This window comes from Poecile atricapillus, chromosome 1 (genome assembly GCF_030490865.1).
Source record: "Poecile atricapillus isolate bPoeAtr1 chromosome 1, bPoeAtr1.hap1, whole genome shotgun sequence".
Lineage (NCBI taxonomy): Eukaryota > Metazoa > Chordata > Aves > Passeriformes > Paridae > Poecile > Poecile atricapillus.
Genome location: NC_081249.1, coordinates 4,762,295 through 4,905,734, shown reverse-complemented (window position 1 = coordinate 4,905,734; position 143,440 = coordinate 4,762,295). Strand labels below are relative to the sequence as shown.

The window sequence follows — 143,440 nt, the reverse complement described above, 5'->3', positions numbered from 1 at the left end:
TGTTCTTTATGGCCTTAAACAGAAATATCATGGAAGAGAAATGCCACTTTTGAAATTGGTGACTTATGTAGTAAAGCAGGAGAAGGAGAAAAACACTGTTTAAATAAAAGTTTATTACTTCACCTTTTCTTACAAATACTTGTAATTTTCCAGAAGGTATTCAATATTTTTTTATGTGAGAAAATTACCTAGGAAAAACCATTTTTGCTAGTATTTCCTCTGTAAGGACAGGGAAAGGAAAAGGGGGAAAAGTGAACTCAAATTGATCTCTCTGCACTGTAAAATTGCAGTATTCCTACATGTGCCTAACTTTCTCTAACACATACCTAAACACACAAAAAGGTAGTTGGATAAAACTATTATTTTTTCATTCCTTGCAGTTATTATTTCATCAAATCCCGTTTCTAGGCAGAAACACTCAGTTACCCCTAATTGTTTTAGCTTTCATCATAGAGAGGATTGAACACCAGCTGATTTAAAGAGAATATTGTGAGTGGATGTTTTGAGATCCATTGCAAGCAGTACAGCAGTGTTTTGTTAGTGAAACTTCCATACAGAATTTGGACTTCATTGCTCTGGTCTTTTCCTTGCCACCCCCAAATAGTCTGGCTTTTTCTCAATTCTTCTTTTACACTTGCACTATGATTGTTCTTAGTGTGCAAATATTTGTGTTAGGTCTCTGAAACTCATCCTTCTGTGGATGTCACAGTAAAAATCACTGGGGAAAGGAGGGCAGGAAAGGCAGGGAAGGGAATTTTCTGCTTCTGGATGAGGGAAGCCATTAGGAGGCTCTCTGCTCTAGGCTTTTGACTAATTCATAGTCAACACCGTGGTTTTAGATCAATTGCAGCCAAACTTTTTAAGTTCCTTTGTTTCCTTCCGCAGCCTGCAAGAAAACTTTCCAAACAGGCATTAAAAACCTGTCTTGTTTATATTTTAATGGATGAGGAAATTTTCCAGTATCTCAGCTTTTTCCCAACCCCACTGGGACCAGAATTTGGCAGCATTTTAATATGGGGGAAAGGAATAATTTTGCATCAGGTGTCAGCAGTGCTGTGCTCTCATGAACATTAAACATGCACACCACTGGCCTAAAGGGGTTCTTAGGAAACAGTGAGAGAAGTCAAAACTAAATCTTCATTTCTACATATTTTTTGTTCATTGTTTTAAGTAATTATTTAGAGCCAGCGCTTCATTGAAAGAACAAAATGTGGGCAATGCCAAATTGGAAAGGGGAAAAAGCAGCACAGGAGTCTGAAAGCAATCTGTCAGGCTCTTGGACACAATGAGGGTAATTTCTTTATCCAAGTGATAGTACAGAAAAGAGAGGAAGCATCACTTCACCTGTTGCTTACCAGAAGAGATAAAATAAATGTTAGGAGCTTGGTTTTTATTTATTTATATGTTTGTTTATTTACATTTATGTTTTTAAATGGTAGAGATATCAATATTGGCAGCAGCGTGGGCTGCAGGGATCATGCCCTGGTAGGTTTCACAAGCCCACAAGGAATACAGGCCAGACAAAGAGTCAGAACACTGAATTTTAGAAGACCAAACCATCAGTTGTTTAAGGAACCAGTGGATGGAATCCCCTGGACAAGTTCCTTCAGGGAAAGGAGCTGTGCAGAGCTGGCCACCTTTAAAAACCTATTTATTCAAGCAAAGAGCACTCAATTCTTCTTTTGGAGCAGCTGTCAGAACTGTGCAAATTAAACACCTGGGGAGGCTGGTGTGACAGTAGCTTCAGATTGAATCACCACATTGCTGCAATAAATTGGACTGGGAATGTTGAATGCTCTTTTGGTTGTCTTTGCTGAAAAGGATGAAACTAAAGTGTGTTTATCCTTTGTAAAGATGAAGAAAGAGACCTTTAGGGGGTACAGGTATATAGTTGGTGGTAACTGCAGTCCACTGGGGTTTGGATAAGGTCCTGTGCCGTGTTTTCAGTGATTTCTGAACCTTATATACTGATACTGGAACAGTTCAGAAGCTGCCACATCCACCAAGTGCACATCTTTAACACCTGTGACTAAATCACACAGGAAAACATAACACAAGTACACAAGTCAACAATAAGTTACAGGGCTGCTTTTATTAAGATAACAAAACTCCTATAAACAGACTCAGTCACAAATAACAGTTTCTGCTGAGCATGCAAGGTATCAAATACAAGCTACTGGTTCACATTTCATCCTGAGGAGTAGTGCTCAGCTTTTGAAAACAGCATAGCTCCACCAAAATCAACAGGCAGATCTCTAATCCTGTTGTTGCCCGATCCGAAGAAAACAATAAATAAATAAAGCGGTGCTTTATTGAGGGCCCGGGAGCCTGTGGACAAGCGTCCAAAGACAGAGCCCCATTTCACAGAAAAATCACAGGGTTTTTATATGTTTTCTACATGATTTCTTCATCATCACAAACTTTCACTACTTGGTACGATTATCTCTTTAACCTTTAAATTCTGCCAACAGGTACATTCCTTAGATTATCTCCTAGTTACACTGCTTACATTGCAATATCTGCTATACAGTTCATCTGCAGGTTACATGCGGCCTACCAAGCCTTAGCATGACTACTACTAATGTCAACTAATGCTAACTGTTAACGTTTGCTACTATCTTAATACAGTTTATTGAATCAAATGGCAACACTGTCACCTCCAAGAAGTTCAGGATTGTAAGTACTAAAAACTAGAAAAATATGTATAGTAAAATAGCTGATCCTGTCACTGAGTGCCGAAGGCAAAGACATTTCACATTTGAAACTGAGCAAACTGAGCAAAATTAAGAGACTCCTACATAACAAGAACTAATTGTTGTGCTGTTGTCCAAAGAAGTTATGGACTCCCCATCCCTGGAAGTGTCCAAGGCCAGGCTGGATGGGAATCTGAGCAAGCTGGGATAGTGGAAGGTGTCTCTGCCTATGGCAGGGACTTGGTGCTAGATGGTCTTTAAGGTCCCTTCCAACCCTTCCATTCTGTGAGTCCACATTCATCAGACTAAGACTGCAAAGATATTTTATAGTTTCATCATTACAACTAAATGGATTTTTATTTTTTTAGATCAGGATCTGGTAACTCTTATTTCCATAAGGAAAAGACAAGTCAAAGTGTCTTACTCCTTATAGAGTCACTTGAATCTAAAGCAGAATGCAAATGATTATTCTGAAATTTATTGATATAGTTAAAAGACATATATAAAAGCTCTAAAATCAATCAGTACAACCTTTTCCAAAATGTGGAAGTCTGTTACCCAGTAATCTTATTACCTAATAGAAATTGGACTAGAAGGATAGAAAAGCCACTTTCCTCTGCTATTCTGTAGCTAAAACTCAGCACCTAAGTGCTTTGGCTACTAGAAACATTCATGACTTAAGCTAAGGACCAACTTCCACTAAGAGTTATTTACAATGGTGTCCATTAGTTTATAAATTACTAAATTAGCTGTGACCCAGGCACAGCAGATTATCACTGTGTAGGAGGAGTGACTGCAGCAAGCAGAACCACGGGCTGGTGGGACAAGTTATTGACACCTCTTCACCTCCCATCCTCCAGCACACCCACTGAGGTGGGGATTTGGGGCAGCAGAGAAGAGCAGCCCAGGAAAGAGCCCTGCAGGAGATGATGACTGCATGGAAGAGGTTTCTGCTCCAGTTTATCCAGCTGAGATCATTGTTGTACCCAATGGACCGTGTAAACTGAGCTGCTGCTGCTGCACTGATGGTCTTGCAGCCAGGTAAAATTCAGGTCAAATTTATTTGCAATTGGAGAGCTCTCACTTAGGTGGGCAGCACTATGGGGCTTGACTGCACAATCATTAGGGTCTAATTAAGTAGAATACACAGGTATCAGTTGATTTATCTGGAAAAACATGGGCTGCCAGCAACAAAAATAATTTATCTTTTTTTTCTTTCTTGCTTTTCCACTGAATCCTTGTTGATTACAGAATGAATCAAATTTTAAAACTCCTGCTGAAGAACACCCTGAGTAGGTTAAGCCCCAGATCCACAGGGGCTTTTCCTTACTTGGTGGCAAATGCAGTGCTTGTTCCTCAGCTTCTGTATGCTTAAGGCGTTGCACAATTAGGTCTTCAATGCTGTTGCAGCTCAAAGTTTCAACCTCACCCTGAGTAAACAGCAAATTACAAACTGAAAAAGAGATGTCTCTGAGGGTTTGCTGATTCACTTCCTTGAATATCAATGGAAACATGCAGCTTGTCAATAATAATGGCACAAGTGATGCTGAGATGAGCACATAGTGATATATCACAGTGAGAAAATCAGATCTTGGAACTTGAAGAGAGAGACAGATGTCTTTGTTTTCTTCCCTTCTATTTTATCAATGGAAAAACTGCCAAAATTCACTTCAACCTGGAGATGTTGTCACAAAGAGTTCTTAAGACACCAGGGAAGAACCAGATTGCTAAGAAAAAAAGAGATGGAGGGGAGAAAGGGGTATAGAATCCTTTCATATATTACATTAATTTGAAAGAGTCAGTGTTGTGTAGAGCAAGGAAAGCCAAATGTTGAATGAAGACAAACTTCAGTTCTTTATGTGATATGATCCCACTAGGAAAAAAGATATAAACTAAATTAATCAGGACTGAGACAAGTAATCAACTCCCTTCCAAAGACAGTAAATACATAGGAAAGAAGAGCTGAGTAGTTCCAGCTCCAAAAGGGAGCCATTAAAAGTGTTATGAACCTGACAATATTCTTTATGCTACACCCTCTTTGCACAGCTGCAGAATTCCCATTAGTACGAGGTATTACTCAGGTGAGCAGAATGATGATGAGGATGAGGATGAGGATGAGGATGATGATGAGGATGAGGATGAGGATGAGGAGGATGATGAGGATGAGGATGAGGATGAGGATGAGGATGAGGATGAGGATGAGGATGAGGATGAGGATGAGGAGGATGATGAGGATGAGGATGAGGATGAGGATGAGGATGAGGATGAGGATGAGGATGAGGATGAGGATGAGGAGGATGAGGAGGAGGATGAGGATGAGGATGAGGAGGATGAGGAGGATGAGGAGGATGAGGAGGATGAGGAGGAGGAGGAGGAGGAGGATGAGGAGGGTGAGGGTGAGGGTGAGGAGGAGGAAGAACATGAAGAACATGAAGAAGAACATGAAGAAGAAAATGAAGAAAATGAAGAAAATTAAGAAAATTAAGAAGAAAATGAAGAAAATAAAGAAGAAGAAAATGAAGAAGAAGAAGAAGAAGAAGAAGAAGAAGAAGAAGAAGAAGAAGAAGAAGAAGAAGATGAAGAAGATGAAGAAGAAGATGAAGAAAATGAAGAAAATGAAGAAAATTAAGAAAATTAAGAAAATTAAGAAGAAGAAAATGAATGAATTAGTGAAGCCATTCTTGCTCTGTGGAGAGACTCAGAGATTTCATGTGTAGGTTTTAATTCAATGAATCTTGACATGCCCTTTGTGCTGGGTTATGGCTCTGTGGTGGGATTCATATCCCTGATGGAAATACAGCTGCTGGAGTTGTACCAAGGAGTCCCAGGTACCTTCCCTTGGGACTCCTGACACATCCAGTTCTTAGGAAGCCACCAGAGCATCACCCTCACCTCAGCCATCTCCCAGGAGCTGCCCAGAGATGGGTAAGTGGGATGAAAGACAGGGAAATACAGCTAAATGTGACCACTCAAGACTTGGGAGCAGGAAGCTGGGATAGAGCTTTCCCTGTCCTTTGCCTGTGGTGCATATTACACATCACTGTGAATTGAAATGAATCACCTGCAAATGCCATGGGGATGTGTCCAGTGCATTTACTGAGGCCGTGGCATTGTCCTGTGGGAGGCCTGCTCCAGGGAAGGATTACTGACTAACTCTGGCAATAATGGCAAATAAACCCGTTTCCAGGAACAGAATTCAATCCACAGCAAACATCCTTGAGTTGGGAAGTGCTGTTAGGTGGTGTTTCTCAGCCTGACAGCTTTCTCACTTCGCTCTCCTCCTCTTAAAGAGACAAAGCATGCAAATGATGCTGAGCTGCTAGATTCTGTAATTCTACAGAAAAACGTGCTGAATCCTGTGGTATCCTGAGAAAGTGTTAAATTCCCAAGTTTCAGACCATGTGGCAATGGTTAAGTCTCCTCAGAGCTGTGCTTTCAGACTCTCTGCAGGCACATGTAAGCACTGCTTATGCATCTCAATATTTCAAACTCTATATGTTTAACATCCCACTACTTTCTCAAAAAAAAAAAAACAACTCAAAAAAATAATAATTAAACCTAAGCTTCTGCAGAAAGGGATAACTTCTGAGATAAATTTATAAAGAGAGTGGTAAAGTTTCTCTCCTTTGTTACACTAGTGACTGGTTTAAACCCAAAATTTATATGTTTTTTTGGTGGAAATGGTTATTGGTGTTTTATAAGGTGATGTGCCATTTACTCTGACTGAGATCAAAGCCATGAAGGAAGATGAAGGACACAGTACTGTCTTCTTCATCTTGCAGGTTTCATCATTTGAAAACAGGGAAGAACAGTAGGAATTTCTTTCTTACTTGTATGGCCTTTACCCACAGCAAAAAGGAAAAAGGACGGCAGCTTCAAATATTCTCATATAAAAGATGGTCATCTACAAGTATTTCACCATTTCAGGAAGAGATAAACAGCTAAAAAGTGCAACTGATCATAATTCATGACTTACATGTGGCAACCTGGGAATCACTAATCATAGAACACTTGGTAGCTGAAGTTGTCAGACTTGATCCTGAGGTTGTATCTCCCCGTCTTTCGCTGGTACTGGAAAATGAGAAGGGTCACAACTCCCAGCACAAAACCAAACACAGCAAGGACTATGAGGATGATGTATCCAATTCCCATTCCAGCCTCCTTCCCTCTCTTCGAATCAGATGCTAAAAAAAATATACATAAATAAAATAAATCAAGAGGTAAAAGTAAAAAACATTGATATTCCTAAATCTTTTACTGGGGAGAGAAACAAGCCCTGCATGCTAATTAACCAACATGCCAGTGCAGAACTGTGCTAAAGCAGTGCATCAGCCTTCTGGGGAGGGTGATTCTCATGGAAAGGGTGTGAGGACAGACCATGCTCTCTCTTTACATACCACTGTAGAGTCCCTGCAGACATGAGTGTGATTTTCAGCTAAAGCAAGAATTAAAGAATTAGTGCTGGTGACTTTTTAAAATGCTGCCTTGCTTTCAGAAGTGCTTTAGAGGTGAAGCATTCCCCTAGGTTAATCCTGCCTCCATTCATTTATGATTATAAAAATTACTTGGTTTGCTTTTATCATATATGTAATATTCTTCAAACACAGAGTATTTGGGGAAGGTTCTCTGTGTGTGCTGGGTCTCTAAGCTCCCAGCTGGGAGGTCAGTGGAGTGACACTGGCTTGGTCACCACGGGCTCAATGCTGCACCTGAGCAGTCATTTGGAGCCAACTGAGCAGCCCAAGGCTGTGTGCAGTGTCTGCACAAGTCTGGCAGGCAGGGCACAGGACCTGCAGGACACCTGTGCTCTGCTGGAAGAGCACCCAGACCCAGAGGGGAAGGAAAGAACGAACACCAAATGCCCCAGTGTGGGCAAGAGTCAAGTCCCACATTGCCAACTGCCTCCCAAGGCACCACAGATCACAGAAAGAGTTATCCAAATCTGCAAGCAGAATTTATTCTCTCCCTTTATTATTATGCCTCTTTTCCTATTTGTCCAATTGTTTGTAATTCCTTCCTCGATGCTCCTACAGAAACATGCATTTCTTTGCTTACATTTTCAGGAGAACACTTGTTTTTCCAGGCACTTGCCTGTAGTACTTGTGGTACCTGAGGTACACAGAAGATAAATACCACTGCACACATGCCTGCAATTAGAGACAAGATATTTTGGCCAAAGGGCACTGCTGGCAGCCCCAGAGGTCAGTAAGAGCAGTGCTCAAGCTACAGGACACCCAGGGCATCATTCCAAGACAGGCCAAAGCAGTGCTGTGCAATATATTCAGTCTCACTTTTGAATTTCAGCATAAAACAAAGGAATAAAGGAGAACATGCATGGTGGAAATGGCAGCCTGTAGGCAGACACAGAGCAGGCCCTCCTGAGCATGTGGGACTTTGCCATATGACAGCTGACCAAGCCTTGGCAGAGCAGGTAAAGTGTTTCATGTTTCACTGCAGCACTTACACCTGTTGTTACCTGACATCATAATTCATGTTACCCCTTCAACACAGAGATGCAGATCACTTAACATGCGCTGTGATTATCCAAACTAGAAATAAGAGACAGCATCCAAAAGTGCCACCTTTGCCAGGAAATCAATTTGGCACAATCCAAAGAAAGCGCCCCTCACCAGAGGCCCTTTTAGAAAATGGCCATTTTCCAAATTAGAAGTTAATCAGGATTTCCAGCAAAAATGGGAGTGAAAGCTACTTGTAAGAGCTAAACAAAGAAAGCTGCATTAATTACTTTATTTGTCTATTTATTTATTTTTAAGAATTAATTCAGAAATGAGTACTGAGGGCCTATTTGAACAGACCATGTAATGGAAGAAAAATACATTCTTCTAAGTCAGAGTCAGTTCCTAGGTCCAAAAGAACATTATGAACTGTCTATTCACAGTAACCACGAGTTAAGATTCTGATATTGGTGAGCCAAAACAGTCTCAATGAGTGTTTTACTTTAAGAAGTTATAAATGTAAAGCTGGAGGGGGCCCAATGACTGAAAACATGAGAGACCACGGGTGCCCTTGAAAGCATCACTCAGGGTAAATGCAGAAAAAGCAGGTGCATAATAAATCAGACCTTGCTTGCCCCTAGTGCAGGTGTTTGCCCTCAATTAACCTGTGCTGCACCAAATTAACCAAGGTGCTGTGCATCAGCTGCTCTCTGCCACTTCCCCTCACCATGGTAATGAAGTCAATACCAGGGAGCCAAAGGAAACACAACAATAAAATCTCTTACATCCTCTGATTTGGGACTTCAGAGCCCAAAATAATTGCAGACTAACAGCAGTGTAAACACTTCATAACCAGATGCAATCGGAAAGGTCGGCTCTGCTTTCACACGTTACAATTGAAATAATTGTTCGATTTTGTGGTTGTTGCACTTGTTACCCTGTGCAAACAGCCACACAAAAGCACTTTATCTTCCTTTCTACATTCCCTTGACAACCTGACAGTCCCAGCTCTGAGCAGGGCACGTGCTTCTCCACGCTGCCACGTGGCTCCAGCAGGAATACCTGCTCCCAGGGAATATAGAGGGGCACAAAACCCTTTGGGTCACAGGTCTTCAGGTTCCTTTGGCAGCAGAGAATAATCTATCTTGGCATGAGAGTGTGCTCTCAACTCACCTGATTTACACAGGGGTCCCCAGGATGTTCTGTGCAGGGCGAGGGTTTCTCCAGCCTTCAGGAGTCCAGCCCTTGCATGGCATCTCTGCAACGATCAATTCAAACTCCAACAAGTCATGTGGCTTTACTAATTAAAAATACAAAGCCTTCTGAAAGCCCAGTGCTACTCTCACCATCGGGCTTTTGTTTCTTAGTGTTATGCTCTGTTAAACTGAAATCAGCACCAAAAGGAAGTCCAAAAGAAATGGCATCAGGGAAAAATCAGTATAAAATCTGTAATTAGTCACATTGGAACACACTGATGTGAACACACAGGCAAACTTTTCATTAGCTTTCTGTTTATTTTAGAGAAACCTTATGGGAAAATAAATTTATCACTAATGCCAGGGTTTTACAAGCACTTTTGTTTGGATGTTTCTGCTGACCACGGCAGGCACTGCAACCAGCACCAGCAAAAGCAGCAGCAGCAGCTTTCAGACCCTGTCGAGGTGTGTGCCATTCTGAAGTGGTTCAAACATGAACCACTGATCTGGGAGCTACAAAGCTGAAATCCCTGCCTGGGGGATGCTGGGGATCAGCTTTAGCTCTGTGTTATCAGCACTTGCACAGGCATTTTCTGTGCACTTTTTTGTTTTGTTTTCTTTTGTTTTGTTTTGTTTTGTTTTGTTTGCTGCCTTTTTGTTTTAAGCTGCAGCCTAAAGGTCCCTGATGGGAACCAAAACCTACTGGCATTATTCAAAGGGTACTGTGGCTCTCCTGGAAGAGCACAAAAAACCCCAGAGAAATGGCAGCACCATACCATGACCAGCAAAACCAGCAGGGTGTCTTACCAGCTTGTTTTCACCAGAATGTCTCAGCAGTGTTACCAGTTTGGCTGCACTGGATAACATTTACAATCCACTGCCAGCAGTAGTGTCTTCAGCTGCCTCAGCCCCCAGAAAAATACCCATGTGGTTATTTATGACTTTGGTCTGCTTTCAAACAACTTTCCCTGGTCAGTAGATCCATTAGAGAACACATTTATGTAGTTTCTCCCTTATGGAAATGAGTTTTTGGTTCCACATGGCCATGAAGCAGCCACCTTCCACCAAACATCTGCATGGTGGTGGCACATCCCTCCTCTTCCCATTCAAAGTAATTTTTCTTACTCATTTCTTACTACTTTTCTCCTCAGCCAGTCCATTTTTTTTTTTTTATTTCAACTCTAAACTTTAGAGCACCTTACTCTCTTCCACAAAGAAAACAGGGAATAAATAGACTGAGTAAGAAGAAGTAATACAAGATGTAAGCATCGAGTGTGTGGGTGAAGAGCTGAGCTAAACCTGCCCTGAAGCAAGTCACTATTCCCCAGAGTAACAGATCAGAGGGTCAGATCCCAGACCCAGGGCATTTTCCCAGCCATCTTACATTATTTACAAATATCCTCTGTTCTTGCTCATCTTCTTTGATCTTTGCACCTTCTGCAGCTCCTCCTCCCTTCTTTGTAAAAGCCATTGCTCACCCTGTGCAGGACTTGTCTTCCCCACATCACAATTTATCCTCAACTGAAGATACTGAATTCACTGACTTCTCACAGGGTAAATTTTGCATAGGAGGAAGAACAATGCATCCTATATATATTTGTATTTGTACTCAGCTGCAAAAGCTGGAGCCATCTTACCATTGTCAGTCATGTTTCCTGTCCCTACTTTTTTTTGCTTTTATTTTTTTTTTTTTCAATCTGGAGGAAGCCTTATACTTTGAGAAAGGAAACAAGCATCTTCTGGTAGCCTTTTTAAATCCTTTAGGAAGAGATCATTTGCTTTAAAATGGGTTTAACCTGTGTTATTTAGAGCTAGAGGAAAGTGTTAAACAATGGGGGAACACCAAACCACTAATGAAAACATCCTTGATAGAAAAAGAGCCAGGAAGGTTGGCAGAGGAAGAGGAGAATTCCCAAGTGTCTGCTAGTAAGAGAAAAAACCCACATCAGTTAAATGTTTTTTCTTATTTCTATGGCAGCAACACATTTTTAGATAAAGCTGTGTATCACTTACTTGCAAGTAAAAAGAAACAATGTAATGCTTTGTAGCACAGACAATTAAAAACTGCAGTTCTTATCAGAATATGGATTGGTTTATTGCTTCAAAAAGCCATAATAAACTCTATTAAAGTCACAGCCCTAGAAACTTAATGACACTTAGCTTCCTTTCCTGGCATCTAAACTCTCAGCTGAAGAAGCAAATCTGTAGGGAATTAAAAAAAAAAAAAAAAAAAAAAAAAAAGGACAGAAAAATGGAAAAATGCATAAATTTACTCAGATGTTTTTCTGACTCCTCTGGGAGTTCCTACTTTGTAACACATCCATCTGAGCTGATACTTTTCTAGCCAGCCCAATTTCATTGCTTTTTAATCATCCTTAAAATGAGTGGAAGGTCTAGTTCTCAGGTTCCCCAACTCTGTGCAAGCTCCATGTGTTTTTCTAGGAGGATGAGCAACAGGAAGAAAAGCTGACCCTTCCATATGGTTGTAGTGTTTCCCTACTCCTCTCTGCTCTCACCAGAGAACAAAAGAAACCTCAAGAGTTATTTTAAACCTTGTTTGCAAACACTACTCCTTCCATTCCATCACAGGAGTCCATATGGCAATGAGAAAAGTATATTTGGGGGGGAAAAATAGTAGAGCAAAACACTTACAGTCCTGCAGGTGCTTCCTGGTGACTCCATACAAATACGAATTCTGCAGTGTAAGTAAACCACAGAGTTGTTGACAAAGGAAAAAATTTTCATCTTAAACTGAGCTTTGCTCGAATTCCCATTTTCCAGCAGAGTGGTGTAAGTGTTTGGGATGGGACAGCTGAAAAGGGAGACAAGAACCACACAGAGCAGCTAAGCCTAGAGAAGGCAGGTTTTGGTTCTAGCATAGAACTTGGGTTTTAAGGCTTTCCTTCCTCTAGGAAATTACAGCCAGACCCTTCATGAAGCAGCTCTGGGAGTGCAGTGGAGATAAGAGGCTGTTTGCTGCTTTATTTTCACAGTGACCATGTGGAACAAGAGATGGGGGAAGTGGTTGGAGAGTTGGAGAAGAAGGGAAAGAATAACAGAAAGAAGGATTTAAACTTGGCTTCACCAAACACAAATTGAAAAAAAACATCAAATTTAAAGGACTAGATTTTGTTACTGAGGAAAATGATTATCCTGTATTTTAAGGTGGCAGGTGAGCCTAAGAAATATGACATTGGGGTGAGATCAGGGATCCAGACAAGAACAAACCTCTTTCACCAGAGACTGCTTTAATATCATGTGTGAGGAATTAAATAACCTATTTCTTCGCTGACAAGAGGGACATAAGCTCTTGATAAAGCTGAAACCACAGAGAAACCTCTGAAGCACAGAGAAGGAGATAAAGCACCCACTTCTCAAATGCCCTTTCACTGACTACCAAAACCTTAAGTGATTTCTTCAGGTTAAAAACACAATTCCCTCACAAAACTGTAAGGAAGACAACCAAACTCAAAAAACTTCCACATGGCCCTTTGAAATCTCTTTTCATATCTACCTTTCTTGTTCAAAGAAGGTGTAATCAGGCCAAATAGAAAGGAGGTGTGCTTTGGTGAGAACAGATGTAAAAGGCATTGAAAATATAACACATTATTAGTCAGTACCACTGTAAGACCTAAGGTATGGCTCATGGTATTTACAAATGGCATTGCTGTACCTGTTGCTGATAAAAACAAATGACAGGGGATCCACTGAATTATTGGTTGGAGTGGCCCAGCAGTCAGTGAGAACCACCTTGAGCTTGCTGTCTGCCCTCTGCATCCCCACTTCAATCAGCACATCCTCACTGGCAGAGACACTGAAATTTCTGGGGATTGGGGAGTTTCCAATAAACAACTGCATTTCTGTTCTGAAGTGTCCAGATCCGTGCAAATCCTCAAAGATGGTGTAAAGTCTGAAATAAAATCAATTATCCTTTTTAAAGACCACAAAATTGACTGTAAGATTCTGCAAGTCTTAAATCAGTGCCTGTTTTCCTACATATTTAAACAGTGAAGGGTTATCTGCAGTCCAGGATGGCAGGACACTGTTCAAAAGGAAAGGTGAAAATGCATTGAGTTTTCAGCTGGGGAGGCAGAGAGCATGGAAACACAAGTGGGAAAATCCAAAGGGTGGTCTCAGCAATTCAAAAAGGGCAGAGAGAAACTGCTCTGAGTGGAGCAGAAGGAGAGCAAGACTCTGAAACTCAAAATAAGGACAGTAAAAGCTTAGTGCAGAAGAGAAGAACCAAAAAAAAAAAACTGAGACAGGGAAAATCTGAACAAAAAGTGAAAGGCATGAGAAAATTATAGAGCTCAAAGAAAAGTGCCCTGACAAAGACTTTGCTGGGGAATAGGAAGGAAAATACAATCTCTGGACAGGGCTAGAAAACAGAAACTGGATTTGGTGCCAATAGTTTAAGCATGATGATAGGCAAGAGAGGAGGTGCTCTTGTATGAGGGGAGGACACTCCCCATGAGAGAAAGGCTTCTACTGTCACATCTTCTGTCAGCACAGCCTTGATTCTCTGTGGAGTGTGGCTCTGATTCCATCTTACTTGAAGGTGGGGCCTTACACAACAAAAAAAGTATTTGCATTATGTATCTTCTGGTTTTTCAAGTTGACCAAAGAAGGATTTGTGGGAGACTAAAAACTGCCATTCTCAGAAGGCACACAGCAACCTGCAGGCCCATGTCAAGTGGGAAGATACACTATAGATATGCTCCAAAACCAGGAAAATGCTGTTATTTCTACAAGAGATTGCCCAGAAAGGCAATGAGGAATTCTGACTCCTGAAGCAGCAGTTCCCAAAGGTTTATTTTCAGCTGTGGTTTAGCCAGGTAAAGGCCAAGCTTGTTGGATCTACTGGTACATTAGTCAGTGTAGGGGAGAAGCACAGCAGGGATCTCCTTGATGCCTTGGAGTGGCTGCCTAGAGCAGAGGCTAGACAGAGTTAGGGAATAAAGGGAGTATTTATTAAAGGCCTTTAACAGATACACCTTGGGCAGTGCAGGAGCCTGGCAGAGGCTGCACCCAAGATGGATGATGATCATGAGTTTTTCAGACAGAAAAATACTTTGGTCTACTTGTATATCAGAGGTTAATTGTCCAATTACAGCTCCAGCTAATGAAGTCACATTCCCCTGGTTTGCTTCTCCCCCCAGTTCACTTTTGTTTATACTTTTCAGGCCTGAGATTGTGATGATGACCTTGGTTCTCAATCCTTGGAAGGATCACACCGTGAAGAGAGCTTACTAACACTCTCAGTGGAGTTCAGAGTCATACACTAATGCAGTACAGGATCTGAAAAACATAAAAGCTAAAACTTAAGGCATGGTTCTGAGCACAGGATTCCCAGGATGGCAGACTGCTCCCAGTGCTGTCACTGGATACAGATACAGCCCCTGGGGCTTTTCCCAATGCAGCAGCGCTCAGCCACACAGCAGAATTTCAAAACAGAGAGAGGTGCTCCTCACCCTTCTGCAGTGTACCCAGAGGAAGTCAAGACATCGTTTTGAAACACACAGTGGATGGGACTGGCAATGTTCAAGCGGTGGATGATTCCCTGAGCAGAAACATCATTCCGAAGGGTGGTTTTCACCACGGTAGTAGTCATGTTCTGCAGCACAGAAAGGAGAGAGCACATCAGCATTTCCAGGGTTGTACCACAGCTTTACCACTTCAGGTGTTTGGGTGTTCCCCATTCTCCTGACAGCAAAAATCAAACAGATTAAACCTCCAGTATCTTTGTTGCTGTACAAACAACAACAAAGAAAACACACCAGTCTTCCTCCTTTTCCTTTTTGTCATATCATAGAATCATAGAATCATAGAATCACAGAATCACAAAATCACAGAATCACAGAATCACAGAATCATAGAATCATAGAATCACAGAATCACAGAATCACAGAATCATAGAATCACAGAATCACAGAATCACAGAATCACAGAATCATAGAATCATAGAATCACAGAATCACAGAATCACAGAATCACAGAATCATAGAATCACAGAATCACAGAATCACAGAATCATAGAATCATAGAATCATAGAATCATAGAATCACAGAATCACAGAATCATAGAATCATAGAATCATAGAATCACAGAATCACAGAATCATAGAATCATAGAATCACAGAACAGCTTTGGCTGGAAGGGATCTTAAAAATCATCCAGTTCCAAACCCCCTGCCATAGGCAAGGACACCTTCCACTAGACCAGGCTGCTTAGAGACCCTTCCAGCCTGGCCTTGATCACTTGCAGGAATGGGGCAATGATCATTCCTTAGCCATGGTCATTGCTCCAGAAGGGAGTTTCTGTACTTTGGCATGGTCTGAACATAGCCATTGGTTTGGGATCCAAAGAGAGCTATCACTCTTTGTCCCCACTGCTGGTAGCTATTGAAGTTTTTGTCAGCATGAGATGATGAAATTGCTTTTAAGAGAAGACAGCTGCAAAGAGGACCCAGCAGAGGCATGGGAAGTGACTATCACTTGAGTTTTGCTGCCTGACCTCAAAGATTCCCCTTCTCTTTGGTGCTTCTCATCACACACTGACAGGTAACTTTCCATCACAGGAAGGGGATTTCTTTCTCCCAACAAAGTAATAGACTGTACAGCTAGCTAAGGATCTGGCACTGGCTCTCCCCTCCTGAAAGAGAAATAAAGTGCTCCAGAGCTTGTTTGCATTCCTTTGATCAGAGGACTTACAGTCTCAACTTGGGTGCCGCAGTCGCTCCAGCCCGCCTGCAGCACAACGTGGGTGCCATTGCTGGTGCTCACATTGCAGCCAGGCTCCCCCAGGAACAGGGAACTCTCTGGGATGGACTCCTGCTGCAAGAATCTCTTCTGGATGGCAAGGATGATCCTCTCAATTTCACAAAACACACTCACTGCTTCTTTAATGGAAACCTCTTGGGTGGGTTTGACAAGGGGGACTGGAGATGCTGGAGGAGAAACATCAGGAGTTGCCATGGGATCGGTGGTGAGAGGAGTCAGCACTGTGCTGGAGAACCTGGTGTCCACCAGAGCTTTGTGCTCAGCAGGAGAGAAGTCCAGTGAAGCAGGGGAGGAAACATGAGCTGAAGTTTGCGAAGATGTCACAGGTAAAATTGTGCTGTGCACAGGTTTCTTATCCATCACTGTTGGTTTCTTATCCATCACTGTTGGTTTCTTATCCATCACTGTTGGTTTCTTATCCATCACTGTTGCTTTCTGGCTGAAGGGAAGAGCTGAAGAATGCCAAAAATAAAGGTACTGTTGTAATTTACATGTTCAGATTGGTCTCATCAAGCAAAAGCAAACTCTTAGGAGGAAGCTCACAGTTACTGGCAAGAAACCAGCTTCTTTTGTTCTTTTAACCTGCTCTACTTACTGCCAGAGCTGGGGTTTTTTTTTAGAAAGGAGCCTATGAGACACATAAAGTGCCCATCAGTAAAGCTGAAGTGCTTTTATTTCCCAGCAGCTGCAATAATTAGTGTGTTACACATGTACATACAGCTTTTGGAAGATCAGTGCTTGCACAATGTCCCCCATTGGAAGTTGCTCAACAAGTGCTTGTATGTTTTTGTGTGGAGCTGCAGAAGACTGCCAAGTTCTGTCTGGGGGCATAATAAACAGGAGTTTGTTAAAAAAAACCAGGCCTCATTTGTGACCAGCTACTACCCAAAAAATTGGACTTTGAGTGCTTTGGAAAACTCATTTTGGGGGATGTGCAGGACAAACCTCATGTGGCAGCCCCATATTGCATGTGTGTCCTGAGAGAGAGGAACAAATGCGTCAGTGGCAATCTCTAATGGTTCCAGGAATTAAAAAGTGGGGGGAAAAAGGAAGAACAGGTTCAGATCAATGTGTGTGTCATATACCCAACATCCTGCACAGGTCTGGGGTTACACCCTGACTATTCACCCACCACTGACTGAGAGAGAATCAAGACAATAAATTATATTTGCAGGGAAGCACAAACAATGTGTCTCATCGCACGAAACTTCTCTTAAATAATTTTAGTGGCTTAAATATAAAAATACCCCCTATTTCCCAAGCAATATATAAAATCTGTACACATATATAAATCCTTAGGGACCTGCCCAGCTTCCAGAAATGCCCCAAGTGCAAAAGTCACTGATTTACGCAATAGAGGAAGGAACACAAAAGTTGGAGCTCTTCCAGAGCTGGATTTCCCAAAAGCTTATTATCACATTAGTATCTTAGTTAAGACTGAACAAAGGTTGGTATCAATTGACAAATCATTGTGACTTCAGTAAAAAATGTTCCTTATCATTGTGGTTACAAAAGCAAACATGAATTACTGAAGAAGCCTAAGAGAATTTAGGAAATGGAAGAGCCATCATACAGCAGCCAACAAACGACCTGAAGAAAGAGAGAAGCCAGATGAAAATGTAATTTGTAATGCCAGCATTTCCTCCCTGCTGCCATACAAAGGTCAAGCCACCCATCAAGTACTTTCTCTTACTTTCTCTATTACCTCTTCCATCCCCTCTGCTGTTGCCAATGAAAATCACTAAGAATCTTGACAATCTTGTCTAATTTTTGTGGCAAATATGAGAAAGAGAACTGTTAAAAGAACCTTACAGCATTAAATATTAATATAATACACTCCCACTCCTAAAGTGATAAGTGTCCAAGGGGATGCTTTAACCCCAGGGGCCTCCTCAGTTTTTCTCTCTCCCATTTCACAATTCTGAGGAGATGCTGAGTAAATGACCAGCATGAGTGAAGCAGAAGTGTGACTGGTCCAGGTTGCAGTCTATTTGCTGTCTTCATTTTCACCTGGCCAAAATTTTCATTTTTGAGAGAAGAAAACCTACTTTTACTTTTCTTTCTCTTTCCAAAGTCTAAGAACCTGACCAAACCAGACCATAGGTGGGACTCAGAAAGCAGCACCAGCCACCTGCTCTATGGGGACCTGTCCCTGAAACAAATCCTTTGTTCTAGCCCAGGTTTGAGGGGGGCAGGCACTACCACAAGATAGTTCTGATCCTACTAATTACCAGAATATGTAACTTTCCAGATTTACAGCATTGAGTCTAACAGGCAAAAAAAAAAAAAAAAAAAAAAAAAATTATAGAGCAGAGTATAAACATGTTTCTGAAGTAATTTTGCATGAGATTCTAATTGACAGCTCATAACAGCATTCTTTGGACAAATGGATACAGTATTTGGTATTTTTTTCAGAGGTGGCTTGTGAAACAGAATTCAGCTGCTCTTGGTCAGGAGATTAATGTTTTTTGTTACTTACTTTGCATATAAATAAAGGAAGTTGTAGAATCAGCCATCATGCCGGGCTTGGCAAAGTGTGGGTTTTCACCTGAGCTCCAGACCCACAGGTCTGATGAGGTGAGGAAAACAACTATTCCCTGTGAAGAAGAACTCACATCTTCATTTATTTCTTGGGATTTCTATTTAATGGAAAAATTAGCAGTGCAAAGCAGAGTGTAATGTGATTTTAAATGATTTTAAACAGTGGTAGTTATGGCTGTGCTCAGGGACACATTTCTACTAGTAGCTTATAAATCCCTCAGTCCATGACCTCTAAAATCTCCTTACCTTTTTCTCTGTAAAACTGATTCTAGATATTGTCAAAAAGACCAGTTGCTTTTGTCCTTTTGGATCAGTGGTACCTCACCTGCTATGTCATCTATGGGTGTTCTCAGAAAAACCTACTGGATGTATAAGCAGGAGCAATATAAGGAGAGAAAAAGGCTTTTCATCCAAGTGCTTTACAAATATTTTCACCTCAGAAGACACAGATTAATAATAACTTTTATCATCTGTCTGGTTCTGAAGAATTACTGGGGCACAAGCTGCTCCTCACCATGTATGGAGAGGTTGTTCCTGTCCATGGTGAAGTAGGAGCTGTGTTCCAAAGCCTCACAAAAAGTGGTGATGACATGGTGGACATCCACTTCTTCTGCAAGCAGCAGATTGAAACTTAGCACTGTGCTCCCATTAGTAACACCCGTTACCAGCACTTTAATCAGACCAGCATCCATCTGCTGGAGCACCTCAAGGGGCAGAGATTTACGCACCTGGAATAAAAACAAAATGTGTGTGAGGATAGGCAGATGGAGCAATTACATTTCAGGCTGTGTACACTGCTCAGAAATGAGTGTTGTGCTTCCTGCTCTGGAGGGCAGCAGCAGAAAATTGACCTTTTGCTTTGTAACATTTTCATTCCAGAGCAGCTGAAGGATGTGGTGCATATTTAACCATGAATATTAAACAAGCCAAGTGATTAAGATATCTCATCTGTCATTTGGCACAAGACCTTACCTCTGGCAACAAAAAGGGAGGGAGGAGGCTGCAGGGAAGCTCCCGTGTTCTGCATCTCAAAATGCCTCTGGGGAGAGAAGCAATCCAATAGAAGGAATTGCTGGTGGAAGTGAAGGTGCTCCTGACACTCCACACTGCCTCAGAGGGCTCTCTCAGCCCAAGAACATTACAACTTGGAGCAGGCAACCTTCAGGCTTTGCTTTACAGCTGATTTCTCACCAGAGCCAAGCAAATCCCACCTCTTTCTAAATTCCCAGCCCAAGGTAATAAGGGGCCAGGTGGGAGCTACACTGTGGCCACCTCCAATTGCTTCTTCCTCTCCCTGATTTCTGCAGGAAATATCTGGAGCAGCAGGGCTGGATTTCAGCCATGAGTTGAAGGCACAGTTTATTGCAGTGTGTAATGCTTGGGGATGCCAGCAGTGATTCCCACCAGGAAGAGCCCAGGGAAGAGGCAAGCGCTGGGAGCCACCGGGAGAGGCAGCCTTGTTTGCCTCACACCCACTCTCAGAGCTGGTGCATTTAGTGCTGCATTCTCACAGCTTCTGCACTGCCTTGTGTCCTGCCTGCTGCACATTGCCCAGCCCTTCCTTCCCCTCTGTTATCCTGCAGCCAGCCCCAGGATCTGCAGGTGCCCTGCAGCCCTCTCCTGAGTCTCCAGAGCTGATGTGCTTCTCCTGCTGGGTGCCAGGGTAACGTGGCACAGAGCAAACCCCCTGTGTGCTGCTGGAAACCTGGAAACAGCAAACCTTGGAGTGCCCCACGGAGCACTCAGGCAGAGCTGGGAGGATGGAGACAGCTGGCTCCCCTCTAAAAACCTGGGCAGAATATAAATTGTCCTTGTCAGATCCCAAATCTCCCATTTCACCAAGACAGGGCCTCTTTGACTCCTTCTGCTCTCTGTTTCTGCTGTTTCACAAGCAGGTACTGAAAAGCTGGAGGTCAGACCTAAGTTTTAAGCTTTCATAATTTTTTTCTGAACTTCTCAACATTAAACACAGACACCTGTGACATCCTCTTAGCCCACCCTGATCTCATCCTCTTTCCCTATCTGATAATTTTATTTTTTTAGTTCTTCTTTTTCACAGAATCCCAGAATCACTGAGGTCAGAAGAGATCTCCAAGATCATCAAGTCCAACCTGTGACCAATCCCCACCTTGTCCCCAGCCCAGAGCACAGAGTGACACATCCAGGCCTTCCTTGGGCACCTCCAGGGCTGGGGACTCCAAACTTCCCTGCACAGTCCCTGCCAAGGCCTGAGGACTCTTTCCATGGAGAAATTCCTCCTGGTGTCCAACCTGAGCCTCCCCTGGCATAGCTTGAGGAATTTCCTCTTGTCCTGTCCCTTGTTCCCTGTGAGCAGAGCCTGACCCCCACCTGGCTACAGTGTATGTTTGTTTGTTCCTGTTTTGTTTCTGTCCTTATTCCAATTTTCCTCCCAAAGCAGGACCCAGAGCTTGAATAGTGTCAGAGCACATTCACAGTATTTGTATTTAGCCACTAGGTGACACTACAAAACCTTTATCCGAGAGATTCCAGGGTTTCCCAACAGGTGCCACACCCTGGGTTATCAAAATAACGCTTGATGAAACAAGGCTAGAAAAAAAAAGGGGAGGGGGCGAGGGGAACGGAATTTTTTTGAAGGAAATATTCAATATATAATACTCTTGAATATAGGGAGCTCTTACAAGAGAAATTAATTTCAGGTCTGTCATTGTATCTGCAATTTCTGTAGCACACAAAGGAAACCTAAGCAGGGAATGCACTGACAGTCTGGAAACTGGGAATAAGTGAGGAAAAGGTACAGCAATTTGAACAGAATATTGTTTGAAGACTCACTGAGAGAGAAAAAAAAAAAAATCCTTCCCCACTGTCTGTGGTTTGGCTGCATCTTCAGGGAGAAGGTACCAGAGCACAGATGTGCCCAGCCACCAGCAATAGCAGCTTCCAGGATGTGAAGGTGGATAAACTCAACAAAAGGGTGAAATGACACTGGAATAGTGGAAATTCCTTAATCCCTCTTCCTACACTCATTCCACATCCATATAACTCCAACTACAATCATTTAGGTGCAATCAGCTACACAAAACAGGCTGTGTGCCTTCCAAATGAGGGGGTCACCTTCATTAGCATTTAATACTTTCACACCTTTTGTCACTCAGTTAAGTTTAAGACACCCAAATTCAAAACAAGCTTTCTGCTTGGGAATTTACTGCACCTCAGTGAATGTATTTTCACCTCAAACTTTTTGCTTTCCCAACTGATTTTCTTGAGGACAAGCCATGATATCTTTCTTGGGGTGTTGTAAAGCACAAGCTGAACAAACCCCAAGATTTAAATACTTTTTTAACTTTAGCTATGTTGTTTTTAAGTTGCATTACAAGAAAGGTGGTGGAAGTCGCCTGGACAATGACAGTGCAGGTTGTCACTTCAAGTTTTTCCCTCCTTTTCATTATTTAAAGGATGATATTTCCATTTGCTGTACTGCCAATTTAACCACATGGCACTTAAGTGCTGAGCCTAAAGAACATTATACACATTAGGTTTTATAAATCCTCTAAATTGTAGATTGTGACTCCAAAGAGGTTTAAAAAAAAATCTCTGGCAAACTGTATTTAACTGGAACCTGAGAGTGCTTTTAAAGCTCATAAAACTTCCCTCATTTACTTTAAAAGATCCATTCTGGTCCTCATAACCTGAAAAGAAAATATACAGATCTTTCTGGTCTCCTAAATTTTCTTTGGCATCTAGAAATACAATATTTGTAATATTATTTAGAGCAGCTATGCAATTATACCCATTTACAGTGGCTCAGAGGTGGAAGGAATCAGCACTAACTCATCTTTCCACCTGATCCACAAAACCAGAGTGATGGGAAAAGGAATTAGCTCCTTATAAACACAAGTGACCATTTTCTGCCCAGAAATTTGAGACCCAGATAAAACTGACACAAAACTTCATTTTGTTCCTTTATGCAACCATTTCACAATTTTTCTTAAATATATTTGTACCCATGATTTTCTGGACTAAGCTGACTGAATGAAGAAACCACTTCAATTTCAGTCCATTTCCATACTGTGCTGTTCTGAAATAGCCTCGGGCAGAGCGTGGTGCTGAATGAGAGGGAGGTCAGTGGGGAATTGCTCCCTTTTCACTTTGCTAATCACATCACTCTCGTTTTGTCACAGCTTTTCTGATGTGACAGCTTGGGGCCAAAACAGCTCCAGGAAAGCTGTGCTCTGCTAGCAAACCCAGGAAGGTGCAAACCCTTGTGAGCAGTGGGAAACTGATTTGATGTCCAAGAAGGATGAATGGATCACCCTCTCCCCTCCCTGCAGCTGTGTGTGAGCCCAGGCTGGCCTGGCCTGTGCCCAGGTGACAGCTGTGTTCCAGTGGCACCTCTGTCCCCTGGAAGTCTTGGGAGGCCTCTGCAGGATTTGAAAATCCATCAAATTGCCAGTGATGGATTTATCACCACATTTATCAAGGCCTCTGAAGACACAGTGGAGGGGAGATCAGGCAGGCAAGAAAACAGCCCAGTGTAACCAGTGGTGTTCCAGGCATGGGTGTGTTTGAGGGAGCATCAGAAGGAACAAATTTCTGACAGATTCACTGCAATATTAGATACTCTCAAAGGTAATGCCTGAGAATCCTGAAAGGGTTAAAGGCATAGCAGATATCATGTTGTGCTTTGATATCCTGCACTCTAATTAGAAGTGAGGGCAGAGGTGACTTTTCAAGAAACCACTCCCTTTCCAGATATGGGGCTACAAAATCCAGGGTGATTACAAGAACTGTCAGCCTTGAGCTACTGCTACAAAGGACAATAACAATCATACAGCTAATTAGGATAGGGCTGTTCAGGGCAGGGGTGTCAGAACACTGCATTAGTTCCATTAACTTTCCACCACACCCCTGGAGGAGATCAATAATTCAGTATAACCAGGTATGAGGAGAGGACATGGAGGTACCAGAGAACCCCAAAATCCTCATCTCCCTCTAAAACACAGCTGCACACTTACCCTGCAGCCTCAGGCAGTCAGGGGGAGCCAAACCTTACAGATGTGTCAAGGGACACACATGAGTTATACAGGCTTTGGGGGATAAAGACCATACACAGGGATTTATTGAGACAGGTAACAAGCCTTCTTCAACACTTACTTCATCAACAAAGAGCTGTGCAAAAGTTTGATATTCCTCACTGCTTGTATTGCTAAAGCCTGGAGAGTATTCCATGTTTGTTATCCAAACTGTGCCACTAAGTTTCTGGAAGGCTGCAAGGTAAGAAAAAAGACAATTTCTATTTGTTTTATGGACTGCACACCATGGACAGATGTGTCAGTGTCCAGCATTCCTGGCCACGTGCATCAACTCACAGCAGCAGAGGGCCAGCCCTCTGAAATGTAGCCCAACCCCCAAAAGTCTAAAAGTAAGCCATCCAGCATCTTAGTTTGCCCTGTCTGAGCCCCAGATGATTCTCAAGAAAGGCACTGACCTCCTGTATGTCCCATATCTGCCAGCTCTGCCTTGGATGCTCAGGGATGTGGGAATGTTGCTCTGTTCAGGCACTGGAATTGCTCTCCCAGGCTCAGCTGGTTGTCCCACCACTCCCTCCAGAGGAAAACCAAATCCTCCCTGCAGCCTCAGAGGAAGGCTGGGCAGCTGCCTGAGCTTAGACATCTACACTTTGGACAGCTGGGGTGGGATGAGGTGAACCCCAACAGGGTGCACACATCCCCCCCAGTTCACATCTGCTGAATGACATGAAGGCAGACTCAAACATTTTAGTTTATTTCCTGATTTCTCCGTTTTTCCCAGCATCTCTGGGTTTGGCATTGTTACTACAGGCACTGAAGTGATCAGACATCAGACAAAGGGCTTCTCAAGGCATTGTTTGTGCCCCTGGCATCCATTTAGCAATGACTGCAATCATCCGATGTTGTGACCATTGGCAGCAAATTGCTTTCACTCTGCCCCCAGCTCCCAACAAATCATCACTCCTGGCACAGCAGAATTTAATGTTTCAATGGTTTATATAAATACAGGATAGACTTCACCAAAAACTTCAAGAATTTTATCATCTGGGAAAGGATTCAATTTAAAATTCTAAATCAAGTTACCAGTCTTAATTTTCTGGTGTAGCAACCTGCTCTCCTCCCTGCACACACCAGACTGCACCTCCACAGGATATCAGGCACCAGGTTCCAGCTCTGAGACTCTCAGACTCATATATTCCATTTTAATCTGCCATTTTAGCTGCTTTCTTTGAAACAGAAGGAATTATAAAGCTCTGCATAAACTCTGTGGACCACTTACATCCAGGTTCTACTCACACTGGGAAAATAATCACTTGAACTAGGACAGGTACTGGAGGAAAAGAAATAGTAATCAGGTCAAGCTTTACAGGGGAGGGGAGAAATGCCTGCTTGAAGCAGGCCACTGGAGGAGGGTTCCTTTATCCCAGCATAATTCTGATCCCAAAGGAATCCTCACCACCGACAGTCAGATCAAAGGATTTGGGCTTGCATGGCTTTTTTGCCATGGCATGTGAGCACAGCTATTTAGGGGATAAAACACATTCAGTTGTCTCAGAGAGGGGAAAATGTTCTGAACAATTCTCAAATAATAATAATAAAATACCCCCTGGTATTTAAAAGACCATGAAGAGTTGGCTGAGGTTGAGTCTCCAGGTCAGAGATGAGGCCACAAGGAGGAGCTGCATATGAAATTTCACCAAACATGGGCTTTTGCCCTCTGAATTTCTTGCCCTGGGCTAATGAGATGCCAATCTGGTGGTTCTTGCTTTTATTCCTTAGGCATAAGCCCTTCACAAGCTTCTTTCCCTGCAAAAGCACTTGGCTGAATATTTGATTTATCAGGAATATAAACCAAGTTTTTATAAACTGAACTTTTTTTTGCTTAGAATTCTTCAGGGTTTTTGTTTTTTTTCCAGCTGGGAACAGCCTTTATGGGACTTTTTGTCAGTTAAAATTAGCTATTTTTATACTTTAAAAATAATCTTTGTTTTCATTTAAAAAAACAAACCCAATGTATTTTTCAAGAGGAGAGAAGACAGCAGCTGAACAGGGCATTGGCACAGCTGCCCAAGGCAGGGCAGGATGGCAGGAGGGGACACGTGGTGGGCAGCCCTGGGGGGACAAGAGAGGCTGGAGAAGCAGCAGAACTGGCCTTACATGGCTGAAAAAGGCATTTTCCAGGGAGAAAGGAGTGAGGGAGCACCAGAAGTGGGGTTGGATGAGTAGAGACCACCAGGAATGCGAGATCACAGGGGAGGGGGAGATAAAAGAGCAGAGGGAAGTGTGGCTTGGGATCAGAGAGATGTGGAGGGCATGAGAGACAGAATAAAGACAAGCAGAATCAAAACTGAAACAGCCAAATAGTGACACACTACAAAAAAAAATCCAAAAAATACATTTAGTATTGGGCAGAGAAAGCAGCATTCCTATCCCAAACAAAACTGTCATTTTAAGACCTGACTCTCTAAAACATGATTCAGCTCCAATCAACAGAAAAATCCCCTAATTAGCTGCAACACATCTGCCCAAACCCAAACAGATGAAACCTTTGCCAGCCTTGTTGCTCTCAATTACAGCTCTTGAGGCAGTGTCTCTCAGGTTTCCAGGCAGCTCCTGCCTCACAGGGGATTTGTGGAGGACTCTGACTAAACATCCTCTGCTGAGAGGAAGGGGAAGGCAGGTCCTTTTCCTCCCCAGCTCCCTAAATTAACTCCATAGCCAGCTGCTGCTGCCGTGTCCTGGTGCCAGAGGCTGCAGGAAAAACAGGGATGTGTGGCAAAAGGACAAGCAGCAAATATTGCCATGAGCCACACTCAGTGCACTCTTTTATGTGCTTCCTCCTCTTGGAGCTGAAGAAATGTAACATCAATAAAAGCAACTGCTGAATTGCCAGGAAGAGGAATCGCTTTCACAAGCTGATTTAGCAAAAGAGAAAGTGCCAATTCCTGCAGAAAATATTATTGATATAAAAAAAAAAAAATTGCAGGCACCAAGAAAATAATTTTGACGTTGAAAAACCAGCTCTAGATGCCTTTTTGTGAACTGTGAGCGAGGCTTTGCGTCTCCCCCCGGTGAATTCCCACATGTGCCGATCCCGTGGGATGTGTACTCACTGCGGAACGGGCTGGGGGCTGGAGAGGAGCCTGGCAGAGCTGCTGACCCCAAGGCTGCAGTGGGTCCCTCTGACCAAGAGCTGTTCTCCGTGCCCTGCTCTCCGTCTGCTCGGAGGGTGGCGATGGCAGCGCTGCCTGTGGCCAGCAGGGCGGTGCCAGGGCCACCTCGGGGCACGGCAGGAGCCGTGCGAGCGCTGCTGCCACCTGAGGCTCTTGGGTTTGGGAGCCCCCAAACTGCAGTGAGCTGCTCTGGCCCCGCCGTGCCCCTGGGGCTGTTGGGGACAGCAGCCATGGCCGCGGAGCTTTGCCGTGACGGACTTGTGGCTCCTGTGCCCACGGGCAGGGCCCTGCTGGCCATGGGGCTGCTGCCCCTGCTGAGACCCATCTGTGGGGCCAGGCCTTTTTGCCAAGGGGTTGGAGGAGCACTGGAGGGACCGTGGGACGCTTGTTTGTCACCCAGGGCCAGCGCGGCAGGGAGGAGCGTGGTGGCGCTTGACGCCGGGCCTGCAGCCGCCATTGTCTCGGTTGTGGCAGCGGGAGCAGGGCCTGCAGGGCTTCCTTCTTCAAGGGCAAAGTCCCTGCTGTTTCTTGTTTCAGAAGCCATGGTTTCAGTGAGAGGATCCACAATCTCACCTGCAACACAGTAAACACATCCTGAAATGGGACCTGAAACTGGATGAGGAGGCCCCAAGGCCTGGCCTGAAAAATGGCACCGAGGCCTGGCCTGAAAAATGGCACCGAGGCCACTCAACCGCCCATGGCAGCATTATAGAAACAGGTCCTGGATATTCACAAACACTTTGTAGAACACGTGATTTTTCTGGGGTTGAATCTGGTTTGTGCCAGAAGCAGATTTGATTCTTGGGTCTCCTGTTCTGGTTGGCAAGGCTATGGATCAACTCAATGGGAGGAAACTAGCCACAGACATAGCAAAAGAGGGAAAAGTACTCCTTGCAGTTATCAAGGAGGATCTCAGAGAGATTTCATCTGAAGCAATTTACTTATTTATTATATATATATATATATGTATATATATATATGTATATTTAGAGACAGGTCATATATACCCCTCCAGTCACAGACTGCAAAGGTACAATTATATGAACAGGTGCTATAAAAGTAGATGTAAAACCCCACAACTTATTCCAATGTTTCATGGCAAAAAAAACACTCTACTTGCCAGCCTTTTTCTCACCCTCACAGTTTCTTCCAGGTCGGGATGGATTGGTATCCATGGTTGTCTTGCACTTGCACGTGTAGGAGCCCATCAAATTGATACACTCTGCAAACACAGAGCAGTCATTCTCAGCTTGGGAAGCACATTCATCCCAGTCTGTGGGACCAAAACAAGAACAAGCGTCAGAGAGCCTCCCTGCTGGCTGCATTTAGCTAGAAATAATCATTAAGTAGTCATTTTTTAATTTACTTATGTGGTCTTCCTTTTTATCATTTACCATCAGCCAAGCTCTGAGTCATGCAGAACACTATCTCTTGTTATTCTCTCGTTCTTGTACTCTGAAAAGTATTCTCTCTGAGTAAAGGCTTTTTAAATAATTGTTTTTAGAGGTAAACACATTTAAAGTGAAAAAATGCTGTAGGTTTGTACTACAGTTATATCAAAATCACTCACTATACCAAGTTCTGTGTACAGCACTTCCAGATATATCAGGTAATTAATAGCTGTTACCACTAGCTACCAGCAGATACAACATTAAATAGAGACTTAAACCAAATAATCTTCTGCTTCAAATAAAAAGTAAATGCTAGTAGCTCCCACGGGAAGCACTATTCTGTTCTTAACAGAGGAAGTGCTAAAGGCAAAATCTCTTTTTATACAATTTTTCTTCTCAAAAGTAATACTGTAAAACTGTGACCCTCTTTCTGGTAGTGTCAGAAAAGACATCCTGATTCATCAATGCATGAAGGTGCTCTAAGGGTGTTCCTTATGTCTGATTTCAGCTGCTCTGAATGAGTTAGAGATGCCTTTTCATGAAGTTACAGACCTGTGTTACTGCTGAGTCTCTTCTCTTTTGAGAGATTTATATCTGGAGTCTTGTCCTGCTATTCACACCCTGTTCCAGCAAATCTACAAGGGCTGAGTTAGTATTTTGGACAGGAATAATTCCAGTGAATCCCAGGTGAGGCTTCCCTGTGTGACTGCCTCTGTGCTCACCTTCACTGCCTCAGGGGCCTGAGAGAGGGAGAGCAGCAAATGAGGCTAAAAACTGGGTCTTGGGACAAACAGTTCTGATCAGAGGGTAGAAAATTGTTTTGAATAACAAATTAACATAAGTGCTTGTTCTGCAAACCTGCAGATTAATGATGGTGATTATTTCTCTGAAGCAAAGGAATGCCCCATTCCGTGTGCATGCACATACATGAACTCATCTTTCTGCTTGCTTTTCCTTCCTTCTAGCTAAAATTTCAATTCTTTCTATTTTAATAATTCAATTATTTTTACTTTTCTTGTCATTTTGGATAACTGCTGTGTCCATGATAGTTTCCATTAGACAATTTCATGTTCCTGTGGCCAGCCTATTATGTTCCAGCCTAAGCCACTTAGAGGGAATGCAGAAGTGTGCAGGATTGACTGAACACCAGAGATGAAATCCTGTTAATTCCTAACTGTGCTATGAAATAATTGTGACCCTTGGTGGCTTCCAACACCATCCGAGAAATGCTAATTGCCAAATCACTTACATTCACTGCCTCCATTGTCTCTGAAGGTTTCCTTTCCCCTCACTTTGCACGGCTTTTTAAGCAAATTCCTTCACCTCTGATGGCCACATTCAATCATGCATCGGGTCAAAACACTGGCACTGACTGCTGCATCACTTGTGCACATCCACCCACACACACAGCACTTTTTTCCTCTCTAAACCATCACTTCTCAGCCAAGGTCTGCTCTGAGCTCTCTTTCTGTACTCCTGGCACCTCTCTGGCCCTTCACATTTGGCGCTTCCCTCCACACACCTTAACCAACAGTCCTAGTCCAAAAATTATTAAAAAGCCACCTTTGTGTTCACTCTGATTACCTATTATACACCTGTAAGGGGTACATGCAAAGGGTAAAAATCTGTGAAATTCCTTGCCATATAATGTTGCAGATGATAAAGATTTCTCTGATTTGATGGGGGAGATTCATGGGGGATAAACAAACCCTAAAAAATCCCTCTGGATTCAGGGAGTCCTGGAACTGAAACAAATTCTTGGCTAGGAGATAATTAGTGGGAGGTGATGCCTCTCCAGGAATTGGCTCCTGGCTGCTCCTGGGGCAGTGACATTGTGCTAGAAGGATCTTGTGCCTGATTCAGCACACATCCCTTTCCCTTTTACCATGCCCCACAAACAGATTTTATTGTCTCTATTCATCATGGCGATAAACTTAATAATTTATGGATCTTCAAAGAGATCTGGTCCAGTCCCTTCCATTGTGCTGTCCCTTCTGACTTCTCATCCCTGCTTTTCACAGTTGAATGGACTTTCACTAAACCAAGCACAAAGCCTGGTGGTGGCCAGGCTGCAGGGAGGATCCAGGGGACAGGATCTGGGTGGGTTTATTGCAAAGGTCGTGTCCTGGGGCTCTCCGGGGTCAGGAAGCAAAACACCCCATTATACAAATCCACCCTTCATGTGTTTCACTCCTTATTTTCCACTTAGACAACTCATGTTGAAGAAATTCTTCTTTTGGGTAGAGCTAAGAAATAAACCCCTTTTCTCAGCCCCTAAGGAGGAGTGGAGGTGTTGGCTGTGCCCCTGGATGAGTGTGGTGCTACTGGAAGCCACCTGGTTTTGTGCAGCTAAAGTGACTATCCAGAGCTATCACCTTCTTCTTCCTCAGCCTTTTGGTCCCAGGATCAATAACATTTACAAAGTATTTTGGCACATATTAGTGTCAGCTGCTACTGTCATATTTGTAGGCTTTGAGTGCAATTTGTCTCCTGTCTTTTTCCTGTCCTGTTCTCCTTAACCTCCATATGCTCCACAGCTGCAAAGGGAGTTTTTCCTGCTCAGAAAGGCTCAATACAACAAGAGAGAAGAATAACCCATTCTGTTGGCTTTGGCAACTTTTTGAACTCTGCTGTCTCTGCCAGCTGGGAAACCTGAGGACAGAACTCAGTCCTTTGAAGATAAAAGTGGTGATTACTGAAGATTAAACAAAGGCCTGGTTTAACATAAATTCCATGCACGTTTCTTCCATCCTATTCACAACAAGGACATTTGGGAATTCCTCTGGCTGGGCTTCTAGAGTGAAGATGTTAGATTTCTTAAACCTTGTCCCAAATATGTTCCCCCAGTCTTGGAGCACAAAACTGCCTAGAGGGCTTGTGTATCTAAAGGCTACAGATATTCCACAGTAATCCTGTCTGCCATTCAGCTGGAGAAAGACATGGCAAACTTCCAGCTGGGGACAGAGAGGAGAGAGAGGAAAATGAACAGGGAAACCAAGGGCTCCACTTGGGTTAAACACAGTGAGGAGAAGCAGTGCCTGCAGGTACCTGGGGACAGCCAGCACTCCTTTGTCTGACTCTTCTGGGCTTATGGATAAAACCCCTGAAAGAATTCTCACATGATGGTTTTCTCTTCAACAAAACACATCCTTTGTTTTTCTATTTTGTGAATAATATTGGTGATTCTGCATGTGATCAAAACACAAATGCTGCTCTCTTCTTTGAAAAAATAAAATTACCTTCTACTGCAGTGTTTTGCTGATCCACCACAAGCACGGAGCCATTGTGCAGGTAGGAAAGCACTGGGGCAAATGTGGAGGCATCCACTGGAAACTCGGGATCCTGCACAATGATTCTGAGCCTCACAATGATGCTTCCTGCTGCCAGGGATACAATCTGCACTTTCAGCTTCCCAGATTTGTACAAGGCAGAAATGTTGGGTGGGAATGAATTTTCAAGCTGAGCAACGGGAGAGAAGCACTGACAATTAGGGAGCCAACAGGTACCTCTTTAAATATTTATATAAGCACAAGACAGAAGATGCTGTGAAAAGTTCCAAAGTATTTCAGAGTTCTTATTTTTCAGTAATTATTTTGGCACAAAGTAATGTGAGTGTCCTTGCAACCTTGCTGAGAAGGACTTGGGGGTGCTGGTGGATGAGAGGCTGGACACGTCCTGGCTGTGTGCAGTGGGACCCAGAAACCCTCTGTGTGCTGGGCTTCACCAAAATCAGTGTGGGCAGCAGGAGAGGGGGGAATTCTGCCCCTCTGCCCCTTCAGGTGAGACCCCACCTGCAGAGCTGCCCCAGCCCTGGGCCCAGCACAGGGAGCAGCTGGAGCTGCTGGAGAGAGCCCAGAGGAGGCTCCAGGATCAGAGCAGCTCTGCTGTTAGGAAAGGCTGAGAGAATTGGGATTGTTCAGCCTGGAAAGCAGAAGGCTCTGGGGAGACTTAATTGTGACCTTCCAGTACCTGAAGGGAACTGGAAAGATGAGGCAAGACTATTTACAAGGGCCTGGAGTGACAGGACAAGGAGGAATGGCTTCAGACTGATAAAGTTAGATTCAATATTAGGGAAAACTTATTTATTGTGAGGGTGGTGAAGCCCTGGCACAGGTTGCCCAGAAAAGCTGTGGATGTCCCATCCCTGGAAGTATCCAAGGCCAGGTTGGACAGGGCTCTGAGCAATTTGGTCTGGTGGAAGGTGTTGCCCATGGCAGGGGTTTGGAACTGGATGATCTTCAAGGCCTCTTCCAACCCAAACAATTCTGGGATTATATAATTCCATGATACCTTTGTAAATTGAATCCATCTGACCATTGGTCTTACAAATCAAGTTCTAAATTTTGGCTCAAGGGAGCAGAATTCCCCCTGGCCCTGGCTGAACTGTCCAGGTAAGTGCATGCAGCAGAGCCTCAATGTTATCTGTGTATGTCACACATGCATTTTGTTTCATTTACATGTGTGGGCATGGCTTTAGTTCCCAAGTTCAGCCTGCAGCTGAGTCCAATAACAAAGAAACCTCAGGATGAGAGACAAGAAAAAATGGGGGTGGATAACTTCAAAAAACATGTTTGAGACAGCCCAGCTTCAAGGCAATATCACAATTACATCATGGTTAATTACCAAACCACTGAGCAGTCACTTCAGCTGAAATAATGGCATTACTCTGACCATTGAAGCTGGCACAGTGCTGTCAGTATTTGAGCTGTGCAGGAGCTGGCAGTTTTACCTTACATGTCTAGAAGGCAGCTCTTGCTTGAGCCTTTTGTTCCTGCATACACCTCAGAGTGTGCCTTTGAGCACGAACTGCAGAGCCATAAATCAGCACAGCTTTGTTCCCATTCAGACAGAGCTTGCTCAGAAAGATTCCTACAAACAAGCTGTTTAGCTGGTCTAAGCTCACATCAGGGTAGAGAGGCAAGAAAATGAGAAGAATCCCTCTCAGGGGGATGTTGTGCTCACAAACACTCAAGGAGGCAGAAGCAACACAGATGGGCAATGCTCCTTTTTCTTCCCACCCTGATGAAGCCAATCAGCTCTGCATTAATCACAGAGAAGACTCATTCACCAGAATCTTCCTGCACAACAAAAGTGAACAGTTTGTAACTGTGGGAAATAAAACCATGTGAGGAGGTTCAACCAGCAATTTCTGTTGGGCAAATGCCTCTTCTCTGCTGCCCTTGAACTTACAGCTCCATTATTGCTTTGGGTTTTTCTCTTGCATTTAAATTCACACATGATTATGAGTCAACCTTTGTTTTGGGGAAGCCTTGTTTTGGATGGAGATCCCAATTCCTCTGTAGAGGCCCTGTTCTGTGCAGCAAAACTGTGGGAGATTGCTCCATATGAAACCTCCCCCTTTTTTGGGAAGCTGAGAGCTGGCACCAGACTTGATGACTCAAGTTTTGTTTCTGGCTGCTTGCACCTGCCTGTGGACAGTGACCACATGTGTGCAGGCAAGGAATGAGGCTGGAGAAGAAAGTCTGATCCAGATACGTTTCCTGAAAGCAGAGCTTTGAGAGGAGAAAGACATTTATTAAGCAGGCTGTGCTGAAATGAATGCCAGGAATGCCATTTCAATAATCCGTTAAAAGGCTCAAGTTAATTTACTTTGAGTTTATTGCCAAATTAAAGATCCAAGGAGAGGAACCCCTGTTGCATGCCTGTATTTCTAATTCCTTCACTCTTCTGTAGGGGAAAATTCTCATTGGCTTCATTGCTAACAAGGCCAAGGGCTTGATCTGTCTAGTCAGTTGAATTTTGTTGTAATTATAAAGAAAGGTCACAGGAAATAGTATGCTAATTTTGAAGGAATACTTCACCCAGGCATAAAATTCTCTATTAGATCAAATAAATTTTACATTGAAAACAATTTATATATATTATCCAGAGATATAGTCAGTTTACCTCTGTAAGCAACAGTCTTGAAAATTCTTCATATGCTGAGCTGCTGGAATTATGGAAATCATCAGTGAAGTTGTAGTTGAGAATCCTCATAGTAACATCAAATATCTTGGCCTCTGTAGGACACAACATTAAAACACACTGACAAAGTAGGAAAGGATTCAGCTAAAATTGATGTACCTGGACCAAAATCTCAGCTGATGGAAGAAAGGAGGACAAGATTGAGAGAGTTTGGTATGAAGTCAAAAAAATAAAGCCAATAGGCTCCTGCAAGCTTTTGATACATTGAGAAGATGCACTTCTATCGGGTCTAAAGAGATATTTTGGTGCCTCATTGCAACTGCATGAGAACAGGGTGTACATATACTTTATGTGTGGGTTTACACATAACTGGACCTGGCCCTGCATAACTCCTGCCTTGAAGTTACACCCAGGGTAGAATTGCCCATGGGCTCATCTCTGGCCCACCAGTCACACTTTTCATTTATTTATTTTCCTGATCTTGGTAGTGGGGATAGTAAATATATTCTTAAACTGAAAATACAACAAAAAGCTGTGCATGCCCCTTGTGTGTGAGCCCTGACAGATACTGTACAGAGCACAGGAGCCAAAATCAAGAGCCAAGGAATCTCTAACTGCTTTGTCCTGTATAAACACTCCATGGCTGTTACTCCTTGGACTGATCCGTGGAAAACTTTTCTTTTTCTCAAGGGCTCCAGCTCCGTACTCTGAAGTTCAGCCCTCTCTTTTCATAACCACTAGACCTCCTACTTTCCCTCCACAAAGAGAGTAATTTCCTTCTGACCCAAACTGGAGCCATCCCTCATCTCATCAAAGGGAAGGCTCTTAGGGATAAACATGAACAGCAGCATTCCCTCCGTGGTCAGTAATAAATAGTTCACTGCCTGCTCTTTGAAAAAAGGAGGAGAGATTTGTTTCCTTGTTTGTATGGAGGCTTAGGAAATAATTTAAGACTAGAGAAGAAGCAAAATTATGTTTGATCAACACACTAGGGCCTCAGGAAGCTCCCACCACCAGTTAATTGAACAGAACTGGGCAGGTAGTCTGCAGCTTTCTTACTCAATCCACGTAATTCTCTTTAATCCTTTATTCAGCAGAATATGCCCTTCCTCTGGGCACTCTTGTTAGCTCAGCTGAGCCCTTGACAAACCAGTTGCCTGGATTTCCCACTGGCCACAGACATCAACCAGGAAAAAATGAGGCCTTCTGGGAGATGGGTGGCAGCAGAAAGGAGTGCCAGGCACCAAAGAAATATTTAAAAAAAAAAAAAATTATAGCTTAGCCTGATATCTGTAATAGTCTGATCAGCTCCAGCACTGCTTTATCAACTAAGGACAAAGTTCTGCTGTTTGATATTCTGGGTTGGATAAATGCTGGAGTAGGTGAGATAAAAAGTGCTGAAGAAGGTGGGAAATGTTGTTCAGTGTGGACCAAAGGATCATTGCTGAACTGCAAGTGAGTGGGGATGGAAGGAGGAGAAGGGAGAAGATAGAGATATACTATATTATATATATATGTATTTTAAACTGTTTCTTTACCTGTTTTAACATTTTGATGAGAGATAATGGTTTTCCCACAAGTTTCATAGCTGATCTCTACTGAATACATCACACCTGCTTCCAGGTGAGACACATCCATGTGCATTTCCTCTGTCTGCAGGGTTTGCACAGTTTCATTGCCCTTGGACACCCGGACTCGGAATGTGTGCTTCAGAGTGGGAATGACAAGCCAGGACATTTCAAAGCTGTTGCTGGTAACGCTGAGGATTTGATGGTTTGTAACTGCAGAGGGATCTGTTGCAGTCCCAGGAAGAATTGACATGGAAAAAGCAACATTTCACTTTTAAAGCTTTGTGCTGCTCTAAATCCACTACAGACAAGCACTTTGACAGTCAATAGGGTAGGGTTCTCTTTCTGTCAGGACAGAATCTGCCCCTCTCACACTAGCAGATCCCCTCATCTATGAACCATCCCACTGGGGTGGCTGGTTTAGTGTTTAACCTTTTTATTTCCTTTTACTGTATGCATTTCTGTTGAATCATAGAATCACAGAATAGTTTGGGCTGGAAAGAACCTTAAAGATCATCCAATTCCACCCCCTGCCATGGGCAGGGACACCTTCCACTGGAGCAGGCTGCTCAGAGCCACGTCCCACCTGGCCTTGGACACTTCCAGGGATGAGGCAGCCACAATTCCTCTGGAAAACCTGATCTCCTCCAAATCTCCACTCACATAAATAATCAGCCAGTGAGCTACAGGTGCAAGCAACAGGACTAAGTTTGGAACAGTCACTCTGGGTACTCTACATGTGTTGACACCTGCTTCACCTCCTGTCATTTTAATCACCAAAATGCACCTGTTCAGGCAAAGGTTGCCTGGATTTATCCTGGAAACCCCCTCCAGCCCCCAGCTAACAGGCTGGGGGAGAGTGGTGTGCAGCACTTCACCTGTTATTCCACTCTAGTCCAGTGCAATCTTTGTCATGTCAATGGGAAATGACAGGGCCCTTCAGAGATGATTCCTCTCCTGGGAGGAGGAGTTGCCCTGCAGCAGAGCCAGTCTGGCTGGCTGGAGTCAGAGCCCAGACAAGACACCTCTGCTGGGGAGAGCTGGGGCCAGGTGAGGTGAGCATCACACCCCCTGCTAACCCAGAGACCATGGCATCCTGCTGCCACAGCTTCAAGTTTTTCATGTTAATGGGTAGACTAAGGAAAAAAGATTGTTTTCATAAACTGCTTCAATAGAACACAATTGTTTCCAGCACTCTGGGCCAGGTGGCTGACAAACACCCCAAAAGCCTTTCTCCTCTGCAATAGAGGGGCCTTAGGTTAATTCCTCTGGCTTCAGCTTCCTTCAGAAGTTGTGGGTGAAAAACAAGAATATCCAGCCTGGCTCTCTGAACTCCTAAAGAACAATTTAAATCTATTTCCTCCCACAGAAGAACAGGGTGTTGTTAAAAGGATTGTAATAACTCCTGCCTGAAAGGGCTGCATCACCCATGTAAACACAAATCTACTGAGGTTTGTTCCCATCACAAAGCAAGAAAACATTTATTAAAATCCAAAGTTACTTACAGCACCCAGCATCTGTAGATTCGTTGGTTATGGACAAGAGATTTGCTTTCCTTGTAGAGGGATAACTAGTGCCAGTGTTAACAGCATTTACTGAAATTGGAGTAGATGCTGCAATGCCTAGGGGAAGATCATATTGTCAAAGAGTTAAGAGTATTGCTAAGAAAGCAAATCCAAAATAATACCATTCATGTTTTCCACATGAAAAGCAGCAATAGAAGTAATATAAATAGAAAAGAAAAGAATTATCATATCACAAAAGCATAAAGTAATACATTATCTTAATTTTTGAGATTAAGGGATTGTAGAATTATTTTCTCACTAAAGCATCAAATCTGCAAGCAGTTATTCATCTCATTATCTTAAAGCCTATTAGCAGGCCCACTGATGTCTGTGGGCTGTAAGTATCTTTTGCTGAACTGGTACCACAAGGAATTATTTCAGCCAGTGCCAAACTGCTTGCAGCAGAGGGCTCAGCAGCTCAGGGTGGGCTCATACAACCACTGAGTCTGGGCTGCAGTCAAAACAGGAAAGAAGAGAATGGCAGAAATAATGCCATTAATTGTTTCTCGAGAGGCTGGAAAGGTGCACTGACAAAAAGTGACTTGCTCTGAGAAGCTGTAGGGTCTGAAGTTTTATGTTTTGGCAGGTGAGTGAGGACAGCTGAGGGTGAAATAGAGGAAAGAGTAAGGGACTGTGAAATGAATACTCTGCATTTCCATCAGAAATAGGTAACATGTTTATGTGGAATATGTAATAGGTAACATGTTTATGTGGAATTTTGTCCCAACAGGAGGAGAAGGGGCACTCATGCTCCAGAAATTCCTCCAGGTGACTCCTGCAAAGGAGCACAATGTCCTGCAGGAACATCCTCAGCACTTGCCAAGCTGAGACCAACATTTCTTACCTTCCTTCCTTGGGCTCAGCCAGAGAGGGGTGACAGTGGCACGTTCATGCTGAGGGTGGCAGCTGTAATAACCCTCCAGGTTTACACAGCTGCTTTTCTCAGGGCAAGCGTTGAACTCAGCATAGGAGCATTCATTGACATCTAGGAAGAACAACACACTTTGCACAGGTACTGGGAGCAGCATCAAGACTGATCTGCACTGTGTGTAGACCAGGCTCTGGTTATGATAAATAACCAGAAATCTGCAGTAATGCTCCTAGAGCCATTCTGGATGTTATCACCCAATCGCTTTTTACGACAATTCTTTGGAATTAGAGGACAGTTAGGGGCAGCTCCTGCTTACACCTGTAGGATGCCATCCAAACCTGAGATGTCAGCACAGGAGGAAGGAGGACTACCCAGTGATTTCACTGAAAGCTGGACTGTGAAAACACAGAATAAGAAGCACTGATAATGGAGCTTATGCATGCATTTCAGGAGTGAAAATGTTCAGATAACTGCAGAGCAGTAAGTAGACTGACATAATTTTAAATTAATGTATTGGAATGTTTATGTAACATTTTAAAAGTATGTAGTAATATGCTACAGTAATTAACAGACTATAAATATGGCTTGTTTCATACAAGCTACTGGAAGTCACATGGCAACAGAATATATCTACTTCCCAAGAAAACAGTTTTTCAAAGAGTCTGTTTAATACAACTAATGATTGTACTACAAATATGCACATATTTGCTCTTTCATCTGAAAAACTATGTTACTGGGGGAAAATAACTTTGAGGGTTCAGAAGCATTCCCTTCCAAACTACTCACTCCAAAATAATCATTAACACTCCATCCTATAACAGAAAGGTCTGGGCCGCGTTTGCAAAGTTTGCAAGATCCTCTGTGCAAAGTAATGGTTATATAAATGAGATCCCAAGTGAAGAGGGATGAAACCCCCTGAAATGTGACAGGATTGCAATCAGTGACCTTGCACTTGTGTGTCAATCACTTCATACACTCGCTTCACCATGGCCTTCAGGGAGGAGGAAACCTCTGCCAGAGGAGCTGGCTGGTGCAGTCCCAGGAGAAGCTGAGAGGCCACTGTCCCAGCATAGATGTCCCCACGGTCACTCTGGATGTGGTGCACAGAGGCATTCAGGGGCTGCAGTGCTCCAGTGATCTGGAAAACAGGGCAGCAAACACTGGAGCACCTTGGTCATTTCCCAGCACATGAATTATGCAGTGGTTATTATCATAATCTGAGTGTGGGAAGAAATTCAGAAACCACTGCAAAGTGGTACTGCTTGGGCCTGTGTTTATGGTGAGTTCTTATTTTCACATTTCACAACAGATTTATGGTACAGAAATGCCATGCAGGGGGTGTGGAGCTGATCTCAAAATGCTTTGGCAGAAGGAGTAACCCAGGAAGAGGTGGGAAAAGTCCTGCTTTGAAAAGTCTCAGTGGATTACAATACATTACACAGGCCACTGCAGTTTGGCTGTAATAAAGCTGTCCAGCACTTCTTTGAACAGCTAAATGGACTGCTGGCAAAGGGAATAGAAAGAAGAAGAGGAAAAGCAACAGACTCAGGATGAGGGGCAGGATTAAGAGCCACAGAGAGACCCCAGGCACACCAAGCCATCCCAGCTGAGAGTCAGGAATGAGAGAAGGGATCTGCTGGTGGGCTGAGCATTAAGAGTCAGTGGAATGGACAGCAGGACGCTGAGTAGCAGCTCCTTGAACAGCTTCACCTCAACTCCGCATTTCTTGAGTGTTTGACTCCCACATAGCTTGTTTTAAACCAAGATACAAAAGCCTTGGTGGATCCCTTGGTGGGTCCAGCCCCTCTGCTGCTACTACACAGCAACAGGACCAGGGTTTCTTGCTTTCTTAGGATATAAGAAGGGGAGATCAGATAGGAGGAAGAATTACACCCATGCTGTTATCATTTCTATTCTCCTGCCCATCAGTGCCAGCAGATTATAGCAGATAGGTTTGTCTTGGAAAGGCTTAACTTAAAATTCTGTATCAGGAAGTATCATGCTTTGAAGGGCTTGAAGTCTGGTCCCAGTCTGTCATAGGGCCAAAACTGAAGTGAGAGCTGGAGCAAGAACTACTTAAGCAGGAAAACCCCCTTTATTTCAGTATGTCTCTAAATTGCCCTTGGAAGAGACCTGAAAATTTGCTAAAGAAGCTGATAAATCAATGTTACTTGAATTGCTTAAGGACTCAGCTGACATTCAGTAATCAGAAATACAGAAATAATCAGAAATTGGGCCAAAAAGCATCAATCTGGCAGAACAAAGGGTGAGCAAAGAGTGGCCCCTGAGGAACAGAATCATGGGCACAACAAGGGAAGAGTGTTTGTACATACCACAGAGTGCAAAAGGCGGGAATGATTCAGAAGGTGGGGATCCACCCGGATTAATTCATTAAAATCCATTTTCACAAGCACTGTCACGTTGTACCAGAACATCCTCCCTGCAGCACAGGAAATAAAACAGCCAAGTCATCTGAGCTCTGGTGCTAGAGAAGGTGACAGAGCTTCAGGGAGGCTCTGAGGAAACAAAGCAAGATTTAACTTGGCAAAATGCGAGGGGCCCACGAGCAGGCACCAGGCAGGGCCTCATTTGCCATATGCCACAGGCAGAGGAGCCAGCAGAGGAGAAGGAGCCAAGGAAGGAGCCAGGGGAGGTTTGCTGGACCCACAGCACCCACACACCACTCAGTGCTCACTGCTGCAAGCACTGGAGCTGAATATCCTGGAATCCAACCAAAGCAGATTCCCGTATTTGTTTCAGGAAGAGCTATGGTAACAGATTTCCTGCCCACTCCTACCCTCAGGAGGGAAAATTAAGGATATTTCTATTAGAAGCAGTGTTGAATTTATCAGTAACATACCCTCTGGCATGGGATCCACACAGCCTGCTCCTTTGGATGAGCTGCAGCATTTTTTCAGCCCTGGACATTCAGTATCGAACGTGCAAGGATAATCAAATGTTTCCATATCCTTCACTGGACAAATACCAGGTCTTGAGGCAAATACACTGGATCTATTGAGTGCTAAGTAACAAAAACATTTCTGAGAACAAAAATACAGAAAGTTGTTTCCATAAAATTGTGATATTTAATTTATACCAAACACCTCCTCCTCATTTTACAAGCATGTCTGCTCTGAGTTTTTAATGGGAAGAAAACAGCTGCCTAAAATATCATTATTTCATTTCAAGGGTGTAAATATTCTCAGATATTTCTCTTGTCCATGAAATTTCTGTTGGAGAAATTTTGAATTTCTAACTTTCCATTAATAATTATGGATGGGCTCATAGTTAAGTTTCTAAATGTGGAGGCACTGAAGCACCGTGAAACAGAAAATGTTCCCGGTGTCAGCTGTGACTAATCCAAATAATATCTAATGATCAAAGAAAACAGGTGCTGTGCAAGATAGAAATCAAGAACTTTCATTTAATATTTTTTGGCACAAATTTAACCTTAGTTGCACTAATTCTGTTCCAGCTGGCCACTCCCACTCCAGCCCATGCCAGAGAGGGCATCTGAGGCAGGAGGTTGCAGGAGACAGTGGTTCTGGGTCAGTGCCAGCACAAAATCTCTTCTATGGAGGAAAAAAAAAAATATATTTCCAAGCCCTATAAACTCACTTCTTTACCCACACTCTCAAACACAGCTCCAAGTAATGCTTAGCTCTGGTCTTTCTAAGCAACCTGAAAGAAATCTCTTTTCCATTCATTTTTGATCCTTTACTGGGCAATTAAAGTCAGCCAGGAGAAAAATGGACCTGATTGTTGCAATAGAAACAGTTGTGGTGCAGGAAAACCACATTTGACGTAATAAAGCCCATAGCAAGTGAAAGATCCATGGCAAACTATAAATCTATTATGAACAGTCAGTTCTGTGGGTTTACAATTTCTGTTATGCCGAGGCTCTGGATGAGAGCAAATGTGAGGTTTCTGAGAAGCAGGAGGGGATATTGAATCTAGCACTTTTGGCCTCAGCAAAGTAAGTTTCTTAGCCAGGGAAATTGTCTTGGTTAACCAAGACTTAAACTGAATCTACAAAACTTGCTGCCACATGCACATTCCAGATCCTCCTCTCTCTGGGGCTGGCACTACAGGTGGTTCCCCCAAACAGGTCCTTTTCCTAGAAATATCCCTCTTGATTTCCAAAGCCACATTAAGGTGTGATACAGCCTTGGCTGCTCTTAGCTGAGTCTCACACACATTCCCAAATGATTGCTCCTTCTCAGCCTCCTGTGCAGGGAGCTAAGCAGCCCCTCACACTGGATTTTGCACAAACACAAACACCCTGTGTTGGAAAATTCCCTATTCACCCTGGTTTGAGCAGGTGGATCCTGGTCAGCTGGACCAAGGCATGGAAATTCCTCCAGCCCTGATATTCAGGTGCAGTTCAAGCAGGCTTGAGGCCCAAAGCAGTTTTGTTTTTTTTTCCCACCTGTGTCTCTTTATTTTTTTTGCTGTGTTTAACTGCAGTGTAAATGGTTTAATGAGTCACATGCAGTCTCAGAAAACACTATTGAATCTTGGCTGGGTGCCACAGCAGCCATTTATCTGAAATCAAAAGGTCATCGTTTTCGGATCAACGGAAACAGAGATGGATTCACTTCACATTTCTGCCTAATTGTACCAGATGCACTTTGAAAATTCAATTTGTGCCCTCCTCTTCAATCATGCTGGGGACAGTCACCTTCCAAGCAAACAGTGAGGAGCAAGCCAGCCAACTCCTCTGTCATTTGGATGAAGTACAGGCTTTTCTCCTCCTTTATTTCCACAAATGTATGGAAGCAGAACTGCAGCTTAGCAACCAAAGGTCACTTGCCAGCCTGCCTCTGGACAGCTGCTGGATCTGCCATCACTGCAGGATGGGGCAGGAGATTGATGCTGAGGGACAACATTAGCTCAGCCATAATCCCCTTCCTTTCCCTCCTTCCCTCTGGAAGGGATGGGGTCTTCCAGAGGGTGTGGTAGACCCAGGGACCAGCACCCTGCATTTGTCTCAGGTATCAGAAGGTGGAGACAAATCTATGAAACTACAGAGAAAGCTCCTGGGAAAGTCTGTTCCAAAGGCAGGCTGGCAGTTTTCACCACACAACCCTGGTTTTGGGGTCTGGACCATTGGTAAGCTTTACTTGCTCAGGTGGACGTTTTCCATCCTGTTTGCCTCTCCAGGGGTTTAATTGGGATTTGTGCTGATCCAGAATCTGACAAATATTTAACACCCTTCCTGGCTGTTACTTTTGCTTTGGAGGGGAAAAGGCTGAGGGAATGTGATCAAGGTTTACAAAATCCCAGAGTTGGGGGGCAAGGTGAAGGCAGAGCTGATTTTCACCAGAGCCCGCAATGACAAAACAGGTGAAAGAACTCACTTCTTTACCCAAACAGGAGGGAACTTCTGCAGTTTGTCAGCACAGGGAGTGTGGAGACAGACAGCTTCAGTGGGCTCAAAAAGGGACAAGGCAGTTTCCAGACAGGATTCCCATGGATGGATGGGAATTGTGGCAGGGATGCCGATAATCCCATTTCTGCAGCTGCTGGGGGCACACAAGGGACACAAACTGCAGGGCAGCCAGAGCCACCTGCTTCTGGGGGAAGTCCCACAGGACATTCTGGCACCTTCCCACCCCAGGCTGATGCTGCAGTGCTGCCCAAATGTGACACCACTGTCCCCTGGCTTTCCTGAGGCAGCCAAGCACAGGTACAGCCATGCCCCAGCTCCTGCTGCTCTGGTTACAGTCAGCATGGGAACATCTGCATGCCAGCTCTGGGAACATCTGCATGCCAGCTCTGGGAACATCTGCATGCCAGCTCTGGAAACATCTGCATGCCAGCTCTGGGAACATCTGCATGCCAGCTCTGGAAACATCTGCATGCCAGCTCTGGGAACATCTGCATGCCAGCTCTGGGAACATCTGCATGCCAGCTCTGGGAACATCTGCATGCCAGCTCTGCAAGGTCCCAGCCCGACTGAGGAGATGCTTGGACACCTACAATCAGCTTTTTTTGTTGTAGCTGCTTTTCTGAAAACCTTTGGAAGTTGTGCACATAAGGCACAGTGATTAAATCATGATTTTAACATGGCACATCAAGTGCTCTCAAGAAACTCCACAATTAAAGTTGTCTTGGGCCTTCTTATTTCAAGGTATTTTTGTACATGTCTGCTTAAAACCCAGCATTCACCATGTGCTGATGCACTCTTTCCCTCCCTAGCTGGGGATCAGGAAGGGTTAGATGGCAGATAAGGAGCTCTCTGGTTTCATCTTATGCTGGAAAGTGGGCAGCAAGCCAGTCACCAGGAGAAATAACCATCCCATCCATTCAGACAGCTGGAAACAAGCCTGGAGAACTGGGTCCTATCTCTACCTAAAAGACAAGATACTGGGAGAAGTTTTGTGTGGTGAAACAACCTTTCAGAGCAGTGGATTTCACAGGCCCATGAGCTTGACCTGCAGCCCTGTGCCCCAACCATACAAGTCATTTAAAAGCAGCACTAAGCACCATGGAAATCAGAATAAATTTATGAAAAAATTAAAACTGCACCCAAGGTGTCTGAAAGCAGGTCTGAAACCGACACAGAATGGTTTGATCACAGATTTTCTGCAGCTCAGTTGCCCATCTGTGAAAGACACAGGAGCTCCCTCGCTTCCCACAGCCTTTGTGAGGACAAATTGCTGCCTGTGAATCCCCCAGGATTCCCCTAAAAGGTGATAAATAATTCTCTGCTCAGTGAGAGGCTGAGCAGAGCACTGAATGTGGAGGTCAGGATGGCAGACTCTGGGGAGCTCCATCATCCCTGGGCACTGGGAAATGTGGGAAATTGGGGCACTGCAGAACTGGATCAGGTAATTAAAGGAGTTCACTGATCTGCATGCATGGGCAAAAAGAGAGAAAACAAAGGTTGTTTTATTTAATTCTACCTTAAGAATGAATTCCAGCACTTCCTAACTTTTAGATATTTAACTTTCCAGCTGTTATTTAAAAGTGTCAAAGTCATTTGTGTGTGTACCTGTAACCCTATCCCAACGGACAGACAACTAGTGAGAACTACCAGAGCAACTTGACCAGTGATCCAGACGTTTTTTTCCCCAAGAGCAAAGAAATGATAAAAGCAAGGCCTGCCATATCCCAGGCAGGGGTAAATGTTTCCTTCTAGGATGAGAAGGTGAGGAGTGGCCAGGAACAGGCTGCTGTGGAAAGTCATGGAGACCTTTCCATTCCTGGCAGGATGGAGAGGATGCCAGCATGGATAACGTCAAGAAGAAAATAACAGTAGTTCAACAGCGTGCTGTGCAGTAATTTCTGCAGTTCCAGTTTCTCTTCTCATCATTTATTTAAGACTGTGTCTAGACAGTGCATTACCATTCACAGAATTTATGACTAATGCCCTGAAAAGCAAAGATACCAGAATAATGTAAACAAGGAAATCACCTAGAAGCCATACAATAAATGGTTTTAAACATTCCCAAATTATCTTTGACAGGAAAATGTGTCAGGGTGACCACAGTATTTCATGGACAAACTTGTCCAGAGTGCCCATCAACAACATGGCAAGGGCAGGGTAGAAATTCTGCAGCTAAGCTTTACAAGAGATTTACAGATTTGTTCATGTTAGATGAAACAGAATCATCAACAGCTCTCAAGCCTAAAATATCCCCAGAGATGCTTTTAAGGAACAGAATAATACTGGGAGAAAAATATTTCAAGTGTTACCAGGAAGCTTTTTTTTCCCCCACACAAGAAGATGGTCTTCATGTTCAGAGGTTCAGAAACACTTGAATTTCTTGTGCAAACAGTGGCAACCACGGTGACTTTTCCACATTTGGCTGGCACAGCTCTTCTCTTGTACTACAGAATTAAAAAGCTATTTTCTCTGTTTGGTTCTCAGTCTTGCCATTTGATACTTACAGACACACATGTATGCACACCTCTGTATATCCAAAAGACTTCACTGAAGTAACTTTTCAACCATAATTATTTGCACTGGAGATTTTACCCCAGCATGGAACTGATGCTTGGAAAATAGAGATGATCAGCAGCAGGTCCTTTGCCTGTCTGACAATTCTGCTTGGGCACACAGCAACCTGCAGCTCAAATTCTGCTTTGCTGGGACTCCACAACAGCCATGGAGCCAAACATCAGCAGGACACAGAAAATTAGGAATTACACTTTAATTTCTCTTCTCTAGCAAATCATTTCAGGACCAAGTAAAACACATCAACAATTTTTGTGTTCCCATCCTTCTGTTAAAATCCTGCTAGACACAATATTCTACCTGTGACTGTGGAGAAAATGCCTAAGGGAAAAAAAGAAAAACGTTTGGAAGGTTTTTTTCCACTGCTCTGAAGCAACTGAAATGTGGGATGAAGACATTGTTCTTGACAGATCCCATGACAGGACATATGGCTCATCCCCCTTCAAGTCACGTTATATGATCCGGTGCAGGAGCAGGTTTGGGGACATTCCCACAGATCTGAGTCACCCAAGTCTTATGACCCAGAACAAGGGCCAGGGCTGCAACAGGACCTTTCCTTTCAATCTGCTGTTCCTGTGTGTGTTTATGTAAATGCCCAGGTCCATACTGACAAGTGGAAATAGAGAAAATGCAACGTCATGCTGAAAACAGGAGACAAAACTATGTCCTGCAGAACTTTTACGTATGACAGAACAGTTCAGTGTTGGTTTAGATAATTCAAGATGCCTGTTGAGGTTAAAAAGAATCTAAATTTATCCACTGGAAAAAGAAAGGTCTTTTTCCCCAAGGAATCCCATCCATCTATGTCTCAAGATCTGATAAAAATGGGAATTTCTGAATGACAGCTGCAAACCCTGATGTGGGAAGGGGAAAAAGCTTCCATCTTGAGACAAAGGTGATTAAGTCTTCCTGAGCAGAGTCTTATTAACACTCAGATCAGATCCACCAAAAAGTTCACCAGTTCTCAGACCTCCCACATAGTCATAGGTAACCAAGAAAGTCCTAAGAAAATGGGTCCTAGTGTAGTTTTGGTTGGAAAGCATCTGGCATCAAGTTGCCCTGAAGCCACAGGTTGTTTTAAATTTGAATCAAAAATGGGTTTGCATTCTGGAAACAGACCCAGCTCCACATCAAAGGAGATGTTATCCCAAGTGCATCCTGAATTACTTTTGAGGAGAAAGCTCCTGGTGCAAATGCAGGCAGGCTCAGAGCAGACACCACACCAGACAGTGAATTACTGCTCTTGGCCAGGGATATTGGCCTGAACTCAGACAGGTAATGAGCCCTTGAAGGGCTAACAAGCAGGTGCCTTCCTCAGGCTCCCCTGGAAGTTTAATAAACTTGTGACTAGAGGTGGCAAAAAGCAAGAATCAGGAGCTTTAATGTGCTATGTCTACTCCTTGCCGCGTTGGACAAAGTTTACTGTACATTATCTTGGAGTCATTTATTTCAGTTAATAGGAGCCCATGGCCCAGAACTGAATTAAGCCTTTACACATCTCAGCTGAAGTGAATCTTCTTCCATAAGAAGCATTTATTTCATCTCTTAATCTGACTAAAACTTACCTAGAGAGCAGTAGAGTCCAACTTGTTCATATCCTTCGCAGCAATCTGTGAGAGTGAAGGTTTCAGGGACTTCAACGCTGTGAAACTGCGTTCTGTGGTGTGTCTGGGGACACACCATCCACGGGATCCACCCTCCACAGGGTGTGTTCTTCTCATAGGACTTTTGGTAGGCGACCATTTTTAACACACTTTTGGTCAGGGTGTAGTTGCACAGGTGGTACCCCAGCAAAGAGAGGCCTTTTTCTAGGAAACAGGAACAGGAAAGAAAGGGATCAGCATTAACTTGTCACCCCAGAGCAGAAGCTCCCTGCAGTATCCAGTGAAACACAGAGTTATAAGAAAGCAGTGACAGAACCAACACAGATGAATGATTCCCAGGAAGGCTGATGTTGGGAAGAACATTTCTTCAAAAAACAGACACAAGAAAGAATTGGTAGTGACTGCTTGTCACAGGCATCACTTTGGTCATGAAAGGATGAAGACTGGCAGAGAATTCAAAGAGTTCTTGGTGCCTTCAGGTGTGAGGCAGAAAAAGGGCAATTTAACTCAAGCTAATAATAAGGAAATTTACATATGTTAATATCAATTAAGAGTAGAACACAATAGGCACTTCCAGGGCAGAGTCATCCCAGTAGTTTAAAAGCCCACTCCAAACTCCTGCTGCCAAAGCCTTCATCACTCTCCACTGACTATAAAGGGAACAAAGGGTGAGGAGCTCATGGGCAGATGAGTCACAGTAGATGTCTGGAATAAGACATCCTTCAGACATCACCCTAGGCTAAAACTGGGTACTCATACATCACTGGGAAGCACTTCCAGGTAGCTGACACAAAAGGTATTCCTGGAGATCCTGCGCTGCCTCTCTGCATTTGGAGCAGACCTTGTTGATCACACCACTGGAAACCTGCAGTGCTTCACTGACTTTGAGTATAAACAAAGTCAGTGATAAGTCATTAACTGCATCATTTCATACAGGTCTGGGGATGGGACTCAGCTTCCAGAGTTCTGAAACCATTTCTGATGAGGAGTGAACTCGTGACGTGCTTTACTTAAAACTGAAATACTTCAGCAGGGAAAAAAACCCAACATCAAACAACACAAAGAAACCCCAACAACAGCAACAAAGACAGCTGGAGTTTAAGAATTAGCAGTAGGCAACCTACAGTCTTGTCACAGACATCAGGCTGGCTCCTAATGAGATGTTATAGAAGCCAGAGGGGCTGAGTCACCCTGCGTCCCATTTGGGCAACAGATCGGATGGAATTGAAATGCCTCTATCATCCTCTAGCCAAAGCAGAAGAAAATTTAATAAGGAGAAATATGAATTAGCTGCAGAGATTCAAATATAGAAGGATTTTTTTTCTTTTCTGAGAACTCTGAGGGCACCAGGGTCAGCCAACAGGCAGACTGAAGCCAACACAATATACACAACAGGCATACAGTTAAAACATTTCCAGCTTATCCTATTTGTACAACTTATCTCCTGCCTCAAAACATGAAACATGTTTAAAACAATTCATGAAGAAAAAAAAAAATAAGAATTGTCAGGCTTTCAGGAATCCTGTGCTTTTATCACATTTAGATTTCCAGCTAAACAAAAGACATTTGTGCAATTCGAGCAGGACTAGGAAAAGAGCTTTGGAGTGGAGGATCCATTTGTAGTGCAGGGACAGTCCAGAAGAAAATGTGGAACAGACTTGGTGTCTAGATGTGGCCTCTGGAAGTGCAGCCCTGCTCTGCCTCACTCAGCTGTGCCTTCCTCCTGCAGCAGAAGGCAGAGCTGATGCTGGGTTGAGCTCCAGAGAGTCCATGTGAGAGCCAGAGAGCTCCAGCAGGCTCCAGGGAATCTGTGCTGCTGCTTGGAGCAGGTCAGCAGGAAAATACTGCCAGGAAACCCCACTCCCTGCTTCTTCCTCCTGGCCAGCCTCCAGCAGGGCACCTCTGTGCCCCCTCCCTGGAGGGACAGCAGCTCAGAGGTCCACTGGAAAAAGAAATGATGTGAGAGGTCTCCACATCCCTGGCTGGCACCAGGGCTGCTCTTGGTCCCTAAGCAGGGAGTGGAAGGAGGTGGTCGAGAGGGACAGGAAGACACCCAGCCTGGCTCAAAGCCTGGCTCAAAGCCTGGCTCAAAGCCTGGCTCAAGCCCAGACCCTGCCTGAGGCAGGAGAGGATCCCAAGGGCTGGGATGGAGCTCTGAGCAGGACATGGAAGGAGTGAGCCAGAGAAAGCAAGGTGACCTCTCCCTCTGGCTAACTTTAGGATAACTCTCTGGGAGAATGGAAAAGGAAAACAAACCTGTGTTCTGGAGCAGGAATCGGAGATCAAGGGCTGCTTTTTATTCAGTGTATTGGAACCATTAACACCTCACACGAGGCACAAGTGCCTGACAAGAAACAGGCAGCTGTCATTGCGTTTTGGATAGCATTCCCTTGCCATGTGTTAAGACTGCTCCAAGAATACCTTTCTCCACAAATGCTTCCAGGCATGTAGGTGTGGGAGGAAAAATAATAAAATCTTACTTCAGGGTTTTTTTTGTTGTTTTTTTTTTTTTTTTGTTTTGTTTTTTTAATTAGTTTGTAACCTGAATGGCTAAATAACCAGAGTGGAACAGAATTAATACCTAAATAATTCTGGTTATAGCCTTTCCCTGGAGAAAGTGCACAAACATCTGTTGCAACCATGGAAGGAGACAGGAGCAGGAAAATACCGTTCTATGAAAAAGAGAAAGAGAAACTCCTGTATTAAGGAATCCAACTGTTATAGTATAAAATCACATTAGAGGGGAGTAGGGCAGGTAAGAAGCAAGAGCTCAGCCTTGTTCCTCATCTCTATGATCCCTCTTTTTCTCCAGAGCTCACAGAAAGCCTGGCAAGAGCAAGGCAGGGACTGGAAGGGAAAAACTGAGTAAGGAGAGCACTGAGGATTCGTGTTGTCCGTGCAGAGCTGAGGCTGCAGCCAGGACGTAGCACTGGAAAGCTAAAAATTCCAGAGTCAGCTGGCTCAGTCTCTACAGCAATGTGCAACATAAATACAGGTATGAAACTGAGAATAAGATGGTGTAGAATTAGACACAGTTTATAATTGGAAGCTACAGCTGTCAGAGCAGATATGAAGTCATATTTCATACTTAAACATTGATACTAGGTACATATATATAAATATATATACACAAAGTATAGAATGAGGCTGCCAAAGCCTAAAGAGCTCTGAGAAAAGGCTGTGGTGGTACCAAACGATGCCCTCAGCGCAAGAAGTTGGACTGAAGGTGTCAGGGACAGGTGCAGCACCACCAACCTTTTCCCCATCCATCACTTCCATACTGTTCAAAACAACCTTTGACACTCACAGAGCTCAATTATTTTGCTGACAGCAGTTTTGCTGCTGAGCAATGTGGCTTGGATCAATTTGGGCTCTTTAGCAAATTGGCTTTCTGTTCTCATTACTCCCTTCTATGGGATTATGGCACAATCAAATGGAATTAAAATGCATTGGCTGTTGTTTTCAGCAACTCAAAGCTGAAGTCAATGGCACAGCAGAAGGCAGTCACCTGCCATTAGTATGGGTATGTTACACCTATCATTTCTGGATTTTAGGATTTTGTCTCAGAAACCACCAGCTCTCAGCAGCATCAGGTAAAATATCAATTTTTTTTTTTTTAATTTTAAGAAAGAGCATTAACAATTAATGCAAACCCTTTATTAACAGAAACAAACACTGAGAGGAAAGCCTGGGAGCAAAGGCTGCACAGGAAAAAACTCCTTGGAACTCAAGGTTAAGCCTAGATCAGAACTGAGAGCATGACCAAAAAAACAGCAATAAAAAATGCTTCATAGCATTTATGCCAGAGACAAAGCTGCAATTCTGGAAACTTCACTACTCAGGTGCCACAGGAGCCACTGTGAGCTGGGATCTGCAAAATCTTTTCTCACTGGAGAGCAGTAAGACTGAAAGACAAGTGCCAAAACCTCAAAAACAAACAGTTGGAACAGGATGGAGGGCAGATTCAAGCTCGTTTTTGAAATGCAAACACTCCAAAACATTAAAAAAATGAATCATAGACTCGATTTTCCTACAAATTCCAAATTTTAAAGTCAACACCATTTATTTTAAGTGGCACTAGGATGGGAGTTCTATTGACCCTAATCTCTGCAAACCTCTTTTCAGCTGTGGCTTTGACAGAATAACAGAAAAGTCTGCAAGGTTCTAAGAAACATGGTTTATATTTAACTGAGACTCACAAAACCACTTAAGTAAAAAAAAGCGATGAAGAGCAGTCAAAAATCATGATATTTTCTCATCTAAATGAATCAAACCAGAAATGAAGAGTAAATTAAGGGTTCATTTAGCAGTTACAGTTGGGTTAGGGTTTTTCAAAATTACAGTCCATACCACAGATGAAATTTTAAGCTTGTCTTCTACAGCTTCATCTTATGCATCCCTACGAATTTGCCAGGCACATTACTACATCATTTCCTGCTAAAGCTTATTTTAAAGACAATTTTCATAAAAATTTGCACAATACTGAAGACAAAGCAGAAACATTCCTCGTTTATTTCTGGCGCAAAGGAAATGACAAGGATTTTGCCTGGGGATGAAAGGCTGGGGACAAAGGTTGCGTTTTTGCTTGGTTAGATTTTCTCTGTTCAATTATCAACAGAGGATTCTTAAATGGTCACTGGGACATTGCCAGTTCTCCAGAGAGTGGCTGCCTTGGCTGGTTTATTTCAAAGAATTATCTACCCAGCATCCAAACTAAGCTGTCCTCTGGCCAGGTTTGCATCACTCACCTGTAGTGTCATCTCCTCTTCCCTGCTGTGAGGCTGCCCAGAGGATGAGAACAGAAATAAGAGTGATCCTGGCCATCCTAGGGCCCATCCTGGATAAACCTTTCTTATCCCTTTGTTTCCAAGCTGGCAGAGCTTGGCTGTCCTTACACGTTGGCTTTTGGATTAGGGGAAAAGGTGCTCTGGGTTTTTTACCTTTTGCAGGGAGGTGATAACTGCTGGCAACAGAAACAAAGATGCTCCGCTGGGAATTTTGCTGCTCCTCTCTCCTTCGTGCTCTCTCCAGGGGATCTTGCCTCTTCTGCCTGTTCAACTTGGTTCCTCTGGCCTGACTTTGAGAAAAAGCCATTTTAAAACTGCTGGTTTAGCCCCTGTTTATCCTTCAGAGTGCTTATTCCCTCTCACACCTTAAGCACTAAACTTCTGGGAGCCAGACTCACCTCAAATGTCAGGTATAAACATCTTGAATTCTGTTCCTGTCCACACATCAGGTGGTGCTGCTTTGAAGGTCTTTAATCCTGTACCTTGAAAGCAGACTAAGAGTAAAAGCAAATACCTGTGTAAATGTTTATTCCTGAATTTAAGCTGTTTGTCCAGTTGCTGTCCCTGTGCTCATTTCACTGCAATTTCAACATTCCCTAAGCCAGAGCAATGCCAGAAAATCAAGAACCTTGTTAAGCAGAGCTGAAAAAACAAAATATTTTTTTTCCCATTGTCTTACTAATCAAGGCACATTCCCAAGATAGATGAGCCTCCAGCTTTACAACACATGACAATAACTTGAGTGCAATGTCACTTGGCTCAGGCAAAGACAAGGAGCGAACACGGGATGATATTTTATGAGGAGCTGACACTAAAGGATGGAAAATCACAGGTACAGCTCTTGGAGCTGAGGCAATATGTTCAGAGAAGCACTTAAATACATATCACAGTGTTGCAGACAATTTCATGTGGATGAAAGGGATCTGGAAGCACAGACCCTCTCATTTGTCTATCTTCAGGTAGCAGAAATGGGGCCTTGTGTAGCACTGAGACACTTGTGAGCTGTTCTGGCTCAGAAAATCAAATATCAAGCTCATCAAGGGGAAAAGAAATTTAAAAGGAGGAAAAACAAAGGAAAATTAAAGCTTGCCCAGGAAAAAGAAAAAAAAAAAAAAATCAGTATTGTAGAATGCTTTAAAAAAATTTTTAAAAAAAGAAAAAAATAATTGATGTGGAAACATTTCTGCTCCAAGGAGATTGTTCACCTTAGCACCAGGATGTCTTTCCAGGCTGTATCTATCCACAGATGCACCACTTACATCTCCTGTCAGGAAGGCAACAAGAAGCCCATGGCTGTAGCTGGGCAGAGGATGGCATCTGACTTTAAAACCCCACTAATAAATAAATAATCATAAGAAAGAGGACTTAAGTCAATGAAATTCAATGTTCAAATATAAATATTTCTCTTCATGATCTGTATATATATATTTTTTTTAACTATCTAAATTTTCAGGAAAAATATCTTGGTTGAATTTCTTTTTGGCTAGCACTGACAAAAAACAGATCTTTAGCCCTTAGAAATTTCTGGGTCCCTCCTATAAAGAAGTATATGTCTTGTCCAATTTCAAATACAGGTAATGCCAGACTGACATGTGAATTGGATTCTATCTGAGTTGGAATTCTATTGCAGTAGTAAATTAAATGGTTCCTAAATACAGAATGTGCAGAACCCCCTTTTGAAATAAAAATTTGAAAAAAGTCAGTGAATGGTTAATCCAAACAAGAAATAGATACAGAAATAATGTGTGTTTCAGGATTTACCTCACAATTTACAAATTCTTTGAGGTTCTGATTTATATCAGCATTATTTCTTCAGTTAGACTCACAGCAATTTACTTTGTAGCAATGCAGACCCTGGAAAAGACCACTCAGGCAATTAAGGATGCATCCTGTGTCCTGTCCAGCCCTTTTCATGTCTTCCAGCCACATTCTTGTCCTGTATTAATTGCAGCAAGTTGAAGATTTTGTCCTGCATCCCCTGCAGCAGCCCATGCTCTTCATATTACTGTGATGAGTTGCACTGGCTCAGCACAAGCCAACACAGTCTCCTGCAGGGAAACTACAGACTGATCAATATTTTGAATACCTGAACATCTGTACATGCATGGATTGACAGCACATTGCTACAATTTTAGTTACCATCATTGTATTTCACAGATAATTTTTTTTGGCTTTTCTCCCTTATCCCTTTTAAGTGTTCTCTGTTTCCCAGGGAACAAGTGACAGAAGAAGAAGAAATGGCCTCAGGCTGTGCCAGGGGAGGTTCAGGTTGGACATCAGGAAGAATTTCTTCACTGAAAGAGTTGTCAGCATTGGCAGGGGCTGCCCAGGGAGCTTTGCAGTGCCCATCCCTGGAGGTGCCCAAGGAAGGGCTGGACGTGGCACTCAGGGCTCTGGGATGGGTGATGAGGTGGGGATCGGTCAAAAGTTGGACTTGATGATCATGGAGGTCTTTTCCAGCCTACATGATTCTGTGATTCAGTATTAGGACTCCAGCAGAAGATTTTCCCACTCTCTCTTTGGTGGTGAGGAAGGGAAAAGGAGATATTCAGAATAAAAGCCCTGGCTGTGGAGCTGGAAGTGAGCTGGATTCCAGCTTGGAAGGAGCTCATCCCAGTTCTCCTGGCACAGTCATCTGGAGCTGATCAGTTCTCCCAGCTCTGATGTTTATACTTTCTGCAGCTACATTTCTAATGTTGAAACTGATCTAAAGTTTGCCATTTATACAAGGAAGGTCTAAAAGCCACATCAAAATCCATTTGTGGATAGTGTTACGGGATCGAGAAGCAGATTTTTAGAGATGGGATTTGACTCCCCTAGTCTGTACTATCAGTAATTGAAATATTGTGGCTGACAGCAGGCTTTCTCATCATACTTTGTCGGCATTTATTGCTCTTGACAGATTCACTTCTGATTTAATTAGTCACTTAGAAGATCCTGATCTTCTCTAGGCAAGGGGTTTGACACAGAAAGGTCATTGCTGGAACATTTTTTTGTATTATTTTGTCTATAAAGCAATAATTATATCAGATGCAGAAAATGGCCATGACATTTCAAGACAGGCTGATATGCACAAGGGGAACAGGACTATGGGCTTATTTGGAATTATATTTGAGGAACATATCATTGGGAATATAACAAAAACTGCTCTGTGTTTCAGAAGCCAGCACATGTTCCTGTAGAATAGGACCTAAAGCTTGAGAACTATTAAACCATTTAACCTAGAATCATGGAATCACAGAATGGCTTGGGCTGCAGGTTCATCCTGTCTTGGGCAGGGACACCTTCCACTATCCCAGGCTGCTCCAAGTCTCATCCATCCTGGCCTTGAACACTGCCAGGGATCCAGGGGCATCCACAACTTCTCTGGGCAACCTGTGCCAGCACCTCACCACCCTCACAATAAAAAAAATTCTTCTATATATCTAATTTCAACATGCCCTCCTTCAGTTTAAAAATATCACCCAACATTGCCCCTTTTCCCCTCACTATTTGGCCATTAGAAAATTATATCTCTTTCCTTCTTATACGCCCCCTTTTGTTGCTGAAAAGTGCCCTAAGTTCTCCCCAAAGCCTTCTTTCCTCCAGGATGAACAACCCCAGCTCTCTCAGACCTTCACAGCAGAGGTGTTCCAGCCTTCTGATCACCTTTGTGATCTCTGGCTACACCCTGAAAGGTTCCCATCCTTCTTTGGGTGCACCTCCAGCTGGATGCATCATTCCAGGTGGGTCCCAGGAGGGCAGAGCAGAGGGGCAGAACCACCTCCCTCAACCTTCTGGCCACTCCAAAACCTCTCAAAATCAGCTGTAAATGCTCAGAGACCTGACCAGGCTCACACAGCACAGTTTCAGCCTGATTACAGCCTGTCAGTCTGAGAAAGTCCAGGCTATGGCCACAGCAGAGTGTGGGGATGGATGGAGTCCATGCACCAGTCCTGAAGATCTCACTGTGGAAATGAACAAATCCAGGACAGAAAGACAAAGGGAAAACCATGCTGCCAGTGAAGGTGACAAGAAGTTTAGATGAGACCTGATTTCCACTTGATTTCTTCACCATGACTGCATTTTCTGCTGCCCAGTGAATTTTGTCTCACCATCAGGGCAGTCTTAAAACTGCTCCTGCTGTGGCATTTCAGATGTTTAGCAAGGGTTGTGCTCAAGCCAGTCTTTCCCTTAGTGGGGAAGTGCTAAGGTTTGTTCCCTCTTCTACATTCCTAAATTTCACAAAAACCACAGAAACTTAATTGTCTTTGAGCCTGCAGCTGATCTGTCAAAACTGGCTTAAATCAATCAGCAAAGCCAATGGGTCTTGAAGAGATGAACACGTTGACTTAGCCAGAAATAACCTTTTTGCAGCCAAGTACAGAAAAACAAATCATTCCTGCCATCAGGATACAAACTTATCCCTACTTCTGAAAATGAACACATACAGTGAACACCTTAATGTCTACTCCCTACAGAGAAAAGAAATTCTCAGGAACTACTCAGCTCTCAGAGTCAAAATGCTTGTCTGTGATTCCAGGGACTTGAATTCCCTGCCACTGCCACGGAGCTCTTGGGCTGTGTGAAGTCATACAGGTCAAATTTGTCCCTGTAAGGAAGCCATGGGGATGGGAAGGGGCAGAAATCCCAGTATTTCAGACCTTTTAAGAGTCACAGCTGCAATACTATACATGAGTTTTTGTTTATGTTACCTGAGAAGAAAGTGGAAGAGAACAAGTACAGTTTTGCCAGCATGTTTTAGGTCTGTGTTAGGATGGACACAGCTAAACTGGCCAGTTTTTGAAGGGGTCATTTTTTCCCTGAGCTTCAGGCATTCAAAGAGTGGAAGAGTAGCACTTGGGTTTTTCACTGTTGTGTTTAAAAGCATTAAAATGAAGGGACATACACATATGACAGTAAAAAAAAATTCCCTGGCAGCCCTAGGAGCTCATTAAGTGAACTGTGCAGGCAGAACAGTCCCTGACAGTACCCAGTGATTCGTTCTGTCTCACCAACAAACCTTCCTCAGGAAAACCTTTGGGTTTTGTTGGTTTGGGTTTTTTTTTTTTCCCCTGAACACACACAAACTGTTTCAAAGTGACTCATGAGGAAAAAGTTCTTATTGGTAACAGGAGGAAAAAACATGAGTCAGGCAGAGGTCACGCTGAACCTCTGCCTGGCCCCGCTCCTCTGACAGAGGAGCTTGTGCAATCCCAGCACAGGGAAGCTCTTGTTCCCTCCAGAGCTTCCAGGGCAGGGTCCCATCCCCACCACGAGCTGGACACCAGATGAGATTTGATCACACCTCATCCATGACTTAGCAGTGCTGCAGGGGAGTGAATCCCATCTGAGACATTGCATAGCCTGCTTCTTGTCTTTAGCTCCAAAGGGAAAGCAGCCTGGGAGGGGGAGTTTTCCTTTGCTATGGAAGTTTACTGGGAGAAGTCAGAGGGTCTCCTGCTCAGCATCCCCCCAGGGTTACAAGGGCCAATCCACCTGTAGGTCCCATTCAGGTGAGGACCTGTGCCAGCAGCTGCTGGTGGGACTGAGCCCCTCCTCGCTCTGCCTCGCTGGCTGAGCCATCAGATCCCTGCAGCAGAGCTCTGGGAATGGGCACTGACACCAATCCCACCTCTGTCACTTTGACAATTAAGTTTTTTGATATTGTTTTCATAATTTCTAGCCATTTTCCCAGGAAAGTAACTACAAACATAGATGTTTATACATTCCATTACAGATATACCTTTTAATGGACGTCTCTCATGACCAGTATAGTTGAAAAAGTGATAACCTAACTATCCAATCCCTGGTCATTATCAAAAATCTATAAATACTAAAAAAACAAACTGAACATTCTTCTTCTTTCATCACACTTCAAACTGTGTCTGTGTAAATCATTTTGTGTCCAACAGTGACACACCTCCTCGCTCCCCCGATGCCACAGATCTCACCAACACCAAACACCAGTGACCAGCCCAAAGATGGGGCCCTGCTTCCCTGGCTTGTGCCCTTGCTGCTGCCTGGAACCCATTTTTGACTGAAGGCACCTGCTGCTCCTCTTGGAAAAAGGATGACATCACCTTTTTTATCCCTCCAAATCCTATCTGACATACAGCTGAGATACAGATGGGAAGGACAGAGCACTGTGCACGCCACTGGAAATTCCACTTGTGAATCCGTCTCCTGCACACAGATGCAAAACCTGCCCCATTCAGCAGATTTGAAGCACAGAACAAACCAACCAAAACACACAATTTGCTTTTTGTTGTTGGTGACCATAAGATTTAACCCTCACAGCCAGCTAAGAGTCACAGACACATAGACACAGACCCAAGCACACGTTTCTGATGAGAGATTTTTCTAAGTTGTTTCAGAGATTAATCTATAGTCCAAACCCCAGAACTTGTTTCACAGTTTGTGTCAGAGCTTCTGTTGATGCATTAAATTTCAATGTTTATAGGAATCTTCTCATTTTGAAGGACCTAAAGGCACATTGTGCGTGCTCCTGAGCCACCTTAACTAAAAGCAGAGTTTCATGTTCATTTTCATGTGAACATGAAGGAGCAGGAGCCCTTCAAAGCAGAAACACTGAATTTAGGGATCCTAAGCTACAGACAAGGTATGGGATAACATCCTGCTCCTACTGTGTGGATACTGGGTAAGGAATTCAGTCAGCTTTGAAAAAAAACAGCACATTTTAACCTGGTTAGAAGATACTTACATTTAAATAGATTTGTTTAGAAGAAGGAACAAAGTAAGTTGTTTGGGGGAGGTGTATTGTTTCTTTTTTCCTCCCTGTTCATACCTGTAATTGTGACTAACACAGAACAAATCCTGGATTACTCAGTACAAAGGAAGTGGGAGCTTTTAAAGTGGGCAGAAAAGCACCAGATGTCTGAAAAAACAAATTATTAAAACCAGTATGAAATAAAAGTTTGAGGTACAGAGAAACTTGGGCTGCAAGGATAAGAATAGATGTTTTAATATTTCTGCCAAAATGTAATGGCCAGACAAGTTCTGAACCCAAATCTGTGTCTCTCAGGGGATTCTGAAAAAACAGAAAATTCACTGGTGGTTTCACAGATCTCATTGCACACAGTGAGGAAAAGGTTTTCCTTTTTCTTCTCTTTTTTAAAAAGAAAATCCTGGCTGGCTGTCAAGTGTAACTGTTGCTTTGAAATTATTTTTTCTTTTTTAAGATTGATACTAAATCACCCATGCAATTAAAATCAAAGCATCTCTGGGTTTTCCATGGACTTGCTCATACCCTTCCCCCAGATAAAGACTGCAAACTCCTTGTGAGAGCCCCTGCACCAGGTGTCTGTCAGGAACAAGCCAAGAACAAAAATCCAGCCTTGCCCAGAAGGCAGCGCTGGGCTAATCCACTCTCGGAATGGTTTTGGCAGCAGGAGGCTCCTGCTGCTGCTCTGACTCTGCATTTTCACACGTGGCCATTTGCCATGGTTTCCCCCACCAAGTCACTCTGCAGCATTTGCCATGGTTTCACCCACCAAGTCACTCTGCAGCATTTGCCATGGTTTCACCCACCAAGTCACTCTGCAGCATCTGCTGAGCTGAAGCTGCTGTGGAACAGGGGAGGGCAGAGCTCCGGCTCGCACAGGGCTCCCCAGCAGGGTTTGTTCCATCAGCACCTGGGAGATGAGCAAAGCAAGAGTGCAAGTCCAAGACTGGCCCACAGGTCTCCCACTCTGGGGAAGTGCTGCCCTGAGAATCAGGCCTTTCCATATTGTTTTCATAATTTCTAGCCATTTTCCCAGGAAAGTAACTATAAACATAGGTGTTTATACATTCCATTAAGGATTTGCCTTTTGATGGATGTCTCTCACAGTCAGTGTGGTTGGGAAGGTGGTGACCTGACTATCCAATCCCTGATTGTTGTCAAAAACCTATAAATACTGAAAGAACAAATAAACCCCCCTTCTTTTTTCACCACACTTTGAGCTGCATCTCTGTGAATCATTTTGTGTCCGACAGTGACAGGGAAGAGCCTCTGTCTCCCAGGAGTTTCTCAGCACTGATATTTCCACTTCTGATGCCAAGAAACTTTCTTTCCACATCCTCTCCAAACTGCAGCCCCTGCCTCAGTTAGATTCTTGGATTTTCCAGGTGCTCAGGAAAAGAAAACCATTCCTACCTCCTAACGTCATCAAGTGCTGACACAAACTTTGGCAGTTTCTTTATGATACCAGCGTGCTGAAAGGAGAGGCAGAAATGTAAATTATTTGGAATAAAGGTTATATATTGTGTCACTGGTTTGGTAACCCATCAAAGAAACCGCTGATCACCTTTTTTTGCAAAGCTAATCAGGAAAAAGGAGAGATGCCTGGCAAGGAAGTTCCATGTTTGGAGCGCCAGGAGACTTCACACCAGGTTTTGGCATTCTCAGGTGAAAAGAAATATGTGGTCATCCACTGTAAAACAGGAGGAAAATAATTGTTGTGATTTTTCTTTCTACAAAAACCCCAGCTAAAATTATCTCACTCAATTTAACTGACAGAAAAAAAAAAAAAAAGCAAGTCAGCAACAAAACTTATTTTGTCCGATATTGAGAGCTGATATTTAAAGCTCAAAAGGAGACGATTTTCAGTATGTTTATTGGCTTGAGAAAGCAGTGTTCAGTATTTACTGAATCTGTTCTACACCCTTAATTAGCACAAATGTCAGTAGGGGAACTTCCTGCATGCTTTCTCCCATGCTGACCTTCTGCATGAGAAAAAATCCCTAATGAAAATAGATTTTAATTCCCTTCTTGAAATCAAACATCTGTCCTTAGTTAAGGAGACACACAGCCCTATCCTTTGTGATATTTGGACTGCAAGGGCTCTGGAGCAGGGAGGATTTTCTTTGTTATTTGCTGCTGAAAATGACAGGAATTTTAGTTTATGGATACAATAATGGTAATGCTGCCACTGAAGGATGATGAGAGCATGACTGGTGCTGTGATTTACATTCATTTATTACTAAAATGCCATGTATAAATAACAGCACACATATTTCATCGCTCCCCATCTTTGCAATTAGTTTCTATCACATTCTAAAAACTACTCAGTATTGTCCATTGTGGCAGACAGAGCTCACAAACTGATCTAAAGCCTCAAATTCTTATGGAAAGGTGGGAGCCAAGGGTGTGTCAGCCTCCTCCAAAAGGCAACACTTCTGATTTAATTACCTGAGTCAGTGAAATCAGCTTAATGAGAGATAAGAGATGTGCATGCCTTGAAAAGTGGGAGGCAAATGAAATCATTTTGCATCTACCACATTTTTGTTTGGTTCACTGTTCTCCTCAGAGATCTGATGGGATGGATGGACTGGGACCCACTGGCAAAGTCACAGGAGGCTTTAGGACAGTCTGTGAAATTTCCATGCCTTTGCTGCAATTTATTTCTTAAATAAGAATGCAAAAGCTTGGTTGATGATGAGAATAAATGAACACTTTGCCTAAATGCTCCTGTTTCTAACCAAAAGGAAAAACACTGGCGGGCAACATCATTCCCTGCTTGCAAAAGATCTGGTTTGGATAGGCCTTGTCCTTCCAGAAGCAAAAGGGACAAAAATACTTAAAACAACTTTAGGCACTGGAAAAGTTCACAGGATGAGCCCTGAGGGCTTATAAACAGCAGCAGATGGGTAAAACCTTAATCATCAGTCTGAGAAAATCACCCTGATGTCAGCGCCGGTATTTGATGCTTCCTCAGGATGTGGTGAAGGTGTTTCCTCACCAGCAAGGTGGAAACCTCACGCTCTGGAAGGACACAAAAGTGCATCCTCATGGTAACAAGGATATTTTATGGACAACAATGGCCCAGTAAGAAAGGATTTCTCGTATGATCCACAATCAAAGCAGCATTTCCGTGTCAAAAACAGCATGGCTGAGGCAGTTTTGCACTTTGAAGAGCTGCAGCAAGTGTCAGGAAGCAGCCAAAAACTCAGCAAATTACCTGGAGTTTAATGCTCGACAAAGGATGATGTACACCTGAAAAAATCTGTGTAATTTTCTGCTCCTTGAGGCAGAGAAAAGAAGGATTAGTCAGAACATTTTTGCTTGTCAGATGCTGCTGAAACACACTCCAAGGCAGACATGATCAAGAGTAGGCAAAGTCAAATTCCACTGATACTTGTATTCCCCTTCCTTCTGCTGCACCAACAACAAAAATGGGAAGCCCAGCTTCATTTTTTAAAAAGCAAACATCCACATTTTGAAGAATCAGAATGAATCAGCCTACATTATGCAACTACCTTGTCCCTAACAAAACGAGCTGGTTTTCTATCTAGACTTGTCTACAAATAAACTTGAGAGGACTGTTCTTCCAAAAGGGCAAGGGTTATGCACATAACCCAGTGTCCACTTAGAAAATCTCTTCCTCATTCCTATGAGCAGCACTAATGATTATCTAAACAGAAAGGTCTTTTTCATCTCATTTCATTTTAGGCCCTTTTCTGTCTTCCCCTTTTTTGCATTTCTATCAGTGTGAATATTAAATGCAGATTAATGTTTTTGCTTAGGTTTGTTCCTTTACATGTCTCTGCCATTATACACATTTATTTTATATACATGCATGTCTATATCTATACACACAAACATATGTGCTTTGTCTATTTAAAAAAACATATATAGGCATTTTAAAAAAAGCATATATAATTGGATAAATGCATCCATGCAGAGATACAGCCCTTGCAAGAGGAATTGTGTTTGATTCAAGTGTTAATATTTAAATTTAATATGATGGAACTGTATCAACCTGTTGAAACTTGATCTTGCAAACCCCACTTTTCAACCACGATTATTACATTCTTTAAGCATCACATTTTTTACTGAAAGCAAACGTGATAAAGGTGAAAAAAAAAAAAAATAGGAACAGTGGGCTGTAACTGTGTGCAATCCATGAGGAGGGAAACACTCCCTGCACCTTGGGTGCTTGAGCTGGATGCTGTAAACACCCTGTAGGAGCTTTTATCTATCAGTTTACTTTAAGCCTCTATCCTTAACAAGTCTTTACATGTGCATCAGAAAGGCAAGTCCCACAGCACCTTATTAAGTTGTTTATTCTTTCCAGCCCTCTGCATTCAAGCTAAATCACATTATGCAATTAGCTGCTATGAAAACAAATGAAACTTATTCTGTTTTCTCCTGCTGAAGGAGCAGTTCAAAAATCTGTCCTCTTCAAAAAGTATTTAACAGACTGAGTTAGGATCAGTTTGATGTCTGAATTATTTTTCCCTGCACCGTGAAAAGAAGCTACTGCTGATGTTATGCTTAAAACCAACAAGGTGCTGCAAAAAAAAAAATCTGTGACTTGAAGAGTGAATTTTGATGACTTAGATAACTTTATCACCTTTCCCACAAGAAGAAAAGAATTAATTATTTTGAAGATGTAGGAGTGACAGGGTGGTCTTGACGTGTCACAAAGTTCAACTGGTTGCATATTAATATTTTTTTCCTTTGAAAAGTCTTGCCTGTAAATTTCAGCGTTCAAGTGATTCAATTCTTAGAAACTTCTGCTGGCAAGCAAAGGGCAGCACATCTCTGCTGTGCTACATGACATTCATCTGTATGGGATGGGAAAAGAGACAGTTACCATGTAAACAAAAGGAAAACAAGAACAAAATCTTGCTGTTGAGCTCATCACCAGCCAAGCCTAATTTTGATCAGTTCTCCCTTGGAGATGATTCTGATGGAATTAACCATAAAAGGAGATTTGGGGGTTGCAGTTATCACAGGGATTGACCAAATATTAAAATACCAATGGAGACAAGAAATTCAGAGTATTTTAAACTGTTGATTTTAGCAGGCATTTGCTTTCTAAATGTGTAATAGGTGACTGTCATCAGAACAGCTCTGGATGATTGATTTCATGACCTTCTTTGTGGAGTCAGTTCATACAAGCCTCTTTCCAGTGTTAATGTATTCCCCAAAAATGGAGGCTGGGTCTATCCCAGGTCATAGGAAAAAATTATCCCAGCCCAAGAAACCATGGAGGTTCCTGTCCCCCTCGTAGCAGTATACTCCAGGATAAAAAAAGAAAAAACAAAATGAAAAAAAACACCACCAAAAAAACCCACAAAAAAAAACAAAAACAAAAACAAAAAACAAACAAAAAAACCCCAAACATTCCATTTATCTTTTTTCTTGCTGGGGCTTAATTCAGTCACAAAAACATCCCAGTCCTACAAGTGATAGTAAATAATGTTGTTTGGGGGGGATAGAGCAGCTTACTTGCCTGAAGGATATTATGAAATTTGGGTCTTCAGATTCTTCTATCAAGCATAGGATATGATGGCTGAATAACATTCCCTTTCAACCATACCAAAAATACTGTATGGTTAATAAAATATCATCTAGAAATACATTAGAAAATGTCTTATTCCTCCATGAAAAAAAAAATGGGAAAGGATTTTTTCTTGCCATGTGAAGACAGGATTATTAATAAAGGAGCACATAAAAATCAACTAAAATTTAAATTGTGCTATAATAAGCTGTTCAGAGTAGTTTCAATCTAATTCCCACTGAAAATAAGTGGGATGAATTGAGGCAACACAAGTCTCTGCGTAAATATTTCTGGCAATACAGAAGGAGGAATGGAAACTTGGTCATAAATTTGCCAAGATGAATAGAAGGTGTCATTAATGTTTGCTCTCTCTGCATGAGCCATGGGTTCTTCCTCTTGGGGGAATCACAGTGGAAAACTGTAAACAAATTTTTCTGCACAGCATCATAAAATAAACTCCCAGCTCTGTATCTGGTGCCAGAGACATTGCCAGGCAACAGAAAATTATTGCTCCATCTTGAGGGAATGCCCTGAAATGATTATTTTTAGGTCATCCGTTAGTGACAAAACTCAAAGTTTCGCCCAGGTTTTATTCCAGTGAGCCCAACCTTGAAGCTAAACAGATGGCCAGAAGTACCAGCAGTTTAAGAAACTCCAATCTCTTTAGTTCCCCACTCTCTGAAGCTGCTGAGTGACAACAATCAGTAGGCAGCTTAGCAGGAATTAAAGGGTTTGGCTGTGCCCTCTCAGCATTACCCAGAAATGTTACCTGAGCCTTACCTGAAGGGCTGCCCCATTTGGAGCTTCAAGGGGATCTGTGGGGGAAAATTCCCTGCTGAGATTTTCCCACAGGCTCTGGACACAGCACCACACCTGGGGAGCACCTGGGCACACGCAGCAGCTGTGGCACAACCTCCACAGGAGCCACCACATCCCTCAGCAAATTTTTCCAGTGCTTAATAGTCCTCACTTTTAAAATAACCCTCCTTTTCCTTCTGTCTTGAATTTATAGCTCCCAGTCCTGGAAGCTTTAACATTAATTACCTTTTTTTTTTTGCTTAAAACATTTTCAGAGCAAATGCTCATTCTTTCCTAAGTTTTAATTGGAGAGAAGATGGCTTTGAAAGGTTCAAGTCTTTCAAGGAAGCAGAAAAGGCACAGCTCTACCAGAAGCTATAAATTTAGTGCAGTGTTAATGAGGATTATTTACATGCAGAGGTGTATTACACGATTGTAATTAATTTAACTTCAGGATTTTAAAATCCCAAACAGAAAATCTCTCTGTGAGTAGCAATTACAAATTTCTTCCTTTTCAAACACTTGCTTTTAACTGTGAATGCACACAGCACCTTTGAGCACAGATCTAAGAACAATTAGGCCTCATGGATGGCACTTTTAAATATTAAACACTCTTCTTAGAACTTTATTTTGTTCACCATTGGCTAAAAGCATGCTTCCAGCCAGATTTTTCATTTTAGGTGGCCAGTGATAATCTGCTAAAGTGTGGTCTCTGCACACCCAGCAGCTGCACCCTGCTGACATGCAGGGTGCAATCAGGTTAAACCCAGCTCTCAATCACTGCACACAGGAGCGAGTGCTGTCCTGTGCTGGCAGACACTTGGGCTGTTCTTGGTGTCTGCAGGCACCTGGGTGGGAAAAAGTGGGCAGAAAAGCAACCATGTCACCCCTCCCAGTGTGCTGGGACGTGCTGCTGAAGCTGAGAATATCTGCTGATGTAGTGTCTGAAATCCTCAGTAAATGTGCTGGTCCAGGGCATCTCCTGACAGCCTTTACCTGCAAGGATTTTGGTACATACCTGGTGTACCTTGAAACTGCATGAAGAGCTGCTTGTGGCCAAAGAAAACCAGTCATTGTGGCCAAAGAAAACCAGTCACCTTCCAGCAGAAGAGTGAGTGAAACCCAGCTCACCCCACTGAAAGGTTGGGCTGCAGCAAAGGCAGGAGGAAAGAAAACACCTGGGACTGAGGAAGGTGAGGAGGGGACATCAGGGAAAGAAAGGAAGAGAGAGGAGGGAGGAAGAGAAGAACCACAGAATGGTTTGGATTGCAAGGGACCTTAAAGGTCATCTAATTCCAACATGCCCTGCCATGGAAGGGAGGAATGAAGGGAAGGAAGAAATCTGTATGTTGTTAGAAATAGCATTGACAATTCTATACAGACTGTAATGACTCTGAAAGACCCAATTAAGGCAATGGAAATGCAGAACCAGTAATGCAGAGATGAATCATCTGACCTAAAATAGAGGGAATGATGAAACATACGAGGGAACAAAGTGTGTCATTTTAGCTTTTACAGCAAAATAATTCCAGACATAATCTCTCAGAAATATTTGGCCAACAGAAGCTGTAAGACAGTGTTGGTTACTGCAGCTCTATGCAAGTAGAGTGGAGAATTTAACATGGACAGGTCTGCCTTTCTGCAGGTCTCAGACACAAAAACCAGGCAACACCCAAAGTACCACACATGCCAGCCCATCTCCAAGAGTGGCACTGCCAATTAAAGATATAAAATAAATCAGAAATCTGTTTATCATCTGTTTTAAAATTGGATGTCAAATACTCCATGAATTATCAGGTCCTGCTCTCACTTCCTCTCTTCCAGTGTAGTCCTAATAAATAATCATTTTATTATTTAGACCAGAGCAGTTCTCAGGTCTGCAGCAGTTGGGAAGCAATGGGGAAGAAGTTTCCAATGAAGACACTTTACATATTCACAGAACTTTTACAGTCCTAATTTAAATGAAAAAAATCTCCTGCTTAAGGGGGAAACCCTATATATCCATATCCAGGCAGCTGAGCAGCCTGTCAGAGGGGAGAGGAGAGAATTTCTGTTGTACATCACACATTTCTGCAGATTCCTGGGAAAAAATATGCCCTTCAGTAACTGGAGATTCCACTGACAAGACTGCAGGGGTCAGATTCCTCAACTACTCTAGATTAGCCTGGAAAATGCTAATCTCTCTGTGAGTGTCAAGTTCCAGCTGCAATTCCCCTGTGCCATCCTTGCAGCATGACACCCTCTGCATTTTCCCACTTCATCGTCCACATGTAAAGGGAAATTTGTATTTTCGCCATGTCCTCTCCAACAGGGAACTTTTCAAGACAACTTTACTAACACTTGGTGCTACTCTGGAAATAGGAGGAGACCTCAAGAGGAGAAAGAGCAGCCACATAGGCTAAAATGCCACAGCTGGGTCCTTCTGTGCCACTTTGAGACTCAGTATTTTCTATGTTTTAATTAGCCATTAATTGGTCAGATAAGTGCCATAATTTTTTAGCCCAGCACCAAAATACACCTGCATAATCTTGAAGGCAATTTCAACCCAAGGCCCAATATAAACATAAGACTTTCCTAGTCCTGAGTCATCAGCTCTCACAGCTAGTGAAATGTGCAGTACAGACCATAATGTTTCAGACACACAAACATCACAAAAGATGAAAATAAGAAAGCTTAAAGCCAGATTTGTCTGCATATCTTTATCCTTTGTTCAATTACTCTGATTAGTTCTTGGTAGATCTGGATAGTTCTGCCCATTAAAACATTTTCTTTTTCTTTTTAACGTTTGTGGGGTTTTTTTCCCCCTCAAAAAGGTCCCTGACAACACCAAGGAAGATGCTGTAAGAAGTCATCAAGGGTGTGACAAATGAAACAGCGCAGCTCATGTGTGGGATTTTACCATCAGGGCTGTTTTCAAACAGCAACACTTGTGCTGTGGCTCTCCAGGACATGTTCTTGTTGTGATGGTCACGTGTGACACAGAACTATGACCTCTGTGAACATAACTAAGGGAAAAACAGAGAGATGTCATTTGTATAACAGAGAGGGGAAGCCAACTGTGTAATGGCACAGACAAATTTCGTCTCTTCACATTCAGCCTTCAAAATGATATGTACACACAGGGCTGTGTAAGCACATGCAGCTCCCAAATGCCTGGGATGTAACACGTTACAGGCAGTTTGGTCCCCAGCAGGACCAAAGCTTCTGGAGAGGCAATCAGCTTCTCTCCTGCACATATCTCACTGGCTCCTGTTTAATGAACTGCCACAGGGAACTGGGGGAAAGAGTGTTAAACTGACAGAAAAGCAGGTCAGGCGAAAAGGCCTCTTCCAGTGCACTGCTTCTGTCCTTCAGAACTGTAAAGCAACCTTTACTAAATAAACCCCCATTCTGTTTTGGGGGCTGAATTCATCATGCATGGAATGTAATTTTACAGTCCAGAATCGACAATAAATTCAATCAGTAGCCTGAACACAAAGACATCAATAATTCTGTATCTTGGCTATTTTTGCTATGCCACTTGAGCTTTCCCCTCAGTAAAGAATAAATCCATGTGGAGATGACATCAGTCAGAGAGCCCAGGCCATAGAAATGCAAAGCTGACCCTCAGCTGTCACAGGGCAGAGCCCCTGTTCATGACATGAAAGCAAATATTATTTCCTCATCTCACACCATGGGCATGTCTGTATAGTGCACAGAAAGGCACAAGAATAAGCCTGAAGTTGTTATAAATTGCAAATTCTCCTTGAAATACATATTTTGTCATCTAAGAACCAGCATGTTAACATCAGAAATTAAATTAGCGACACAACAGCACCCTGGCACTATCTGATGGAACAAAGAAATGAAAGATTTCTTTGAAAGAAAGAAATTATTTTTTTCAGCAAGCCAATTCCCTTACTTCCTAACTTTTGCACTTTTTACTTGACAAGAACTTACCACAAATCACCTCTAACACTTGGATACAATTGCTGAAAAGAAAAATAATCTACTCAACATACACCACACTTTTCCAGCATCTCAGCAATGCACAAACACAAATGGACTCTCTGAAATTCTGGAAATTGCTGTCCATCTCTGTGGAATCTCTAACCCCTGAAGATTGTCATCTGAGGCCAAACTGACTGAGACTGAGGAATGAAAGCATCAAGCTCACTTTTCCAGCGTACCATAGCCCTAATAGCTCTTTGGTGCTCTCTCTGACTCACTTACACGAACCTCCTCAAGAACTGAGGCTACAGCCACGCTGCTTTCTGCCAAGAAACTCGATCCCTAAAGCCACATTTACAGGAAAGCAGGACATTAACAGAATTACTGTACTACAGCAAGATTTTGCACTATCATTCCACTTGTTCTTCCTGGAAATTAACTTTGTTAAGTATGAACCAAAACATAATTTTTTTTTATTTTTTTAAATTTTTTTAATAATAAGCACCAGAAAACTATTTTGTCTTGTTTTTCATTGCTTGAATTTATTGTCTGGATGGAATTACAGAAAATGCTTGCCATATCATGCATCTCTCCATTTGGTTTTTCCTGAATTTCTTTACATACACAATTAGCTGGGATGAAGACACTTGTAACTAGGAAACCAAAGCCACTTTTTAATAGTCTTACACACTTCCACTGTAATCAGAATACTCAGGATTTTAATTTTAGAAGGCTCAGACACCAAACTCCAGCTGAAGTTATGCAGAGCTGGGAGAGCTGCTAACACAAAATTGCACCCTATCTGCTGCGCTGTGACAGATTTTCTATTTCAGTTGCTCCTGCAGCTTTTCATCAACGTGTTTTTTAGAAATACCCACGAATTTGCAACCCCTTACTAGCTGCAAATGAAGACTTTTTTATGCTTTAAGTGTAGTAACCCATGACTATCTGCCCACTTAGAGAAAACACGCACCAATACCTGTGGCTTATTTCTTTCTGAATAATTGTCCAACCTGTGGAACAATCACCTTTTAAAATAGAAATGTGTTTCTTGCTATCTAACAGCTTTCTAGGTTAATATTGCCACCCAGCTTGTCTCTGTCTGGCACCATTATCTGAACCTGTCCGAGCTGCTGCATGTGGGCTCCAAGTGGAAAATATTAACTAGATTGTGCTATTTGCAGGAGAATGACAAACTGACAGCTATAAAAGCTCATGAGTTGGCACTCAGAAGCAATAGCATCAATGAAGGCAATTTTACATTATTCTGTATTACAGTTATTTTCCTGGTAAGAAATTTACATCTTCAGGAAGAGTCTTGTCTGTGTGCCTTGTATCACACCAGTAATGGAAATACTGCAATTTTTTTAATGTTCACACCATGTATCTCACTGTCTGGTTTTCCCTCTGAATACTGGGAAGTGTCTCTACTTTCATGACAGGATAAGTGATAGGTTTTAACTAGGGAAAGTACGATTCCTTACTTACCTACTAGTATTTGCTACAGGAAGTTTCATCTGAACACATGAAAAGAAATAAATAAAAAATGCAGGCACCCTTTTCCGTGCTGTCAGCAGTGAGAAACTGGTTGAAAATTCTGTGTTTGCATTTTGGCAAGTCATTAAGTTTTGGCAGAATATTTGGAATCAATAAAGCGAGACCTCTGGAGTTCCCAGGAACATCTGCTGCATTCAAAGGAATGGGTTCATTCAAGTGTGTTCTGTGATCCCAAGGAACTGTGCTCCACATCCCAGAAGTTCTGGGATGGAAGCTGGCATCTGAAGGAATGGGGTAACAGCCACAGCATCTGCTCCACTGATAAGATTTTCAGGGCCAGAGAGACAGAAGGCAGTTTCTCAGAGATTAATTATCTCCCTCTGCACTAAGTCCTTGGCAATAATCAGTTCCAGAGGATTTGGTGAGAAACAAGAGACAAAACCCCGTGCCTGGGGTTTTGCATTTCCGCTTTTACAGCGATTTCAGGAGAAGCTTGGAGCTGGAAAAGGGAGGAAACCCACTGCCAGGAGGAAAAGGGAGCTCCAGCAGGATACACTCCCAAAGCCACCAGGGTACAGAACAGATCTCTCTACGTGGACAGAAGACCTGAAGAAAATTTACCAAGATGAAAAATGTCTCCATCTAGTCAAGGTTCCCCCACTGAAATGAAGCAGCTTCTCCTGTCCTTATCCTCTCTCCTCCCTCAAAACCAAACTCCTCTCTGCAAAACTTTCCCAGCTGCTAATAGAGGAGTGCCTCAGGGTATCTGAGCTACTTCTAAGGCTCTCTGCAGGAAAAGAACCTGATGTCATTAGATTTAAATTAATCACACAAGGTCCAAATCTTCATTAAAGAAAATTTTGGGGTCTCTACACGTAAAAGAGCTGAAACTACAGATCTAAAAAAATAGACAGATTAGCTCCAGGATATGACTTTATTCCAACTATTTTTATATTGAAAATGTTACTATTCAGAGTACACAGCTTTGCCCTTTAGTGCAATATTTACACTACAAAAACCAGTAATTCTCATACTTTCAATGCATGTACTTCAATGTAAGTGTTTTAGCTTTTACATGTTAATTTGTTCACAATGCCCATGTATAATCATCCTTTATTTTCTTTAAAGTTTCTTTACATTCTACATTTTGCAGGGGCTCCATTTTTAACAGAATTCCAGTGACAAAGCTTGTTGGCAAGTATGACCCAAAGTTAATCTGAGTAGTTATTGGATACTCCAAATGGAGAACAAACCGTGTACTTAACAAACATGCACCTGGTAATAACAGCTGCAACCACACATACAGATGAAAAATATATCAAACTAAGCCCTCCATCAAAGCATCTAAAATTAGAAATGTTGGGAAATATGTTCATAAACAAGATAATCTTGAAGAACCAGAATATATTCAAATAATTGGGAATAGTACATTTGACAAAATTAACCTACTTACAGACAGCTTAAACCCCCAATAATTCTACAGAATTAATTCCTTCCCAAGATTTCATTAGAATCAAGAAAAACCTAATTTACAGGGATATAGGGCATTCATAAACTCTAATAACATCAAGTCAATCAGACTAGATCAAGAAATACAGTCAGATTATGTCTTTTTTGAATCACAGAATCTTGGAGGATTGCATTCAAAATTTTCTCAAATCATCTGTTTGTAAGAATGACAAAACTGTAGAATCATGGAATGCTGGAAGATCACCTCATCCCACCCCCCTGCCATGGCAGGGACATCTTCCACTATCCCAGGGTGCTCCAAGCCCCAGTGTCCAACCTGGCCTTGGACACTTCCAGAGATCCAGGGGCAGTCACAGCTGCTCTGGGCACCCTGTGCCAGGGCCTGCTCACCCTCAAACTGAAAAATTTCTTCTTAAGATCTCACCTAAATTTCCCCTTTTCCAGTTTGTACCCATTCCCCCTTGTCCTGTCACTCCAGTTCCTGATGAAGAGCTCCTCTCCAGCTTCCTTGCAGGTCTCTTCAGATTCTGAAAGATGTTTTGGGTCTCCACACAACCTTCTCCAGGCTGAACACCCCACCTTTCCCAGCCTGTCTCCATATGGGAGGTGCCCCGGTTCTCTTATCAACTTTGTAGCCTCTTCTGGACTCGCACCAACAGAATTATACAAGCCACTGCATGGGCTCTGTTCCACTGGCTGCACTTTCACTAGGGAACCTGACAAATTAAAAATATTGGTAATAAATACCTGCACAGCAAGGCACACACGTGTAAGAACACCTTTCAGCAGGGTAATTCTGGGACAGAGATCCTCCATCTGTGCCACAGGCCCTTTTGGAGAAGCACAGACTATGCAAGACCAGTTTCTACTTGGCTGAGAAGTAACTGAGTATATATGAAGGGGGGAAAAAAAAGGAGAAGAAAAAAAAAGTTATCAGGGCCTTGATTTCCAAGCTCATGTTAGCTTCCCAAATCTTTCCCTGGCAGCACAGCCATCATCACTGCACAAACTAGTTTATGGGAACAGTAGCAACTGCTTTCCCAGTATTATTCACAGCAGCCCCTGTGCCAGAGCAGTTGTCTGCACACCCGCACAGCAAACCAGACCAGGGAACTCTTCCAGACAACACCAAAGAGCTTGCTGGGGTTTTGTGCTGGCTCACAAAGCCACACTCGCGTCAGGGCACGAGTCCCCGAGTGAAAAAAACCCCACTCCTTTCACAAGCAGCTTCCCGAGTTTCCAAAGCTACTAAAAGAGCCGGCAATGACACAAAAACCCCAAGATCTAGAGATGATAATAAAAAGGAGCCAGACCCAGTAAGGTACATCACCTTCCCTCACATGGGTTTTAGCTTGTTTGCAACAAAACCTTGGCAAAAAAGGGTTTAAACGCATCCCTAAACACATTCCAGGGATTCTGCAGCTGCTTCCGAGTATTTGTGACCTAGGTGGGATATCTAAAAGCACACTAAAAACATCTATGGGATTAGATACAAATCTCTAGAGCTGTCCTTAATGAAAAGATAACGCTCCAGATTAGCTTTTGACAAAAACAAGAGAAATCTTGTAATTCTTAATTTCTATTTTAATACTTGCATTTTGACACATAAAGCCCTATTCAGGTATTTAATTCAAAGCGGATAATCACGACGAGAAGCCAGCCTAAAGCAATGATAATGGCTATTGTAGTTTTTTCAAATCACATCGAAAGGAGCGAGTAGAGCAGCTACAAAGGGCCTGAGCCAAAACCCACCCGAATGTGTGTCCTTGATGGCAACGGAGAGTGCTGGACTGGCTTGGGAGGGGGATGGTGGGTGGCTTGGGAGGGGACAGGGGGATGGTGGTGGCTTTTTAGAGGGACAGGGGTGGCTTTTGAGCCGTTGGGGTGGTGGCTTTTGAGGGGACAGGGGGATGGTGGTGGCTTTTTAGGGGGACAGGGGTGGCTTTTGAGCCGTTGGGGTGGTGGCTTTTGAGGGGAATTGGGGTGGCCTTTGAGGGGAATGGGGGGGACTTTAGAGGGAGTGGATTTAGAGGGGGACAGTGGGTGGCTTGGGAGGGGTTCAATGGGTACCTTGTAATGGGGCAGGGGGTGTCTGGGGGGAGTCGGTGACTTTTGACGGGGACAGTGGTGGCTTCTGAGGGGGACAGAAATGCGAAGGGTTGAGGGGATGGCTTGTGAGGGACACAGTGGGCGGCACAAGGCACGGCGCTCCACAGTCCCCACTGGGCCTTAGCCCTGCGCTTAAAAAAAAAAGACACAACATGAAAAGAACAGTAACAATAACGACCGCAATAAAAACTCACGGCGACACAATTACGGATTCGGGTGAATCGCACACTAACGCTGCACGCGGGTTCCCCCCCTCAGCCGCCGCACACAGGCCGGGGGGCGGTGGGTGCGGGTTTACCACAGCGGCACCTCCCAAACCCCACAGGTCCCCACTGTCCCTCCGTGTGTCCCCCCCCCCCCCCGTGCCGGGCCACCCCCCTCACGCGCGGCCGCTGCCTCAGTTTCCCTGCGACGGGGCGGGCTGAGCGCTGCGGGCGGCGCTGCCCGCGATGGAAGGCGGTCGGTCGGTCGGCCGGGCGGGCGGTCGGTCGGGCGGTCTGCCGGGGGATCCCCATTGCCGTCCCCGTTCCATTTCCCCGTTCCCCCCGCCGTCCCCCCCCCGCCGCGCCGCCCCCTCGCCCCCCGCTCCCCCCCGGCCCGGCCAATCGCGGCGCCGCGCACGTGACGAGCGCTCCCCGCGATGACCTCATCCCTCGGTTGTGGGATGACGTCAAATTCAAGATGGATGGAATCACGGCGGCGGCGGCGGCAGCGCGGGCTGAGCCCTGAGCGGAGGCGCCGAAGGGGGCGAGCAGGGGGGGGCGGCGGACAGGGTGAGTAGCGCCCGCGTGTCGCGCCCGTCCCGGGGGCTGCCCGCTCCGCGCGGGTCTCCCCGCGCACAAATCCGTCTTTTCCTGACGTAACTCTGAGGTGGTTTTTTTTTTTTTCCTTTTTTTTTTTTTCTCTCTCTCTTTCCTCCTTCCCCCCCCCCCCCCTTCCTCCACCGAGCGGGGATGCGGCTCCCGAGCGCATGCGCCGGTTTCGTAACCGTAACTCTTCCCCCCCTCGCTGGCGGGGCGCGGCGCAGGCGCCCGGAGCGGGCGGGCGGTGCCCGCGGCCGCCGCCACATCGCCCGCCCCGCCCGGGCCCGAGCCCCGAGGGGGAGGCGCGGGGGAGGCGCTCAGGGCGCATGAGCGCGGCCGGCAGCGATGGAAGGAAGGAAGGATGGATGGATGGAAGGAAGGCGGGGAGAGGCGGGTCGGGAGCGGCGCGGGGGGAGCGGGAAGCGGCGCGCCGACCTCCGGCTTCCCTGCGCTGCGGCGCCTCAGGAGCCCGTTACCCGCTGCAACGGGCGTGAGGGCCGCGAGGGTCCGGCCGCCGCAGGGCGTGAGGGACCGGTGGTGTGAGGGATTTCAGGCACCGGTGGTGAGAAGGACCGGGCGCCTGGGGGGTGTGAGCGTCCGGCGCTTCCCCCTCCGCCGGCGGCTCCAGGCTCTTTCCCCCGCTCCGCTCCGAGCTCTAAAACACGAGCGAGGCGCCGGGAGGGCCATGGCTCGGTGACACGGCTCCTCCCCGGTGTGTCTGGAAGGGAGAGCGCGTTTCATCTCCCCCCAGCGAGGTCCCCGCGTGTAAGTGCAGGCAGGTACCAAACCCCATCCAGACCTCGTCAGAGTCTGTCAGTAGAGAAAGGGGAGGTGTCAGAGGATGGTCCGGGCTCTTGCTCGGTGGTGCCCGGCAATGGGCAGAACCTGATGCACAGAAGTTCCACCTGAACATAAGAACTTTGCTGTGCAGTGACCGAGCACTGGAGAGATTGTCCAGAGAGGGTGTGGAGTCTCCGTCATTGGAGACACTCCAGAACCATCTGGACACAATCCTGTGCCGTGTGCTCTGGGATGACCCTGCTGGAGCAGGGAGGTGAGACCAGATGACCCACGGTGGTCCCTTCCAGCCTGACCCATGCTGTGGTTCTGTAAGCAAAGTGTGGCTTTGCTGGCCTGAGCACTCGTGGGCTGGATTATTCATCAGCAGGATGAAGCACATTTCTCAGCCAGGTGGGGAACTCCTCAGTGCTGGGCTGTGCCTGTGCAGAAAGCTGGGGAGTTGTTGTTTTACCTGGTCACAGCTGTCAGAACTTTACTGTAATCCTGCATTAAGTCCAAGCTGATGGTATGTTCAGATTGGATGAGGTTTATGTAAATAAACAGAAGAAAAACTTCAAGGAGTTACTATTAGACAGGAAGTAATTGTGGAGTGTGTGTGTGCTGAGTAAGCTCATCTTAATAATTAAATAGCAATTGCTTTAGTAGCTCTTCCTTTTTTTTGTAGTTGGACTCCCAGTGGAAGTAAGAGGTAGGTAGGCTGTACATACAAGAAGAGATGATTGTGATGAATTACACAATCACAGAGCTTTTTGTGAATACACCGGGTATCTTGTAGATAAATTAAAATTAATATTTTGTCCTTGGATAAATTAATGTGAAACTAGGTTTTTTAAAATGTATTTTTGTACAGGACATCTTTTGATATTAAATCAGGAGTAGTAAATACACACTGCAGGTAACTCTAGTACTGTTTTATGTGTAGATTTAGTGTTCTGTTCTGACTTTGCTCAAACTGACAAAGTGCTCTGACTAAAATTTTCCACCAGCGTTATACTGATCCTCTTGAGGGGAAGTTTGGAGCAAATTTAAGCAACTGTTTTTATAAACCTTGTTAGCAAAAAATCCCCACATTATGTGGCCATCTCTTGGGTGAGAGGAGATCTGACATCCCTTTCTTTTAGATGTGTTTCACCCATATGCTGTAGAGTTGTAATTTCTTAAGAATATTTTGTTTACCTGTGGAAAGTCCACCCATCCTGACTGGATCATGACCATTTCAAGAGCTGTCATTTACATGTTCTCAGTAGAGGCTTGCAGGGAGATGTCACAAATTAGAACCTCTGGAGTTTTCAGCTGCAGACCAGAATTCCTTGGGGCTTTCACCACTTGTGAGCTTGCCTAATTCTGCTTTAATGTTCAAGGTAGCTTATCCTTTAGCACATATTAGCATTCTTATTGACTATAAAACAGGCAGCAGCTTTTAAGAACTTCCCAAAGTCCTTTTTGTGGTGTACATTCAGTGATGAATGTGAACTTTTTTGCCTCTTGTTCCTGCTGTGTAGGTTCCAAGTGCCAGGGTGACACTCTGCCACATTCATCTCACACTGAGAACCCTCTGGATCAGTAGAAGCTGGATATTCCTAATAAATTAGGTTTTCTGAGCTCATGGGAATTTTTTTGTGTGTGATGCTAGAGAATACATGCACACAGATAATTAAGTGATCATCTTTGTAGTGATGGCTGATCACACGTTGCTCAGAATTAGTTAGGGGCAGGTCAGCATTTGGATTTAAAAGGTCAGCTTTGCAGAAAGCCTCGAGCTTTCTTACTGTATTGATATTTTGTTTTGAACTTCAGGATCTGTGAAGCAGTTACTGTTAAAAAACAACCCCTCTGCAGCTTTCAGGGTTTTGAAATTGGCTTTATCTGCAAAATGGTGATAACTTCAGTGTGTGACCAAGTGTGGACTCAGAGGGAGAGGAAGTTGGGCTGTAATCAGCACAAGGTTTGTTCTGCACTGGGAGGGGCTGTGCTCTGAGTCACATGCTCCAGTTGCAACAATTTCAGCTCTCATTAAACTTTTGAGCAACTGAGCGCCTTCATTTTGAAATTTGTCTCATGTAATGATCTGAGATCCTGTCCTGGGGTGATCCTCAGAAAGCAGCACAAGTCTTCAGAAGCAGCAAAGTCATTTGCTGCAAATGACAAGACTGCAATGTGCCCTCCTTTAAAATAGGTGTTCTGTGCAGGGGGGTTTCCTTCCCAAATATTTGTTGTAGTTTCATGTTAGTCTTTGTACTGTGGTGCTTTGAATTTTTTTCCCTACTGGTCATATTAAAGACATCAGTTCTCTTACATTTTCTTTCAATAAGCAGTGAAATAAAAAGAAATTTGTTGTCTTTTCTTATTGACTACTTTATGTTATGGCATGTTTTATGAACAAGGAAAGAAAGTATTGAGCAAGTCTTCAGTCTTCCTGAGCTCCTTCCATCTCCACCCCCATCAGTTCATCAGTCTTTCTGTCCATCAAAAATATGTTTTGAAATCCCCTGGTTCTGATTGTTGAAGGGTTTTCCCTCTGAGAGATAGTGAAACTGTATCTTTCTTGTGCAAATTCTTTCCATGCAGTCTGTGATGAAAAGACATGAAAAATCCTTTGACCAAATATATGTATTTTTTTTTAAATGCTGCAAATAGTAATTTGTGTACAATTAAATTGCATTCTTTGGGAAAGGAAGAAATATTTTTCTCTTTTTCATCTGGGATCATTAATCTCCTTATCCAACGTTTATCCTACCTCACTACTGAACATTGTTGGGTAACATTTAGGTTGCAATTCATTCTCTTCATCCTCTGACAAGTTGTGGTTACTGCAGGGGCAGTTCTGACACAGAGCCCAGTGAGTGTCCCCTCCACCCCCTCACAGTCTGATCTGGACACATGTGTGAGTATCTTCAGAGCACTTCTAAAAAACAGTGCTCTTGGGACAGTAAATATGCCTCACAAAGCCCCTGTTAATGTAAATTAAAAGTCATGGAAAGAAAAGCAGCAGAATTGCAGTGATTTCTAATTACTGCCACACTCAGTCTGTCATAACCAAAAGGAATTTGTTTATTCTGTACCAAGACGTAGCTCTGAGTACAGTCCTTCAGCTGTGGAGCTTAAGGGCCAAATTTCCTGTAAAATTCCAGTAAAAATATGACCATCTCCATTCTCATAAATACTTTTGAGGAGTACAGAAAATACAGTGCTCTTGTTCAAGGAGCTGGATTTTTAAATTATTTCTTTTTTAACTATGTAAGACATAGCCTACCTTCAGTTGCTTGTGGACTTTGAGTAAACTGAAAGTCTTCCACATGCTACTCATGAGCTTGTAAATCTCTTAAGGTAAAACTCAGGTAAAATTGCTGTTTTCTTTCCTCTTTTCTCCTCTTTCCTCTTCTTCCCAGTATCTTGGCCAGAATCAGTGATGGCTGAATGACATTTTCTTTGGATCCCTTCAGTGGGAGGAAGATACCTGCAATCCCTGAATCATAACTTTGTCACTCAGCAATTTTTTTAGGCTCAGCTTTTATATTCTGCATTTTTCAGATTAAATGTGTTTCTCCCTCATGTCTCATTTTCTTAAAGAAACCTTAGTGTAAACACTATTCTGTTGATAGAAAATTACCTTACATGGATTTGTGGCTTCTCTTCCTATCCAAAATACACTGTGCCTGTAAGAAGCACCATTAGGGTAATAGAAATACGACCACAATTAGGGTTTGTCACTTTTACTGTACCAGCAAAATTAAAAGCTCTGTGTAGACAAGTTTTTATTGTGAATTAGGCCAGTTAATGTGTCTCATCTAGTAAAGCAGATGACTGAATATTATTCCATTTGATAAGTATATCTCAGCATTGCAAATAAAACAATAAAATCAACCTGTAGAAATGGTACAAGTGTATGCATTTGGTCTACAATTCCTAAAATTTCATGCATCTCTTAGCAAAAAAATAACAAGAAATATTTCTGGGGATGAGATTTCTGTAGGTGTTTAAATTTGATGACCATCAAGCCTTTCAGACTTGTTCCTTCAGAGAGTTTAATTGCAACATTACAAAGCAAATGTTGCTTTGTATTTTGTGTTACAAAATAAACATTTCAAGGGAATGAAAGATGAAGAACTCCTAGGTGAGGTGTTTTTAAACTTTCAATATTTTGGTTTAGTTTACAGCAGTTTGGAGGCTGAGTTACACACCTTTTAGTCGAGGCATGGAGGCCAGGACAAATATCTTATTGAATTGTATTTGATTTAATTTTCACTGAATGTTTCAGGAAGAACTTTGAGAGTTCCCAGCCAGCATTTCCCTGCCCTGTCCCTTCCATCCTTTAGCTGGATCTGCTCCCTGCTCCAGCACAAGGCAGCCCTTCCTCGGAGAGGGAGGAGACAATTGCAGGAGCAATCCCTGGTTAGACTGCTCTGAGAGTAAGATGAAATTGCACCCTGAGCTGCTGCTGGGTTGTAAACAAGAATGGGAATGACAAGAGGAGCTTTGTACTCTGACATTCTGTAGTTTGCTGCACGTCAGGGGGAGCTATTTTAAGTGTCAGAACATGAAACTAAGGGTATGATCTGAATGTGAAAAGTAGCCTCTAATTTCTAAGTGAATTTCATGTCTGTGTCAGGGTAACTGCTAATTATTTGTCCATAGCATAGGGCAAAATAGATTCCAGAATAGTCAAACTGAGAGTAGGTTTAGATTAGGCATTAGAAAAAAATTCATTACTGTGAGGATGGTGAGGCACTGGCACAGGTTGCTCCATCTCTGGCAGCATTCAGGGCCAGGTTGGATGGGGCTCTGAGCAACCTGGTCTAGTGGGAGGTGTTAACCATAGCAGGGGGGTTAAAACTGGATAACCCTTAAGGTCCCTTCCCAAACCATTCTGTAATTCTGTGGTTACAAAATTTCTTCTTTTTCTCTCCCTAAATTACTGCTTTTATATGTCTGGAGGATAAATAGGTAGAAATTAGTCCATCAATTTCACACACTAGCAAGCATGTTATTTATCTGATTTTGTGCCTGCCTTCATACCAGTGGGTCTCTCTGTGCCGCTGACCTATTGGAAATGAGAAACGTTTGTCTTCATGGAGAAAGTTCACAGAGCTGTCTGCAGTGGAAAACAGCAATAGCAGTGAGATCTCATTTCATTAAATCCAGGAAGACAGAATCCCCAAACTTGCAGCAAGAAATTATTTCAGTATTCAGATAGAAAAAAGATTATAGAAATGCAAATAATATTCCTATGTGGGTTTGCAGCTTTTACCTACAGGTTTTGGGAGTATATAGGGGGATGTGTAAATCTGTATGTGCTGTGGGAGATTATCTGTGTTGCAAAGGCTGTTGATGGGAGAAGAGATATTTTATAAACTGTTGTCAAAATCAAGTCATAAAATCCAGCATAGGGTCCTTGAGTAGAAGCTTAAGCAGTGTAGGTTCCTTTTTCATCTGGATTTATGACAAGTAAGGGAACTTTCTACTGTTCCGGTGTCTGAAGCAGCACCAGAATTCTCAAAGCCATCAGATCCTCAGAAAAGCACTCAAATGGGTGCAACATTCCTGCATTTACCAGGGGATGCCCCAGGAAGTCACTTGTTTTTTTTTGTATGAGTCTTATAATCCACATTTCTTTGCTTTCTTTAGTGGGTCTGTCCCTGCCACGCTTCTTATGTGTTTTCCCTGTTTAAACCCCTGTTCACTCTGTCTCTTCTGTGTGTTTTCTCCTCCAACCTTGCGTTCTCTGCTTCTCTCACAGCCCTGGCACCTCCTTCCTGCAATACTGCATTTCACTGAAGGTTTCAGAACATCATTTTTCCCACTGCCAGTCAGAAGGCAACATCATCTCTTAGTTGCTCATGTATTTGAGGGTGTAGCTGTTACTCTGAAACCACACATAAATACCTGCCTGATTCTGTCTGTAAAGTTTTAGCTGTAAAGTCAGTGTCTCTGTTGTTTCTAAAGGTGAAATTTCAGCTGGAGGAAGCTGATGGAATAATTTCCTGACAAAGAATGGGCAGGTGCATGGCTTCTCTTGCTGGAACCCTGATGCTCATTTGACCTCTCAGTGAGCTGATTAAGCTCCCTATCCTATAAAATAGCAAACAGATCTAAAAATTTGGAATGGTTTTGTTTATTTGTTTGTTTCCTGCTTAATTTTAAAGCATTAAATCAACTCACTGGAAGATCAAATGAGCAGCAGAGCAGGTGAAAGGAAGGGGACAGTAGGACAGGGCTGGGAGGAGGAGATGTGAGTAAGGAACAGAGGAAAGGAAGGGGAACTACCACTTCAAAGGGAGGTTTCTGTTGAAGATCAAGAAACTGTTTGGCCTAAGATTAAGCTTTTTCAGCCTTGTGAAGAGCTTTCATGAGATTTATTTTACAAAAGTTATTTTGAAATAGTAGAGGCACCTTTTTCTATCCTTGTTCAAAATATAAAATATAAAAACAATCTTATACCGAATATGGTACTTAGGCTTTTGAAATCTAGTTTTCTGAGATCAGTGGGGGGCTGTTGAAGGAGGGAATTAGAGGACTGGAACATCTCTCTTACGAGGGAGGGCTCAGGGAGCTGGGCCTGTTGAACCTGGAGAAGGGATGACTGGGAGGGGACCTCATTAATGTGTATGTATCTGTGTGTATATGTGTATAAATATCTACAGGATAGAGGATGGGCCAGGCTCTGCTCTGTGGTGCCCAGAAACGGGACAAGAGGAATGGGCAGAAATGATGCCCAGGAAGTTCCACCTGAACATGAGGAAGAACTTCTTTCCTCAGCAGTGACTGGGCACTGGCACAGATTGTCCAGAGAGGGTGTGGAGTGTCCCTCACTGGAGATATTCCAGACCTGTCTGGACACAACCCTGTGCTGTGTGGTCTGGACAGGGAGGGTTGGACCAGCTGACCACTGTGGTCCATTGCAGCCTGATCCATCCTCTGATTCTGTGAGGGCTGTCACTAAAATCTCTTCTTGGCCTCCTGAAAGTTCCTGCTGCACTGGCCCTTCCTGGATCTGGAGTATAAATTTAGTCACTGTTCCTCCTGAGGACCAGCAGCTGCTGTGGCACGAGGCACCTGCACACAGACTGGGAGAGTTTCTGATGCGCTCCTGCTGTTCCCATGATGTCACCTGAACATCATGGAAGACGAAAAGTTTGTTTCCAGTCAGTAGTGAAGGTGGCTGGAAAAAAATGGTTATCTGCAGCTGAGAAGTAAGAGTACTCAAACACCTGGAACCAAACCTGGTATTACAGGAGACTGCCAGAGTTGTATGTTTACACACAGGGCCAGGGAAGCTTTTGTGTGTGGCTTTGGGGAACCAGTTCTTGTCCTCCGACAGCTGTTCCTATTGCTGCCTCTTCAGTTCTGCCAGTGCAATAGTTCCTGATGTGGTTTACTATAAAAATTGACCAGCATTTGAAAATAAATAAAGTTGGGGGTTTATTTATTTTTTGTTCTGCTACGTCATACAGGCCTGCAAATATTTGTACTGGCACAGCTGAAGGAGGAGTGACCTGCAGTGTGCAGGTAAGATGAACACAAGAGAGCAGGGATGACTTGGATCAACTTTGCTACAGAAAAGTGTTCATGTAGGGAAATTTTGACATATTGTACTCTGACTCAAGTGTTCTTTGGGTTGATTATTTTTTCTACTTCTGAGCATTTCAATCTTTCACGTGATCTGAGTAAATGTCTTAAAATGGTTCTGCAAAACAGTTCTGGTGTGTTTCTTGCTATTGTTTGTTTAATTTCTGCCTGTTGTATCTAAATGCTATTAAGCTGAAAGTCAAGCGCTTGAGTTAGGAAATACCAGGATTAAAGCTGCCTTTGGAGGATTGATTTGGTCCTTTGCCATTTGTTTATGCAGCAGCCTTGGTTACTGTTAAAGTGACAGAGTTACATTGCACCCGAGCCTCCTTCACTGTGCCCCGAGCGTGACAGGGAGGGATGTTTATGTCTGTGGTGTTTAGTGTGATGAATTGGAGTAGTTAGAGGAATGAAGAAGGAAACTGTGGCCAGAAGGATGGGGGACTGTTGGGTTCTGCTTTAGTCCTGCAGATTTCACACCACTCTACTGGTTACACTGCACTGCTGCATTAGGTGGGCAGAGGGACACACAGTAATTACATGTTGTTTATTCTGCCAGTTTTAAAAACACAAGGGCAAAGCAGATTAAAATGAAAGCTCTTAAAATATTTCAAAACATTTGACTAATGCATTCTATTTCCACTGTGTCCTTGAAGTGTGGGTTATGCAGCAGCTTCTATTGGGTGTCTCTACACCACAGTTAAAGCTTCCTAAGCTCTGTTGATCTACTACCTCCATTTACTTTCTGCAGCATGCATCCCAGAGGAATCACTTGAGTTTGCAAACTCACTTTCTTCCAGGTGAAGGGAAAGGGAAAGATGCCCTCCTGGAGCACCAGTTATAACTCTGTAAGTGTTAATGGGTGCTCAGACCATGAAACTGGATTAGGGCCAGTCACACTCTTTAAATTGCAGTGGCATCCACAAAGGAGGATAATGAACCACCATCCTCACACTCCCACCTCCATCCTTCCAGTCTTCTTAAATAAAACACAGAAAGCAAAACAAACCAGATTGCTTTCTCAAATTAAGGTTGACTGCACTGCTTTTTATAGATGGAGGTGTGGGGGAATTATGCATTATAGCTATCTAAGGTAAATTAAGGATAAATTAGTGTTTATGAAATGACACTGCAAGGCACTGAAATACTCAGTAAAGACTGATTTGGTGAGGAAGCAGCATTCTGGTTTTGCTGTTGCCATGTCACTATGAACTCATTTGGTATTTTTAGGTGGAGAAGTGGTAGCTCAGTCCTTGATAAGATCACTGCCCTGAGACACTGCATGCAGCATCCTTTAAGTCATTTCTCAGTAATAGCAATTTAGACTTTGATAACTTATTTATACCCATTGGTTTTAAGATTTATCATCATCATTTATTAACCATGGGGTTATAGCTTCTCAGTATTTTTTTTTATTTTGATAAACTTTACAGTTTTGCTTTAAGCTGATGAGCAGTGAAACGTTTTCATTGTAGTTGCATACATCATGTACAAATGAAACTAAAAAGTAGTTTCTCAAATCAACTGTAAATATAAGAGAATTGCTTTTAACAGACACATCATTGACTTGTTTTATAACCACCATGGAGGTAGTGTAGAGAGTGTCTGTGAAAAAAATAAGATAATTTAATATTGTTGATTTCTCTGTGTGTCTTCTTGTGCACAGATATATAAATTGCAACTCCTGCCAAAGAAGTTCTTTGTTTAACTTAAAGCCTGGTTGTCTTCTTTTGTTAAGCTCTCATCAGAAGCAGTATATTGAGTTATCAAGACATCCTGCAGCATGGAGTAGGCTGTGTTTTGAAGCATATGGATCATGGAGATTTCTGCACTGCAGCTTAATTTGTGCTTATTGTACTCTTGGATGCAACCAAGGGTAACTGTTTCTCAGATATATGGGTTGTGGGCATAAAGTGCTTTAATGCCAATGAATGAAATGGGGATTTCAGTTCTCTGATTGCTTTTCATCCTGAGCAAAGCAATGCAGGGATACTTCAGTGAAAACTGACATTTCCCAGAAACCAGATCCTAACAGTGCAGTTTTAAGTGACACATACAGTTAGAAATAGATATTAACAGCACTTATTAAGCATAAGTAAACATGATGAATTTGGGTTACAGACAATAATCCTGCTTCCTTCTCTCTTCCCAATATTAATGCCCTTTCCATCATCCTATTAAAAGTGACAACAAAACCCCCTTAATTTGTCTGGTCAGCAGGAGACTGTCAGGGTTGCTTAGCCTCAGAAAGGCGAGTTGCTATAACTAGGCTTTAGATACCTGATCCAAGAGTTTATCAATCCAGTTGTCAAGACAGATCTTCATAAAGCTGAAGCAGAAAAAGAGATGATCAAGAGTAAAATGATAGAACTGTTCTTACCTGTGGAAAGGTGTATTTACAGGAAAAGGACACAGCCCATCCATCCATCCATCCATCCATCCATCCATCCATCCATCCATCATCCATCCATCATCCATCCATTATCCATCCATCATCCATCCATCATCCATCCATCCATCCATCCATCCATCCATCCATCCATCCATCCATCCATCCATCCCCCAGTTAGTTAGGTGTAATATCCTTGGTATAAGATTAGCAATTAAAAGGATATTTGAAAGTGGGCAGATGAGCTGGCTCTTCCCATGCCTGTGCTTTTTTGGAGCTAGCAGTGGTGTTTTCATTCCCAAACCTTTCCTCCACATAAGCTGTTCCTTTAATCACTGTTTGATGGTGGTTTAGCCAGTCTACAGAGTACAGGAGATGTGTTTACTTTGCCTCTAACAGTTACAGTTCATATAAGGCAACCTACAGCTTTGTTGTTGTTGTTCTTTTTCAGGGACATCGGAATCATGGAGGGGCTCTTGCATTACATAAATCCAGCACATGCCATTTCCCTCCTGAGCACCCTGAACGAGGAGCGTCTCAAGGGACAGCTGTGTGACGTTGTGCTGATCGTAGGAGACCAGAAATTCCGAGCTCATAAGAATGTTCTGGCTGCCAGCAGTGAATACTTCCAAACTCTGTTCACAAATAAGGAGAATGAGTCTCAGTCAGTGTTTCAGCTCGACTTTTGTGAGCCAGATGCTTTTGATAATGTGTTGAACTACATTTATTCTTCATCCTTGTTCATTGAGAAAGGCAGCCTTGCAGCTGTGCAAGAACTGGGCTACAGTCTTGGAATATCTTTTCTTACAAACATTGTTTCCAAGAGTCCTCAAGCTCCTTTTCCTTCTTGTCCTATAAAAAAAATACTCTATCAAGATGAAGATGAAAGTAGTTCTCAGAAGAGAAGTGTCATCGTCTGTCAGAACAGAATTGAAGCACAAGCAAAAAGCGTAAATCAAACACAACATGACTTAAGCCATACTCCTAAACCTTCACCCTCCGTGGCTGTCAAAGCTAGTGGCAGACCACAGGTAACAAAAGCAACTGAAACCCTTCACAACTTATCACTGACTGAAAGGAGGTGGCTGAAAGAAAGCCCTGTGAGCTATTCGAAGGTTCATGAAACTTCTGTAACTGTGGAGGATCAGAGCAGAGGGGCTTTAGTGAAAAGGAACATGGTGCTGCCTCAGATGTCTTTAGCAGAGAAAGAAATGGCAGGCGGTGAGCCAGGAAGTAGCGCTCAGCTTCTGCGAGGAAAAGTTGCAGAGATGTCTTTGAAAAGACCACGTCCACCAGTCTTGTCTCTGCGTGGGGCAGCAGAATCCACATTTTTGTTGCGAGAGGCAGGAAAAGGAAATGGTCAAGGGGAAGACAGGAATTTACTTTACTACTCCAAGTTAGGGCTAGTAATCCCATCTAGTGGGTCTGGCCCAGAAAACCAAAGTATTGACAGAAGTGGGCCCCTTGTAAAAAGTCTCCTTCGAAGGTCGCTGTCCATGGACAGCCAGGTTCCTATTTACTCACCTTCTGTTGACCTAAAGCCTGCACAGGTATCCTCGTGCTCCTCACCGGGAACTAACGATTCCCAGAAGACATTTAATGTTTCATCCCAAAAGTCATCCTCAAAAGAGTCATCGGAGAAGTCAGCCTTGGATGAGAAGCCACAGGTAATACACCCACATCGCCTTAGGTCTTTCAGTGCCTCTCAGTCAACGGATCGGGAGGTGGCTTCCCCTCTCTCGGAGGTGCGGATCAAAACCGAGCCCAGCAGTCCCCTCTCAGATCCTGCTGAAATCATACGAGTTACAGTGGGTGATGCTTCAGCGGCGGCAAACAAAGACTTTGCTTTTAAAACTGAGGATGACCGTAAGGAACCCAGCAGCCTTCCAGCGAAAAGGAGGTTCCAGGATGATAGGAGGCTGCCGTTCAAGAAGCTGAAGGCAGATGAGCAGGGTTCTCCTGGCTCAGAAGAGAACTTTGAGGAAGGCTCGAGCCCCACGCACCTTGATGCTGATTTCCCTGATTCTGATGTCAGTAAAGATGAGTACAGCGAGATGGAAGAAGCAAGACCAAATAAAAAGTTTAAATGTAAACACTGCCTTAAAATTTTCAGATCAACAGCAGGTCTTCATCGCCATGTTAACATGTATCACAATCCAGAGAAGCCCTATGCTTGTGACATATGCCACAAGAGATTCCACACCAATTTCAAAGTGTGGACGCACTGCCAGACACAACATGGAATCGTGAAGAATCCCTCACCAGCTTCCAGTTCACACGCCCTTTTGGATGAAAAATTCCAAAGAAAACTGATCGATATAGTGAGGGAGAGAGAAATCAAAAAAGCTCTGATTGTGAAACTAAGACGTGGCAAGCAGAGCTTTCAGGGTCAGTCTGCTTCACAAGCACAACAAGTCATCAAAAGGAATTTAAGGTCGAGAACCAAAGGAGCCTATATTTGTACCTACTGTGGGAAAGCTTATCGTTTCCTCTCCCAGTTCAAACAGCACATAAAAATGCACCCTGGGGAGAAACCCATTGGAGGGAACAAGGCTCCTAAGCAGAAAGATCACATTCATATTGAAAACCCGGTGGAAAATAAGGAGGTTTATCAGTGCCGTCTCTGCAATGCCAAGCTCTCCTCACTTATTGAACAGGGAAACCACGAGCGACTCTGTAGAAACGCCACTGTCTGTCCTTACTGCAGCCTTAGGTTTTCTTCTCCAGAGCTGAAGCACGAGCATGAAAGCAAGTGTGAGTACAAGAAGCTGACTTGCCTCGAGTGTATGCGCACCTTCAAATCATCCTTCAGTATCTGGCGTCATCAGGTTGAAGTTCACAATCAGAACACAATGGCTCCATCAGAGAACTTTTCTTTGCCTCTCATGGATCACAATGGAGAAATCACCAGTTCGTCACGGCTGCCTCCGCAGTCGGAATCCAATAAAATGAACAATTTTGTTGCTGCAAAGGAGGACGGTGTGTTCAGTGATTCGTCAGAACAAATTAATTTTGATTCTGAAGACTCTTCATGCCTGCCTGAAGACTTAAGTGTTTCCAAGCAGTTTAAAATCCAGATCAAGGAAGAGCCTGCAGATGATGTAGAGGACGAGGTCACCGAAACGAGCAGGGAACCTAAGGACGTAGTCTCCAAGAAAGATCCCAGTTTGTGGCCCTGTGAAAAGTGTGGGAAGATTTTCACCTTACGCAAACAGCTGGAGCGTCACCAGGAGCTCCTGTGCTCCGTGAAGCCGTTTATTTGCCACGTGTGCAACAAGGCCTTCCGAACGAATTTCCGGCTCTGGAGCCACTTCCAGTCTCACATGTCGCAGGCTGCGGAGGAGTCCACAAACAAGGAGCCTGAGATATGTCCACCAGCTAATTCCCCATCACCCCCACCCTTACCCCCACCCCCACCACTCCCCAAAATCCAGCCTTTGGAGCCCGACAGCCCCACGGGCTTGCCGGAAAGCTCCGGTACTACTGAGAAGCTGTTCGTGCCGCAGGAGTCGGACACGCTCTTCTACCACGCCCCGCCGCTCTCGGCAATCACCTTCAAGAGACAGTACATGTGCAAACTCTGCCACAGGACTTTCAAGACGGCTTTCAGCCTCTGGAGCCACGAACAGACACACAATTAGCTTTAACAGAACCCTTGCAGAGCTGGTTTGGGGGGGCTGTGTTCAGGATCTCAGAGGCCTGCCACATAGACTACACATTTAAGAGGATCAAAATGATGATGATGGAAAAGCTGGAATTTGTGATGCTGCTTGGATTTGGAGATTAGGGAAAAGTATAACTTGGTTAGTAGGTAGAAAGCAGAGTAATTTAAAATACTGTGGTCTGGGATCTAATAGTAACAGAATAAATTTTATTTTATTTCATTTGACACTGAAATACAATTGCATCTGGATTGTATGCATGGATCTTCAACCCGTGATGTTGGTGTGTGCGTGTGTATTATATATAAAGTTATATATTAAACGAAAGAGAAACAACAATTGGGATTCTAACTGTGAGCTTATAGTAGTGAAATACTGTAACCAACGTCATAATTTGTTTTTCAAAAAGAAACCAACACACACAAGCTCCATGTAAGTGGTTGCCATGCACTGGCAGTTCGGGAGGATGTGGTTGGAGTGTCTTGCTGTATTGACTTAGGTCTTAGAAACCTTTAGCAATAACAAATAAACCTCAAGTTTGAGTAATCCTGATGTTATTGGATATGAATGTTTGCTATTTTAAGGGAACATAGAATTGTTTTGTTGTTGTATGGAACTTGTGCAAATTAAAATAGAATCTAAAGTCAGCAATATTATTACTAAGATTTTATATAAGAAGTAGCAGCAAGCCTGCTTTCAGCCATTTAATTATAACTTTCTAAGGAAAATTGAGAGAGGGGGTACTTTGCTTTATATAATGTCCCAAAGACTAATTTCCTATGGATACTTGGGTAGCTGAAGTCATTGTGTAACAGCCATCATAATGCAAATGGTACTGTTTATAACATGAACTGAGGTTGAATGGATGTCAGACAAGTTTCATAGTTTTGTTTCCACTATTTGTACAACTGTTTGTAATTTTAACTACAAAGGAATGTATAATTATTAAATCAACAAGAGAGAGCTCATTAAGGGACAGAAGATGAGTTGTGTTTCTAAACACAAGTAATAAGCTCGGCCATGAGTACAAAGATATGTTTTAACAAAACATAAAAATGTAAATATTTATATAGACACCTGTATAAATGAAGATGTATTTGAAATTTGTATTAAGCGTACATATCCAGCTCAAAGCAGAGGAGAAAATCACACTACAATCACTGTATTTTATGGATGCAATGCATATAGAGTAATTCTTTCTGCCGCTTTCTAGCATATGTGACTGTGTTGCAATTTTCCAATTTGTTGAAAATTGTGGTAATAATGGGCTGCAGATATTCTGTGTGGTTCCATTATTTTACCTCAAATGCCAACTGGAGCATTTAGTATAAGTAGGATCACACACATTTACCAGGAGCTATAGTAAGGGTCCAAATTTTTCTGTGAGTCAAGGAAATATTTACCCAGAAGTAGGAGGTGAACCAACAATGAGAAATTCTTCTGCTAGAATTTAAACTTAGTGGAGGGGTAGTGGGTTAGAATGATTTGCAAATAATGCAAACAGTGTTTATGATCCCGACCAACTTTCCCCTGCAGGGTTGGGAGAAGGGGGATGTAATTCCACACTGCTGAGTCAGAGCCCAATCTGTGTCCACTGAAACCAGCACAAGTTTGGTCACCAATTTCAGGGGGAGCAGGAGTGAGGCTTGGATTCCCAGTGTAACCATGTGTGTAACTGTTTTTTCAGTATCCCAAGTTCAAAAAGTAGAATTGCAAGCCGATGCTGAGATTCAGCAAAATCAAGCACAAGTGTAACTCCTAAGAATCTGAGGATGGGCACCTTTAGTCACACACCAGATTTTTCTCAGTGAAAGCCAAGTGTGCCACCATTTTTTTTTTTCCCCCCAACAGATATTATTTTTCCTGTAAGTGAAATTTGAATGAACTAACTCAGGATGGACCCCTGATTCTTTTCAGCTACCAAAACAATTGCAATGTTTGTTTCAAGCCTCTTCCGCTTCATTTTTACTACAATCTAAAATTGCTACTAGACACCTCTGAAAGTAACATGTTGTTCTTTTTTTGTCCTCTTTCAGGCAAACTGTGACTGAGTATGATTAGGCTAATTTGCTTGAGTATCAGTTAAACTCTTTCAGTGGCATTGCATTTAAAACAAGGTACTTGCTTAACAGTGACATTTCCAGTTGCTGACTTTTTTATTCCACCTAATAAGACTATGAATTCCTTTCTTACCAGAAACAATTTCAAAATAAAATGGTTATTGCACTTAAACCTGGTTTAAAAAATCAGAAAACATAAAGCCTTGCTAAGTACCCTTTATATATATTTAAGAAATCTGTGTGTATAAAATATGAACGTGTTTTTGTAGAATGGTTCCTAAGTTTTCCCCAGTGATTCCTCTGCACAACAGCCTAAAAGTTGAGCTAAAGCCTTTTAAAATTCAGTGTGCTTTCTGAAGGAAGGTGGCAACCAGCTCAGCTGGGTCACTTCTAGCTGGGATTCTGCTCTGTGCTACACACTTTAAATCAAAACCTTGTGCAACATCTTTGAAGAAACCCTGGCCTTTTTCCTAGCGTACTAGGTATTATAAAGAATCCATAAAATATTTTTGGCCTAAATAGCCTCCTAAGTTTTTCTTCAGTTGCTTTGGTTTTGGTGGGGGTTTTAAAGTTTTATTTTCCGCTTTGAGTGTGTTCTGTGTGATTTTTATTATTTTTTTAATTTTTTTTTTTTTTTTTTTTTTTACATTCAGTTCCTGTTGTTTAGTAAAGGAATTCAGGATCTCTAAAATTTAAATATGAGATGTTTATATAGCAGTTCTGGTTTTCTATTAGCTTTTATACAGTATCTTAAAAGGCCCTTGATAGAAGTGTTTATTTTGGAGGATACGGAATAAATATGCTTCCACTTATATAACTTTAATATATGTCTTAAAATTTAAATTATGGGAAAAAAATGTTAGTTGCTTGTTTATAAATAAAAGTCTTTTGAAGAGTGTCTAGTTTGGCCACAGCCAAAATAAAAGGCAAATTTATTGATACAAAAGCCTGTCTTCATCATATTTTGTTTAACTTTATAGCTGTGTATTGAAGTGACACAAAGTTAGAGGTCTTGTTAAATATAAAAAAGTGTTCTACTTTTTTTTCTAAAATTTGTGACAGGAATGTGCAGATGTTTTAATATATAGACTAGAATCTATAATTCTGTCCTTTTTTTGCTATTTTTATAACCTATCAGATAAATCTCAGAGAACTATCCTGCTTCAGTGGGAGTGGAAACTAGCGTTGCATTTCAGGGGAGCAGTGTTGAGCCATGAAATGTATTTTGGTTTGGGACTTTTTTTCCTTTCAGGCACTGTGTTGGCAAAGCCTCTAAGCCTATCTTAAGTCCATTAAGATGAGTCTTAACCTTTTTAAAATTGTTCTGTGCAAGTTCATTGCTGAACTGGGACCATGACCAACCTTGAAAGTGAGCAGTGGCAGCAGAACACAGGAACCAGTAACGAATCTGTCTCTAGTTTTGGGTGATTTGGTAAGGGAGACCGAAACACCCCTTGGCAGGTGATGGAGGAGATAACCTGGTGAAGTGGGTGACCCCAGAGTTTGTCTGGGCTGTTTCAAAACTGAGATGTGTTATCTGTGACCCCAAACAGCTGTAAGAGGCTTGGCCTGCGTTTCCTGTTCAGGCAGGAGCATCCAGGAGGGTTTTTTTGCCTGATGTTGTTTGTTTTCCCCCAGGCAGGACATGTGGGTTTGCTCCAAAGCTCTGCGTGCTCTCTGTTGCTGTTCCAAACTTCCAGTGTTAAAATGAGCTCCTCCCATGGGATAAGGACAGACTATGCCTAATTTCTTGGCTCTAACAGTGAGGGTGCAAATATCTGGCATGAGCCTGTAATCTGGCATGTGCCTATACTGTTCAATAAAATTGTTTACATTTTCCTACCAGAAGATTTAGATGAAAATCAAAACAAGCTTAGGGGGTTGTTTTTTGTTGGAGTTTTTTTTTTTGTTTGTTTGTTTGTTTTGGTTGGGGTTTTTTTAGTGTTGCTGTTATTGAATCAGTGTTAAAATATTTTTTTTCTGTTGTTGCTGAACACAGCCTGATAGTATTTTTAATGTTATTGATTCTTGTTTATTTAAAATGACTTGTGAAAAACTGTACTGTAACTGCTCTATGGAAAGGGACACTCTCAAGAGAAAGGCTGGATACAGAAAATTAATAGACCTATATTAGAAATACTTTATATTAATAAATAATTTTGAAGAGTTTAGGAACAAATTGAGTCATTAACACTTGAGCTGCTTGGGCACGAAAATCCTATTATGGGCAGCCTCAGTTGTTGTGAGGATGTCTGAAAAATGTAACTGAATTCTGTGGGTTGAGCTGATCTTTCATGTTGCTTTTCCTGTCACTATTTCCAGAATAAAGGACTCGATCCTCTTCTTCCTTTCCCAGTCTCACAGTGGTACACATTACCTTTTAAAGACACAAGCTTCCCACTATTGCAGCAGCAGCTTTAATTCAAATGTGTACAGAAAACCAGAACAAACCCTCTTCTGCAGCGTTAAGTGCAAAATACACATCAAGTACATCTTTTAAGGCCCATTCTTGACAGTGTCCCTTTTTAAAAAGCAGGAAAATGGGATCACTTTAAGTGCTTGGGTACAGGGGAATAGTTTCCTACTAGAAATTGGAATTATCCAATATATTTTCTAGAGAGTTTTCCAATTAGTTACACAAAATCACTTGTCATTTTAAAGGATTATAGAAGTAAGACAAGCAATTCTGGGTTTATAATCCTGTATACCTTATACATTCTATATCTGTTCAATAGACCAGGATGAGTTTTTACTTTTTTTAGGACTGAGACTTAATAGCTTATTGCAACTTTTTCTTTAATGTAATGTAAATCCATTGCTGCTTTGTACAACTTTTTCTACTGTGTGTTTTCTTTACTTAGATCTTGACTAAGAAATGTTGGCGTCCAATAAACTTACACTTTGTTTCTTTTGAGTCACTGTGTCTTCTACTGGAATCTCTTGGCAGAGGGTGGTGTTATTGTACAAACCATTGTGTCTGCGGGGTAGGAAGTGAGTTTGTAAAAGAGCATCTTTTGTCCTGTTTGTTGCATGTAAGTGATACTGGTAGACTACTAAAATCATGGGGATTTGTTTGTTTTAGTAAATGCCTCACTGAACCTTTTACTGGAAAATACAGGAAAACCAGACAATCTGAAAAACTCGAGCACAGCCCAAATCCTGTTTCATGTGCAATCAGTGATTTGTGGAAAGAAGTGTCTCCATCTAAAACTGGACTGAGCCAGATGTTTGAAAAGACACAGCAATGTTTCTGGTGTTTGGCAGCTCTCTCATCCAAACCAGTTTGCTGCATGAATTTCCCTCTTCAAAACCCCCTGTGTGGTAATGTAGTGTGTGGATTCCCATAAGGCAGAGAATGATCTTTTTTATCTTTTGGGAATGGGGTTTACTCAGTTCCTCTCTTCACAATAGGTGTGACCTGTCTTTGGGAACACTTAGGCCAGTTTTCTCAACTTCTTGGACTGCACATTTGCTGTCTTTTGCCATTTTTGCCTTGTGTGCCCTGTGGTTGGACCCACTGACCAGTTTCACCCACCTTTAACAGAGGAGACAAGGTCTCAAGAGTTATGTCCCACAGGTTTCATGCAAATCCCTGCCTGGATGTCAAGGAATGGTGTCAGTGGGACACCACATCTCCAGTGGGGAGGATCAGATTTGCCCAGAGGATGTGCTGGGCACTCTCCTTCACTTTTTACCCCAGCACTTGTCTCTGTGTGTGTGTGCACTGCCCTCCCAGAGGGAGCAATGGCTGAAGGAGCAGCTCTGCCAAATGGTTGGATCAGGGGTTAAAAGGGCACTGAGCTTGGGAGGATGTGGGCTTCTTGAAAATGGGGACAAAGGGCTCGTGGCCTGTCCCTCACAGGTTAGGGGAGCTGTGGAAAAGGCAAAGAGAGGGTGGGGAGCTGCTCTCTGACCCATCCAGAGTCTTAAATCCCCAGAGAATTGGCTGTCTCTTTCCCCTTTCAGATAAGAACTACTCCAGCTCTTCCTGCATCCAGATAATTCTGACACAGAGCCCTTTCACTTCCAGCACAGACTGAGCTCTGCTAGAATGGTTCACAGAAACTGCTCCAGAGAACAAAAAGCCTGTGTTTCACATAAAATTCAAGAAACAAATCAAAATTATTAAAAGTTACTGATAATGCCATGAGCATTGCACCTGTTTTTGTGGTTATTTTTGTTCTAATTCCAGCTGTCCCCTTCTAAGACAGTTGGTCTGCAAACAAATCCAGCAATGTTTACTCTTCCATTCATAGGATATTTCCATCTATCATTCAATATACAAATGCAGGAGCATCCTTACTATTAGACCAACAGGGATAGTATTTCTGTTTCCAGTCCTGAAATACTCTGGCAATAAAAATTTTCAAGGTGTTGGCTGCAATGAAGCAACACACGACTTTTATTTCCCTTTCGTTTTGCATATGTTGAAAGAATACATTGAGAATTAGTTTCTGCTGACAAAGAATTTGCTTTAAATTGCCTCTGCAGTTTTGATAAACCCTTAACAATCTATTAATGCCTTGTCAATCCAGGATCTGGGATGGATTCAGCTCTTCAGTGTCATGGAGCCCTGGCTGTAGTCATCAGCTTGAGCTGATAGTTGAGGGCTCAGGCTCCCAGCCAGCCACGTGCATCTCTCCAGTGAAGTCCACCGGTGTTAAAAACCTGCTGGGATTGCTGACATCCAGGGATGATGCTGCTGGAAGGAAGGGACCATGCCGGGGTTTGCAGGCTCTGCAGGCAGGTGGCTGAAGGAACAAAGGGCAACGAGCCAGAAGAAGAGGTCAGAGAAAGTACGATGACAACAGCAGGAGAATGTAAGATGCAGAAGAGAGCACACTGCGACCCTGCCAAAAACAACAGCAAGAAAAAAAACAGTCACTATTTTAAGGTGTCATTTGTGATTAATATGGCTCTCTTTCATTCCCCACTTATTCCTTTCTTCCCTAATGAACGAGGTGTTCCTGGGGTGTGACACCTCTAACCCTTTTTGGCTGACAGAAACTGCATCCATTGCTCTTGTCATCCATTTACTTATGCTATGAAGTCTATGGAACAGTTTAAGGAAAAAAAACCAACAACAAACCAACTACCCAAAAGATATTTAATAATATTTCCTCTACAGTCTTTCACTGGGGGAAGTTAAGTGCTCTTGGAACAGGTTTTGAAGACTGCACATCCTGAGGGCTTCCCCAGGTGTGACAATTACAGCTGTGCAGTATTTGCCGCTGCTGCTTCTTTACTCATCAATCATCTGAGCAGCCAAATGCCACAAGAAGAAAACTTTGCTTTGTTAGCTCACATTCAGATTATTTGTATCAGGACAAATTTGACAGAGGTCTGTAAAGGCACGTGAATACATTTTTTAAAAGCATGAGTAACCTCTAAAAATACCTCTAAAAATAAAATTCTAAGTCTGGAGGAGATTCACAGATACTAAAATGAGATTTGAAAATGGGTATTTTTAACCAAGTATTTACTACAAGGTTTAAGAGAGAGAGACTCACATAGAATCTTTGTTTTATGGAGATATCCTATAATCTATTGTGTGCCTCTGATGCTGTGTACAGGCTCTAGGAGACAGAAACAAAAGACTGCACCATCACAATCAAACAGCATCACACTGAAGGTGAAGCCCTCTCTCTATATTTGCCCAGGTCCTTGGATTTTCTTATCTGTCCAGCTGAAATGAAGCATTTTCACTGATCTTCCAGAGGAAGACATTTTTTCAAAGCCTGTTGGTTTCCTACAAAATTCGTGCTGCTGCTCTCAGTCTAAAACGTGAAGGTGTCTTTTGCTACTTACCAAGTCCTTTCTCCTTTCTGATGTCCCACGTTCCCAGCTGGTCTGAGTGTCCTCCAGCATTTGTCCGAGGGGCACACGGGTGTTTGTGCTGCCCGGGAGAAGCGCACATCCCTGGGAAGTCCCAGCATGAGCACCTCTGGGGATCCTGGCGCTCTCTGGTGGAGAGAAAAGAACAGGATTCAGCAGCCAAAATACAGGGAAAAAAACCAAACCAAACCAAACCAAAACAAAACAAAAAAACAAACCAAAAAACAACAAAAAAAACCAGCTTGGTGTGCTTTAGTTTCTAAAAACTCAGAGTATTTCACTGAATTTTTTTTTGGTCAATATATTTTTGAAGAGTCATCATCATAGAAAAAATAATAGACCCAAAAATAGTTTTCCTATCTTTCCATTGCAGTGCTAGAGACATTCCAAGCAAGATGTCTCTTGTTAGCTTTTGTCCCTTTTGCAAAATTGTGACTACTCAGAATAGATTAATAACCAGATATGGAATCACAGAATGGTTTGGGTTGGAAAGGACCTTAAAAACTATCCAGTGCCACCCCTGCCACGGCAGGGACACCTCCCACTGTCCCAGGTGCTCCCAATGTCCAGCCTGGCCTTGGGCACTGCCAGGGATCCAGGGGCAGCCCCAGCTGCTCTGGCAATTCCATCCCAGCCCCTGCCCACCCTGCCAGGGAAGAATTTCTTCCTAAAATCTAATCTACACCTGCTGTCTTTCAGTTTGAAGCTGGATTTGGAGAAAGGGAAAAGTGTGATCCTACAGGGAAAAGCAAAATTGTTATAATAATGACACTTACAAATTCTGACACTTATAAAATTAGCAGGTGGTATACAGGTGCGATGTGGTTAATACAAACACCATGGTGCCATTATTTGTCTGTTTCCACACGTTGTTATTTTTCCTTGTGTTCTGGTTTTGGGTTAAACCACAACTCCATGATAGGCTGCATTAGCGGTGGGTAAAAGGCTTCAAAAGTGAGTACAAGTATCCAGGGTGAACCAACTTGGGTCAACTCAAATAGAATTGAAAAATGGCTCTGCAGCTTTGCTTTATATCCAAACACATAATTCAAAATTATGATTGGTCAAAATAAAACATTGTGACCCATCTGCTCTGAAACTTAGCCAGTTTGTCAATAATTACATTCATGGGACATGGTTGTTTTTTCAAGACATTTTTAGGACCAAACCTGTACTTTAATAACAAAGCTAATTTCTGATCTAATGAAACATTCAGCTCCTGGCAGTGTGTCTTCTTAAGCAGGTAAGAGATATAGGCATTTGGGCAAAGAGGAACTAAATGACCTTAAATGAATTGCAGTTTTTCTACTGTGAGGTCATGGTGAACACGTTACTTTTTCTTTTACAGAAATTGGTGTTTGGATGGGTCAGATGTCTCCTGATTTTGCAAATGAACTGAAAATAAGAGCATTTTGGTGGAGGTCTAGTGATGTCATCACCTCTGAGATTTTTTTTTGCATGGAGCAAGACTCCTTCATTAAGAAGAGGATGTTCTCTGGAAGACACGAGCTTGGAGGGTTATTCCAGATCAAGAGCCAGACGTGTGCCAGCCTCCTTGGACCCACACCAGCTCCAAGTAATGGAAGCTTACTTGGTGGCACATCCCTGGTGCCAGGCTGCTGATCACCTTCCAAAGAGGCTTCTGGGTGTCCCACCTGGCCCTTGCTCCATGTCTTGGCACACCCATCACCCTCCTCCTTCTCAGACAGCTGCCACAAAGACTCACAAGTGTTGACTCAGTGGGGATGGGATGTGTCACACCTGCTGAGTGTCACCTAGAAAGGGGCTGCAGAAAACAGACTGGAGAGTGCACACGAGGGCAGGGCATGGGGGATCAATATTCTGGCTTTGGCTTTGTTCCTCTCCTGGCCCCACAGCTCCTGAGCAAACCTGCCACAGTCAGCAGGCAGAAGGACAGGGCTGTACCTGTCCTGGGAGAAAGGCTGAAATGCTACATGTGAAAGGGGAAGTGGTCCCCTCTTCCATCAGGAAGATCCCATGAGGGATCACATTTCAGGTATGAAGATTTCCAGGTCTGGTTCTGCCAGCAGAGCTGTCAGTGAGGTGTGCAGTGGCTCCACCACAGGCTGAGGTTATAAAATCTCAATAAAAACACGGTTATAGCCTGTTTACTCACAGGTAAAGGTGGCATCACAGAGTCCTGGAATGCTGCAAAAAGCTCTGCTGGCCAAAGTGTAGTTTTGACAAACCAAGTATATTTTGCACTGTCACACCCTCCTGACAAAGCACTTGTTTCAAACCTCACGTTAGACTGCATGTATGGCCCCTTATGAACCTTCTGTTCCTTTCATGTATAGAAAATGGAGTACAGAGGCAGAGAATCAGTGGGAAACGTTTGTATTGATTTTATCTCTTTGCAATGTGTTTGTTTCAGTATTTGTCATTTTAATTGCAGTGACTGAACGTACTCCCTCTTTTTTATTAATTGTTGTATTCACAGCTTAAAAAGTGAAATTTATTAAACAACTATGATTAAATTAATTAACTATGAATAACTATAAACTATGATGTTTATTTCTGTAGCATGGGACTGGGGGTAATCTCAGATCCAACACTTTCCTGTGCTGGGAGTGGCAGGGGAGGCAGCGCTAATCTGAGGCATTTGAAGGTCTCCTCCCACCTTGATGAATCCAGGACTCCGAGATTGCCCCGGGCCAGGTGCAGCACCTGGGCTTTGGCCTTGTTGAACCTCCTGAGGTTCTCGTGGTCCCACTTTCCAAGCTTGTCCAGGTCCCTGTGCACGGCCCCCTCCTTCTGTGGTGTCCCTGCCCTGCTCAGCTTCCCATCCCCTGTGAATGTGCTGAGGGTGAGCTGGATCCACTGTCTGTGTCACTGGGGCAGCCAGGCAAGAGCCCCGGGGCCAAGGCAGAGCCCTGAGGGACACCCCTCGTCCCCGTCCTGCAGCCGGACATGGAGCCACTGCCCACAACTCCCTGGCTGCATCCATCTGGCCGGTGGCTCGTGCCCCGAACAGCCCAGCCTCCAAAGCCAGGGCTCTGCAGGTGGAAGAGACGGTCCCAAGTTTCCCTCATCTGCCTCACAACCATCACAAGAACAGAGACTAAGACCCTGAAACCCCTGGGGACTTTGTGCAGGGGTTCTGGCCTGGTTGCGGTGGGCTCTTGCTGAGTGATTGTTTGAAGGTGTGCTTGACCTGACACCGGCTTCTCAGAGCAACGGGTGACAGCACAACAGTCAATAAATCTCACCAACTTCTGGCCAACTGCCCCTTGCTTTGAAATAGACCATAAAAGTGACTTTTCTAAGTTACTTTCCGAGAGAGATCTCCCCACGGAAGAAGACACTGGTGACCCTGTCAAGTCCATTGGTAGCTACAACTCCCGCTTTTCTCTCTCTTTCCTTTGACTCTTTATCCCTCTCTCTCTCCCTCTCATCTATCACATAACCCTTGATGCTGGCACTAAATTAAAGATGCATTATTGCTGTTGTGATTTAAACTGAAATCTCTTGGTGTCCTTTTTGCACTCTGAGATCAAATGAACTCCCAGTTGTGCTAGCGGATGGTGACAGCAGGGTGAGGCTGGGGCTGTCGTGTGTGGGGCCGTGTCCAAAGCCTCACAGGGGCCTGGGCACATCAGGGGCTCCAAGTGCCCAAGTCTGGGGCTGCTCGGTGCCAGTTCCAGTGGGGTCGGCTGTGGAAGGGATGTCGGGTGTGGCCCTTTGTGACACAGGCGCTGATGCAGGACATGATGGTGCCCAGAGGCCTTTGTGACATGGCAGAGCCCTGCCCTGCCAGAGGGGTATATAAGGGGCACAGAGCCCTGGGTGCCCAGTCCCAGAGAGCCGCTCTGTCAGGAGAGAGCAGCTCCCTGAGAGCCTCAGCAGCAGAGCACGATGGAGACGCTCGCGGAGGAGGCGAACCCCAACTCCCCCCCTGCCACGGAGCAGCCGGGCCTGTGCCTGAGGCCCCAGGTGACGGCCAGCCCCGGAGAGAGAGGGGACAGAGGGAGCTGGGATGGGGCTGGAGGCAGCGGCCTGGGGGCCAGGGCTGGGCTGGTGGCTCCTTCCCCCACAGCCGGGGCACAGAGCCAGGGCCCTGCCCCACACAGCCCCTGCTGCCCCCCCAGCCCCTGCTGCCCCCCCAGCCCCTGCCCTGGGTGGCTGGAAGCCCTCGGGGAGCAGTGCGAGGGGGCAGTAGGGGGGACAGAGCTGCCAGGGCCACAGACTGTGGGGTGGGACTTGGCCAGGGAGAAGAGAGAGTGGGAGCCCTACCTGGGCCAGGGCCTGCCCCAGTGGGAAAGGGAGAATGTCCAAGAGCTGGAGCAGTGGGAATATGAAAGATTTCAGCAGCCTTCCCAATGGGGACATGAGAGATACCAGGAGCCTTCCCAGTGGGGAGATGTGAGAGTGCAAGAACTCTTCCCTTGGGAATGTGAGGGACACAAGGAGCATTCCCAGTGGGGAGATGTGAGAGTGCAACAACTCTTCCCTTGGGAATATGAGAGATACCAGGAGCATTCCCAGTGGGCAGATGTGAGAGTGCAAGAACTCTTCCCTTGGGAATATGAGGGACACATGGAGCCTTCCCAATGGGGAAATGAGAGTGTCCAAGAACTGGACCAGTGGGAATATGAAAGATACCAGGAACCTTTCCAGTGGGGAGACGTGACAGTCCATGAACTGTTCCCCTGGGAACATGAGGGACATGAGGAGCCTACTCAATGGGGAAATGAGACTGTCCAAAAGCTCTATGAATGGGAATATGAGAGATACGAGGAGCCTTCCCAGTGGAGAAATGTGGGAGTCCATGAACTGTTCCCATGGGAGTATGAGGGACACACGATGCCTTCCCAATGGGGAAATGAAAGTGCCCAACAGCTTTCCCAGTGGGAATATGAGAGACATCGTGACCTTTCCCAATGGGAAGGCTCCATTGGCCAAGAGCTGTATGAAGGGGAAGTCAGACAAGATCCAGAGCTGTCCCAAAGGCAGCCCTGGAGAGACACAGAGGAATTGGAGGAGGGTGTGGAAGAGATCACCATCCACACCATCTGGGTCAACCCCAAGTACCCACAGCTCCTGCAGGACCCTGATGCTGTTCCCCAGGACTCGGTCAAGGCAGCAGCTTCTCCTGCCTTGGCTGAGCAGGTGAAGGCAGCAGGGGCACAGAGCCAGGGCCCTGCCCCACACAGCCCCTGCTGCCCCCCGGAGCCCTCAGCTCCCCAGCCGGGAGCCCAGGCCCTCAGGGAGCCGCCGGCTCCCCCCAAGAAACGCCCGTCCCGCTTCAGGCGGGCGCTGCGGGCGCTGCGGGCGCTGTTCCGCTGGCCCTGCCTGAGGCCACAGACGGACAATCAGTGCCCGCTGCCCGCGCCAGGCCGGGCCCCGCAGGTGGCGGCTGGCCCGGAGCCTGCCCCTGTCACACGGGCTGCCTTTGATGGCCAGGTGTCAGGGACATCAGGTCCTTGGCAGGAGAAGGGCCTGCCTGAGGCTTAGGCCTTGACAGGCACCAGTGGGCACACGAGAGCTGCCTTTGCCCCAACGTGGTCCTCCAGGCTCAGCAATCCCCGGCTGCTTTGCATCCTCCCGGGGGGATCTCCCCAAGGCCAAAAGTAATGTGTGGTCAGCCCCAAAGCAGCACCTGTGGGGGGAGTTGGTGCCAGGTGGGCCAGGGGTGAATCCCAGAGAATAATCACAGTGGGAAGAGACCTTGTCAGTCATGCAGTCCCACCAGCACCCCGGCACTGCCATCAGCACCCCAAAACCACATCCCCAGGTGCCACATCTAGACGACTCCTCAAGACCTCCAGAGACAGCGATTCCAGCACCTCCCTGGGCAACTTCTTCCAATACCTGACCACTGTGTCAGGGAAAACTTGTTCTAATATTTAATCTGAACCTCCCCTGGTGGAATGGAAGGCCGTTTGCTCTCATCCTGAAAGGATTACATGCTAATCCTTTGGGGTTGTGCCCATGAGGAGTGGGCACACATGGGAGATGTTCCTCCACAGACATCACTGCAGGACTGCGACACAAATGATTCTTCCAAAACAGTAAAGGTTGAATTTCAGGAAGTGTACTAGTAAGAAAAAAAGACCACAACCTCCCCACATACAAAAAAAAAAAAAAAAAAAAAAAAAAAAACCAACCAAAAAAAACCACCCCAAAAAAACAACCCCAAAAAAACCAAACCAAACCAAACCAAAAATAAGAAGATGATGAAGAAATAATAGTAGTAAATAAGAACAAGAAAAGGAGTAAGAATAGTAAGTTGAACGAGAATTATGAAGAGAAAAAGATAAGGAGAAATAGCAGTAGTAGCAATAATAATAAGAAAAACAATAATAGTAAGGACAAGAATAAGAAGAAAAATAAATAGTAGTAGTAAATAATAGTAATAAGAGGAAGATGAAGATTAAAGAGTTGTAGAAGTAAATAATAGTATCAAATTAAAATAAATATTCACACATCTTCTAGAACCACAGAATGAAGGGGAGGATCCTAAAGTCCTCTAGTTCCAGCTATTTCTCTTCTACTCTCTTTCTGAGTCATCTCTCCTATTTCTTTTTACTGCTCTACCTCCCGTTTCTTGATAAATAAAATCCATGTTAATTAAAATCCCTGCGTTGTCCTCACATGGCCTCCTTTGCACCTTCATTCAGGCAGAGGCATCTCTCCCTCATGGGCTCGTAACACCTGCACAGGGCCCCTTCCAGCCGCAAGCATCCCGGGATTCTGTCAGCTCCTCGCTTCCCTTTTCTTCTTGCCTCTGCTTTCAGCTGGGAATGTGCTTGAAAGTGCCCAGCAGAGAAGCCTTTGCTGTCTGCCCTGGGAGCCCACAGAGCTTCAGGACCTTGTCCCCTGCACCTGCACAGCTCCCTCGAGAGGCACGGCAGAGTCAGCACCTGAGAGCCTCGGGAATTCCCTCTGTGGTCCATGGCACACACTGCAATGCTCTGGAATTCCAGCTCCCAGCAAGGATAAGATGCTCCTGTGCTTTAAGGCAAAGCTCTGAAGGGGCTGAAAGCCAAGTGGAGCGACATTTCACTACTAGCCTTTGGAATTTCATCAAGGGTTGCTTTAGCAAGTGGACTGGGAAAAAAATCAGGGTAGGGTCTTTGGCTGGGAGGTGCCACATGTAAAGACAGACACTGGGAAAGAAACAGAGCAGGCACTTGCCCCATACCAACACCGAACCCCTCTATCTCCGGGAAACTGGGTGTCCCCTCCGTGTCCCCCCTCCCCTCCGAGGTACCGAGGTACCCACTCTGTCCCCGGGCACCAGGCGCCCGTCCCGAGCCCTTTTACCCCGGGGCACCGGGCGCCCACCCTGAACTCCTCTATCTTTGGGGGCACCCTGAGCCCTCTTACCCCAGGGTACCAGGTGCCTATCCCGAGCCTCTCTATCCCCTTTACTCCAGCGTACCAGGAGCACATCACGAGCTTTTCCTATCCCCAAGAGCACCAACTGCTCATCCCAAGCCCCTCTTACGCCCGAGGGCACCAGGTGCCCACCCCAAGCCCGTGTACCCTCTCCTGCCCCCGGGCCAGCAGGCGCCCATCAGCGCCACGCTGCAGGACACGGCGGGCCGAGCAGCGCCGCCAGCCCCGTTTGTCGCCCGGCCACCGCCCCCGCGCCGGCAGCGCTGGCCGGGAGCCAGAGCCGGGGCCGTGCCCGTGGCCGGGCCCCTCTCCACCGCCCCGGGGCGGGGACTGCGCCGCGGGCGGGCGGGGCAGCGCGGCGCGTCCCAGGGCAGCGCCGGTCCCTGCGCCGGCGCCGCGGGTCGGGCGAGCGCTGCGCGGGGCTGCGGCCGCCGCTCCACCGGGCGCGCCTTGGAGGGCTCCGGAGTCGCGGCCCCATTATGGTCAGCCATGGCGTGGCTGCCGGGCGGGCTGGCCGAGCTGCGTTGGGGCGCGCTCGTCGCCCTCTTCGTGGCGGCGGTGGCCACGCTGGCCGTGTACCTGGTGCAGTACGCGCTGCTGGCGCTGCGGAGGGGCCGCCCGGCGCCGGCCGCCGCTGCCCCGGTGCGGCGGGACGAGCTGCTGGAGGAGGGCGGCTCGGTGCTGGCCTGGGCGCTGTCGCGGGGCAGCTGGAGGCGGCAGTGGCGGCGGGCCTGGGTGGCGGCGCTCCGAGGCGAGGCGGCGGAGCGGGCGGTGAGTGCCGGGATGCAGGTGGTGGGTGGGCGGCGGAGGGACGGAAGGGACGGGGGATGCCCGGCGGCGGCTCCCCCGCGCCCGCCGGGATGAGGCCGGCGCCTCCCGGCCGTGGGGCATCGCGCTGGGACGCGGCTCCGGGCGCTTCCCGCTGCGAGGAGCGGCTGTGGGGACGCCGGGACTTGCTGCAGGGATGTAGCGGGTGTGTTCCTGAGCTTCCGTGCGTGTGTTTGGATATTTACACGTGCGTGTTCGGCGGCTGCTTGGCTGGGATCGCGGGAGGGAGCTGGCCAGAGGCGCGGAGTGGGAGCGGGGAAGGATGGGGAGGAAGGAAAGCGCCGACCCCCGCAGCCCCTGGCAGGGGTTCGCTCCGCCGATAACATTGTCCGGGCTCAGGGACGAGGAAACAATGGAAACTTCCTGGCCTAGGCCTGCGGCCCGTCCTTCGGCAAATAATTCCCAGAGCTGGGCTTCCCCCGTCACGCCTCAGGCCCTGCCGAGCCCGCGTGTGTGTGCTGTACTCCAGGCGCTGGAGCCCGCTGGATGGTGGATGGGATGCTCGGGGTTTGGTCAGCTCGCCTGTAACCCGGGTCAGGGAGGATGCACAAAACCTGCTGTTTCTTCCCATCCCAACTTGCCCTTCCTGAAAAAGGCGCAGTGTGGCATCCTGGCTCTGGTGTGTAATGGTATGCCCGGTGAGGTGAGGAGGTTAGGTGAGCCTGTGGCAACCTGATTTCCTTGTCCTGAGGACTGAACCCTTGTCGTGTCAGTGCAAAATGCTGAGGATAAACTCTAGGAAGTGGTATGTCCCCAGGTCTCAGAATTTGCGTGCGTCTTAGACCAAAGAGGTTCTTCCCTACGTGTCATGGAGCAGGCTGGGGAAGAAGGAGGAGTGAGGCAACATGTGTGTGTGAAAGATAAGGAATAAAAATTAACACTTCCCAAATATTGTAAGTTGGGCAGCAAAAAGAAAAGATTTCGTTTGCCCTTTCAAATTTCTCGGTGTGGTTGAGAAAAGAGTGGGTTGTGCTAAGAACTGAAGCTTGGTTTGCCCTGCACTTGTGGGAAAGAAGGGTCCAGACAGCTTGAGCACAGGTGCTGGGAGCTGAAAGTAACCAGATACAAGTGGCAGCTCCTGTCCCTGAGCAGAGGGCAGAGCCCCTGGGACAGGGACAGGCACACCCTCCCTGCCCAGGTGAGCAGCTGCAGCCAGTTGTTCAGCGCCTGGCACTGCAGCATGGCGTTGCTCCCGCTGTCAGTATCCCAAAACAGTGTCAGCAGCATGAAGCTAATGAAATTCCTGCGTGCAAAACAACCCCGGGTGATGAGGGAAGCGGGGCTGAGTGCTCGGTGTGGGTAGCAGGTGAAGAATGCGGTGCTGATGCTTCTGAAGGGATGACCTCAGTGCCCAAAGGCTGCCTTCGCCCTGCTGTCTGTGTGAAGACTGAGTGCCTGTCATCACTGTCTGCCTTCACTGATGAGGAGGGCTGGGCAGGGGAAGGCTTCTTTCCTCACCTCTGCAAGATGATATTTGGGGTTTCTTAGTTTTGGCATAGCCTACTGCAGCCGTATTAGAGGGCCAAACCAAACACGCCTTTTCGAACTACAGCACTGATAAATCTTTGCTGAAGAACAGCAGTTTCGCTGAACCCTGTTGCTGTTCATGGACTTGGCTCTGCACTGTGTACCTTGATATTCTACTACAGGGAAAGATGGGTTATGATTAGGCCCATAGTTATGTCCTAAGTATATGTTTTCAGGCTCTACCCTGTATTATGGAGTGAGGTGTCATGCAATTAATACATGGAAGTTTTGACAGACATTTGCAATTCCAGGAACTTGACTGGCAGTGCATTTTTATCGCTTGTTTTCAAGTGATGGGTTCATCACCTAACAATGCTTCTTTTTTTTTCTTGTTTCTTAGGATTCCCAGTTGCTCACGTTTGAGGAAGACGACCCAGCAGAACCACTTGAGCTAGCAATTAAAGAAGTTACCAGTGTTGTAAAGTCAGCTGAAGAGAAGGTAAACTTTGGATTTGTTGCTTTTCAATGTACTTTGGGTAAGGAAATGTTTTATTAGTGTCAGTGGAAGTTTTATTTGTCAATAGATCTGTACCCTTGACCTGTGATTGTTGAGGTGGGTAAGAGGTTGCCTCTCTAAAGAACCTGTGCAAACTCCCTGCATTGATTCACTTCTTTTGCATGTTGTGAGCAGAATGTGCTCCAGGGCTTCCACCAGATGCACAATAACCAGGGTTATGCCAAGTTTATAGCTACACCCTCAATGAGCTCATGGAGTGGCCCTTTCCCCCACCTCCACAGTCTTGATGATGGTTCCCCATCCTATTGCTAAAGTGTGGAGTAGGAACTTCATTGAGAAGAGAGAAACTTCTCTCCTGGGACAGGCAAGCATCTTTGTCTGCCTCTTGCTGTTTGTGTGGCTGATGACAGGTTTGCTTCCTAAGTGGGAGCTGAGTAAGGATCTGTGGAACAGGTGCAGAGTCCTGAGGGTGAAGTCTTGACTCTGCTGGACCCTATATTCAATGAGAAACAAATGATTTCTTTCCTCCTGTCCCACTGCAAATACTGGGAGGTGGTTCAGTGCCTGTGAAATTAAAATAAGGTAGAACGTGGCTCTCAGAACAGTAAAAATGAATTAAAAGGGGGAAAAAAATAAATCTATGTTTATTAACAATGATAGCTCCTGCATTTTTGTCCTAGTGGCTGTAACTACTGGTTACGTTAGGCACCTGCATCAAATTAACCTAATGCTTTTCTTTTAGTTTTGCTTTGTTATTTTGCTTTGCTCGTCTGATTTAGATGCTAAGCAGCTCTCCTATGATTCCTTTGAAAACTATGCATGCTTATCTGCCTGATACACAACTTAGAGGCACACCCTGACTGGTGGCAGCTGGGGATTGTTAACATGTAAAGCTGTTTGTGTACTTATTTTCTCCTCTTCTTATACAAAACTTATTGCAGTGCCAGTGATCCCTTGCCCCAGCAGTGAGGCTGGAGAGACTGGGCTTGGTAGGGCTGTAGGGCTGGCACAAGTGTTATTCAGTGCCTCTGGAAGATGCCACGATGGGAAATAGTAAGGAGAAGGCACTGCTAGGTCTGAAAGGGATGTGCTGTGTCATATGTGAAGCCAGAACCCGAGGGAGAGCTGCTGCAAGTAAAAGCTGACAAATAACAGCACAGAAAGCTGGTGTCTTGCAGTGCAGTGTCTAAAATGTTGCTGGAAGGGACAGGCAGGGCTGGGTTGAGCCATTCCAGCATCTTAATCATGGTGTTACACTGCAGACAGAAGTCTGACGTGGTTTCAAAACAGCTTAGACCAATAGAAGCACATTCTAAAAATTGTTGTAATAAAACAGGTTTGCTTTCATACACTGGGTCCTTCTGAACTGTGCCAAAACCCATTTCAATAGTCTTGTTCCACAGCTGCTGGAAAAAGTTCTCTGAATCATTCTTACTCCTTCAGTTAAGATACAACCTGAATATTTATTTGAATTACAGGCTATAATAACCTTAAAGTGGCAGTCTGGTAGCTACTTTTCCTTCTTCTTTAAATGCATCCCTTTCTCTAAACACCTCAGAATTTCTCCTATATGATAATTGTGTCTTATATTTCCTGAGGTAATACCAAGGGTGTTTGGTTTTTGGGGGGGTTTTCTTGGTGTTTTCTTTTTACCACATTCTCTTCAAACTCTTAATCTTTGCATGTGAAATAGAAATCTCTCTCTGCAGCTTTCCCAAACTCCTGGTTCTGACAGAAATTGGTGTGTGCTGCACAGTGCAGGGCTGCAGACACGGCTGGAATGCTGCTGCTTCTCAGCTTGGCCCAAGCTGTGGTGATAGGAACAGAGCTGCTCTGTGGCTGAAGGCTACACCACACTGCCCCTTGATAAAGCCCCTATTTATGTGTTCCCTTCCCTCCAGTTTTGGGCCAGAGCCTAAATATATAGAATGAAGTGGCCTGTTTTCATCATGTGGTATTGGTTGTTTTGTTTTAATAAAGTAAACGTTAGAAATATTCTCAGTCTTGGCTTTTTCTGCCAGCCTTTCCATTAGTGCAGTCTATTTCCAGAGGACTTGAACTTCACAACAGAAACAGCAACAAAAAAGGCAGCAAAAAAGAGGATTCTCTTGCTGGGGACTTGGCACAGAGAGTTTGGATGGAGCAGGCTGTGACAGAAGTCTCCCTTTTTTTTCGGTTTCATGCTCAAATGGAAAGGGGTAAAACTCCTTCAGAGTGCCATTCCTTTAATGTCACTGCTGCACGCCTAACTGGCTCCATTCCTAGTTACATTCATGTGTTTATTTCTGATTCTTTTTGGTGGGGTGAACTACCCTGACCATGACATACAGTTCCTGTTGTCTTTTAACTCCTCATTTTGCTTCAAAAACCATCCCAGATCTTTGCTGCTTTAATGTCTGGATTTTTTTCACAAGTCGAGGTGGAATTATGACCTGGGGAGATTTTTTTCCTTGGCTTTTCTTAGTTGTTGCACTAATATAATCCCTTCTCCTTAATGTGTTTACTCTTCTTCCATGGTGCTTGCTGTCAGTAAATGTATTATGAAGGGATTATATTTCCTTCTAGCTTTTGTTTAGCTTGCCTACATAAGTTGCTCCTTAAATCTCCTTTTACAATGCTGTCCTGGCTCTTGAGTCTCTCCTATGCACCCATTCCCAGAAGCAGCTCCAATTAAATCCATGTTTTTGAACTTGATGGCTGAAGGGCCACACAGGCCTACAGGTAAGGTCTCACAGTGCAAGGAGGCAGCTTCTTTTTGTCTCTAGAAGTACTTTCCTGGGGGGTTTTGGGCTCCAGTCTGCCTCTCCTGTGGCTGCTTCATGCTGTGAGTGCCTTGTTGCATCAAGGTCTCTCTCCCTGTGGTGCTCTCCTGGTGATAAGCTGTCCTTTGTGTGAGCAGTAGTTGTTAATTCTTACACACACACACAAACTACGTATTTTGTGTATTTTGTATTGCATTCCTCTCCTGCATTTCAAGGTCTTTCAGCTTTCCTGTGTGATGGACTAATTTTCCTTTAGGTTGCTGCTTCCCAGCCTGCTTTCCTGAGCATCACATTTTCTTTCAGGTTTCTCCTGAGGTATTTTGTATTTTTAACTGTGTGATAGGTCTGGTGCCTGAGAGAATCTTTGCTAATCTCTTTGCAGCTTTCACCTCCCTGCTGGCTGTACTGTCCTCTCCCTTTCAAACATGCCAGTCCCCCTGAATGGGGGAATGATGGAGTACAATCTGAATTGTTAGTGTGGCGAGCCTACAGAAGTAAACAAGACAACATTATGATCTAACATTCTTCAGAGCTGAGTGCCTTGTCAGGGGAACACATCCTGGTGGGGATTTGTTTGCCTCCCTGGAGGTGATCCTGGGTTTGGCACTGTCTGTCTTCCTTCCAGCTGCTACTGCAGATGTGTCTGGGCCTCCTGTAGGCTTGTGCCAGGTCTGCCAGCTTGGCACAGGGACCAGGGAAGCCTTAGCACCCCGACATGGGAGCTGGCTGTGTGAGTGAATTGCTCTCCAAGCTACCGCAGCACAAACTGGCAAACCTCTCCCCGGCTTTTCTGTCTCTGTGTCTTCAGCTGTGCTGTGTCTCAGATGGTTTGGAAAGGCTTGCATGATAGTGAGGCCAGACTAGCAATTCTAGTTCTGGTATTGGTTTAAATTCCTCTTTCTGAAATACAAGTACTGCTTCCTGTCTTTGCACAGTTTGATGTTCATTTGAACCTATTAGGTGGATTGAAAATTCTTCCTGTCCTGTCTCCTTGTACTCCCTGCTTGTTCATTTTATTCCCTCACTCCCCATTTTTTCCACCTATTTGAATTTGAATGTGTTGGTCTCAAAGGAGTGGATAAATTCAGATGTTCCATCAAGTTCTGCTTTGTTTCTGTTGCTGACATGAAAACTCTCCTGCACTGAGTCCACCCCTCACCCTGCCTTCACCCTGATGTTTACCACCATTTGGAAAACTGGTCTGAAGTTTTCACTGGATTTACAGGCAAATTCAGTTTCATACTGGCTCCTAAAAATCCACAACTGTCTGTGCCTGGGTTAGACATTGCATTTGTCATCTCCCCTTAATTTGCTCAGGTCACTTGGTAAATTGTTTGGGTAAAGAAGGAGCGGAGAAGAAGGTGGAGAAACCCCCTCAAGAAATGAAGGAATTGGCTCTGGTAACCAAGAAGATAATTTAATTCTTCTGAACAGCTGAGTGCTAATGACTGTCTAAAGGAGCAGGTTTTTGACTTGAAAATTTTTCTTGTGGTGAGGTTTTAAGCCAAGCACACAAACTGTCTGTGTGGCCATTGACAAGATAAGTTTTCCTTGCCAAAAATAAGAGCCTTTTCACTGCAGTACGCTGTGAGACATATGGGAAATGGTGAGGTCCTAAATCTTACAGTGAGATCAAGGCAACTTTCACTGTGGGGCTGCCTCATAGTTAATTCTGATTTTCTTGTGAAAATGTTAAATATTTGTATTACTTACATACTACTGAGTAACCTCAAGTAACCTTCTCTTTCTGGAAGTAAATACCAAGTGCAGTAAAACAAATTTCCTTCTAGAAAACAAACAAAAAAGGCAATCAGGGCCCGTGCTGCTGGGGGTTTTACAAACACGTGTGGTGTGGTCAGGGCCTGGGGAAGGTGGGGGAAATGTTCCCCATCAGGGCTGTCAGAACTTCCCCCTGAAGTCAGAGCCCTTCTCCTCAGGGAGGGAACCTGCTGCTGCTGCACTTGGGGAGGGTAGAGTAAAGAAAAGGGAATGTGTAGTGCACAAATTAATGGGGTGCCAGTGCCAAAACTGAAACCTCGAGGCAAGAGGACACCATGTGTGAGGAGCAGGGGCACCAAGGTGCTTCTTGAGATGAAGCAGCTTCTTCTGCTACTTCAGGAAGGAAAAAAATGAGATTTTGAAGCCTGTTTGGAGGAACTGCAAAGGGAAAAAACCTGGATATAGATGGGGAGGGCAAAAGGGTTTTAACAGCTGTGAGTACACAAGTATGGGCCCTTGACTTTCTCAGAAAAACAGTCTTGCTCAAACCACAGTGCTTTTTCAGTCTCCTTTGTTCCTGTGGTTGATTATCTGGAAGAGAATTGTTTTTAGGATCATTGTACTCAGAGATTTAGGTACATGTGAGCAAGTTGTGTCACAGCATCTGCGGCTCAGTGTCACAGCATCAGCATCTCAGGCCCGCTGGAGCCGGGCACCAGCGTTTTGCACTGGGGAACTGAGCCCAGCCAGGTCTGGGAGTTTTGGCCACTGCAGCTCATCCCATCACAAGGAAGTTGGGTCAGGGATGAAGAGGAGAGGCAGGAAAGAGCAGGAATAACCCTGGCAGTGGGGTGATTAAATACCAGCTGTGTGTGGGGAGGGATGGCACAGGACTGAGGAGGAACTGGGACACAAAGGAACCTGAGGAAGGGTTGGGAACTCCTTCCATGGGAGATCCCCAAAGCCCATGGAGAGAGGGGTGTTTGTGGCAAGGGAGGTGCTGGAGGGAGAAAATACCTTGGACTTGGTTTCTTTGTGCTGCTACTTCACCCTATTTCTGCTAATTTAGGAGATGTGTCCTGTCCAGAGGTAGGATCACAGGAGGGAGCTGAGGGTGACCCCTCTGGGAGTTCAGAATCAGCTGGTCCCAGCTGCTGTGCAGGGCTTGGTTTTTAAAAATCAGTTTGTTATAAAAGTGACGGGTTTTCTAGACTCTAAAGCAGAGGGTTGATAACTGGGGATGTCTCTGGTAAAGGCAGTGGGAGAAAGAATGAGGAATATAAATGAAATTGAAGGAGAACTCTCTTCCTATCAGTCCAGGTTCCTCTGTTTTCTTGTGGACACCTATCCTTCCTCTTCCCCCCAAAGCCAGCAAGGGCTGCTTTGCCTGGTCCTCCCTTCTCCAGCTCTTTGTCTGTGCAGAGAAAATGAATTTGAGGAAGCAGGTTGGAATGAGGCAGGGGGAAAAGGAGCGGAGCATGGGAAGCTGCAGTGTTTTTCTTTGTGTGCCTGCCATGGGGGAAATGGCCTACATATTTCTGCTTGGGTCTATCAGAATCACCTGCTACACTTCTAAAGGAATGTCACTCAGCAAGGGAAGCAGCAGTTGCAGTCTCTTTAATCACCTTTTCACTATTTGTGGCAGCATCATAGATGAAAACAAAGCTGCTTTCTCTTCAAATTCTAGCCCGAAATTCTGCTTTTCTTAGTATTCTGACTCCATCATCCATCCTTCTCTCAGAACAAAGGGATTCACCTGACATAAATACATATTATTTTCCATTTACAAACACAGAACCACTCCTTTTGATGATTTGATTAAAAATTGGCAGGCTGTATGCGAAGACCAGTTTTTTTTAGTAAAAGTGAGGGCAGAAGGGGAGTAGGAATTAGTGTATATCATTGGCAAAAAATAAATTAATCAAAGTCCAAACTCCACTGGCCTTTGAAATGAAAGGTAAAATATATACATATATAAAAACTGATTTAGCATCTCTTGACAAAATGCAGAAAGAAAAATGAAAGTTCCGCCACTTGCAGTGTCTGTTTCCATCCTTTACTTGGAATTAAACATGATTAAGAAACAAGTGGCACATGAACTCATCTACCAACTCTCTGGTCACACTTTTATTTCTTTTAAAAACATTAATCAACCACATACTTGGCAACCTTGGCTCTTGGACATCCAGAAATTCCAGATGAATGGCTCTGCCTTGCATGTACAGCAAGTCTAACTTGTTCTGAATGCATTGAACTTCCTATGGATGTGTGGAAAAAATATGTATGGATGATAAAACACTGCATTTAGGATATGGAAGTGTTGGCAGTTGTTGCATCACTCCTGTCCTTTTTCCTCCTCTTCCTTCAAAAAAGGGGGAAGAACCTTTTCCTTTTCCAAGTCTTTAAAGAATCAGTGTCAATCCATTACTTTGAATGAAAGGATTGATTCTGTGTTTCATCCCAGCTACAAGTAAAATAAGCAGCTGGAAGCAGCTGGACTCTTTCTTCTTGTTAGCTATTAAAAATCCTTTATATTTTACCATAATACTTGGTGTTGGTGTTGTTTGTGTGGGATTAAGGTCAGCAATCACTTCTGAAGGAATCTGGACTTTGGGAAAGGGGAGAGGTGAGGAAAACTCATTTGTCCACTTCTAAACTATAATTTGCAAAGACATAACCTGAAAAGGCAAATCTTATTGCTTGTGGGTGTGGTTTGGATTTTTATTTGTCATATCCAGCTCCCTGCTCCTTTGTAATTAGGTCTCCACCTTAATGGATGTACTCAGGCCCTTGATAAAACCCTAGCCATCCTTAAAATGTACCCCAGAGAGCCCAGAGAGATGAAATGTATTTAAGGAGAGACTGATAAGGATCTTTCAGGAGTTACATGACTCCTTTCAAAGCTTTCAGCTTCAATTCCAGTGCCCATAAGCGGAGCAGTAAGTGCACAAACACAATTTAATAGCACCATGCAGAGTTTATGTCAGACAAACCTTGCAGGGAATTATTTGTCTGTGCATTGCATTGACCTGGTTCCCTCTGCCTGAGTCAGGGTAAGGAGGGCCCAGCTCTCCTTCCCACAGTGGAGCTGTGGGGACAGGAACCACAGAGGGACGGTGACAAGCAGCCCTCCTCCACCAGCACATCTGTTTGCAAAACAAACATGCCTCTGTGGTGTGATGAATAATTTCTGACTTCCACCCCATGGGCTTTCCTGTGCTGCCAGGAACCCTCCAGGAATTTCTGCACACTCCAGGAATTTTGTGTGGCAGCTCAGTCAGTTTGCAGAGGGGAGGGAGCAAAATCTGTCTGCTGCTTACAAACTCAGTGTGATAACAAGTTAAATTACTGCTTGTAAAAGTGTATTGCAGTCAAGTGGCACTCAGACTTTTCCCAGACATTTAGCTTTGTCACCACATTTCAGGGCCTTTCTTGGTTTGGTCAAAGGCTTGAATAAATTCTTAAAGGCTCCTGCTCCTTCTTATCCCACTGAGAACTGGAATTACTCAGAATCCTTTGCTGTAGCAGAGTTTCCCATTTGTAGGATGCCAGTAACCTAAAGATTGTGTGGTAAATCAGCTGTCCTGTTGGAGGCTACTTAGCTCAGAGCAGAAGAGGAAGAAGAACAAACATCTTTGTGCTCTTGGAGCTTTTAATACATAGATCTGTGAAATGGAAAGGAGTCCTTGTCAGTCGAGGAGTTACTTCTGAATTAGGTAACAATACAAACGAAATTTTGGGAAATGCCATAATCTGCAGGTATTAAATTTCATGTACAGATTTGAACACTTGAACTGTGTGCTTTTAGAAGGTGCAGAAGGAGGTGGGAACATGAATGAAATTGCTTGGAAATTTCCCACCTGTGCAACCTAGCATAATTCTGCTAGCTTAAATTAATTTCTTATTTTCTTTCTTGCCTTCACCAGACCTTCTGAAGACTAATTTGTTTTTCCCTTTGTTTCCCCTCGTCCTTTTCCTTTCTCCAGGTGGTCTCTTGCAACGTTGTGGGAGATTCTGTTAAATTCCTCGTTGCTGTCTCAGCCTCTCCACCTGCGGCTGCCGAAGCTCAGTCGTATTTTGTGAAGCTGTCCCCAGTCCACTTGCAGGTAAAGTCTTAAGTGTTGTTCTCTCTTCCCTTCCTTTTGGTTCCCCTCCGGGGCAAGTGGTAAATACAGAAATTAGGCTGCCTCTTCAGGAGACTGTGGATAAATAACATGTTGGGTAGACTACTTGGCTATCTAGAACAATTCCCTTTTTTAACTGGCATGTACTCTCAAAGCTTCAGCAACTTCTGCCTCCTTAAGAGTGTCACTTTGGAGTTACCTACTGGGAAACAGGTGTCATTCTTCCTGTGTTGAGCCTTAGTGTGGAGATTGACCTACAATTTCCCTACAGGACACCACAACACTCTACAATAACTCTTTTTCCTGTCCACAGCTTCAGCTCTATGTGAAAGACAAAGGAGAAGATGTCAAAGTTGAGTGGTTCCTCATTAACACCAATGAAATCAACTTTGAAATCCAGCCAGCAGTGCAGGAGGTCAGTCAGTAAGTTTTATTTGTTGCAATGGTAGAGCAGATGGGTCTCCATCCCCTTGGTCCAAAATGTGGTGGAAAGCATCTGCCATAGATCATCTATCAAACCCCTACATCTCTGAAATCCAGCAACACCTCTCAAGATTACTGAAACAAGTCTGTATTTGACAGACAAATGACTTTGCAAACATCCTTCATCCAAATTCAAGGTGTGAAAAATCTGTTCCTAAATATCTTCTCTCAGAACAGTTCTAAAATAATAAAAGACAGCTCGGTTGTAATGGTATTTCCATCAAAGCAATTAAAACATTGTTCCTTCCCTAACTTAAATCAGTTTTTTAATCTGTCAACAATAGATTAGAAGTGTCTGGGAAAATACAGTTATTTAAGGAGATGATGGATTATCTAAAAATATTTTGATTCTTTTGGAATTACACCTGATCTTTGTATATGAGCACTGATTTGCTGGGACATCCCCTGCAAGTGTTTAATCTGGACTGGGATTCTTTTCTGCATTTGACCCTTCACAATTTTTTTTATTTTTGGCACAAATCTGGTGATTTAACTATTACTTAGAACTGTGGGGGAAGGCTTGTTTTTGTGAAGTTGTTTTCTTGACTGAAGGCCTCATTAAAAAGTAAGTTTATTGTAGAGCTGCTTCTAAAGACCTCTACTGAGAGAGCTACAATTATAATAATTTGTCATCACAGCTTTTGTCCATGAAAATGTGAAACTCATAACTAAAGACAGACAAGGCTTTTGAAGTGTGTTTTAATGTAGGTTTTACTATGCACACGTAGCATGTAAATGACCTTCATATGCCAGGGTGGCATGTTGATTATCCACATTTGAACAGTCATTAAGTATTAAATATTTCCTGACAAACACAGATGACTCTGGTGTAGTCACTGGACTTCACAATTTGGATAAAAAACTGGGCTTCTCAGCTTTTTGACAGGTGCCCAAGTCCAGCTTTGCAGAGTTGCACCTGTTCTGCTTTGCCTGCATTTTTAGAATGAGCCTGTCAAGGTCTTTATTCGTTAGCAGGCTTTATTTTCACTTTGAAGTTTGTGTTAGCACTTATGGAAGAGGAGAGGCAATAAACAGAGGGCTAAAACCTGTGAGCTACACCTTAGAAATTGCTTCAGCTCCTAAACTTCAATGTCAGCTTTTGTGTCTTGTTTTTTTCCCCCCTCTTTCAGAAGCAATACTGTGTGTACAAATAAATACCTTTAATTACTTGTGATTATCTCCAGGGTGGTTTTGACATCACACAAGCTGGGGATAATAACCCATTTTCTCTTGCTAATGGCTGGGTGAACCTGAGTTGTGTTGGGCAACCTGGCTGACTGGTAGGGTTTGGATTTACACAAGGTGACTTCATGTGCTGATGTGCCCCGGGCTGGCTGTGGTGTACGCCCCTAGCCCGAGTGAAGCCCAGAGTGAAACCTGTTGTCTTTATCATTTTGGGGAGGCAGTTAAGCCATTATGGCTGGTCTTGTCGAGGGAGTTGCGGTGGAGAGTTACTTTCCAAAAAAAGGATGGCTAAAAATGAGGCAGAGCTGGCAGGAGGCTCTTTAATCAATCTCCTTTCCAAATAACTATGGAAACAACAGCAAATACCAATGAACAGAAGTGACTGAGGTTGCTGTTGTTACTGTTAAATAACAGATGTCACATCAGGCTGATGGCAAAGCAAGAGAGGCAACTGGGATTTTACGATTTAGGTAAGAGCAGGGGAGGGAAATTAACTCCAAAACAATGAAGACTAACCACAATTTACCTGCTTATTTAAGTAATGGAATTGCTGTTACTGAGGCTTTAAAAAGCCTAATTTACTGTGATCTTTATTAAAGAAAATGAGTATTTGTTTCCTTGGTGGTTATTTGAGGGCACGTGGTGTAAATGCAGCAGATTTTTGTGGGACTGGCCAATGCTGTTGTATGTTTTGAGCATGTCATCAAAGGCCAGTTAGGTAAGAAGGCAGTAAAGCAGGATTTCTGTACACAGCATTCTTGGGATTTTTTGTGAAGCACCCTAAATGTTTCTGTAACACGTGGGTAGCTGGGAAAGGGCTGTTACTGCTGATCTGTTTGACCTCTTGTGCAAGGTGCACATCAGTGAAGCCTCAGTGTGGTATCAGATGAGAAAAGATGGATGGGTCCTCTGCTCTTAGGTCAGATCTTTGTCTCCTACTTCAGTCTTTCCTCTAGAAAAGAAACCTCAGTGAGATTTCAGAGCTGTTGCATTTCAATCTGCCCTTTCTGGGACAGCTTGATTTAAAAATCTGTGCCCTGTAGGTAACTGAGCAGAAGAGAATTCCTGAGGAGCATGCTGTGAGAAGCAGGCATCCTCCAGGAGCACAGGGAGGCCAGGGGCAGTTCATTCTCTTCATACACCTTAGAATTAACCATGTGAAGCTACTTGTGTGCACACAGAATCTGTGCTGTGTTCTGACCCCTCAGAGGCTGTGGTGCTGAGCACAGATGGCCGTGACATTTCTTATGGGCAAACCACAACTCAGTGCCCCAAAGCAGCACGACTCTGTCCATACACTGCACTTTTCAGCAAGGTTGAGGACCTCCAGGAGATGCTGTAATATTTTTTTTTTCAGTGCAGCACAGGATTAGTTTCTTCTCAGCTGTTGCAAACTGGCATAACTCCCATTAAATCAGTAGAACGGTGCCGATCTGCTTATCTGATGTCCTGATCTGCTCTCTCAGGGGAGTACAGAGCAGTGCAGAATCTTTAAAACACCATTATAAGATAAAAAACTGTTACAGAAACTTCTGGTTTTGTGGATAACAGCTGTGCCTTCCTAACTCTCAGAACAGCATGAGTTTTTCAGCGTTTAATTCTAGCTTTCCTTTAATGCATAACAGAGAAATTTAAGTAATTCTTTGCATGATCTGTTGTTAAATTCTGTTGTTAGCAACAGACACCGTGTGTCTCTCTCTGAACAAAGCTTTGGTGGTTTATATACCAAAATAATTTTTGCCTCAGTTTCTGAGTTTTGAGAAGCCTGATTGTTTGTTTCCTCATAGGAGCAGACAGCAGGGACATGTGCAATATCTGAAACGCTCAGAGATGTCTTGAAGAACCTCTTCAGCTCAGCTTCTCCATCTGTCGTGTTGAGTGTGAGGCCTGCAGATACAAAGGAGGTTCAGGTAAAGCTCATTCCTTCCAAAATCTTTTGAGAAGTGTCCTTCTGCTTAGTGCTTTTATTATATACTCATGAAGAAGTGAGTAAGTTTAACAGTGTTCAGTGACAAGAGCCAGCTGGGACACAGGTTTGGAGCAGCACAGCCCATGGCAGTGGAGGCTCTGTGGTCACACCTGCAGCGTGGGTGTCACAGCCCCGCTCACCTCTGCTCCCCTGAGCCAGTGTGACACAAGGGCTTGGTGCTGGCACCTGGACAGTGCCCCTTGTCCTGCTTGCCTTTTGCAGAATGTACAGAGCACGAGCCTTCTCCCTCAGGGCACAAGTCCTCCCAAACCTCCAAGGGCTCATGACCTCAAGCTGCTGGTGAGGAACATCGCGGTGAAGCTGAGTGATCTCCGTGCTGCAGGTAACGCAGCCCGGCTGCTCCGTGTCGGGCAGCCCTGGCCTTGGGGTTTTTTACTTTCCTTTCAGGTGAGATAATGTGGGAGTTCTGGGTTACAGCCTGCTCTCAAACGAAGGTTTAAGAAATTGCTGTGTTCTGAGAAACAGGCTTCAGAGAATCCCAGAATGGTTTGGGTTGGAAGGGACCTTAAAGCTCATCCCATTCCACCCCCTGCCATGGGTAGGGACACCTTCCACTATCCCAGGCTGCTCCAAGCCCCATCCAGCCTGGCCTTGAACACTTGCAGGGATGGGGCAACCACAGCTTCTCTGGGCAGCCTGTACCAGTTGCTGATTTAATGTATCTTTTAGTTTATTTGAGTATTTAAACATCTTGTTCTTCTTGTAGAGAAATCCATCATTGCTGAAGACAGATTGAAATGACCACATGTATAAAGCTGGCTGATTATTTTATGGCTTTTAGTTTTAATTTCTAAAAGTTCTCACTTTGGCTGTACCCAGGATGAGGGGCTCAAATCCAGCTCTCCATTAACTGCTGGCAATGACATTGGCTTGATTCAACATTCCCTTATTTTTCTTTACTTTTGGGTGATTTGCAGATGTATCTCAAACTGTCCTCCTGTATTAGAAACTCCTGAAAGGTGGTTTTTTTTTGTTCTCAAGGACATTTTCCCCTGATGAAGTTACTTCATCAGGAGAAATGATGGTGCCTCTTGCAAGTGGAGAATGGAGCCAAAAAAGAGGTCACTCCCTAGTGAAGTTAGTGTTGGGTTTGGAAAGCAGCACCAGGCTTGTCTTACAAGTACTCAGACTTCTCCAAGTGCAGGCACAGCTCAGATTCTGTCAGCAGAAATACGGATTGGAGGCTCTGTTATTTATGGCCACTAAACAATTCCATAACGGTGTTTTTAATGGAAGCTTGTGGCTGCTAAATTGGGTAAGGCAGTAGTAGTTTTAGATAAATATATCCTACTTGCTGTTCTCCTTTTCTCAGTTAGAGGTAATAGGTTTCTGCCCTAGAGTCTTGCATAATGCTGCTTTGCTCATCCTGGTTGGAAGTGATCCCCCTAAAAATCTCTGCAGAGCTTTTTGTAAAAAAAAAAACCAAAAAAACAAGAACAAAAAATATATTTTTAAAACCATTCTGGATCTCTTGGCTGTGAAATGTCTTTTATCATAAAACTATGCTGGCAACTGCAACTCAGTCTAGTGGAAAGTGTCCCAGCCCATGGCAGGGGGTTTGGAATGAAATTATCTTTAAGGTCCCTTCCAACTCAAACCATTCTATGATTTGTTATTGCTCTACAATTTTGTAGTGCAAACCAAACTTCTTAAAAGATTGGGTCATTTTGCCTCGCTTTAAAATTCATGAGATGAGATACCTTTGTGTGCATACAGTGCACAGAACAGAAGAGTCACCTTCTGAGAATCACTGCACCTTCCCTGAAAATGAGAGGGAAAAGAGACAATTCATGTGCTCTGCTCTGGGAACACAGAGGTTGGGAGGCAAAATCCCCATTTGCTATTCTAGCAGGAGATGGAGGGAATTTTGCTGGTTCCCCAGCAGCTCCTGGAGTGTAAATATTTGGAACTGAGTATGAGAAATAAAGCTTCATAATGGGGTTTAACTGTTACACTTGAAATCCAGTGGGAATCCCGCACAGCTGGAAAGTTTCTGGCTTCTGGACATATCTTGCTGACTTTTAATTAATATTCCCTTCCCTTTTCCTGGCCTTCCCTTGCAATAATGAATTATCCTGTTGGAACTCATGCTCCATGGGGCTGTGCAGTATTTCAGGCTAACCTGCACAGGTACACCGGGGCCTGGGGAGGGGCAGCTTGTCTGTGCTGATGAAACCGTGGATGATTGATGGATGCTGACAGGGCTTATAGGAGCTGGAGATACCTTACTGGTGAATACCTAGAAGCAGAACTGGTCTCTGCTTATGGGCTGTGCCTGTTTTTATCTCCTTAGTTTGTGTGTGTAAACAAAGATCACCCTAGGTTTTATACACATGCTCTACAGGGAATTATTTAGGGCAAAAGTGATTTCTGCTGGTAAGGAAAAGGTAGTTAATTGTTGACAGCAGGGTGTCTAGGGGGGAAAAGCTGCAATACCCTGTTGTGTACAGTTGTTCTGTGGCTCAGGTGTAGCTCCAGGCTGTGCAGGGTCCCTGCCCTGGGCTGGGGAGGTGGCAGCAGGACCAGGCTCAGGGACACACAGCCGGGTGAGCAGAAACCAGCCCAGGTCCGTCAGCTCAGGCTCAGCCCCTTGAAAGCAGCTCAGCTACTTACTCTGGGCTCAGCTTGGATCCCAAATAAGCTGTGTGTACACAGTGCTTGCCTCCTCTAATCACCTTGCCAGGCCCAGGCTGATCCAGGGCCCCAGAGCATCCCCAGAGAACAACTGAGAGCTGCTCATAGCAAATACAAACCCAGATTCTTCTGGAGAACTGGGGGAAGCATCCTTTGTTTGCTTTGCACACAGTCAGTACTGAGCTTTTTGTTGCTTTCCTTGATGTGTTGGAAGTCTGGGTTTAAATTATTTCTGATGCTGTGAAAGCCATATTAAAGAAACTGTTTTAAGAGGAACACATCTGGCAAACGATTTCCCCATGGAGCAGCAGTGTAACTACTCTTAATATGCCAATTTGCAACACTATCAAATTCCGAGATCAAGGCAGAGATAAGTCTGCAGCAGTGCTTTAAAACTTGTTAAAAACCACAGTGCACAAACCATTGTGAATTAGCACTGCTGTCATCAGTCACTTGCCAGCAGAAAAAGCTTATTTTCACATCCAAATAAACCAGTGACTGTGGCGAGGAGGAACTTAGAAAAATTCTGGGTTTTTTTAGGCAGATGAAAGGAACTTTACTCCCTCCCCGCCTCACACCCGCAACATCACCTTCTCACTTTTTTTTTTTTTTTTTATTTCCCTATCATTTCGGAGTGTTTTATGCCTGCACTTTGTTGCTTCATGGCAAGATTTAAATTGGGCTGTCATGTTTCACACTGTGTAGGGTAGTTCATACGACAGCAGTGATGCAATAGTGACCTTTGCCATGAATGTACAAACCAAGGGGAGGCAATTATTCTGTGGGAGGGTGAGGAAGTGTCTGCAAAAGTCTGCTCAGAAGTGCAGTGTGCAAGGAAAGGGGTTTCTTTTCAGTAAGTGGCCTCTTGGTGACAGAGCATTAATAACTGGCTACTGATTTTTCTTGCCCTTACAGGCAGCACAGACCTTGTGTGTATAGTTCAGTTGAATGACCCTATGCAGAAGTTTTCCAGCTCTGTAGCCAAAAATGCTGCACATCCCTTTTGGAAGGAAGAGTTTATCTTGTAAGTAACTTACCTGCTGAGAATACTTTAACACTAAAGCACCTTTTTTTTATTTTTTCTTGAACTGTGTGAGAGAAGAATGGCACTTTGAAAGAAGTCCATTCTTGGCTTTTCTCTGTGTGGCCTCAGAGAAATCTGGAGCTGGTAGGGATGGCAGGATATCTAATTACCTTCTGCATGGATATGAAATACAGGTCTCGAGGTGTTCCATGGTAGATACATGATTCTAGTAGATGACAGCAGTCATAGGCATAATAAATCACCTCATGCTTTCCTACAGTGCCAGAAAAGAAGTGTTAGCAAGGTTTTGAAGTAATTTTACTGTGAAAACTGTATTTAAGGGAATCTAATGTCTCTCCATTCCCTCCCCTGAGTGGGAAAGCAAATGTGCAAAAACAATTGACCATCTAAAAGAGTGGTGGCCATGACTAAAAAGACTGTGTAAAACTTTGCTAGATTTTCTTTCTCCTGTAGAACAAAAAGAGGGACTTTCAGGCAGCCTACACAGTATTCTATGATTCACCCAACTGCTGTAAATAAGGTCAAAAGTGAGCAATTCTAAAACTCTTTTTATTTTCATTTTCTAACAGCAGAGCAAAAATGGCTTCTGAGATGAATGAGTTTAGGAAAGGGGAGAGTCACTGATAAACTTTGTTTTCTGAAGTATTAGAAAGTGCTTCAGCCAGTGGGTCTGTGATTCACTTCAGCCATCTGTTGGTGGAACAGCACCCGTGCTCAGTGTTGCAGAGCAGACAAGTTCCCAGCAGCTTGGGACAGGAAGTTTGTAAGAATAACACCCTTTTCCAGCTGAAAGGGCTGAGAGAGGGCAGGCAGGACATGATTAACTTGACTGGAATTTGGCCTTGAACTAGGAATAATGCTGGGGTTTCCACACTGCTTTTCACAAGTGCATGAGGTAAGCTTGGGGGCTTTTACAGATAAATGATTAGGATTTTGGCAGGGGTTTTTGAACTTCTTTCAAGTTCCCACACACAAACCTCTGCACTTTTCTTTCTTCAGAGTCAAAAATATCCTCCACTCTCAACACCACTGTACTGACCACCATGTCAGGCTCTGCTTTAGCTTCATGGCAAAGCATCAATAGTGCCATCAAGGTGCTCCTTTCCAAGTTTTGGGGTGCAGGAAGGGTGGGAATGGCAGAGGAAAACTTAAAATCTGCTGCACAGATGATGTGCCACAGCATCTAATGGAGGTGGGGTGTCTGCAGCCAGGATCACACCATCCTGAAGCAGAGACATAGCAAAATTAAATACATGTTTGCATGCCCTTGGGGTTTTTGGCAGAATCCCTGCTGAGAAGGCTATAAAATAAACTTTTACTGGGGGGTTCCTCAGTAGGTACCCAGTTTGCTTCACTGTCTCAGTCAGAGGAAAGGTTTTGTATCTGTTGTCTAGTCCATCTTAGGAAGTACCACATGTGTAATTCTGAGAGTACTTCACCTGGGTTTTGTCACAGAAGCTTGTTCTTGATGGCTTGCAGCATCCTTGAGCTGTGTTTTGGGAAAGTGATACTGACTCTTCTCATTTAAAGCTGTAACAACTTTTGCTTTCTTGTATCTGTCCTGTTTTTGCAGGACACTTTCCTGCTTTGACAGGGATGTTGATTGAATCTGTTCCAGCATCTTGACTTACAAATTTGATCCTGCCAGGAGAAACAAAGCTTTTTGGTGCTGTGGTGTAGCAGTCAGACTAGGAACCATCTTCAGCTTGGAGGGTAGCATTTGTCAGCTCCTGGGGCAAAGAAAAGCCTCTGAAATGCAACAAATTGAGTCTGTGCAAAAGTAGGGGGAGGGACCCAGGCCATGGTTTTTCTGACCTGCAAGATGCAGTGTTTGGCTTGGAGAGGGCTGAGAAAAGCTGGGGAAAGGGGAAAACCTATGTGGGAAGGAAAATCTGCTCAGCCTGCAAAGACCTAACGTGGTTTTCTTTCCTTCACAGTGAACTAAGTGCCAAATCCAAAGCATTGCAACTGCAAATAGTAGAAGATGGAAAGTTGGATAGTAAGTATTAAGACTGAGTTATTTTGCATGATTGGTGTGTGAGCTTTGCTGAGTGTTGCCAGAAGTCCCCTTTTATTTCTGGATGGCCACAGAAACTGTGAGGTCCATCAATAATCCTGGGTGGAAGGAGAATACACTGACCAGGTGCCTCTTGTGGTCTGGGTTAAGGTTACAGTTTGAGTTTCTTTGTAGATTGTCAATATACTGAGTGTTCCAGGTGCTGATATCCTGTATTTTTCCGTCTTCTAAACATCTAACAGATCCACTGTGAACCTTTTTGGTTTCAAGTTAAGCTTTTGAGTTCTTTCTCTGGCTGAAGGGGAATCATGGGGGTTAATTGTAAATCCTTCCTTTTCAAGTCCCAGAGACTGCCTAACAATTCAGGTATGAAAATCACAATTAGGTGTAAAGCACCCAATTCTGGTTATGTTGGATTAAATATAAAACATGGGGATTCAAACATTTTTACAACTTCATTCTGTTGTTTCAGAATTATTTTTAATAATCTAGATATACAAAGTTGTGCAATACCTTATATGTAATCATGGGAGGGATTGAAAAGTCAAAAGCTTTAAAGAAGTTTCTGATATGAATGCTATTTTTTATTTTTTTAAAAAATATTTATATGGAGCCAGAAAACTTATATTTTGCTTGGACAAAATGTAGTCTTGACTGTACCTAAGCATCTTTAGTCTTTCAAGCAACACCAGGAATGTTCTACATCCTAATTTCCAGCCTGGTTTCCTGAAGAAAAAGGTCCCAGTGGATTGCAGTGACAGTTCTCTTCTTCCCCCTCTGCCCCTCCATACCTGCTGAGCTGTTCTTCTCCAAAAAACTTTAATAGGAGACTCAAAGTAGAATCGTATCAATGAGCAGAGAGTTGAGTTATGTGAATATAATGTAGATCCCTACTTTACAGGCAAGAGTTTAATATACCTGTTAGGCCTGTCCAAATTGTAAGTGTTTGAGAAAATTGTTTAATACAAGTTCTCAGCACATGTTCTGTGATAACCTGACCCCAAAAGGCCAGTGAAGTGTAGGAATTTATTGTTTTCAAACATTCTGCTTTGCACAGAAAACCAGGATTTTGTCTCTGAAATCATGCAGTACCTTTACTAATAATTTGTTCTGGTCTAGTGGAGCTGCTAAAGTCAGGGGAGGAACAAGAGAATTGCTAAGTTTTACTGAAGTTCAAATTAAGAAACACTGTTGTTGTGATGCACCAGTTAAGCAGGAATACAAATGGTCCTCTGAAATGAAGGATGCAGAAACTGGTTATGGAGATTGTCCAAGAACCTAATAGTTGTTTCTTTTTTTTTCCCCTACACATTCTGCATATAAAGGGAAAAATAATGGCCAGAAACAACAATAAATACATAATATTTTATGATTCCATTCTTTTCTATTGCACAGTATTAGACCAGGCTGAGGAATAGTAATAAAATGGAAAAAAAAGCTGTAAAATGCCACTTCTCTGCCCTGTGGTGTAGAACCAGATACTGCAAATTTTTGCCTGAATTTTTCTCCTTCCTTCCCATATTCTCTCCCTTCCACATCCTGGCAGCTTAGATCTGGGCTGACCTTGCTGATTTGATTCTTCCAGGTCCTTTATCCGGGAGTGTGACTGTACCTCTAGACCTGTTCAGGAAACAGCCCTGTGGCCAGCACAGCTTTGCCCTGATCAGCCAGCCCAGGGAGAGCAGCTCAGAGCCAGGGCCTGGGCTGGGATCCATCAGTGCAGAGGTACTGTTGGGCTTGGGGGCTTTGGGGTGGATCTTGTGCTTCGGGAAGTGATTGGGAACGTTCATCACATGCTTGGACTTGTGGCTGAGTCAGAGCTCTGATTGCAAGGTATTTGTGTCTTATTGAAAGAATTAACTCTTGAGTTTGGCTCAGCAAAAGTCTTAGAGGAGTACCAGCTAGAAGCAGTGTCCTTCTTGCCTGACTGTGCCTCTGAGGTGGTGTTTTTCTGTCTCCTTAGTTCTCTTTTATAGAACCCAGTGAGCTGAAGGCAAGGCAGGTCTCCTCTCCAGTGCTGGCCACCAAGATCGAAAAGGATCGCACTGTGATGCCCTGTGGGACTGTGGTCACCACTGTCACTGCTGTGAGAACCAAACCTCGTCTGGAAGGGAGATCATCCCCGCTGAGCACAGGTCAGCACGTCCAGATCCTCCTGTGTCCCCTCCTCGGGCACCAGGAGAGGCACTGGGGAGCAGGATGTCAGGAAAACGCTGTTTTCCAGAGCTCCCTGAGGAGTTGGAGTGGGGTTGTTGTTTGTGTTCTCCAGAGTCAGGTTTTTAATTTTCTTACAAGAGGAACAGTCAATGTTTCTTTTAACACGTGCTGTAAATCTTCACCGTGGCGTGATAACCTAGAAAGGCTGGGTTTTGGTGCCTGGTTTTTCACATGACAAATATATCAGAGGTTTGCTGATAACAAACCATCCTGTGCCTTCTAACCCTGCTCTGTATTATCATCTCTGATGAAGGTTGGTGTTACCTGGTGACAAAACACCTTTTTTTTTCAGCATGTCCTCCAGGAGCAGGTTTTCCAGTTTTTCTTGGGAAAGTTATAAAAAGTAAAACCTGTGAACAGTCTTGGTGTGAAGCATCACGAAGATCTGTGTTCTTTTAAACTCTTACAGCAAATCTTATATTTAAGTGGGTGTTGTCTAATGTACTACAGCAGAATGTTTGAAAACATTCTTTAATGTTTTAAACATTTAAAAATATTTTAAAAAATTGTCACACTTTACTGGCCTTTTGGGGTCAGGTTTACCACAGAACATGTGTTGAGAATTTCTGTTTAACGATTTTCTCAAACACTTATGATTTGAACAAGCATAACTGGTATAATAAATTCTATATCTATAGAATTCTATAAATTCTATATCTATATATATAGATATGAATATCTATATATAGATATCTATATATATATAGATATTAATATCTATATATAGGTATCTATATCTATCTATATATATAGATATGGATATCTATATATAGATATCTATATCTATATATATAGATATGGATATCTATATAAATATCTATATCTATCTATATATAAATAGATGTTCTATATGTTTATAGATATATCTATGTATATCTATAAATATATTTATATAGTTATAGGTATATATCGATATATAGATATATATAGAACATCTATATATATATAGATGTTCTATATTTATATGTATATATATAGATAATAGATAGAGATATAGATAGAGATATATGTATAATAAATAGTATAATAAATAAAAAATGTCTTGAGCAGTTCAAATAACCAAAAAACTTGATCCTCAGATTCCCCTGTGAAAACTCCAGTTAAAGTAAAGGTGACTGAAAAGGATTTCACTGTTGAAGCCCTCCATTCTCATGGTGCTCCAGTCAGCAAAACTTTGTCATCTTCAGATACAGGTAATAACCATGTTGGGAGCTGCCAAGGAGAACATGTCCCTGTTCTGCACAGATGTGGGATTAATGTGATCCTGTGAAAATGACAGCCAACCCTGTGGCTGCTGCCTGTCAGCAGCACTGGGGTGTTTATGTCACAAAGCACTGTGGTTTGGGGTATGGCAGCCTTGCAGTGAAAGTCTGGTTTTAATTGGCAATTAAATTGCTGGATTTGAGTAAATAACAATGAGCTGTGGTTTGGAGAGGGGAGGAGACTGCAGAAAAGCCAAAAGTAAGTATTTCCTCTTACTTTTGAATGAAAGTTGTCTCCTTTCATAAAGGCATGGGAGATGCTTTATGAAAGCACTAAATTAAAACCCTGTGACATGAACCTCTAAGTCCTCTGTGTCTGAAGAGAAGGCAGAGGCTGGACTGATGTAAGGAAGGCTCAGTTCTCTTCCTAGCCCTGCCACTGGGCTCTTTTGGTCTTGCTCTGCCCATTTTTCCACCTTCCTGAGTCACCTGGATACAGCTGAAGTTCCTTCTGAGTGTCAGGTGACTTTGACAATTATTAAAAATTCCCTTTGAATGTATATAAACCTGATGTTGTCCCTGGGAAATTTACCTTTTCAAGTTGCAGCTGTAAATCTTCAGCTCATTTTTCAGTCCTTTGTGTGGTCACCTTTCAGTGGCTCCGTGAGCAAGAGCAGTGACAGATGTGACCCCGGGTGGCTGCCAGTGGCACCTGGTGTGGAGTTCACTTGGATTTGTACAGGTCTGAGTGGGGAATGGACAATCTGGACATGATCTGGGCTGCTCCTGGCACAGTCAGGAGGTTTCTGAGAGGCACAAACCTATTGGCCAGCAAATATGGGGAAGGGAAGAAGCACTAACCGTGAATATCTGTAACAGCACTTGGATCTTTTCCTATCTCTAGGATAAGAAATTCTCTGATACCATGAAGCAGTGTGCTACATCAGTTTGGGAAATGTTAAGATAGTGCAAGACTTCTGAGTTGACTCTAAGTGTTTATGTTTTTAAAGACACAAAACACTGGAAAATTCACCTGGAGACAGCTTATTCCGTATTGTTATGGACAATGTTTTTATTGGGAGTGCAGGGGGATTTCTGTGAAGTGTTTATACAGGAAGAATTACTCATTAGAAATAAAGCCAAGTGAAAGAAATACAAAGAAGCTTTTGGTGTGGTAGTAACTTAGGTAAAAGTTGTTACAAATATCATGGCAAAATAACAGCAAGCACTCTGGAAAAGATGCTGTGTCCCTGCCATAGTTCTGAGTGATGACAGCAATAAGAATTAATGCAGGGGATGGGGAGATGATAAAAATCAAGGTTTGAGATGAGTGTGCAGACATGCACACATATTCTTAGTTCTAGGCCTCATCTTTTATTGCATTATTGTCACAGTAACAAAAGGCACTGCTCAATTTAGTTAACACTGGTGCTATTCCTGCCTCTGTTCTTTTTGTTGTTGCTGTTGTTAAAACTCATGCCAGAAAAGTCTACCTCAGGCAATTAAACATGGGGATTTTTGTCTTGTTGTCTTATTTGTTCCTGAGCTTGATGAATTTGATCAATGTGTATTTTTGTCCTAGATGCCAGAAAGGGCCATGCTTAAAAATAAACTTGTGTTTGTCACTAAAGAGCATTTTATACAGAAGATTTTATATTCCTGTGCAGTGGTTGGAGGGGAAAAGGGGTGGACTTTACAGGATGTGGAGGCAGCTACCTTGCCTTCCCCACCCTATCACAGTGCCATAGCAAAACTGGAAATGCTGAGCAGGGAGGTCTGGAAAAGGAGCAAAATAACAAAAAAGGTACCTGAGGAGGTAGCATCATGTAGCCAGCCTTGTTAGAACTATGGTTCTTCATGACTGTGATAACTCATGATGTCCCCACTGTCACCACAGGGTAGCAATGTGCTGAAATAATGGCACATTTTGTCCCTGCTTCTCATGGAAAGGGTTTGTAAGTGCCATTTTTGGTGCCATTTTTGTACCTTTTCTCCAAAAATGAGTGACAGGAGGGAAAGACAGGACCTGATTGATGTGTGGTGAATTGGAAAGTTTACAGTGTTTATGCTATTTCTATGAATTTTAGTTCAAGGACAAACTCTGCTCTGTTTTTTCCTGTTTTTCCTTCTCCCCTCTGAAATGATCCTTTCTTTTCAGAGCTGCTGGTACTGAACGGCACCGACCCTGTGGCAGAAGCGGCCATTCGGCAGCTGAGCGAGTCTGCAAAGCAGAAGCTGAAGTCTCCTCGAAAGAAAAGCACCATTATCATATCAGGGGTGTCCAAGGTAGAGCAGAAAACAGCACTCAGGGTTAATGCTTTAGTTCTGTAAAGCCTTTTCTGCAACGTTGACATGGCTTCTGCTGCCCCTGCAGAATCCAGTTTGGTGTGCCAGGTGGTTTCTGCGACTGTTTCAAGTTAATCCAAATCAGGGTGTTTGGTTGTGATTGTTAGATTTGACAGCCTAAGATGCACGGTGTCCTTGGATAGGAGTGGTGTTAGGGATTTGGGAAAATCAATTTAGGAAAGAAGAGAGGATAATTCTTCTCTTTCACCCATGTAAGGAAGATGCACTGAAAAGGTATGAAAGATTTTCCTGCTTTTTATCAAAGCTGTTAAAGCCCTCTGAAAAACTTGTGGTTCTCTGGTCTCTGTTCCAGAGGGAGGGCAGACAGTGAGACAAGATGAAATGCTTTCATGTTAATTTTCTTAAAAGGACCAAAAGATTCTCTGTGTATGCTGACACTCCATTACAGCAGCACGTACAGGGGAGTCCTGTTATTTGTCATGGGGCCAGGGATAGGTGGAAGGCATTTACTTAATTGATTTTTTCACCCATTTGGCCTTTGCAACATGATTAAAACTTTGCTAAATGCTCCTCTCTTTTAGTAGAGCTAAGGAAGCTTCAGGTGGCTTGCTGCCCATCCTGAGCAATACAAGTGTAAAGAGTTCAAATAACTTGCAGGGAGGTTTTTTTTTTCTCCATCAGGATGACTTGTGTCAGTGTTGTCTCTTATTTCCACTGGGCAGACCTCTTTATCTCAGGACAGTGAAGCTTCACTGATGATGGACTATGCTGCAGCCATGGACAGCTCCTGCAGGGAAGCAGATCCACCCTCTGTGGAAGAAGCTGTTGCAAAGATCACCTCTGATGAAAAGCAGTCACTGGGTGCTTCAGAACGAGACCCTGGTACTGACCCACAGCAAAGCAGCCACAAGGCCTGGGGTTTGGAGAATGGCAGCCAGCAGTGGGACACCAGCACACTCTTAGACCAGACCTCTGAAGAAATATCTGGGAGTTCATTAAGTGTTTCAGAAACTGGCAGCATGAAAAAATCTAAAGGTACATGATCCTCACTTCCACTTCAGTAACTTCTTTCTCTATGTAATTGGCTGCAGTAGTTCATCCTTTCTTATTGATTTTTTTGTCCTTCATGCTCTTTGTGATTATGGTGTTGGTTGAAGCTGTTTTACTTGCAGCTCTCTGAGCCAGCTCAGGCTTTCTTATCCTCCCCTCCCTGAGGAAGCAGCTCACCCTTAGAAGCTGGCAGCTCATTACATCCAACTCAGTTATTGGGGAGAGAAATTACTAGTCACATTATCAATTCCTCAAAGAAAACTGTGTCCTTGTAACCCAGGACTTGCCCTATATTGGCAGCCCCATTACCAAGGTGAAGATGGCAGGGATCTACAGTTGCTTTTCAATACATTCCTCTTCCTCCTTCACATGTCTGAGCACAAGGCTCCCCTGCCTTCACTGAAGTGTTCAGGGAAGCACCACAGCTGAAGCAGAAACTGCCTGGTGAACAGATTCCCCCCATTCCACTCATTTTATTAATGCATAATTTGCTGAAGAAAATGGAATAAAAGTTAATTTAATAAGTAAATAGGGCATCATCATTTTGCTTAGGTAGTTACACACCTGAATAGCTTCAGTTTGAAAATGTCTTAAGAGTTCTTTGTGTTTCCTTGGTAAATCCAGTAACCTCTGAGCACTGGTTTGTGGTAAACACAGGGGTTATTAGGAAGTCTTAGAAAAGGGCCAGTGCAGTGGGCTGTGCTTTTCACTCATATCCATCCCTCTCTGCTTTCTTATTTTCTATCTTTTCCTCGCCCAGCGATCCTGGGGAATGGCTCACTACAAAACCTCCCTATTTGACTGGGTTATCCCCCCCTCACCCACAGGGCAGACACTGGAGCTCTTTGTCAGGACCCTCCCTTAGAGCACGGAGTCCTCTTTTCCCACAGCTGCACATGAGAGATCAGGAGGGCACAGCAACAATCCCTGTCACACACATGCTCGGGCACTGGCGAGTCCTGGCTGTGTTTGGGGTGAGGGGACTGGGTTAGTTGTCACGGGATTTGGCTCATTTTGGAGCCTGGAAAAGTTTAGGAAGCTCTGTGAGAAACTGCAAAACCTCTGGATTCTTCTTAAACACGTTATTCTAAAGCAAGCAAGTGGATGTTTGTATGTGGGTTGTTGTCTAGTTTTGGGTTTCCCTGTGCAAAGAATTGAGGCTTCTAGGGATCCTTTTCACACAATTCAGTGTAAGACTGCAAAAAAACTGCAAAATATCTCTGAGAGAGTTATATCATCTTGAAAAAATACTTGAAAAAAACTGGCTCACATCCCTTTCATTATACACAGATGTCTTTGTGGAAGTCTTGAATCTCTGCTTTGTCACAGCTGAGTAGCTTTTATGGAGTAAGATGGGAAAACGTTTCAACCCCCCTGCCTTCAGTGAGCTGTGAATAGTTGAAGGCTTCTGTTTGTCAAATGCTTTTCCTTAAAAAAAACAAACAACAAAAAAACCCCACCACAAATAAAACCGCAAATGCAACAACATAAAAGCCCAAATGCAGTAAAAAACCCAAACAAAACCTCTTCTGCTTTGAAAAGCCTTTTGTGTGTGTTAATGTCTTAAAGTTAGGACTTTTTTTTTTTTTTACTCTTGCATATTTTTGTTTGTTTGGGTTTTAACCTTTCTGACTTCCTCTTTCTTACCCATTCCCTTTTATAACTTAAGATGACTACTATGCCAGCCAGAATTAATTACCTACACAGTAAGTTATTTTGGTCTCTTTTCTTTTTTATCCCTAAGAAAATGTAGCTTTACAATGAGACACTCATTGTAAAAACTGAAGCAAAAATTAGTTTGGCACCCATTTTCTTCTTCCCTCATCCATTCCTTTTCTCCTTCCAAAATTACCTTCTTTTGCTCAGGTGTTTTAGCAGACCAGTCTGCTGTGACAAATCATCCTTCTGGTGGTTGTGCTGTCCAGGAGGGTCACACAGAGAGGGCAGCAAGGAAGGCTTGGAGGGATGCTCTGCATTCCTGATCTCTCTCCATAGTGCCCATTGCTGTAGTATCTGGTAATCAAAATCCGCTCATGCAAACCATGTGTGACCCCATAACTGGATACACATACAAACTAAACTTATTTTAACACCTGCTGCTTAGACATTTTTAGATAAAGCTTTTCTAGCCTAACTTACAGAGCTACCGCAATCTCAGCAGGTATTTACAAAATCAGCAGCTTTTTACAAAACCCACCTGCATGAAAACTGTTTTGGAAGTTGGGAAGGAATGGAAAGCAATCTCTATCATATCCTTGTAGATGTAGAAGGAAATCTTCCTCCATTAGCACCAGTGAGATTCAGAAGTGATCCCACCCCCACGAGCACTTTCAGAACACCCCACATTGGTGCAGTGAGTTCTTGCAGTGCTCTCTGCTCATCTCCTGGTGCTGGGGGCAGGGTTGCCACATGGATCCTGTTGAACTGGAGGCATAAGCATGCAAACAGCACATGAGCCAGCACATAAAGCAGCACAAGCACTGCCAGGCTCCTGCCCTGCCCTGCCTCCTCCCAGGGCTGCATGTCTCCACAGCAGGGAGAGCCACTGGCAGGCAGCACGCTCCAGACTGGCTGCAGACTGCTGGGCATGCTGCAAGCTTCCAGGCAGCAGAGACTGAACACCAGGGAGCTCTCGTCTCGGGGGGCTGCTGCTTGTGCTGAGCCTGTCCTGCTCTCAGGGAAGCACTGCCCACGGTTTTTCAGCTGCAGGGAGTTGTCCCAGGCACAATTGTTGGAGCGTTCTTAGTTGGGTGCTGGTTGCTGATGTAGAAAATCAGTCTGAATGACAGAATATGGATGGGATTAAAAATCTGTTTAGGGTTAAAAGCTTGTGTCCCAGTGCTGCTGGCATGGCTGCAGCTGCCAGGGCTGCTGGGCAGAACAGCTGCCTGCTCAAACAGGAGCTGCACAGCATCCCCCCAGCCTCTGCACATCAACAACTCTCAGCGTCCTGGGGTGGAACACAGCTTCTTTTGTGCTGCTGACAACAGCTTGAAGTGGTAGTGCCTTGCCAAAAAGATCAATCAGAGGCTGATGGGAGAGCAGTCGAGATTCAAATCCACAAGTTCTGGTTGCTTTCAACTGATTTCTGCTTCCCATCCCATTGTGCCCTGTGAGGAGAGCTTCAGCAGTTGCCAGAAAAAACATGCTTGAATATCCTCCCAGGTGCTGAGTGCTTAGCCCTTAAAGTACACAGTAATAAACCCAAGTACATGTTTGTGACTTCTCTGGTGTGTACAAAGCAGCATCTGGCTGCCATGAAATACCTGTTCTGCAGCTGTCACTGTGTGCAACGTGACACAGAGGCCTTGTCAGGTCCTTGGGGGACAAACATTTAATTCCAGCTCTGGCAGTGTCCCATGAAAGAGCTGCACTGTGTTGCTTTTTGTGTCTATTTGCAGTGGGAGGAAAAACAGAATCAGGACCATGACAGGAATTAATAGCTGAACTGAGAAAGGACCAGGAAAGCTGATAGTGGTGCAGGGAGGAGGGGTGGAAGCTTTGCCAGAGATGTGACTGTCCCTGCATCCAAGTCTGACTGCCAGAAGCTCCTGTGCTGGCTTGTCACCTGGGTCCTCCTCTGTTCAAACGGGCTCCTACCAATTCCATACAGAGCTGATGCTATTTTAACACAGAGCTGATGTCCCAACCAGGCTGAGTGCTGCTGGTAGCCTGGAGCAGTGTCCCTGCCAGCTGCACACCAGGCACACGGGCACACATGGAGAGGGAGGGTGGAATTTGGCAGAATGGCTGCAAAAACAACCCAGGCTTGCAAAGAGAGGAGTAGTGATAGCTGCTGTTGGCAGCATGAGTCCCTGGTGAGATGACAGCTGCAATTGCCTTGGCTGCATGCTGGGTTTGACATGGGGTCAAGGGAAGGAACACGGCAAAACAAAGCAACTTAATTTACCGCAGAAGGGATTTGGGCAGACTTCTGAACCTGTTGGAAACAGATGTAATATTATTTTTAATCTGCTTGAAGTGTATTGCTATTCCTAACAGGGTTTTAGAATAGCAAATGCTTTGTGAGTGTTACTCTGGGTGGTGCAGCTGAATTTGTATAGAACACCTGCTGCCTGGCTTGTACAGAACCACTGCACACATGTTTGCTGCCAGGTATTCTTGTCCTGCACCTCAAATTAAAATTTGCTTCATGTGGTGCCTCACAGGCTGATCTTCACCTCCTTTGATCTCTGAAACAACAAAGAGTAACATTATTTCCTCTCTTTCATTCTTTTTATAAAATCCTTTCTACTTTACCGGTTGGGAAGATTGGATGTGCCTCTTTGACACGTGAGAGCCCTGGGTACAACCCCCAGCTGTGCATGTGTGTATGACCACTAGCGTGGCCTCCAGAAGAGCATTTGGAGCTGAGTGTAAAGAAAGAGACTTAAATCAGAGGATCAGCTTTTCTAGCTCGTGCTGCAGTTAAAGCTGAGTTTCAGGAGGACAGCAGCCTGTTCTGTCTAAAGTGTCGTGCACCTTTTCCTTCCACAGGTGGGATTTTGAAGAAAAGCGCGAAGCTGTTTTTCCGCCGGCAGCATCACCAGAAGGACCCAGGAATGAGCCAGTCCCACAATGACCTGGTGTTCCTGCAGCAGCCTCTGTCAGAGGAGAGCCGCAAGAAGGGGGGGACACTCTCACGAATTCTGAGCAAGAAGCTCCTTTCCAGGAACAAGAGCAAGAGCAAACTGAACGGTGCTTCGGGAGAGCCGTACCTATAAACCCAAACCCCCTCCGATGGGATCCCTGCTCACCAGCTGAGCACTTGTTTACAGAGCAGTACTAGAGAATACAAATATGGCTGATGACTTGCATAAAAGGATGTTCACTATTAACAGTGGGGTTTTTTTGGTTTATTTTTCCAAAACGCTTCTTCTTTCTGATGATGAAGTCGCTCCTCTGAATACGAGCAGTGCCGAATGTGTCCTGACAGCTTTTGGAGGAGCATGTGGTTTCTTGTTGAAGAGGAGGGAGGATGGGGAATGGTGCAGGTGGTGACCAAGAAGGCACCTGATGTCCTGGGGTACACTGGGAAGAGCATTCCCAGCAGGTAATGCCCCTGTGCCCAGCCCTGGAGGCACCTCTGGGCTGCTGTGTCCAGCCCTGGCTCCTCAGCACAGCAGGGACAGGAGCTCCTGGAGCTGAGGAAGGGCCTGGAGCATCTCCGTGCCCAGGAAAGGCTGAGGGAGCTGGGGCTGCTCAGCCTGGAGAGGAGCCCCAGCTGAGAGGGGCCTCAGCCCTGGGTGCCCCTGGGTGTCCCTGGGTGTCCCTGGCTGTCCCTGTCCATCCCTGTCCGTCCCTGTCCATCCCTGTCCATCCCTGGCTGTCCCTGTCCATCCCTGTCCATCCCTGTCCATCCCTGGCTGTCCCTGGGTGCAGGAGGGGCAGAGCAGGCCCAGGCTCTGCTCCAGGCCCAGCAATGGCACCAGAGCCACGGGCAGGGGCTGAGCCCAGCAATTCCCCCTGCACAGGAGGCACAACTTGTGCCCTGGGCAGTGCCCAGCCCTGAGCAGAGAGCAGAGAGGGGCTGGAGTCTCCTCCTGGGGATATTGCAGAGCCCTCTGGACACAGCCCTGTGCCCGCTGCTCTGGGATGGCCCTGCTGGAGCAGGGAGCTGGCACCAGTGACCCACTGTGGCTTCCAGGCTGACCCATCCTGCAGGGAGGACCACAACGTGATCAACTGACTGACATCAATAGGAAACTCAGAACTGAAACATCACACCCAGTTCATGCCACTGAACCTCAACAGAGAGAGAAGACCCCACTGCGCTCCCTCACTGCAGCCTGCAACATTAGCAATTGATTTTTCTAGTCAGACTGAAAAGAGGGAAAAAAAGAGGCCCAGATCCAGTTTGTGTTGTAGTTTGGAAGCGGGTGAGTGTTCAGAAGCAGAAGGAAAATGCTGACTCGGATATCCTACTGTAATAACTGTAGCCTGCTTTAATCACTGCTCAGCCCCTGTAGGTGGAGAGATGCCTTTGACATTAGCCATAAATCAATAAATTATGCAAATACCAATACTAGCATATTGTTTCATGTTCTGCTTAAAAGGAGTTATGCTTAAAAAATAGAATTTGTTTTTTTATTTTAAAAATCTACTTGAAGCTACTTGCAAACACAGTATTTGCAAAATCTTACATGTAGCTTTTCTTCCTGTGTGAGAAGCTGTATTGCTAATGCAAAAACTCATCTTAGGGGCTCTAATTCCTTCTCCCAAGTGCTTGTTAGACAAATACATAAACCATCATATCAAATGCAAAGCTAGAGCAGTAAATGGTGAATAGAGCATAGTCAACCCTACAGTGCTTTTCATTGGAAAGCTTGTCTCACTTGCCAAACACTTACTGAGATCTTAAAATACACAATTGTGAAGAAAGCTTTTGAAAAAATATTAATTCCCCTAGTTCAGGTTCTAGATCTACCAGTGTTGTCATGTGCTGAGTGGTTGGTTGGTCAGATGAGTTTTTTTAACCTTCTTTCCTTGCTAAATATTTCAGCTGCCTCCTTTAGTCTAAAATGAAAAACTGATGGGAGTAAAGGCATAGTTCTCATTTTGGCTATGAAGAAGAGTAAAATGTCAGTATTTCACAGGTACCATTTTTCATGCTTTACCTGTACTTTTCCATCATCGACATTCCTGCTGAGGACAAAGGACCAAGCCTGTTCTCTTCAGCCAAGAAAAACATCCATTCATTCCAACTAAATTACTGAAGTGAATGGATGATAGACCTTGTGCCTACTTTGCCAACAGTGATTTTTCCCCTGGCCCCTTTCCTCCCTTTAAGCTATCCAACACTTTGGCAGATATTTGTGCTTTCAACTTAAAGCATTCATCAAAAATAGAAAGTTAATGAAGACTAGAAACACATTTCAAATTTCAAATTTTGATGGACTCAAGGTTCTCTGGTAATATCAAAGTAGAGAGGTTTGGTTTCTTTTTTACCAAGAAAATATTAGAACTGAACTGTCAATATATTTTAACTATTTAAAAATACTGTTTATGTGTAACCTCCTAAGATCACTGTGGTAGTACAGTAGACCAGACTATCAAATAGTTGTACGTTTAAGCATGCTGCTTGTTATGAAAACACTTGAAGGCATTTTAATGTTCTGTATTTTGAAAATTGGGTACAAATTAATCTTCTGGAGCTGTATTATGCTTAGAAATCCCAGTTCAGTAATACAGGTTTGTCCAGCCTGAATGTGCCTGAACAGTTTTGTTTATTTCTAATTGAAAACAAAGTAGAAATTTTGTTTCTTCATTTGTTCTACAGTGGATGATGATGTGAGCCCATGATTAAAACCCCTGATGCCATGTTCCCTCAAGAGACACTTTTTCTCTTGACTTTACCAGGAACTCTCTGTGTTATGGGGCAGGGTGGGAGCCAAATCCCTGCCATTTTTAAATGTTCAGTCTTTGTTGCTGAAGGATAAAACTACAAATTCAAGAAATCTGAATGAAATTGAGCTCCGTGGGTAGCACATCCATACACAAAAAACAAAGAGCTGTGGAATTGAAAATGTAGAGGCAGCACATAACATTACTTGAAATCTTCGTAAATTACTGAGCTGGGATTTTAATTTACAGAAGCTTTAGCCTGTACTGTAGAAGAGGGTGAAATAACACTGAGTAACTTGCAGGATACAGCACTAGGATTTGCTTGTAACTTACCCCAGAGAATGGATACACATGAAAAAAGTGGTTCATCTTAAGGTCTTAATGATCACTTGAATGCTTGTCTTGATGGTGGGAATGAAGAACATTCTTTACTGCAAACTGAGGGTTTGGGCTCACATGTGTTGAGAAGGAATTCTTCAGATGAGGAGAGCAAGGCATTTGGTGTAAAAAGGGAATCTGTTTTTTTATTTGCCTTCACTCCTCAGGAAAATAAACATTGTTTGGTTTGATGTTGGATCTCTGTATCTGGCGGCTGTGTTCCTCACCTCTTCTTACTCCTCTGCAAATAATTTATGTCCTGCTGTAAGAACAAGCTAAGGCACTAAACAGAAAGGGACAATTGTGCTGTTCAGTTGTGATAACCCCAAAGACCCACAATAATGAATCCCATCCCTTCCTTAGGTTGTCATTTAAGATCAGGAGATCTGAGGATGTACATTTTTTGTGTATTTGGGTCAGTATGATCCTCACAACTTGCAGGATCCACACTGCAGTTTTGGGTCAGAAAGACTGGATTTGTTTACTGGCACAAATAACATCATGATGTGTCCTGCACAGTTTTTGTGAAGGATGCCAGAGGATTACAAACACCTTCTGTGTTTTGTAATTTGATCCACTGTTCAAATGTCTAGTTATTAAAATTATAAAGAATTTGAGTAACAACCCACTAGAACAGTAGATAAAATTTTTACATGATATTATTACACTGAAAACTTCTTGTTTACTGCCTTGCAATTTAATGGCATCAGGACAGTATATTGGTAACAACCTGTGAAATATTCATTCCTTCTGTCCCTTTTCTCACACATTTGTGTTTCTGGGTGTTCTGTACAGCAAAGAAAGCATGGTATTTATTTCATGAGGACTAAGAGATGAAGGCTTGTTTTTCTTTCTAAAGAATTTTTCTGCCCATACCTGCAACTTCTTAATTTGTGTTTGTAGTTTGTTTTGTTTTATGGTATTTAAACTTTACATATGCCTCAAAGGAGACAAGCCCTATCCTCACCAAGATTTGTCTTAGCTTTAGTGTGAATTTTGACTGAGTAAATATTACAAGAATTACATTGCTCTTTGTAGATGAAAGCAATAAAACTACCTAATACCTCTAATGGGAATACAAGCTAAGTAACTTTCTTTAAGTGATTGAGATCCCTTTCAAAGTCATTCTAAAGTGGAGGGGAAGACTTTATCCCTAGGTCATTGGTATTTCATATCCTACTTGCCCCAGGTAGAATATTAGAGTCATTTCACTCCTAACCATATATGAAACTTGGGAATCCAAGGCAGAAGGAATGCCAGGGTGGAAAAAAGTTCATTTTGAAAGTGAAATACCTTTGCCAGACTTCTTCGACTTAATGGGCAGCACATCCACTGTGCAGGCTTAAATACTGGGTTTTATTCTTACACTTTCTGACAGATTTTCTTTTTCCCTGCTCTTTCTTTGGGAGACAGGTTGGGGCTCCAGGCCATACAGACCTTGCTCTTGAGAGGACTGGATTTATAATGCTGCTTTTTTGATGAAATTGGATGGCAATTAGACCAGATTTAGGGATCAGTGGAATTTTACAGCATTTTACATCCTGGTACTGCATCTCCTTGCTGGTTCTAGGTGTTTTTCAAGTGAAAACTTTCTGCTATTTCTTGCAGAGTTCTGGTGTTCTTGATGTGCAAAACATCATAGGAAAAAAAACAAAGTTGAAAGCATAAAATGCTACCAAATGTGGATGGGGAAGCAAAATAAGAATCTTGCTCTTGTTTTAACACCTTTTTTAGGTCTGGGAGCTCTGGGTGTTACACAGAGCGTGGTGAGAGCTGGCTGGATTTTTCAGTTGAGTTTATTGCAGGCTTTGGTTTGGAGAGCTGAGGTTTGAGACAAGTGCTTATAGAATTAACTGTGCCATAGCTCCAGGCTAAGACATTCCTGTTGTGAGTGGGAACAGCTGACCTCATGCTCTGACCTCCACAGGACCTAAGTGGATTTATTCATGTGTTTAAAGTCAGCATATGCTTCTGCACATTGCTAAGCCTCAGCCTTGGTGACAAACAACTCCAGATTAATTATATAACGAGGGTGATTGCTTTAAGTTAAGGGTGAATAATACCACTTCACTCAGGATATCCAAACTGCTACTATGCAAGGTGCTGGCATGGTGTGAAAATAGCTGGGAAGGATGATCTGAGGTCTTTCCAGTACTATAACTCTGTATTTCCCAATGATGTATTATGCTCTGTATTATTCCAGGCGGGGTAAAACTTTTTTTTTTTTTTTTTTTTCCTAGCATCAACTGTCATAGTCACTTCTTCTGTGGTGTGTTTTTCTTCCTGTGCATACATAAACTCCAGTTGGTGCAATTATGGTATCTATGATGTACAGATTTATTATATCACTACAAAAACCTAAGAGGATTTTTTTAAAGAAGTAACTCCTGCTGTACATAAAATAAAAGCCAATTGTCTCTGTGTGGTGTGCTGTCCTACATACCCGGGTGTAACAGATGGTTTTCTACTCTCCTTCACTAATTTGACCTGTTGCTTAACACAGACCATTTACCTGTTTGTTCAGGGGCAGAGTTCTTTCCTGATAACCCCAGCCTATCAGGCAGCCCCTTGTTGCTTGAGAAATCACCTGAAACACAGATTGGGTAGGAAATCTTGTGGCAGAAGGAATTGTGGAGCTCACTGTGGTTACTCAGTATTTTTTTCTCTCAGTTATGTCGTAATATCCTGAATTAGGGGGCAAAGGGTGAAGAGTGTTAGGGCCTGGATCCTATAGGGAAGACACCAGTACTAGAATGAGCACAGCCTGGGAATTAGGTTCTCTTGTGATGATTTTATTGAAAGGGTTATGTTATAAATCAGTTCTGCCACAAAGCCCTACCAGACTGAGGGGAAAAAACTCAACCTCAATATTAAAACCACCACAACAAAACACCCAACAAAATAAATAAAAGGCGTTCACGTGAAAATAGCCACAATAATGTTTCTATTTTCCTGCCAAAACTGAGGGCTGTACCCTCTTTTACACGGAAATGTTACATTCCCTTACTGGGAGTTATTGCCCATATTTACATGCCTCTTCATTTAATATTATTTAAGTTATTTGCTCAAATTTCCTGTTAGTCTCTTATTAACAAACC

At 43.8% G+C, this 143,440-nt stretch overlaps 3 protein-coding genes and 1 long non-coding RNA gene across 5 annotated transcripts; 2 read left to right on the top strand and 2 right to left on the bottom strand.

Annotated features, from left to right (window-relative positions):
- Nucleotides 1-4,446: 4,446 nt before the first annotated feature.
- Nucleotides 4,447-52,559, bottom strand: UMODL1 (uromodulin like 1). The gene is made up of 21 exons (XM_058864246.1): nt 52,484-52,559; nt 47,697-47,939; nt 41,029-41,190; nt 40,502-40,608; nt 39,114-39,306; nt 38,142-38,282; nt 37,238-37,354; nt 35,703-35,957; nt 34,147-34,259; nt 31,479-31,698; nt 27,984-28,121; nt 26,759-27,421; nt 23,800-23,912; nt 19,181-19,394; nt 16,057-16,577; nt 14,817-14,959; nt 13,019-13,255; nt 11,998-12,157; nt 9,323-9,407; nt 6,670-6,877; nt 4,447-4,566 (listed from the first exon to the last, which is right to left on the bottom strand). The coding sequence occupies exons 1-20, from the start codon at nt 52,557-52,559 to the stop codon at nt 6,690-6,692; spliced, it is 4,089 nt and encodes a 1,362-aa protein (XP_058720229.1). The 3' UTR covers nt 4,447-4,566; nt 6,670-6,689.
- Nucleotides 52,560-72,914: 20,355 nt separating this feature from the next.
- On the bottom strand, nt 72,915-75,135 carry LOC131574786 (uncharacterized). Its single transcript, XR_009276584.1, has 2 exons — nt 74,557-75,135; nt 72,915-73,202 (listed from the first exon to the last, which is right to left on the bottom strand). It is a non-coding gene; the product is annotated as an uncharacterized LOC131574786 (long non-coding RNA).
- A 51-nt stretch (nt 75,136-75,186) lies between these two features.
- Nucleotides 75,187-94,806, top strand: ZBTB21 (zinc finger and BTB domain containing 21). 2 transcript variants are annotated; one of them, XM_058847234.1, is made up of 2 exons: nt 75,187-75,368; nt 86,606-94,806. In XM_058847234.1, exon 2 carries the CDS (start codon nt 86,619-86,621, stop codon nt 89,793-89,795), a length of 3,177 nt encoding a protein of 1,058 aa, XP_058703217.1. In that variant the 5' UTR covers nt 75,187-75,368; nt 86,606-86,618; the 3' UTR covers nt 89,796-94,806. The 2 variants fall into 2 exon arrangements, with proteins under 2 accessions (XP_058703217.1, XP_058703225.1); XM_058847242.1 differs by having other exon boundaries at nt 75,187-75,465.
- Nucleotides 94,807-105,421: 10,615 nt separating this feature from the next.
- C2CD2 (C2 calcium dependent domain containing 2) lies at nt 105,422-142,772 on the top strand. The gene is made up of 14 exons (XM_058847426.1): nt 105,422-105,844; nt 107,769-107,867; nt 116,353-116,472; nt 116,804-116,905; nt 119,946-120,068; nt 120,350-120,470; nt 123,698-123,806; nt 125,765-125,826; nt 127,430-127,569; nt 127,808-127,979; nt 129,141-129,254; nt 131,422-131,549; nt 132,293-132,605; nt 137,118-142,772. The coding sequence occupies exons 1-14, from the start codon at nt 105,563-105,565 to the stop codon at nt 137,342-137,344; spliced, it is 2,112 nt and encodes a 703-aa protein (XP_058703409.1). The 5' UTR covers nt 105,422-105,562; the 3' UTR covers nt 137,345-142,772.
- Nucleotides 142,773-143,440: the final 668 nt, after the last annotated feature.

Coding starts and splice junctions, on each gene's coding strand:
- ZBTB21 (XM_058847234.1), top strand. CDS start 86,619: ATGGAGGGGCTCTTGCATTACATAAATCCAGCACATGCCATTTCCCTC.
- UMODL1 (XM_058864246.1), bottom strand. CDS start 52,559: ATGGCCAGGATCACTCTTATTTCTGTTCTCATCCTCTGGGCAGCCTCA. Junction 40,609..41,028: donor TGTGGATCCCATGCCAGAGG/GTATGTTACTGA, acceptor CCTGTGCTGCAG/GGAGGATGTTCTGGTACAAC. Junction 9,408..11,997: donor CAGGAAGCACCTGCAGGACT/GTAAGTGTTTTG, acceptor TGATCGTTGCAG/AGATGCCATGCAAGGGCTGG.
- C2CD2 (XM_058847426.1), top strand. CDS start 105,563: ATGGCGTGGCTGCCGGGCGGGCTGGCCGAGCTGCGTTGGGGCGCGCTC. Junction 125,827..127,429: donor AGAAGATGGAAAGTTGGATA/GTAAGTATTAAG, acceptor TGATTCTTCCAG/GTCCTTTATCCGGGAGTGTG. Junction 127,980..129,140: donor ATCATCCCCGCTGAGCACAG/GTCAGCACGTCC, acceptor CTTGATCCTCAG/ATTCCCCTGTGAAAACTCCA.